This window comes from Enhydra lutris, unplaced genomic scaffold, assembly GCF_002288905.1.
Source record: "Enhydra lutris kenyoni isolate GAN:26980312 unplaced genomic scaffold, ASM228890v2 scaffoldscaffold77, whole genome shotgun sequence".
NCBI lineage: Eukaryota > Metazoa > Chordata > Mammalia > Carnivora > Mustelidae > Enhydra > Enhydra lutris.
Genome location: NW_019154161.1, coordinates 6112425 through 6256603, shown reverse-complemented (window position 1 = coordinate 6256603; position 144179 = coordinate 6112425). Strand labels below are relative to the sequence as shown.

General features: G+C 45.8%; 3 protein-coding genes across 3 annotated transcripts in view; all 3 read right to left on the bottom strand.

The window, feature by feature from the left end:
• Positions 1–23610, bottom strand: part of LOC111160631 (zinc finger protein 235) — a 130766-nt gene extending 107156 nt beyond the window's left edge. Inside the window, exons 1-3 of the mRNA XM_022523855.1 lie at positions 23577–23610; positions 17199–17325; positions 13253–14490 (exon numbers count right to left, since the gene is read on the bottom strand). Coding sequence (XP_022379563.1) covers positions 13253–14490; positions 17199–17325; positions 23577–23591 — 1380 coding nt within the window. The 5' untranslated portion in view covers positions 23592–23610. The remainder of the gene's footprint in view (positions 1–13252; positions 14491–17198; positions 17326–23576) is intronic.
• Positions 23611–38479: 14869 nt separating this feature from the next.
• On the bottom strand, positions 38480–97396 carry LOC111160595 (zinc finger protein 229-like). Its single transcript, XM_022523789.1, has 9 exons — positions 97342–97396; positions 94893–94981; positions 88822–88896; positions 86427–86553; positions 83340–85073; positions 48200–48445; positions 47973–48031; positions 41434–41584; positions 38480–41051 (listed from the first exon to the last, which is right to left on the bottom strand). Exons 2-9 carry the CDS (start codon positions 94941–94943, stop codon positions 38818–38820), a joined length of 4677 nt encoding a protein of 1558 aa, XP_022379497.1. The 5' UTR covers positions 94944–94981; positions 97342–97396; the 3' UTR covers positions 38480–38817.
• A 5166-nt stretch (positions 97397–102562) lies between these two features.
• Positions 102563–123768, bottom strand: LOC111160594 (carcinoembryonic antigen related cell adhesion molecule 20). Its single transcript, XM_022523788.1, has 12 exons — positions 123746–123768; positions 118180–118257; positions 117292–117570; positions 116555–116836; positions 114819–115097; positions 111866–112144; positions 109343–109457; positions 109058–109143; positions 108273–108334; positions 107877–107912; positions 107269–107391; positions 102563–102610 (listed from the first exon to the last, which is right to left on the bottom strand). The coding sequence occupies exons 2-12, from the start codon at positions 118241–118243 to the stop codon at positions 102563–102565; spliced, it is 1653 nt and encodes a 550-aa protein (XP_022379496.1). The 5' UTR covers positions 118244–118257; positions 123746–123768.
• Between the last annotated feature and the right edge of the window lie 20411 nt (positions 123769–144179).

The following is a 144179-nucleotide window of genomic DNA, read 5'->3' as shown; positions in this document are numbered from 1 at the left end:
GGAATTTAAATAAAAGCTTGAAAAAGTAAATATAATTGTTATTATTCATGCCCAAGTACTCCCCCATACCTTCCTGTATTTATTTATTCAACAAAAGTCAGGGCATGGCGGTAGAAGAATTTACAGATGGGTTAAGGAAATACCTTCTCCCCTGAGAGGAGATAACTTAAGAGGAAGAGAGACGCTAAGTCCCACTCCGGTGAGGCTCTGCTTCCAGGAGCCAAAGCGCCATTCCCTCCTCCCAGGGGCCTTTTTCAAGAAGTCCAGGCTGGGGAAGGAAAGGAGGCTGAGAGAAATCACAACTTCATTAGAACTCCCGCAGAAATTACAGTGGAATCCCAAACAACACCCAGGAATGACCCTTTATAACTACTTAAATTTAGATTAAAAAAAAAAAAAATTGGGAATCTGGATGCAGCCTCCCTTCCTTCAGGGATCCCAGAAGGGTCAGGGGCACTGCAGCAGGAGCTCGGACCCCATCCCAGGTTCACAGATGCTTTTATGGAACTGAGAGCTTCTCCAGAAATTTAAAAGTACTGCTTATCATGAGACCTATTTTTTTTACCCCAAGCCAGACTCTAAGCCTTCCGCTTCTGCATCCTCATTTAACTCTTAAAGTAACTCTCTTAGGTAGACACTACTATCCACTTAAAGAAAAGAGGTAGAGACACGGGTTCTCCGAATAGTATACAGCTGCGAAGCTCGGATGGGGCAGACTGGCCGGGGGTCGGGGAAAGGGTCGGGGAAGTGCTGAACCCGGGAGACCCTCGCTCCCAGCGACGTCGGCGCCTGGCCCCGGCCCTGAGCCGGGGATGCACGCACTGCCCCGCACTCCACCGAGCTCATTCAGAGGGAACACAAACCCCGTCCTTCGCCGCCGGCGGATTCTCTTCCCCGGGGTCGACGGCCTGATGACCACGGGCCCACGGCGAAGTGACGCCAGGTCACTGCGGCTGCCGGGAGGGTTCTCGAGAAGGGAAGGCTCACCTTTCGCAGAGGAATGAAGGCCGCGTCCTCTTGTATCTGGAGCGGAAGCGACTCTGTCTAAGACGTCCTGGACTACGCTTCCCAGAATTCCCGACGGGAGCAGGGTCGCAGCCTCTGCCTCCTGCAGCGGAAGTTATCCTGCTGTACTGTGTTCCCGGACTACACTTCCCAGAATCCCCAGCACCCTTCTCGTCGCCTTCCCAGGGCGGAAGTGTTGGCTGTCACACCGAGATCCTGGATTGTATTTAAAAGCCTGTGGCTCCGGATCGAATTTTGTAACCCGGGAATGCTGCCAAGTATATAGAACTCTTTCATGTACGTCTGTATTTTCTCCAGCGAACGATGCATTCAGGGCGTCTTTCCAGAGCATAATGCGTCTGACCTTGTGGACCACAAATCCTGGAATCTCCTGCGGAGTGGCCCTTTCCTCAAGGCTCCCCCTCTGTTTGGGATAGTCAGCATTTAAATAGTCGGTGTTCTCTTTTGGAGAGTCAGCCTGAATTAATTCTGTACTGTTAGTTGAGCTTGGTCGCCCTGCCCCCCATCGTTTTCTTGAAATTTTTTCTTTCAAATGTGACAAAAACTAAGACAACTCAACCAAAGCAAACTACCTATTCGAAGAAGCTACCTTATAGACGCTAGAGAACCTTGAACTGGGAGGAAGAGGAAAGGAAAGGGAGAGGAAGGAAGGAAAACATTATAGAAAGGAAGAGATGGATGCGGGGTTTGGGAGGGGCGGGATGCAGACACTATAAGGAAATTTTTGCTGACCTGTAATGAGTATCGAATTTGACAAATACAGAGTCTCAACCTTACTGTGACTGGTTTGCATTTCTTTATTCTTTATGGGCATGCATGCATCTAGAACTGACTGAGAGAGATAGAACAAGAACAGGGCAAGAATGTTCCCATTCAACACTTTTTTCAACATTACGCTAGAAGTTGTAACTAATGCATTAATATAGGAAAAGGAAATTAAAAGTATACGGATTGGGAATGAAGAAATAAAACTGTCATTTTTCACAGATGATATGATTATCTATGTAGAAAGTCCAAAAGAAGGGGTGCCTGGGTGGCTCAGTGGGTTAAGCCTCTGCCTTCAGCTCAGGTCATGATCTCAGGGTACTGGGATCGAGTCCCACATCCGGCTCTCTGCTCGGCAGGGAGCCTGCTTCCTCCTCTCTCTCTGCTTGCCTCTCTGCTTACTTGTGATCTCTCTGTCAAATAAATAAATAAAATCTTTAAAAAAAAGTCCAAAAGAATTGACAAAAAATTCCCAGAATAAGCCATCATAGCAAGGTTGCAGGATACAAAGTTAATACAAAAGTTAAATGTTTTCCTATATACCAACAATGAAGAAGTAGAATTTGAAATTAAAACATAATACCATTTGGGGTGCCTGGGTGGCTCAGTGGGGCTCTGCCTTTGGCTCAGGTCATGATCTCAGGGTCCTGGGATCAAGCCCCACATCTGGCTCTCTGCTCAGCAGGGAGCCTGCTTCTCCCCTCTCTCTGTCTGCCTCTCTGCCTACTTGTGATCTCTCTCCCTGTCAAATAAATAAATAAAATCTTAAAAAATAATAATACCATTAGCAACCCCCTAAAGGAAATACTTAATTACAAACTAACAAAATGTGTAAAAGATTGATATGAGGAAAACTACAAAACTCTCATGAAAGAAGTCAAAGAATAACTAAATAAATGGAAAGATATTCCATGTTCATGGATAGGAAGATTCAACATACTCAAGATGTCAGTTCTTCACAATTTTGTCTATAGATTCAGTGCAGTCTTGGTCAAAATCCCAGCAAGTTATTTTGTGGATATTGAAAAACTTTTCTAAAGTTTATATGGAGAGGAAAAGACCCAGAATAGCCAACAAAATATTGAAGAATAAAAAAGTTGGGAGTACAGACACTTCTTGACTCTGAAACTTACTATGCTACAGTGTAACTACAATGATGGAGACAGTGGAGATACTGATGAAAGAATAGACAAATGGGGGTTCCTGGGTGGTGCAGTCAGTTGAAAATCTTACTCTTGGTTTTGGCCCAGGTTGTGATCTTACAGTCATAAGATCAAGCCCTGTGTCAGGCTCCATGGTTCAGCACAGAGTATGCTTGAGATTCTCTCTCCCTCACCCTCTCCCTCTGCCCCTCCTGCTTATTCTCTCTATCTCTCTCAAATAAATAAATCTTTTTAAAAAAAAAAATAGACAAATAGATCAGCACAACAGATAGACTACCCAGAAATAGACTCATATAAAAATAGTCAACTGACCTTTTACAAGGGAGCAAAAGCAAAACAAAGATTCAGAAATAGTCATTTCATCAAATGGTTCTGGAACAACTGGATGTCCTAATACAAGGGGGAAAAAGGAGGATCTAGACCCAGACCTTACATACTTCACATAAATTAACTTAAAATGGATCAAAGACTTAACTATAAAAACCAAACATAAAAATCCTAGAAGATAGTACAGGGGAAAATCTAGATGATCTTGACGATGACTGTGCCTTTGTAGATACAATACTAGAGTATGATCCTTGAAAGAAATAGTTGACAAACTGGACTTCACTAAAATTAAAAACTTCTGCTCTGCAAAAGACAACCTCAAAATAATGGGAAGATAAACCACAGACTGGATGAAAATATTTGCAAAAGACACATCTGATAAAAGTTCTCTATACAAAATATACAAAGAACTCTCAACACTCAACAAGAAGACAAGCAATCCAACTTAAAAATGGGTCAAAGAGGGACGCCTGGGTGGCTCAGTTGGTTGGGCAGCTGCCTTCGGCTCGGGTCATGATCCCAGAGTCCTGGGATCGAGTCCTGCATTGGGCTCCTTGCTCGGCGGGGAGCCTGCTTCTCCCTCTGCCTCTGCCTGCCATTCTGTATGCCTGTGCTCACTCTCTCTTCCTCTCTCTCTCTGATAAATAAATAAAATCTTAAAAAAAAAAAATGGGTCAAAGACCCATATCAAAGAAGATATACACATGACAAATAAGCATATGAAAAGATACTCTGCATCCTATGTCCCCAAGGAAATGAAAAGCAAAAAATGACTTTCTCATTTTTTCCTAATCAAAATCCCATCAATAACTAAAAAAAATTTTTTTGTGTATCCATACAATGGAAGTACTAGTCAACATTAAAAAGAAACTAGAAGTAATAACTAGGTTTATGCAACAATAAGGATGAATTTCACAAGTATTACGCTAAGTCTAAGAATTGAGACAAGATGTACATTTTATTATTCTATTGCTATATCATACTGCAAAAGAAAAGAAAAACTACAGCAAAAGAAGTTAGATCCATGGTTGTTCAAGGCTGGTAGCAGGTTGAGTGGATTGAGGATGTAGAGGCACCAAGGATCTGTTTTTGTTAGGCAAATGTTGTGTTTCTAACTAAGACAATTAACTTTTTAAAAATCAGTTTCTAAATGGTAAAAATGAAACTGAGAAAGCACTTCATGGAATAATTTGCAGAAGATAAGAACTCAGCTCCTACGCTATGGATATATAGTATTCAGACCTCTATGAGAGGATAGAAAAATATGCAAGTGTGTGCACTTCCAGTATAATCTGAATCATCTGTAGGTCTTTCTGGACTTGAACTTATCTTATCAGCCCACCATGCTTACTCCAATTATAAAATATATAGACTACTGACTGCTGCCTCGCAGTCTAATGACTTATATTTAAGTTGTCCTTGCATTCTTTTATTCATATGCAAATATACTGTACTGCTTCTTATAAACTTGAGAAAAGAATATCAGTGTGTTCAGTGAACTCTAATGGGATCCACTGATTTCCCTAATCTCCCTGTCAGACACAGGAATCTCACAGACTGCTTGAAAGGCCCATTGTAGATTCTACTTTAGTATCAGCTTGGAGATCACAGGTTGTGCAGTGAGCATATTGAGCTACAAGTTGACTATTTATATCTCTTATATTCATATCCATATTTCTATTGGAGTTTCATTATCTTATGAATGTCCAAGATTAAGCCACTTTCTAGCCTATATGTTGTTCATATTTTCAGCCTGATTTATTGTATGTCCTCTACACCTGTATGTATGGTGCCTTCTTAACATAAGGAAATCTAAAACTTTCATACAGACTTGCTCGTTGTTACTTTTACTTTGGCTGGAGCCCTGTGCACCCATAACCAGAAACAATCTTTTCTGTGTGTCATCACTGTTCTCCAGCGTTTTAGAAGTATTAACTAGTATTGTAAGTACACCCCGGAAACTTATTCACAGAGAGCAACTCGACCAACATTACAGCGCTAGGAAAAGGCAACGGTGATTGGCTAGCCCAGGAGACGGCTTGGGGAGCTCAGCACCCAGGAGACCACCAAACAGTGACGCACAACCCTAGCCTGCCGCCAAGCTCCAACAAGTGATCCGCCCCAAACACTAGGAAGCTCCGCCTAGCAAGAGGGAAATGCAAATGCCTCCACCGCTTCCTCCCTCGGACATCACTTTTCTCCCTTAAAACATTGGGCTGGGACACCACTGGTCCCTCGCCTAGCCTGAAGAGGCCTAGAATCGCTGCTAGAACTCAAGTCTCCCCACCACATGGGGAATAATGGCCGCAGCCTCCCCTGGAGCGGAAGTTCCTGCGCCTTCCTTCCCAGAACTCCGAGCCCCACACGAGGGACACATCCCACAATGCTGAAGAGGAAATGTCATCCACTTCTGGACTACACTTCCCAGAATCCCAAGGAGGCTTAGGGCTACAGCCCCCCCCTACCTGGAGTGGACTATACCTCCCAGAATCCTCTGCGAGAGGGCTACCGCCCTCCCGCCTGTATTTCTTCTGCTTAATTAAATTCTTCTACCTGAGTCACTTCCCTGGCGCTATTAGCGTTTGATTTTTTTTCTTTTTGTATTCCACCCCCCCTCAGGAACTAGTAAGTGGGAAAAAGGTGAAGCTTTTCGTATGAAAACAAATTGACACTTTTTAGCAGAAAAGTGATTGTATGTGACAAAAGAGAAGATTTTAAAATGACTTGGTCTGTGCTGCATGAGGAATATTTTATCTCGGACTTGGTTTGACTTGATTGCCTCTTTACCTGTGCCTATATTCGTCTACCTCTGACTGTGCTACCTGGCATGAACTGTTTATTTCAAGATGCCAAGAATCCACAAGGAATTCCAAGCACAGATGAGGCTAGGAAACAGAAACAGCAATGTTATTTCTGACAAGTGAAAGGAACTGCCCTAGCAAGGAGTTGGAGAAAATACTGCAATGGGGAAAAGGCTCTTTCCTTTAAATATTTTTAGTTCAAACTCAGGCTTCCCTTTGACTACTCCTGTATTGCTCTTCAATATTATGTATTTGCTATGAGTATTTTCATTTTATTTGGTGGGGGGTAGGTTGAGGTTGGAGATGGAGTCCAGGTAACTATGACAGGTGAAACTATAGGAAGTACATACTTACTGCTTTCCTTTGCACAGAAAACAATTTTTAAAATAAAACAATAATACAAAAGTTTTGAGGATAGTAATATGAAACACTTAATTCTACACTTAAAATTTTTTTTCCCACACTGACTTCACTTTTTAAAAAAATTTTGTTTCTGAAGTATTTTAAAGCTATTCCTTGCAATTGTTATTTCCTTCCAAATACTACATATATCACTTAAAAATAACAATATTTTCTTATGTAGACACAAAATCATTACCTTATGAAACAAAATGAACAATTCTTAGCATTATCTAAACTGTATGTCAGTTTGAGTTCCTGTTTATTGAAAAAATGCTTTTTACAGCTAGTTTATTCCAATCAACATCCAAACAGATTATATTTGATTCTCTCACCTGAAACTTGTTTGTTCTAAAACTGTATCTACCCTCCCCAACACACACCACCATCATTTTTTTTTGTGTTCTTGGACTGTTGTAGAAATCAAGATGTCAACTTGGGTATCCAGGTCTGCATTTGCCCAATAGCATCCTCACACTCTCTCCCTCGATCTAAATTTCCTGTACAGTAGAATTTTTATTTGAAAGCTAGGTTGGATACAGGGTCATTGGAGGGGGGGCAAGAATACTTCATAGAAGGGACTGGAAATATTTGAACAAGAAACCATATTCCCTTCAACTAAACCAATGCAAATCCTGGACAAGTTTCCCTTTGGAGAGAAAAACAAAAAGAAATAACAACAAATATGTAAAAATAGACAGGGCTTCAAACAAGGAAACCATTATACAAAATCAGACTATATGATCTCTTACATAACAGATACTATCTCCATGAAAGGAAAAAGAATATTCAGTTCTCAAGTTTCACATACATTAGGCTAAGATAAAAGTAAAGATTTTTTTTCCGAGAAAAGAATTTTTAATTGCAGTGGGAGGCAGTAGAGCCTACAGTAGCCAGCCAGTCAGCCAGCCTCTTGTTCACCTAATAAGTACAGACATTCTCTGACTTACAGTGGTTCCTCTTACAATGGCTTGAAAGCAATATCCACTCAGTAAACAACAAACTTTAAATTTCGATCTTTTCCCAGGCTAGCAATATGCAGTAAGATACTCTCATGATGCTGGGATGGTGGCAGCAAGCCACAACTCCATTTTCCAGCTCTGTAATTTGGTCACTTTGAGAATGGTATTTAATTGGAATCATATAGTAGGTTGGCTTTATCACTCAGCAAAATGATCTCAAGATCCATCCAAGTAGTTGCATGTATCAATAACCCATTGCTTTTTATTACTAAGTGGTATTCCAGAATGTAGATATGCCAGACTTTGTTTAACCATTTACCTATTGAGGAACATTTTCATTGTTTCAGTTTTTTTGCTATTATAAATAAATATGAACATTCATGTACAGATTTTTATGTGTGTCTGTACATTAATTTTTTATTTCTCTCTAGTAAATGTCTAGGAGTACAGTGGCTGGAGTGTATAGTAAGTATATGTTTAGTTCTTTAAGGAACTGCCAAACTCTGGAGTGGCTGTGCCATTTTAGTATATGTGCTGCCGAAGCGAGCACGGCTGTGCCATTTTATATTCCCAACAGAAATGTGTAAGAATTCCAGTTTCTCTGCACCCTTGCCAGCTTTTGACATTGCCACTATTTTTTTTCTTTAAAGTGGGATGTTCTGTTTGGACAAAATTTCCTAAGTGAAAAAGCAGTATTTATTACTAATGTATAGGTGAAAGTGGCACAGTGGGATATAAGATGACCATGAAATTGTCAGGTCTATCATAGCTGCACTAGAGCAAAACGTCATCAATTCAGACAACTCTGATGCAAAATTGGGATACTTATATATAATTCTTATTGAGTTAAAAGTTCAAATTTAGCAAGATAATTCAGGACTTTTTGATGTAGGTTTGATGACCTATTACCTATAAATTGCATTTGCATATTGAATAAAACTGGCAAAATAAAATAACATAAAGAACAACACCTTGAAAAGTATAAAGTGTCATAAAAATAAAAATATTAATTCACCTTTCTTTCATTAACTTTTTTCAGATTTTAAAAATTGAGATGCAACTGGGGTGGCTGGGTGGCTCAGTGGGTTGAGCCTCTGCCTTCACCTCAGGTCATGATCTCCAGGTCCTGGGATCAAGCCTGCATCGGGCTCTCTGCTCAGCGGAGAGCCTGCTTCCCCCGCCTCTCTCTGCCTGCCTTTCTGCCTACTTGATCTCTGTCAAATAAATAAATAAAATCTTTAAGAAAAAAATTGAGATGCAATTGACATAACATTATATTAGTTTTACGTGTACAACATAATGTACAATATATACATATATTTGTATATACATGTATATACAATACATGTATTATATATACATATATACACATATACATATATATACATATATGTGTGTGTGTGTGTATATATATACATATATATATTCACATAGACATTGTTAAAGGATCACAACAATAAGACTAGTTAACATCCATTACCACACAGTTACAATTATTTTTCTGGTGATTAGAAAGGTCTACCTCTTTTTTAAAAATTTTTTATTTTTTTATTAACATATAATGTATTATTAGCCCCAGGGGTACAGGTCTGTGAATCGCCAGGTTTACACACTTCACAGCACCCATTAAGGTCTACCTCTTAGCAACTTTCAAATATACAATCCTGTATTATTAACTACAGTCCCACGCTGTACATTACAACTGCAGAACTTAATGTGTAACCTGAGGTTTTACTTTTTGACTACTCAGCCTTTGCAACCACTCCTCATCCCCTGCCCCTGGAAATAAATCTTTTCTGTTTCTATGAGTTTGGTTTTTTGTTTTAGATTCCACATATAAGTGAGAGCATATGATATTTCTCTCCTCTATTATTTGGATAATACCAAATAACTCATCTTCAAGTTCACAGATTCTCTGCTCTACTTGATCAAGTTCATTTGACAATCTCTCTATTGTGGATTTTTTCTGTTTCATTCATTGTATTCTTCAGCTCTAGAATGTGTTCAACTTTTTATTTTATTTTATTTTATTTTTAAAGATTTTATTTATTTATTTGACAGAGAGATCACAAGTAGGCAGAGAGGCAGGCAGAGAGAGAGGGGGAAGCAGGCTCCCTGCTGAGCAGAGAGCCCAATATGGGGCTCGATCCCAGGACCCTGAGATCATGACCTGAGTGGAAGGCAGAGGCTTCAACCCACTGAGCCACACAGGTGCCCTATGTTCAAGTTAAAAAAAAAATTCTATTTCTTTCCTGAAATCCTAGTTCATACATTGTTTTCCTGATTTAACTGAATTGTCTGTCTGTGTTCTCTGGTAGCCTGCTGAGTTTTAAAAAATTATTTTGAATTGTCAGACAATTCTGAGACCTTTCTACGGGATTGATTACTGGAAAATTGTTTCTTTGGTGGTATCCTATTTCCATGATTTTTGTGTGTGTTCTCTGGAGTCTTACATTGCTGGTTTTGCATTTAACGAAGACACCTCCTCCAGTCTATACCAACTGGCTTCAGGAGAGAAATACCTTCACCAGTCACTTTGGTTAAGGATTCTGAGGCTTTCTTAGACCTGGTCTATGGATGTGCCCATTCCATACCTTTTGCTCCCTCTTGGGGAAAGTTCTTAAGATATGTATGCCTTCTCTTGATTCCACAAAGCCAGGTGAAATGCTGAGAGCCTCCCATTTGTTTTCCCTAGGACAGTGCTCTGAAATGCTCAAATCTATGAGTCTTCTATCAATCTCACAGGGTTGAGATGGCTTTCTGCATGTGCTCACTAGCCATCTGCAAAGGCTCGCACTCACCCCAGGGGAGCACATACTGGCAGTCAGCCATGTTCGGGGCAGAGTGAGGTGTGCAGAGAGCATGGGCAGCGGGGGCGGGGGGGGGGGGTGGCGGTGGTGGTAGTGTCTACGGGCCAGTTGGAAAGGATGTCCACAGATGAGGTGTTCCCAGCAGTTTATGGGCAGGCTTTCTGACAGGGTCTGCAAAGGGTTAGTGAGATGAGCTGCAGAGTGGTTGGTAGCATCCCTTTGATGAGTTGTTAGCCCTGTTTTCTGTGCTCCCAGGCTCTCTTAATAGTACATGGGGCGCCTGGATGGCTCAGTGGGTTAAGCTTCTGCCTTCACCCCAGGTCATGATCTTGCGGTCCTGGGATCAAGCCCCGAGTCAGGCTCTCTGCTCAGTGGGGGGGCCTGCTTCCCCTCCCCCCACCGCCTACCTAAATAAATCTTAAAAGTTGGGTATCAGTCAGGGGTCATCCTGTAATGATCTTTTACAATGTGAAAGATTTTTCTTTTCTCCAAACTATATTGGAAATTCTTACATCATTTTTAATGGTGACATTTTGTTTTATTATATGGAAGTATCATAATTTATTCAATCTCTTATGTATCTTCAGGTTGTTTATAATTTTTAGTATTATAGATATTCTTGGAATATGTTCCCTTCTGAAAGCATCTTTCCCCAATTGTGCAATTATACTGTAAATATAAATTCCAAGAAGTGGAATTATTAATTTAAAGATAATGCACACCATACCCTTTGATACCTATAGACAAATTTCTCTCCAGAAATGGTGTACCTGTATTTTTTCCCACCAACCGCTAGTTTTTCCATTCCCTTACCAACACTGGGTTTAATTAATGTTTCACTGTTGCTCACCTGGATCACTAAAAAAGCAACAATTTAAGGATGGTTTTATTTTATTTTGAATGGCTGTTCCATATATAAACCATAACTCGTAGGAAATTACAATGTAAGAAAAACTAGGAGAAACACATGAGCCCAGAAGCTTGAGCCTGGTTTCCTCCATATTTCTATGTGTCTTTTCCCTTTGCTGAATTTTATCTGTATCTTCCATTGTAATAAACTCTAACCATGTATTTAAAAAAGAAGAAAAATGAAAACATGATCCAAATGAAGAAATTTATAAATCAACTAAGATACTAAAAAAGACATTATTATTGAAGACGAAAAAAGATATTGTGAATATATCTCCTCCCAAATCCATCTATATTCTCAAATTAAATCACAATTATGGAAGAAACATGACAAATGAGTACCTCCTAAAACCCCATTTTTATTAAACAAGATTGTTGAGAAGTGGTGGTGTCAGAAGCCAGCTTCTGTCAATGAACACTCTTGGTCTTCTGTAAGTTGTTAGTCACTTCAGTAAATATTAGTTTTACTTAATTCACTTTATTAAGACCATTTGCAGGATACCTAGTCTGATCAATTTCTTATTGACAAACTTTTCCCATTATTACACCTTACAGAGTTTCTCTAGTGCATGGGATTTCTTTATGTCTATAGATCGTACTTTTGCTAAAATTTTAGCACATGAACATTATCTGGAACATTTCTTTTTTATGCACAGACCAATGAATGAAGATTCTCACTGAAGAAGTCCTAGCCACACTATTTTAGATAGCTTCACTGACACATACAGCCTTAGCAACTTGAAAGTTTTGAACTCAATTATAAAGTTGCTTTCTTATGTGAACTCCAATGACCGTGAAATATGTTGCTGTTAAATCCCTCTGTCATAGTCAGTATAGCCTGGGCAATACTAGCAACAAATAAATTGCCAAAATAGCAGTAGTATAAAACAGCAAATGTTTATTTCTTACTCAAGAAAAACAAAGTCCAACACAGGTCACATAGCCACCTTCTACCAATCCAGCCTCCAAGGTCACCATGGCAAGAAAGATGGCCGGAGGACATCACAAGATGTTTCTAAGGCCATCTTAGTACATCACAAGATGTACTCTGTGGATTGGCACTCTATCACGTGGACCAGCTCTTAACTGCAAGGGTTTCTGGGAACTGTAGTCTCTGTGTGACCAAGAAATGGAACCAGCGAGATGGACACACAGTCATGCCCATAAAGTATCACTTTCACAGAGCTTCTCCCTGTTTGAAAATCTAATGGATTTGAAAACCTGAGAATGGACTTACCACACTGATAACATGGGTTTCATTTCTGAGCACTCTTTTGAGTATCTTTCTAGTGGGTACTCTCTTTAAAAAAAAAAGCCTACAGATTTTGGCTGGCTTTAAGTCCTCACAGTACCCATCTCAATTATAAATTCCTTCCTGGGCATATCCATTCATGGAAATTTGATCTCCAACTATTGTCGTTGCCACAGACTGTCCATCTGTCAATTATCACTACTCTGCCACTGCAGCATACGACGGTTGCTGGGAGTTCTGTAGAAGCTTTTGAGATCCACAGTAGTTCCCTGGAATGCTCTTAAGAACCCCTTGCTTCAGAGCTGCAGGACGACATCATGGGTGGCAGCGTCCTTGTCCTTTGTTGCCCCAGCCCTCCCAATGACTGAGTAAGCCTCTATCACCAGGAATACACAGACTTGCTTGCTTTCCTCATTGGCCCTTTTGAAAATTACATTGAGAGCGTTTCTGTCCTCTCATGCAGTCTTTGATGAGTAAGAAGGTCTGAGCCATTGCCGTGCCCACAACATGTATATTGGACCTCACTGGCATGGGCTCGCTGGTGAGCAAGAAGATAAGAGTTACGACTGAAGCCCTTACCGCATTCTTTACACTTATAGGGCCTCTCTCCTGTGTGGACTCTGAGATGCACATGAAGGTCTGAATTCCGACTGAAGCCCTTACCACACTCATCACATTTATACGGTTTCTCTCTGGTGTGGTCTCTTTGATGCAAGTGAAAATACGAGCTGTAACTGAAGCCTTTACCGCACACTTCACATCTGTAAGGCTTTTCCCCCGTGTGAACCCTCTCATGAGTGTGAAGAACTGAACTATATGCAAAAGCCTTTCCACACACGTTGCATTTATAGGGTTTCTCCCCCGTGTGGACTCTCTGGTGAATGTGAAGGTGTGTGCTTTGGCTGAAGCCCTTTCCACACTCGCCACACCTGAAAGGCTTCTCCCCTGTGTGCAGCCTCCAGTGGACTTGAAGAACAGAGCTTGAACTGAAGCATTTGCCGCACTCACTGCATTTGTAGGGCTTTTCTCCAGTGTGGACTCTCTGGTGGACAAGAAGATTGGAGCTCTGGTCAAAGCCCTTCCCACACTCTTCACATTTATAGGGCTTGTCACCTGTGTGTACTCCCTGATGGATGCAAAGAAGCGACCTAAACCCGAACCCCTTCCCACACACGTCACATCTGTAGGGCATCTCCCCCGTGTGGACCCGGTGATGGTTGTGAAGAGAGGAGTTGCGCCTGAAGACCTTGCCACATTCGAGACATTTATAGGGTTTGTCTCCCGAGGGGCCCTTTTGATATCTGGGAGGGGCTGGGTTCTGCTTGCTGCCCTCTGCCCACTCTCGACATTCATAAGCTTTGTCATCTGAACGAGTTTTAGAATGAACAGTAAGATCTGAGCTCTGACTAAAGTCCTTTCCACACTGGTCACATCTACAAGACTCTTCTCCTATGTGAGTGCTGGGATGAACAGGAGGGTCCGCACCATCTACGAAGCCCACACCATGGTTATGACATTTGATAGGTCGTGGTACCAAAGGGACCGTGTTATGTTGTTTGGCTGTTGATTTCATAGCCAACAGATTGCCACAGTCAGTGGATCTACAAGGTTCCTCCTCTTTACATTCTTGGGAATCATCATGATCACATGATGTCTGACTGACATCGTCATCACACCGAGCACATCCATATAGTCTCTCTTCCACATGAATTCCCTCATATTGTCCTTGACAATTCTGGGTCTCAGTCATCATGTTGGCTTCCCGCCAAGATTCTGGGGTAAGAGCCTGTGTCATGCCTTTCCCTGCTGTGCCATCTTGATTTTCTAAATTAATGGCACTTATTACATAGTTGTCATGTTCAGGAACCTGAAGAGACTCTCCCACCCACTCTTCACAGAGGGAAACATCTTCTAAAGATTGGGGACAATCTCCTTGAAGATTCATGACATACTCCTGACTCACAGTTAATTCATTGATCGTTTGTTTCAAACTCTGCCAGCAGTAGAGCACTCCTTGAGAGAGATAACTCAACACTTTTCCCTGAAGAGGTGAAGTGTTGTTTTTAATCCTGTATCCTATGAGGAGAAAGAGAATTTGGCTAAGAGAACAAGGAAGTCATCCCTCCAGAGGCTTTGAGAAATGAAGTAGGATGGGGGTGGCCCCTGTTGATATAGGAAACCATCAGAATCATGGTACTTCTAATTCATGAGCTGCCCATTAAAATCAGATATTGCCGAGTAATCAAAAGAAATCTTGGGAACAATTTATAAAGAAAGAAATTCACTTCCCTCCTATAAAAGCAGCTGATAAAACATCTTTAATCATTTTTCTACAAAAGGAATGAGGAAGGGGTGCCTGGATGGCTCAGCTGGTTAAGCAACTGACTCCTGACTTCGGCTCAGGTCATGATTTCAGGGTCATGAGATTGAGGCCCATATTCTCCTTCTCCTTCTCCCTCTGCCCCTCCTCCCACTTGCACACATTCTCTCTCAAAGCAAAAAAAAAAAAAAAAAGGTATGGGGAAGACTCCCATGATTCAAGGTATGTGCATGTGTATATATGAGACAACAATGAGAGTGCTGGACATGATGACAGACACAAAGGATCACAAAGACCTTCCAAGATATCATATAAAGTTGCAGAAATAAACAACAAGTCTAGTCTCACTTTACTGTCACATGAGGTGGGATTATCATGTATGTTTCTGCACAACCTGCCCAACTGTATGTGGTCAGCCTAAAACAGCAATGGGGACTGCTATAGGGATAATATTGTGAAATATGGTCCTGGGGTTGGTGGGGGAGGCATATGTACACCTCTGAGGCAGGCTTAAAGAGACATCCTTTTCTCTGAGCTTCTCTGGATTCCACGAAGAGATGAAGTCCACCAAGATCCTATAATCCACCCAGTAATTTTTTCCTTTTTTTTTTTTTATAAGTAATCCTTTTTATAAGTAATCTCTACTCCCAATGTGGGGCTTGAGCTCCCAACCTCAAGATCAAGAGTCACAGGCTCTAAGATCCTGCAAATCCATTTCCTTAACATCTCCTCTTTAGATAACTGCAGAATCTCAAACAGCCACAATTAGGAGAATGGAAAATGTGGACCTGTCAAGAAGCAAGATTGTGCCAAAGGGCCATAAAACATATGGAGATGAGTAGAGGAGGGTGGTCCCTGGCACCCTAAAATGGGCTTCAGAATGGCAGGAACACTATGGTCAGGAGCATCTGGACACGGCTTCTCGTTCAAGGAGTTTCTGAGTCATTTGATTGAAACTGACGTTAGTGTGTAAGGTGGTGTCAGAGAAAGGGGGAGTTGGAGTTCCCCACAAGAGGCCTAAAGGAGCAGTTCTCCAGTACTTTCGACAGTATCCATAGTAAGGAAAGCACCCGCACCGTGGCCCGGTATGCGCAAATAGACACTGACTTTTAACTAAAGCAGTTTTATCAGCTGGTACTTACCTTCCTAGATGCAACGTACTCTGATAAATTCTTTTGTGTTCTGGTCCATTAATCTATCTTACTTTTTAAAAACTGCTGATCATGGGGCACCTGGGTGGCTCCGTGGGTTAAGCCTCTGCCTTCGGCTCAGGTCATGATCTCAGGGTCCTGAGATGGAGCCCCACATCAGGCTCTCTGCTCAGTGGGGAGACTGCTTCCCCCACCCCCGCCTGTCTCTCTGCCTAAATACTGCCTATCTCTCTCTCTGTGTGTATGTCAAATAAATAAATAAAATCTTTTAAAAAAAAACACCCTGCTGATCATTATACAGTAACTTGATTTCAGACTCACTGACAGTGCTGAATCCTGCAGACTAGCCATATGTCCATAACCTATAGACATCGTGGTACTTAGTTTCACATGGTTATTAAAGGGTTTAGGGGCACCTGGGTGGCTCGGATGGTTAAGTGTCTAACTCTTGATTTAGGTTCGGGTCATATCTCAGGGTTGTGAGATCGATCTCTGCCTTGGGCTCCACACTGAGCCACGAAATCTGCTTAGGTTTCTCTCCCTCTCTCTCTGCTCCTTCCCCCACCTCCGCTCCCACGTGTACACATACATACTTTCTCTCTTTCTAAAAACAAAACAAAACAAAACAGAACACAGGGTCTGCAGCCAAGTTAGAAGCATTCGCAGCCTACTTCTCACAAGGGGTGTGACCATGGGCAAGTTATTTAACTTCTCTGTGCATCAGCTGTTTCCTTTGTAAAAGAAGGAATAGCAACCATGTCATAAACTAAACCAAGGTAATAGAGCAGGTACATGAACCTCTGTGACATTAAAATTAGATATTTATCAACAAGAAAGCAAAGCAGCTGACACTTGTATCCCACTCACTATACACCAGATCCTGGTTTAGTTCCTTTAACACTAGTTTGCCCAAAACACTGGTTTTTCTGCAGAAGCAACCAAGGGACCAAGGCCCTTGGTAGTGTGTAAACTTTATGAACCTCGCTTTGTGAAACACGGAGCAGATGACAGCCTAAAATGAGAGTAGGCCAGGCTGGTCTCGCCAACTGTACCACCAACCCCATGGGCCTCGGGGTGCAAGCTTGAGGGTTCCCTCACCAACCTCTCACAGGAGGCCATTTGCTCACATTCATCTGCTAAAACTCACTAACTTCGGGGGTCTCCTTGGCATGTGCGTCTCTCTGGTATTCTCACCAGTGGCCAAAGTTTCTCTTTGTGCTCCAGCTGGAACATTCTATCTGGTTTGCAGCTGATTATTTGAGGAAATAGGGCCCGTGGTTTGCAGCTTAGGTACAGAGGCTTGTTGTCCTCACCCACTGAGACAACGTTCCTGAAGTTCTCCAGCATCACGTCCTGGTACAGGTTTATCTGGGCCCGGTCCAGTAGTGCCAGCTCCTCCTCCGTGAAGACCACAGCCACGTCCCTGAAGGTCACAGTTTCCTAAAACATCAAGCACACGCCACATGGACCATCTGCAGATGAGCACTGGCGGACGGGCACAGCCGGAAGCTTTGCGGGTCCTTAGGTGGCTGTCCTTCTGCTCCAAACTCTCCAGTTCAAACCGCACTTTGCAACGCGGAAGCCAGGACTCTGCAAACACACGGAATCTGAGCACTGGCTCTGCTCGAGGCTCTGCCACTAGGGGGCGCAAGAGGGAGCCTGCAAAGTTTGGGGAGAAAGAAGGGACTTGTTCCTGGCAGGTTTGCCTCCTGTTCTGGTATCCTCTCTGTAATGCTATGCTCTGCTGGTGGCAGCAGTCCCTTTCCCTAGTGATACCAGAAGTCTGGGTCCCTGGTCCCTAGGCTTCTTTGCTGAGCTCTGAGACGCCAGCCAGCACCTCCTCTTCACATATCGGCTCCACACGGCCTGTCCTCTAAACTTCCAAGTTCCCATGATTCAATCTCTCCCTCTGGTTCCCTCAGCCAGGCTCGCAGTTACTTCCCAAAGCTGGTGCTTCCAAGATATTGTAGAGTTCTCTCTATCCCCTCAGTTACCCACTGAGTTACCCCTAGGTAGGACTAGATAGGACTAGGTAGGACTCCATACCTCGTCAACAATTCTATTAAGTTCTTCCTGTTCAAATAGCCAGTGTCCTTTTTGTGTCCTGAATGGACCCTTACTAGTGCAGAAGAAATGAGAAATACAGAAGAAATCCAAAGTTTTGGGTAGGCCAAGTTTTTCTTCTTCTTTTTTAAGATTTATTTATTTTTTATTTATTTGACAGAGAGAGAGATCACAAGTAGGCAGAGAGGCAGGCAGAGAGAGAGGAGGAAGCAGGCTCCCTGCCAAGCAGAGAGCCGGATGTGGGGCTCAATCCCAGGACCCTGAGATCATGACCTGAGCCGAAGGCAGCGGTTTAACCCACTGAGCCACCCAGGCGCCCCCAAATTTTTCTTTTCTCCTCTTTGCCTGTGCCCCCATTAAGCATCTGGAGTTGCACAAAGAATGTTCCAGTAAACATCCAGGAACATCTGTCTTTGAGTGCTTATAAAAGCATTTCTATAAAATAAACTCCTAGGGGCACCTGGGTGGCTCAGTGGGTTAAAGCCTCTGCCTTCAGCTCAGGTTATGATCTCAGGGTCCTGGAATCGAGCCCCACATCGGGCTCTCTGCTCAGTGGGGAGCCTGCTTCCCCCCCTCTCCCTCTGCCTGCCTCTCTGCCTGCTTGTGATCTCTGTCTCTGTTTGTCAAATAAATAACAAATAAATAAAATCTTTAAAATAAACTCCTAGACCAGAGACTACTGAGTTTCTTGGGTTATGGGTATTTTACACTTTGACTGATATTGTCCAAACCGTCCTCCAAAAAGTTCGTGCTGATACTACTGACCTAGTAGTGTCTGGGTGTTCATTCCCTATCATACATCAAGACTTGATATTTTATTTTCTCTGTCACAGCAGATTAATCTACTTCCATTGGACTAAGCAGACAAAGCAACTAGAAGCATGGGCTGCCAGATTTTTTTTAAGTAAAAAGGAAATTATTGGGACACTTGGGACCATTTGAGCATCAACTGAGTATTAAAAAACAGTAGAATCAATAGCGGAATTACTGGCTCATATGGTAGTTCTATTTTTAATTTTCTGAGGCACCTCCATACTGTCCTTCCATAGAGGCTACACCAATTTTCATTCCCAACAACAGTGCACAAAGCTTCTTTTTATTCCACACGGGGGCCAACACTTGTTATTTCTTGTGTTTTTATTTTAGTCATTCTGACAGGTGTAAGGTGATATTTCATTGTGTGTGGTTTTTTTAAGATTTTATTTATTTACTTGAGAGAGAGAGAGAACAAGATACAGCACAAGTAGGGGAAGAGGTAGAAGGGCAGAGGGAGAAGCAGACTCCCCACTGAGCGGAGAGCCCGATGCGGGACTCGATCCCAGGACCCTGGGATCATGACCCGAGTTGAAGGCAGAGGCTTAAACAACTGGGCCACCCAGATGCCCCCTCATTGTGGTTCTGATTTGCTTTTCCCTGATGATGAGTGATGTTGAGCATCTTTTTCATGTGTCTGTTGGCCGTCTGCATGTCTTTGTTGTAAAGATGTCTATTTGTGTACTCTGCTCCTTTTTAAATTGGATTATTTGGCATTTTTTGGTGTTGAGTTGTGTAAGTTCTTTATATATTTTGGATATTAACCCCTTATCAGAGACAGCATTTATAACTATCTTCTCCCATCCAGTAAACTGTCTTTGTTTTGTTTCTGGCTTCCTTCTCTGTGCAAAAACTTTTTATTTTGGAGTCGCCCCAAGAGTTTAATTTTGCTTTTTGTTTTCCTTCCCAGAGGAGACATATCCAGAAAAATGTTTCTACTGCTAATGTCAAAGAAATAACTGCCTACATTTTCTTCTAGGAATTTAATGGATTTCAGGTCTCACATTTAGGTCTTTAATCCATTTTGAGTTTGTTTTTATGCCTGGTATTTACCCAAAGGAAATGAAAGCACTAATTCAGAAAGATATATGCAGCCATATGATCACTGTAACATTATTTACAATACCCAAGATGTGGAAGCAACACAAGTGCCCATCGATATAGATGAATGGATAAAGAAGATGTGGTATACATATACAATGGAATATTACTCAGCCATAAAAAGGAATGAAATCTGGCCATCTGGAGGGACCTAGATGATATAATGTTAACTGAAATAAGTCACTCAGAGAAAGACAAATACCATATTGTTTTCACTCACATGTGGAATTTAAGAAAAAAAATAATTAAAGGAAAACAAAGAGACAAACAACAAACCAAACTCTTAAATACAGAGAACAAACTGATGGTGGTTGCCAGAGGGGAGGTGGGTGGGGATGTGGGGAAAACAGAGGGGATTAAGAGCACACTTATCATGAGAAGCACCGAAAAATGAAAAACGCATGGAATTGTTGAATCATTACATTGTATCCCTGAAACTCTAACACTGTATGTTAATTTTACTTGAATAAAAAAAGAAATGTTTTGAGTGTGATGTCAGTAATGTGGAAATGTAGGAAAACACCCTTATTCTTAGTAGATACATACGGAAGTATTTAGGGATGGATAATATAATTTATTCTCAACTGGGTCAACAACTGCCCAGTTACATGGTCACAGATATACCCTCTCCATAGACTCCATAGCTCGAAAATGCTTCCAACCACAGTTGTGAGAAGTTACGACGTATTTCACAAAGAATTTATTCCTAAACCTGACAATTGGGGCACCTGGGCGGCTCAGTTGTTAAGTGTCTGCTTTCAGCTCAGGTCATGGTCTCGGGGTCCTGGGATCGAGCCTCGCATTGGGCTCCCTGCTCAGCGGGAAGCCTGCTTCTCCCTCTCCCACTCCCCCTGCTTTTGTTCCCTCTCTTGCTGTGTCTCTCACTGTCAAATAAGTAGATTAAAATCTTTAAAAAAAAACACACCTGACAATTATTGAAAACAAAAACTAGGGGGGCATTATGGACTTCATGCTTGTGTCCCCCCCAAATTCATATGTCGACATCTTACCCCTCAAGGTGATAGTATTAAAAGGTGGGGCTTTTAGGAGGTAATCAGGTCATGGGAGTGGAACCTCATGAACAGGATTAGGGCCCTCAGAAAAGGCTTTCCAGAGAGCTCACACCTTCTGCCATGTGAGGACAAAGCAAGAAGATGACCACCTATGAATCCGAAGTAGGCTGTCACCAAACACCACATCTGCCACATTGTTCTTGGACTTCCTAGTCTCCGGAGCTGTGAAAGTAAGTTTCTGTTGTTCCTAACCCCCCTGGTATATCTTAGCAGCACTGCTTTCCTCAGTGGGAGGTGACAAAATGGAGTTGGAGTGAGTGGGCCAGGAAGTACAGATACCCAAACAGCCGATGTGGGACAGACACTAGGGAGAAGGGGTTAGGAATGCAGGCTCACCCAGCCTAACCCCCTACTCCCTTCTTGGCCTCAACTGTCTGAAAAAAATGAAATACCCATTTTCCACCACCGTTTGCCATTGGGTGGGTCCCTCGCTGGGGTCCCATGCAGAGACTGTCATACAATGCAGGTACAAGGACAGTCCCAAAATACTCATAAACCAAATGTATAAACCAATACAGATATAATCAAAGGTTTTAAAATAGTTTTCTCAGCACGCAGCACCATCTATGAAGTCCTCTTGTAAAATCTGGAACCTAAATTTGCTCAAGCACTTAGTGCTCCCACTACAGGAAACGTTGTAGCTAGAGGAACCCACTGAATGACACCAAAAAGAGGCATTTTTGAGATAATCAGGGAGAACTGATTATTGCGGAGGTATTAGATGATACCCAAGAATTACTGATAATCTCAGCCATTTCTTTTGTATTTTCGGTAGAAATAGACAGTGGTAAATTAGACTGCTATTCAGCAAAATCCCCTCACACTCCCCACTTCCACAAGGATCAGTGCGTACTTCCTTGCCCCCGACTTTGGATTTGGCCCTGTGACTTGTTCCCGTTCTGAGCCCAGGCCTTCAGAGGTCCGGCAGGTTCCGCTTGTTTCCTTGGCCCTCTCCCCGCACCCATCACGTCCATGCTAACCAGTACAAAGATTCTACCATAAACAGAGCACTACCAAAGAAATACCTCCAGCGGTATTTGGGGACCCAGTGGCAACACTTGGGGAAACTGTTATCAGAGCCTGGAAAATATGGTAGCCCCTGGATGATACAGTGTGAAACATTTGGTAAAACAGTCGTTGGCAGTAACGTAAGATGGAAAATGCACTTAATGGGAGTCAGTGTGGACCTGGGCAAGATGGAAGTGAGTGGGAGCTCAGAACAAAGCCGATACAAAATGAAATAACATGTTATCCAGGGTATTCTTTTAAAATGCTTTGGGACATCCAACTCTTGGTTTCAGCTCAGGTTGTGATCTCAGGGTCATGAGATCAAGCCCTGGATCGAACTCCGTGCTCAGTGTGAAGTCTGCTTAAGCCTCTCTCTCCCTATCTCTCAAATAAATAAACCCTAAAATGAAATAAAATGCTTTGGGAAAGAAAAAAGGAAAATGGAAAAGATAGATTAAGCAGATGTGGCAAGATGTTGAAACTTGCACTATGGGTACTACACACAGAGATTCACAGTACTATTTTCTCTTTTTGAGTAATTTCATAATTAAAATATTTTTCATGATTTAAAAAAAACCCTTGTTCTACTCTCTGATGGCCTTTTGAGGCATCGACTTGGCTAGACTATAGTCCTATTGTGGAAGCACACATTAATCTAGGTGTTGCTGTGAAGATATTTTATAGATGTGATTAAAGCCCATAATCAGATGACTTGGAGGGAAACTATTTTAAATAATCTGGGTGAGCCTGGTATAATCAGTTGAAGGGCTTCAAGCCCAGAACTGAGGCTTCCCTAAGAGAAGAAATTCTACCTGTAGACAGTAGCATCAGTCTATGTCTAAGAGTTCCAGTCTGCCCTGGGATTTCTGATTTGCCTAGCCCCCACAGTCACAGAAAATAAACTTCTTACAAATCTTAATATATATCTCGTACTATTTCTGTTTCACTGGTTGAACCCTGATGGATACATCCACACTCAGATCTTGCTACTGATGTGGACTGGACCAAGTGCCACTCCAAGTGTGGTCATGTACATACCAAACCCCAACCATGCACTCAGAGGCTGTGACAATACTGCATTGCTACAAGGCTTTCTGAATGCAGGGCACCTAGAGGGCTCAGTTGGTTAAGTGACCAACTCTTGGTTTTGGCTCAGGTCATGATCTCAGGGTCGTGGGATCCAGCCCTGCTGGATCCATGCTCCGTGGAGAGTCTGCTTCTCCCTCTCCCTCTCTTTTGCTCCTCCCCCTGCCCACACACACACACACACACACACACACTCTCTCTCTCTCTCTCTCAATCTCTCTAATAAATAAATAAATAAATCTTTTTGCAAAAGAGTTGCTGAACTCTTACTCTCGATTGCTTTATTGATCTCTCAGTGATAAGCAGCTCATGGACTGGCACTTGTGTGTGAACTTCACCTGGACATCTGAACATCTGAGAGCCTGTTTCATCATGTCTGCAAAGGGAGTGACATCACCAGTCTCCCACAGCGGTTACGAGCAAGGCAAAGTGCCCAAAATGGAGCCGTCCCTCAGAAATGGGCGACCTCCCTTCAGAGAATCGGGGTGTCCAACTCCTCAGAAGTGACACTGGCCTTTAAGAGAGAGAAAGGAAACCTCAACTTACCTGGAATTTAATCATACTGTCTTCCTCTTGGAAGGAGCAGGATCCTGAGAAAGCAGAGCTGCAAAGAAAGAATCCATGAGAGCACGGGTTTGACAAACTGTGAGTGAATCCTGGTTTCTCCTTGTCTGTACAATTTCCTCACACATTCTTCTCTCCCGAGATCACTTTACCTCTCTCATACCCAAGAGACTCCCTCCCATCTCCTCAAGCCTTGTTCCCCTGCCCCCACTCCACCCGGATTCTTGTAGAACTCCTATCTCTCTCCCCAAGACTTTGGGTCCAAACTGCCACACTTTTTCTTGTTCGTAGACCTGTGAATGTGCTGGCGTCACCCATATCCTAATTACTCTGGAAAAAAGGCTCCAGAATTCCTGACTTGGACAGGGATCTCAGAATGACAGCGGACCTCCCTCTGTGTCCACTTTCTCGTAGGAGACTTGCTCTGAAAAACTTTCAGTTAGCTCAGATCTTAACTCTTGTCTTCCAGAATGATCTCCCTCCAGCCCCCATTCCATCCTCTGGGGCCCCGTCACTTTCGCAAATACTTGACGATATACCTACGCCATGAAAGGCATGCTCTCTGCTCTGGGAAAGTTCACAGGCTCCTGAACTAAGAACTCAATCCTAAATGCAGGTGACTCCTCGTCCACTCAAGTCTCTTCTCCATCCTGCCTGTTAACGGGGAATCCCCTTGCCCTCCTGCTTCCAGTTGAATTCAGCCAATAGGGAAAGTTGGCCAGAGATTCGGGAATGGGACAGACCTGAAATCAGAGTATTTATTCCCCCAGGTCTTCCCCTGGGGGCTGCTTTGGACCAGCTCTGTTTCATGTCCCTTGACCAAAGGTCAAAGCGCCTGTCTGTGGCCCTTGTCTCAAATCTTTCCCCAGGTTTGGTAACTGTTTCCTCCCTTAGTCTTTCCATCCTAGGGACAGGAAGTTACCCTGCTGTGACCAGATATGGCACATTACAATATCCTTTCTTGATGACCACACCCTGTCTGCACTTTTGAAAACTGTCCCTTTATTTTAAACTCTTCTCAAGTCACCATTTTGACTGCAGTGTTTATCTCCTGTCTGATAAACTCTATAACCATGGTGGCCTCTGGCCTTTCAGGAGAAACTTAGTGTATGAAATTTCTGCTTTAGGCACTGTGGGAACCTCAAAGATTAAAAGATAAAAACCAAAAACCAGGTCTCTGTCCTCTCAAGTAATGCTTTCTTCAAACTACCTGTGGTGAAGGACCAGTTTCATATTCTTTTCACGGTTATTTTCAATCTGTCACCAACTAATATTTTGGTAAAACACCATTTAAAAGAAATTTCTAGAAAAAGGAAATACCGAGGCATACAAATTACAGGCCTGTTTAAAAATTATTAATCAATTATCACATGATTACTGAAATTGCTATACTGATTTTTAAATGTTTCCACTCAATTTCTGAGATTATCTGGTCAGAGAGCACTAACATTTAGTTCTCCAATGGGCACCCGTCTGCTGGTCACCCCCTGAGTTACAAGTTCTGGCAGCTTACAGGGTAACAGAATCAGGTTAATAGAATATGAAATGACTCTTGGCAAACCTCCACTCTCCCCCACCCCTTCCCTGCCTTTAGTAGAAAGCCTTAATCACCCTTATTCTGGGCTCCAACAAAGACTTGCTAAACCTCTTAGTACAGGGCCAATCACATAATTTTATATGAGTTAAAACCTATCAAATAACATTTCTCCCTAACTTGTCCAAAACAAAACAAAACAAACATAAATCCTGATGACATAACCAAGCCTTCATCCTTTATCTGCTGTACCTGGTAAAGGTGTTGCCATTTGTCAAGCATTCAGTGTTCCTTGAGACTAACAAACACAAAAACAGAAACAGCCCTGACATACTAGATGCACGTACAAAGACACAGCACATCGGGCTCTCTGCTTCCAGAACCGGCTCTCTCCTAAGAGCCAACGATGCGTCAGCTTGACTTACGTGCACACACGCACCCACACACATGTGGGAGGGAGTTTGGTTTCCCAGATGTCTGGTTTCAAGCCCTCCCTGCCTTTATGAAGTCGGGGCCCGGGCAGGAACCAGATGGCACATTCAAATTTGAGGCGGGCAGTTAATAAACAGACTACTTACAGGGGTGTAGGCTGGGTGTAAGGAAGGCATGGGGGAGAAGGCACCATGCTGAGGAGTGACAGGCAGGTGCCATTACTACATCTGGGCCTGAAGTGGGTAATAGGAGGGAGATTCCTGGACCTGGAAAAGAGTGTGCAAAAGGTCCCTGATGGGAACTGTAACTTTTTATTGAGAAGGGCAGGGAGCCTACAGAGAGAAATGGGGAGACCAGATATTTCAATTCACTCTCCTCCCTCTCTCTCTCTCTCTCAAACTCTCCTGTTGGGACTTCCCACTGGCCAAGGATAACCAGGCCAGAGGGCAGTGGCAGGCTCTCTGCGTGGATGGCAGGGTGGAAAGGTGAAGTCGATCTGGAGGTGGGTTACCGAGAGAAAGTGGCACATGATGCCCCAAGACCCTTGTTTCCCCCCGACCTGCCCAGGAGCACACAGCTCTCTCCCACAAATGCTCCTCTCACTCACTCAACCCAGCCATCACTGGGATGGGAGTCACTGCGGCAGGACAGAGATCAGGTGCCCACAGCGACCTCTTGAGGGGAAGGGGACCCAACAGAAAAGCAGAAGTTGAATTTGGAACTGCGACTGCCAGGAAACACAATCGGAAATACAAGCCCCAAAGTCCTGCTTCCAGATTCCTGGCTCTTTTTCTCAGAATTTCTAGAGCATTCAGGATCGAGGAGAGAGACTAACCTGAACTTTTCTGGATATACCTAGCAATCAAGTGTAATTGTCTGGGGAACAGGATAAAGGCCATTTCTTCCATGTGTGTGAGAGACTAAATGTCATGTAATGATGACAAAGTCATATATTTGATCTGTGAGTATCTGAGCCGAAGGACTCTAGGAGATCTAACTTTAGCCCTAAGGGCCAGAGGCTGGACTGCAGGCAGGGCTGTCTCTAGCCCCTGCCAATGCACCTTTAGACTGATTAGAAAAATGCATCCCTTCTTCAAGATGTTTTTCTCCCATTTGTTGGAAATTATTATAATACACTGCTTCTGTCAGAACAGAGAAAGCACTTTTGCTGCTCCTTGCTGAAAAACTGTGTGTGAGTCTTCTATGTGAATGGCACATCCTCACTGTGGTCTCCTTGTGTGGAACCCAACCTGCACAAATGGGCACGGCAGTCGTTCCCTCAGAAAGCCTGTCCAGAAACCTGAGACCAGGGGCTCCTGGGGGGCTCAGTCAGTTGAGCATCTGACTCGTGGTTTCAGCTCAGGTTGTGATCTCATGGGTCATGGGATTGAACCCCACGCCAGACCCCTCACTGAGTGCACAGTCTGCTTGAAGATTCACTCCTTCTGCTCCCCCTTTCAAATAAAGAAATCTTGGGGCACCTGGGTGACTCAGCGGGTTAAGCCTCTGCCTTCGGCTCAGGTCATGATCTCAGGGTCCTGGGATCGAGCCCCACATCAGGCTCTCTGCTCAGGCTCTCTCTCTCTGCCTGCCTCTCTGCCTACTTGTGATCTCTCTCTCTGTCAAATAAATAAATAAAATCTTAAAAAAAAACAAATATGGAAATCCTAAAATCTAAGGGGCATCTGGGTGGTGTGGTCAGTTAGGTATCCAACTCTTGGTTCAGCTCAGACCATGATCTCTCAGGGTCCTGGGATCAAGCCCCACATGGGCTCCACACTCAGTGGGGAACCTACTTTTCCTCTCCTTCTGCCCCCCCGACTCCCACATGCTCTCTCAAATAAATAAATCTTCAAAAAACAAAGAAACAAACTCAAAGACTACTGAGACATGGCTGCGTGAATGTGACAAAGCCTATCACTGGCCACTCCAAGTGACCACAAAGATTAGGACGATGAGAGGGCTTTTCTAGTGATCTTCCCGAGTCCCCCGCCCATGGGGGTCATTCTTCTTTCGTCAGACCACAGGATCCTGTACTCACATCCACTATAACTTTTCATATTGTACGGCCCTTTTTCTGGTTACTTTTTGCTTTCTCTCTTGTAATGTGTGCTCCTGATGAATGGAAATTACACTGTTCACGTACATGTGGCAAGTTTAGCATGTAACAGGTGCCAAATAAGCGAATGAATGGACAAGTCTGGGCCTTTTCCAGACTTAATTCTCAGACTGAAAAGATCAGCTCATGATATCAAAAGTGCAAGGAAAACTGCCCATACATGACCCACGCATTCAGTGCTGACTCTGGGAAAAGACAGTGGACCCTGGCTGTTAAAAAAAGCGGGGGGGGGGGGGGCCTGGGTGGCTCCATCAGTTAAGCATCTGCCTTTGGCTCAGGTCATAATCCTGAGGTCCTGTGATCGAGCTCCTTGTCAGGCTCCCTGCTCAGCGGGGGAATCTGCTTCTCCCTGTGCCCCTCTCCCCGTCCTGTGTGCTTTCTCTCTGTCTCTTACTCTCTATCTCAAGTAAATCAAATCTTAAAAAAAAAAAACAGACTCTGAAGCCACACTGCTGGGTTGGCTATATGCCCTTGGGCAAACTATCTCCTGGTACCTCAGTTCCTTCCCGTGTAAAGACAGGATGTTGAGAGAACCTATTTCTCAGTGTCATGTGGGAACTTGGTAAGTCATCACATGGGAAGTGCTCGAGGCAGTGCGTGGCATACAATGACCAGTCAATACGTGTCCGCCCTCATGTACTGGACTGCCCGCTAAGTGCTCCAGGTGTCAAAGTAAAATCCAGTCCCTCATCTCAAGGTAGGCAAACTAGGGGGGAGAGAGGTGAGCAAATAAATTCACAGGAATGCGAGAAGGTCTGCAACACACATTCCACAAGACCGAACAAAGACCCAGGGAACAGGAACCCAGCGCACCCTGGGAGGAGCCCAGGCTGTCAGGGAAGGTTTTGGAGAGACGATAATTGAGCTGTAGCTGAGGCCTGAGGAAACAGCAGGCACTTGCCAAACTGACATGGAAGGAAAAGGCTAATGAGCAATGGTGGCCTTGCGGGTGAAAAAAACACGAGTGCGGAATGCTGGGGTCCCATCAAAGGCCAGGACGCAGACTCGCAGGGCCAGGTGGCTGAGATAATGCTGGGAACATCACCAGGGGCCAAACCCTGGAGAATCGCAAAGAGCCTGAACACTGTGTAGCTATTATTATCATCCTGCAAGTCTGGATTTGGGAGTCACTTCCTCAGGAAGCCCTCCTTGATAACCCCCACTATATTAGGTACTGTCTGCATCCTTCAAAGCTGCTCTAACAGACTACCACAGACTGGGTGGTTTACAAACAACAGAAATTTCTTTCTTTTTTTTTTTTTAAGATTTTATTTATTTATTTGACACAGAGAGAGAGAGAGATCACAAGTAGGCAGAGAGGCAGGCAGAGAGAAAGAGGGAAGCAGACTCCCTGCTGAGCAGAGAGCCCGATGTGGGGCTCAATCCCAGGACCCTGGGGTCATGACCTGAGCTGAAGGCAAAGGCTTTAAGCCACTGAGCCACCCAGGCGCTCCCAGAAATTTATTTCTCACAGTCCTGGAGGCTGGGAGCTCACGATAAGGGTGCCAGCACCTTGTAGGGAGGGCTGTCTTCTGGATCACAGACTTCCTGCTTCATCCCCACAGGGCTGAACGAGTAGGGGAGCTTTCTAGAGCTTCCTTTATAAGGGCATTGGTCTTGTTCATGAGGGCTCTGCCCTCATGCCATAATCACCTTCCAAAGCCCTACCTCTTAATACCACCCCATGGGCCTTAGCATTTCAACATATGAATTTCAGGGGATACAAACACTCAGACCATGGCAGGTAGCTACCGTGGCTGGCATTTCTCCTCTCAAAGCACTACACTGTGGCTGCATAATTCTCTTCCACCTTTGCTATAAACTCAGGGAGAACAAGGATGGCATTTCCTCGTTCAACATATATTTATTAAGTGCCTACTGTCTGCCAGGCAGTGATCTGGACACTGAAGATAGAGCAGTGATAAGGGCTACGGAGACAAAAAAGGGGGGGTGGCAGGGGGATCGGGAGTGAAATGGAGTGTTCAGAAGACTCACCGGGGTGATCTGTAGGAAAAGACCTAACGAAGCAAGGGAGTGAACAAGACAAGCATCGGTACAAAGAGCATTCTAGATGGAGGGAACAGCAAGCACCAGGACCCGGAGGTGGCAGCATGCATGGCATGTGGCTGATGTGGAGTGAGCGAGGGAAGGAGCACTGGGAGATGAAATAAAAGGAAATGTGGGCCACATGGCATGTGGTCTTCTAGGCCATTTCAAGGACTTTGGCTGTTACTCTCATTAGATGGCAACAACGGGAGGAACGCGAACAGGAGAGTGACACGATCTCACTTTAGGTATCAACAGGATTCCTCTGGCTGCTGTTAAGGAGGGACTAGCAGTGGCAAGAGGGGGAGCAGGAAGACCAGGTAGGAGGTTTTCCCGATAACGCCGGCAAGGGATGATGGGCCCTTGGGTCAGGGAAGCAGAGGTGGAGGTAGTGAGAAGTTGCTGGGGTCTGAATTTCTATTGAAGATACAGTCGATGGGATCTGCTGATCACTTGCATCTGGGGCGGAAAGCGAGGAGTAGAGGTTTTGACCTCAGGGACTGGAAGGATGGGGTTGCCATTTACAGAAATGGGGATGGTGGGGGCCGGTTCTATGGAGGATCAGGACTCAGTTTTGGAAATATTAGGTTTGAGGTGCAGAGCGAGAAGATAAAATTATCTCGTTCACAGGAGACAAAAGACATAAAACACCTATGAATCAATTTCCTTAGGAAAAAAAAAAACCCTCCGAATTTTATTGAAACACCTGAAGCACAGTCACGGAGCTCACAGTGACTCCCAGGGCCCAGGGGTCTAGTCTGAGGGGGAATTCACAACATCTGGCCCCCACATACTATATGCAACTAAAAGTAAATCCAACCTTTCTATGCTTCTTCAGGACACTCCCTAGCTAGCTAACTGGAAAACTGTTTGGAAAATATTTTATCATAAAAATTTCACACCCAGGGTGCCTGGGTGGCTCAGTGGGTTAAGCCTCTGCCTTCGGCTCAGGTCATCATCTCAGGGTCCTGGGATCGAGCCCCGCATCGGGCTCTCTGCTCAGCTGGGAGCCTGCTTCCTCCTCTCTCTCTGCCTGCCTCTCTGCCTACTTGTGATCTCTGTCAAATAAATAAATAAAATCTTTAAAAAAATTTTCACACCCATGCAGAGGTAGACAGGAGAGTCTAATGAGCCCTCCAGGTATCAATCATGCAGCTTAATCAATTTTCACCACATGGTCTCTCTTGATTCAACTATACCTCTAGCCCTCCCCACATCCTCGTGTATTATTTGGAAGTATATCCCTGACACCACATTCATCACATTGTTTAAATCAGAAATACTGCATCATGTCGTTCTAAAAGGTATGAAATAGTTTTAAAGGTGCTAATATTACACCTAAAATAATTAACCTCAATTCTCCAATTTTATCAAATGTAGAGTCAGTACTCAAATTTCTAATTTGTTGACAGCAATCGAACAATCCGCCATTCGCTCTTTGTCTTCCACGCCTCACAGTTTGCATTCCCTGCCCCACAGCATGTAAGGTGAGGATGGGGTTAATAATTTGGGGCTATTCTCTTTAAACTGTATTCGGATTTCTAACTAGAGAGAGGAGAAAAGTCAAGATGTAAGGAGAAAGAGTTAGAGGTCCCCCAAGAAAGATGAGACATAGCTTCTTGACATTAAGAAAAATTATTTTAGTCATTCTGGGTCCCAGCCATCTTGAGATCAAAGCCTGACTGGCACTATGTGCCCAAAGCACCTTCCTCAAAGAACTTCCTGGGATATGTTGAAATTGCAGAAGAGAGTTATTAATTAAATAGTTAATAATTTTAAGGGAACAGAAGAATGGAAGAATAAACAGCCACTATTAGGACAGGAGATAGCCTGATCCTATCAGGGACAATCAATCAACTGTAATAATTTGCAGGGCTCATTCAAACGTGAAGAGTGACCAGAAGCACGTTCTTGAGTTCTCTTTTTAGAATCTAAACCCCTTTGAGCACCCCGATAACAGACCAACTGGAGCCAGGGAATTGATGATGCTGATCCCTGCCGGCCCTCAGGACTTCCATCAGATCTGAACTCTGCCACCTAAGATGACTTGTGCCCCCCAGTTCCAGGCTGAATTTCCCATTGCACAAGCCCCTCCAAGAATATGTATGCACCATTATCTTAAAACTTCCCGATGGATGCCTGGGTGGCTCAGTAGGTTAAAGCCTCTGCCTTTGGCTCAGGTCATGATCTCAGGGTCCTGGGACCGAGCCCCATATCAGGCTCTCTGCTCGGCAGGGAGCCTGCTTCCCTCTCTCTCTCTGCCTGCCTCTGCCTCTCTGCCTATTTGTGATATCTGTCTGTCAAATAAATAAATAAAATCTTAAAACTTCCCCAGTTTTGTTATTCCAGGAGACACTGCTTTGGAAAATATCCCATCCCCCACCCCCTGCAATGTGTTCTCCTTCATTCGTTGCAAGTAAAATCCTTCCTTTTCCTATTTTTTTTTTCTTGGTTGTGTCTTTTGGCTTAACACCCACCAAGAAGTGAACCCAGTCTGGGGGAACAAAGATGCCACCCCACCCCGGAGTCAGAACTGCCACATCCCAAAAAACAGCGTTCAGAATCCAAGACTCCAAGAACTTCGGGCTGCTGAGTCCGAATCGCCCCCCAAGCCAAGGCCAGGAATGTACAGCCCAAGTGGTTCCCCATACTCGGAGATAAACTGCTTGAGCGGATACCTCTCCGCAGTCAGGGACACTTGGCCCAAACCATTATCCTCCTGAGCCAACGCCCTCCTGTTCCCGCCCCGGGCCAGAGATGCGCATTCCAAGACTGACACCAACCCCAATGCGGGGATGCACAGCCCCTATCCCGAAACCTGCACCGGTGCTACCGCAGTCAGACCCCCAAACCGAGCTCAAGCTCATCCCACCTCTTCCCACCTCTTCCCAGGGAATGCCGGGCGAGCCCCTCAACACTCCGCCCCGCCGAGGGGGCTCTTTCATTGGCCACCAGTCCCTGCTTCCAACTCCTCCCACCCGCCGACACTGCCGGGTCACAGCTACACACCCCACCATCCCCCATCACCCCCGACGCCTCCGAAGGGGGCGCGGTCGGGACCAGACTCACCTCAGCGCCCCAAACAATGTCGCCCACAGCGAGCGCCTCTGCCCAAAGCGCATGCGCAGGAAGCCTGTGGACTACAACCCCCAGAAGTCCCTGCGCCGCAATGGCGCCGCGCCGGGAAGCTGCCTGGGGCATCCGTGGTCCTGTTGGGGGCCACCTGCACGCTTGCCATTTATTTAAAACAACAATAATAACAATCGCAATGGAGATAAAATAACAGTGAAATGTTAACGACAGTTAAGGCAAATCACCGTCCACCCGTGATACAAAGGAGGGGAAAGCTTCAAAAATCCCACCACCTGGAAATCAGCACCTGTTCCCAATTTAGTGAAAACCCTTATAGGATCTTATTCTGCAGAAGTATACCCTTTAATTTTATAAACGCGCGATTTTTCCATTAAAACTCATTTAAATACCCTTTTTCACGGTTTGTTTCTATTGAAAGGGACCCTGGAAAATCTTCCACATTTGAGAGCTGACAGTCCGCTAATATGTTTCCCTTTCTCTGGAGAAGCAGAGAGAATTAAAAACCAGTGACTTCTGCTTTGAATCAGGTAATAGCACGAGTCTGGGAGTGGAGGGAGTCTTATAAGAAGACTATATTTTCACAAATCATGAAGACGTGGAACATTTTCGGATTCCCTTTGAGAAGTCTCCCCTATTGGTACTTAACTTTTGTATTTTAAGATTACTGTTAAACAAAGTTTCTTTTTGTGCCATCATGGGGTAAGAAAACTGTATAAGGATTTCACCAGAGGCCCACAGTTCTGGCCTGGAGGAAAGCACCAAAAAGAAAAAACAAAACCAAAAACCACACACACACACACACACAAAACGGGTGAGAACATCCTCTCTTTGCCACCTTTAGTCCTATACTAGACAGATAATTGAAGACCCTCACCTCCTAGCAGTTGGCAGGAGCGGGACACATAATATCCATATATACAGCCTGGCATTGCAACTCATGACACATACAAAGGACAGCAAGATTCTTTTGGATTAACTCTGCCTTTTGATATCTTGATGTTAGTTTCATGGTGGTTTAAAAAAAAAAAACTAGTAAGATCTGCCAGAGAGACGGGAGTGACCTTTAATTTTGGCAGATCCTAAAACAGTCCTTTTACGGGATGGAGGAAGAGTTTTCCTTCGACATGCTTCAGTAGTATCTGTGATAAATATGTCAAACCTCCACATCTGAGTTAATTTATTCCTTCTAGTCCCTCCTTTTTTTACCTCATTTTCTATTACTTTCCCCCTTGCCCATTGGTCCAATAACAGGTCGAGTCGGTAGTGTCCCCAGTGCTTAGACACATCGTGCCTGACACATAGTAACTACTGATTAGCCAAAGGTCAGTCAGAAATAACAATTCGAGGGGCGCCTGGGTGGCTCAGTGGGTTAAAGCCTCTGCCTTCAGCTCAGGTCATGATCCCAAGGTCCTGAGATCGAGCCCCGCATCGGGCTCTCTGCTCAGCAGGGAGCCTGCTTCCTCCTCTCTCTCTGCCTGCCTCTCTGCCTATTTGTGATCTCTGTCAAATAAATAAATAAAATCTTTAAAAAAATAACAATTCGAGAGGTTGGATATGCAAGCCATGCATGGCCATATTACATGATACCGTGTTACACTGTGACACTGGGGTCCAAGGCAAAGCCAGGCTTAGCTTGTTTTCATCGCTCTGAGCAACACATCTGAATGCAGGAGATCTCCCAAGTGAGAATAAACCAAATTTAATTTCTGACCTACCATGATACCCCCTCATCCTGGTAGACTGAAATGCTGAGTTGGCATTCTCCGTCTCGTGCTGGAATAAAAATAGGCTGGGTTTTACACCTGAGATATTTATATTCAGGCTAAGGACTGTTCTGAGGAACAGTTACAATTTGTCTGGACCCACAAAATCTACTCGGAAATAGGTATCTTGGGACATCTGGATTGCTCAGTCTTTCAAGTGTCTGCTTTCGGATCCCAGAGTCCTGGGACTGAGCCCTCCCTGCTTCTCCCTCTCCTCCCTGCTTCTCCCTCTCCTCCCTGCTCATGCTCTCTCTCTCTAATAAATAAACTTAAAAAAAATTTTAAAAAGGGAAACATATTCTAAGTCTCTGACTCTACCTTTTAAAATGATCACTTGTCACCTGTTGGTAAAATACAATGTTACTATCACAATCAACTTTATATTCTATATCAGACTTATCCGCCCTACCAACCCACTTCAGCTAGAGAAAACTCATTCACCATCATTCTTTGTAGGCTACCAACCATTCAGTTTCTGACTCTGCCCACAGAGGGTGTTTTTACAACCCTCCAGATGCCCTGAAACTTGTACTAACCTTCCCACCATGCAACACTCAGAGAATGACAACAGAGTGACATCTTTACTTTTCCTGCTGATTTTGCAGAGAACGCACCACAGTTCAGTGTTGGACACCAACCAATCCATAGTGGTGATGGCACTCCCCTTGACACTCGTGTACCCCCTGCCCCCACTGAAATAGCAGCAGCCAACCGGCACCTGGGTAAACTTTAGGCAACCCAGTGGGAACTTGAGGACAGCCTCTAGCTGGTAGGATGGTCAGAACACATCGACGAAGGTCGCCTGTTGGCATGATCGTTCCAACCGAATCATTTGCCCATGCTGTTAGTAGGTACGGTGGTTTGAAGACCCATCCACAGGTTCTCTGGTACTCCTTGCGAGGGATGGAGCCTAATCCCCCCCACACCCGGAAAATTAGTGACCCCTAAAAGAAGAAAGCGGAACTGATCGTCATGTCAGAGCCTGGGTCACGGAAGGCCCTGTGGCTTCCTGCTTGTGCTCTCTTCTCTGGTCACTTGCCCTGAGGGAAGTCAGTTGCCATGTCCCAAGGCCCTCGGGTCATCCTATAGAGAAGCCCACGAGGTGAGGAACTCAGGCCTTTTCCAACAACCACTGAGGAACTGAGGCCTCCTGTTCAAAGCTCTGTGATGCCCAGAGCCATCTGGGAAGTAGATCCTTTCAGAGCTGGTCAGGCATCCAGATGCCTAGCGGCAGCCAGCATCTGTATCCCCAGAACACTGGGGAGAGACTGCCCAGACCAATTTAAGAACCCGTGGTCCTCCCTGTTTTTGTGTTATTTTTTTCCTTGCCTTCCTCTGTGTTCATCTGTTTTGATTCTTAAATTCCATATCTGAGTGAAATCGTACAGTATTTGTCTTTCTCTGACTTATTTTGCTTGGCATAATACCCTCTAGTTCCATCCGTGCTGTTGCAAATGGCAAGATTTCATAAAAACAGAGAGGGAGACAAATCCAAAGAGACTCTTAACTCTAGGAAACAAACTGAGGGCTGCTGGAGGCGAAGTGGTGGGGGGAATGGGGTTACTGGGTGATGGGCATTAAGGAGGGAACTCGATGCAACGAGCACTGGGTGTTATACACAACCGATGAATTATTAAATTCTACTCCTGAGACTAAAAACAAAATTAAAATTAAAATTTTGGAGCTTTTAAAAAATGCATAAAATAGGGCGCCTGGGTGGCTCAGTGGGTTAAGCCGCTGCCTTCGGCTCAGGTCATGATCTCAGGGTCCTGGGATTGAGTCCCGCATCGGGCTCCCTGCTCAGCTGGGAGCCTGCTTCCTCCTCTCTCTCTCTCTCTGCCTGCCTCTCTGACAACTTGTGATCTCTGTCAAATCGATAAAATCTTTTAAAAAATGCATAAAATTAAAGAAAAAAAGAATCTGCAATCCTCCTTAGGAAATCCATTTAGAGAGCTGAACTTTTCAACCACAGACCTTAAGGGTCTGAGGGGCAGGGTCTGTGTTCTTTGGCTGTAAAACCCACACCACGACTGGAACGATTCCGCTGCTATTCCCCAAAACACTTGAGATTTTTCTTTCAAAGCCCCTTTGGAAAGCTAACCATTTCAGCTATGGACACTTTGCTAAACTTAAAATCATTAAAGACATATTCTTTAACTGTTCATTTAGATAGAAAGGGCCCTCTCCCACCTCCCTGTAACACCTACAACTGACATGCAGCGGCCCAGGCAGCAGAAAGGAGCTTGACCCACACAGTGCCCCTGGTGAGGGGGTCAGACTGGAGGGGCCCCATCCTGGTGCGCTGCCTTCTAGAAAGCCAGGCTTGGGGGCTCATGGTCCCAGAGGGCCAGAATGCAGAGCAGAGCACCAAAGTTCCTCCCAATTACCCAGGTCAACCTTTCCGACCAAGCCAACAAAAATGATGCCTCCAGTTAAGAGAGCATCTAAGTCACAAATTTCTCCGTTCATCTGTATACCTTATATTTGGTACTAGGTGCCAAGTATACACAGCAGAAAAAACAACAGCAACAAAATTACAGAAGTTGTGACATGGATCTTTGACATACGGCACTGTTCCGCCAGACTAATTTTTTTAAAAAATAGCTTTACTATTGTTATAAAATTGATATATGCTCTTTGTTAAAAAGTAAAAAACATATAAGTACACGAATGTATTACACACCCCACATCCCACTTACTAGAGATAAGCAGTTATCATACTAACCTTTCACACATTTTCATCTCTCTCTCTCTCTCTAAACATACGCACACAAAGCGTATTAACAAAACGGGGCCATATTAAAATGGTTCTCCAACTTTCCTGGTTCACAATATAATTTTTGGGCAACCTTCAATGTCAATGTAAGTGTATCTGAATATTTTTAGTGATTTTCATTCATTTACATGTGCCTTAATTTATTACACTTGGAGTATTAACTTTTTTTTTTTGCTATGCTAAGAAAAACGCTAATAAACTCAGCCATACGCATACATCTTTTTCCCATGTGCAACTATTTCCGGAGTATCACTTACTCCACACTTAGTGCCACTTCAAAGGTTAATACAAACTGAACTTGACACACTGACAAATTTTTTCCCAAAAAGACTACTTTTTTCACCCCACCAATAAATTCACATGTGTACGTTTCCATGGATTCCCCACCGATGGTGGCTCTGGTGACTATTTTACCACAGATGTTCCGACAAGTTAAAAGGGTGTTTCTGATTCTTTAAGATGCTCTAATGGTTGCCTTGTCTGGTTTAAGAACACTATGAATGAAACGGGGCAGAAGAATTATATTCATAACAATAAAATAAATTAAACTATAAATTCAGTGCAATGCCAACGGGCTTTTGCTTTTAAAACCCAATAAAATGACGGGCACCTGGGCGGCTCAGTAGCTCGAGCATCCGACTCTTGATCTCAGCTCAGGTCTTGATCTCGGGGCTGTGAGTGAGTTCAAGCCCTATGTTGGGCTCCACGCTGGGCATGTAGCCTACTTAAAAAAAAAACAAACAAAAACAAACACAAAACAAAACAACCTGATGAAATGAAACGGCCCCACAGTTCAGTATTTCTCTAGGAGAGCAGTTTATCTCTAGGAGATAAAACACGTTCACCGCAACGGGACATAAAAAGCGTGATGGAGACACATCATCCAGACCTGCAGGGAAGGGGGCCCTCCCACACCCTCCCTCCAACTGTTCAGGCTCTTCTAAAAGCCACTGGCCTCAACCAATGGTAATGTCACTTTTTTTTTTTTTTTTTTTTTTTTTTTGTAAAAACCATCTTCTAAGACGTACACACAATATCGGTTTTGGTAAGGTAAGCACTCTTTCCTACATCTGTCCCATCCCATCTGTAGGTATTTCCACCCCCTGACCCCACAAGGAATCCATGCTCACAACCTACTCATTATCATTCATAAAAGCTTCTTCCTGGGCTAACTCTGATGAGAGTGACGATATTTACTGAGGCCCCGTCCTACTTCCTTGAGGACAATCCACTGTGCGACAGACTCTTGGGGACACTTGGGGACAGAAGCCTGGGACTTAAGTGCTCTTTCGTTTCTCAGCCTTCCGGGTCTTCGCTTCCCCTTCAGAAAGGGCCACCATGACCTGGCCAGCCCCCTTCCCACCAACCGTGGCCGACCCTACACACCATGTTCCCAAAGGCTTCCTCCCGTGCTGGCACTCGGGCGACTACAAAGCTCGGGGTGCCAGCCCCACACACGCCTACTTGTCGGGTTTCTCGCTGCCGTGCACCCGCTGATGGTTCCGCAGGCCTGAGCTGTAACTGAAGCCCTTCCCGCACTCCCCACACTTGTAGGGTTTCTCGCCGGTGTGGACTCTCTGGTGCACGTGGAGACAGGAGCTTCGGCCAAAGCCCTTCCCGCACTCCCCACACCTGTAGGGCTTCTCACCCGTGTGGACCCTCTGGTGACCCTGCAGGTGGGAGCTCTGACTGTAGCCCTTCCCGCACACGTCACACCTATAGGGCTTCTCCCCGGTGTGCACCCTCTTGTGACTCAGGAGCCCCGAGCCATATCGGAAGCCCTTGCCGCATTCGTAACACGTGTAGGGCTTCTCGCCCGTGTGCAGCCGCTGGTGGGTGCGCAGGTTGGAGCCGTAACTGAAGCCTTTGCCGCACTGGTCGCACGTGTAGGGCTTCTTGCCCGTGTGGATCCGCTGATGCTTGTAGAGGCTCGAGGTGCAGCGGAAGCCCTTGCAGCATTCAGCGCATCTGTAGGGCTTCTCGCCAGTGTGGACCCTCTGGTGGATGAGGAGCCCCGAGCTGTAGCTGAAGCCCTTGCCGCACTCGGCGCACTTGTAGGGCTTCTCGCCCGTGTGCGTCCTCTGATGGATGAGCAGGTCGGAGCTGTAGATGAAGCCCTTCCCACACGCGCCGCACACGAAGGGCCGCTCGCCCGTGTGGACCCGCTGGTGACTGTGCAGGTCCGAATTCCGCCGGAAGCCCTTCCCGCACTCGCCGCACTTGTAGGGCTTCTCGCCGGTGTGGACCCGCTGGTGCACGTGCAGGTCCGAGCTGCGGCCAAAGCCCTTCCCGCACTCGCACTTGTAGGGCTTCTCGCCCGTGTGCAGCCGCTGGTGCCTGAGCAGCCCCGAGCTGTAGCTGAAACTCTTGCCACACACGTCACACTCGAAGAGCCGCTGCCCGGTGTGGACACGCTGGTGCGCCTGCAGGTACGAGTTGTAGCTGAAGCCCTTGTCACACTTGTCGCACTGGTAGGGCTTCTGGGCCGCGTGCGCCTTCTGGTGGCTGCTGAGGTGGGAGCTGCAGGCGAAGCCCTTGCCGCACTGGCCGCAGCTGTAGGGCCTCTCCCCGGGGTGCGCGTGCTGGTGCTTGTGCAAGGCCGACCTGGCATAGAAGCCCTTGCCGCACTCGCTGCACGCGTAGGGCTTCTCGCCCGTGTGCAGCCGCTGGTGCACCTGCAGCACCGAGCTGTAGCTGAAGCCCTTGCCGCACTCGGCGCACTTATATGGCTTCTCGCCCGTGTGCACCCTCTGATGCACCAGCAGGTTGGAGCTGCGGCCGAAGGCCTTCCCGCACTCCTCGCACGCGTAGGGCTTCCTGCCCGTGTGCACGCCCTGGTGGATGAGGAGGATGGACTGGTACCGGAAGCCCTTGCCGCACACGTCGCACCGGTAGGGCATCTCGCCGGCGGGGGCCCGGGGCCGGTGGGGCCCGCGCGTGTTCTGCCTCGGGCCCCCACCCTGCTCTGAACTTTTAGAGGCTTTCTCCACCGAGGGAGGCCTCTGGAGTCTCTCAAGGTGGCCAGTCGGCCTCAAACCCGGACCCAACTCGTTTTTGTGGTTTCTCTCTCTCCAGGGCCCTCTGGGATCAGTGGGAACACGTGACTCTTCCCTGAAGTCACTTCCACATTCATTTCTTGTCTGGTCATGCTCTTGGGGGTCAGGGCAATGGTGAAGTACCAGCTTTTTAACGCGGTCCTTTCCACACTGACCACAATCACAGGGTCTCTCTGTTTTAGGTAACCTGTGGTCATTGTGACGTGATATCCAGCCGAAGCCATAACCGTCCCCCTCATGTTTATATATTATATCTTGCCTGTCAAATTTTTTACACCTTTCTCGACTGTTCCATGGCTCATTCACAAAGGCTTTCATCCAAGAATCTTGAGCGGGTACCGCTCTTACAGCTTTCCATGGTGGAAACACTCGATTTTCTGAACCGATGGGTCCCTGAAGACTGCCCACCAAATTGTCAATATGTGAACCCCGGGCAGGGGCTCCTTCCCACCCTTGGCAGTGAGAAGCGTCTTCTGAGAACTGGAAACTTCTCCCTTGAAGATTTCCTCTATGATTCCGACTCCCAGTTAATTCACCAGCCACCTGTTCCCAGATTTTCCAGCAGGAGACCTCTCTGTAGGAAAGGCCCTTTAATTCTCTTTCTGGAATATACTCCATTTCCTTTGCATTCTTGTCTCCTGTGGGGTGAAAGACAATTCAGAGATGAGGATAAACACAAGATGGCCAGGGATCTCAAGCCAAGTCAGGCTTTCAGACTCGGACCAGTAATAAGCCGAGAGCAAAATTCACCTATGTGTATCCTAACTACCAGGGCAATTCTTTTATGTCTGAAAAAAAAGAAGAGGGTCCTGGTAACACCCTTTGAAGCTAAATGTGAACACGATCCTATTAGTAACAAACTATATCTCATCATCTACTTGCCAAGCGAGAAATTCCCAACAGATTTCTGCAGAGAAAATTCACCTCTCCACGTACGGCTGTCGTTGCTAACAATAACGATAACATCCAACATTACTGCAACACTCCTCCATGTGCCAATGATCCCCCCCAGAATAACACCGATTCCCCAGACATTCCCCTTACCCACAGACAGCAGGTTCCTGAAGTTCTCCAGCATCACGTCTTGGTACAACTTCCTCTGGGAGGGGTCCAGCAGCCTCAGCTCCTCCTCGGTGAAGACCACCACCACGTCCCTGAAGGTCAATGGCTCCTAAAACGTGAAACACCGTTAACACCAACACCTGCCTGGTGAACAGTCAACTTGGAGTCACTGCGAAGAGTAGGCAAGCCAGCAGGAAGCTGCTCCACCTGGCAGGTCAAACCAAGTTTTGTTAATGTCTGATGCTAATAGTGTCCATCGTAAGCAACGGATCTTCCATGTTATCCCAAGAGCAAAGCACAGAACCCTAACTACTCTTCGCTCGGGGTAAGCACTTCTGAGGGCAATTCCATGGAACTACCATGCTTCATATGGTTGGTTCATTTAACTTAGGAGAATACCAACTTCTCCTCCACGACGACTGTGCCAACAGTGCGTAATGTTCGCGTGCATGTATCTGCACACATCCCCAAATCCCCTTCTCTGCCCGAACGATTGGTCTTCACCAACCAGTCCCTCGTCCCTCCCTCCCCCAGTGGCTGGGCAAATCCTGCTCTTTGCTCCCCTAGCCCCCCACCCCCTCCACACACACGTCTTACACGGGCCTCTGCGTCCGTGTTGAACAGAAGCAACCGAGGCATGTTTATGCAACTGTGTCCCCAACCTGCTGAGGCCCTACGAATCACGCTGTGTCATCCCCAGGTATGAACTGAGCCCCAAGGGTTTTTGTGAAGGAGAACTGGAGTGTGAACGCTTTACTAATGTGATACTCTGAGCACTGCAGAAATCACAGTGATTAAAAACCCTGTCCTCAGGGAGCCTGGCTGACTCAGTAGAAGAGCATGCTACTCTTGATCTCGGGGTTGTGAGTTCGAGCCCCATGCTGGGTGTAGAGATTACCAAATAATAGTAATAGTAATAATAATAATAATAATAATAATAAAAACTTGAAAAAACCCTGTCCTCAAGGAGTCTATAAATCAAGACACAGGTCAGCAATGGTCTTCGAAATCAGAGTCTGTGACCCCTTCTGTTCCGTGGACTGATTTGGCAGTCTGGTGATAACTATGGACGCTAACGCAGAACAATGTTGTAAATGCGGAAAATAAAACACAAAGGATTGTTTTAAAGGCTAATTATATGGGAATACAATGTTCAAAAATAATAAAACACAAAGGGTGTGCTTCTTTGTACACATTAAATATCAAGAATGAATCAACTACTGTATTTTCGAAACAGTCACGAGTGTAATACTTTGAAACATCTACATCAACTAAGACTTGGTGTGGCTAAAAACAAAAACAAAAACAAAGCAAAATCAGCAAAGGGAAAAGCCCTGTGGGGTGAAGTCTGGAGGAAGCCAGGTGACAAGGTGTGCTGCTGTAACCTATCGTAGCCATGACTACAACTACAAACTGAGCTCCTTGGGTCCGGCAAATCTCTGAACATGGGGGTGGTCTCAGGGACCCCTGAACCAGCAGGTGAAGTAACAGACAGAGGTCTAGTTCTAGCTGTATACCCAGTCTAGTTCCAGAGCCACTAAGCCTTCACAATGTCCTGTGAGGGCCAAAATGTGTATCACCAGGAGATCTGTAACGAGTCTATAAAGCAGATGATATTATAGCTTATATTTACAGAAAAATTACTGTAAGGCAGGCTCTAGCTTAACAATGTTCCTTAAAGATTTATTTATTTATCTTTCAGAGAGAGAGAGAGAGTGCACAAGCAGAGGGAGCGGCAGGCAGAGGGAAAAGCAGGATCCCCGCTGAGCAGGACACCGGATGCCAGACTCCACCCTCCACCCCATGATCATGACCTGACCCTAAGGCAGATGCTTATTGGACTGAACCATCTAGGCGTCCCTCTAGCCCAAGTATTTGTGTATGACTGACCTCACTTAATCCTGAGAACTCATGGAGACTGAGAGCTTTCTGGAGTGTTGGGAATGTTCTCTCGTCTGCTCTATTACCAGTAACTACCCACAAGGTAGTGACTAGTGCCACTGGTGAGAAACCTGGGGTCTCAGAAAGGCAACATTATTCATCAAAGACCATATATCTAAGAAGCAGTGAGTGAGGACTAGACCCAGGCAACCTCGCTTCTTCATGTGGAAACGACTCTGCTATCCTATCGTCCCAATGAGGTCAGAGGGGCCAGACCAGAGGAACCCACCTCCTGATTTTGGAAAAGGAGTGCCACTTGAGAGAGCACATTTCTGAGCAGAATCCTTGATTAATCCCAAGACTAGAGGAAGTGTAACGGTGGGGAGAAAGCTTGAGCCAGAGGCAATCCGTCTGACAATTAATTAAATTGACGTGGACTGCCATTAACTCCCAAATTTTTATACCCAGTCCTGCTGTCTACACTAAGCCCTGCCAACTCCAACTATCACCTGGGTGTCTAAAAGGTATCATGAAGCAGAAACAGCCCAATCAGAAGTGAGTCTCCCCTCCCAAATAGTCCTCTTCTAACCTCCTTGATGTAGGTAAACACAAGCACCGTCGACCTTCAAGGCATCCTTGATTCTTTCCTTTTCCTTATTTCTTACTCTAATTCATTAAAAAAAAATCTGCCAATTATTATTTCAAAGTAGACTTCAAATCTGCTTCTCCCTATCATTACTTCCGCCTCTCTAATCTGACTCGTCACTGTCGTTTGCTTAGATGACTGCAGAAACCTTCTCTCAATTCACCCGCCTATGCCCCTTAAGACACTTGAGAGCAATGATCTTGTTTTTAACCTGTCTGCTACCTGTCTCCCCCTTCTAGAACGCCAGCCCCACAAAAGCAGGAGCGTTCTATCTGTTTTGCTCTCGGATACATCACGAGGGCTTAGAATAATGTTTGGCCCACAGTAGGTGTCCAACAAATGTATGCTGAATGAGTAGGGAAAGGAAGAAAAAATAACTTCTCAACTTTGAAAGTTCAATGTTCAATATAAGTGGCAAAACAATTCATAGACGTCCAAGTAACTCAGGAGACCGGAGCACAGAATGCAGGAACAGTCCCGTAAAAGGAAAGCGAAGTCAACAATGCTTTCCTTCTTCCAAATGTATAATATATACACCTATTAAATATATAAACGTGTACATGTAGAAATATATACAAAATATATAAATGATAAAAGCAGTACTTTAGTCGACTTGCATATGAATGAGAAAGATAATAAACGGCATCGTCATGATTGGCTATCCATATTGAAGAGAATGAAACTGCAAACCTTATACCACTTACAAAACCAAGTTACAGCCATATTAGAGATTAAAACGTTTTTAATCTAAATAAAAACCCATTTACGTGTCTTTTGGGTTAAGCTTAGAACACATATGGCCTTTGGGAGCTAGGTACCGAACGAACCAGATGTTCAAAAGGGAACTAACCAATCATTTAACGAGGTGAAAATGTTACACTTCTTTATGGTCAACTCACCATTCCCAAAGTCAGGACTGAAAGAAAGTAACCATTTACACTTCGGATGGGTGAGTTAACAGCCCTACTCTTGAAAGAGCTCCTTTCATTAATTAATGCAAATGGGTGAAAGCCTTTCCTAAGCAATTCGCAAACGAAAAATACAACAGCAGCAAACATAAGGAAGAGCTCATCACACACCGACCATGGGACGAACTGCAAAATACACGGGAGGTCTCAGCGACACAGCCTCCTCCATCAGATTAGCAAAAATGTCTAGTACTGGGAAAGCCTTGGCGGGGGAAATCTTGCCAAAAAAATTTGATCAGAATTCTCAGAGGTGTAAAAATAAATAAATAAGGGGTGCCTGGGTGGCTCAGTGGGTTGGGCCTCTGCCTTCAGTTCAGGTCATGATCTCAGGGTCCTGGGATCGAGCCCCGCATCTGGCTCTCTGCTCGGCGGGGAACCTGCTTCCTCCTCTCTCTCTGCCTGCCTCTCTGCCTACTTGTGATCTCTGTCTGTCAAATAAATGAATAAAATCTTTAATAAATAAATAAATAATAAAAATAACATAAAATAAAATAAAAATAAATCACTGCTACGATTATAGGGAAAAAAAAAAAACCTTAAGAGATGAGCAAACCGGCAGAATGAACATCACTGAAGCCCAAGGCAGTGAATGGAGGCCAGAGCAGCCTCCTGGAATATGATGGAAAATTCGAAAGGCGAGAATAAAAGTGAAAGGATAGGGAAGATCGATCCAGAAGTTACACCTTTAATAACAGGAGCTCCAGTAGGTCCAAATGAATAAAATAATAATAACAGTAGACATCCAGGCAGAAAAAGAATTAATGCGAGAAGATGACAGGGCAAGGGCAGTAAGGGGTGACTCTTGGAAGTGACACTCAGCCACGATGCTGTCAAGTATAAACACAACAGATCTTAGGGGAAAAACTGCTGAAGTGACTAGTAAGCCTGAACAAACTCCGCTCGCCGGAACATGAACGTAGAAGCCGTGAGAAAAACACCAGCCCAAGCATGAATGCCAGCTCTCAAGCTATGAATGATGAATGTCCGGCGGAGGCACTCTGCTGTTTGCGCATACAGGCAACAGACGTTTTCTGGCATGGGGATGCTCGGTGCGTGCAGCCTCCACAGGTGTTCTCTGGGAAAAGCAAACTGTGGAGTGACATTAAGGCAACCAACAGAGAAATCAACATGAAGCCAGTAAGGAAGAAACTGGTAAAAAGGACAAGTGACAATGACCTCTAGACACAGAAGTGAGACAAGCTCACTGTGGGAATCAGTGGGGACAGATCAGAAGGTAATGAGAGTAACAACAGCATCACATCGGGAGATGGTGGGAAGTAAAGAAGTGTTTTGTTTTGTTTGTTTGTTTTTTAAGAATTTATTTATTTGACAGAGAGAGATCATAAGTAGGCAGAGAGGCAGGCAGAGAGAGAGAGGGAAGCAGGCTCCCTGCTGAGCAGAGAGCCTGATGCAGGGCTTGTTCCCAGAACCCTGAGATCATGACTTGAGCCGAAGGCAGAGGCTTAAACCACTGAGCCACCCAGGTGCCCCTTTTGTTTTGTTTTTTAAGATTTTATTTATTTATTATAGAGAGAGAGTGCACAAAAGAGAGAGAGCGAGTGAGCAGGGGCAGAGGGAGATGGAGCAGCAGACTCCTGCTGAGCAAGGAGCCCCATGCGGGACTTGATCCCAGGACCCTGGGATCATGACCTGAGCCGAAGCCAGACACTTAACTGACTGAGCCACCCAGGCGTCCCCATGAAGTGTTCATTTCCTCAGCCCTCAGAGCAAGAATTTCATCAATAATATGAAATTAAAGCATATTCTAAAAGAGTGACTCAAAGTTTCCAAATTTTCCATGTCTTTTCATAAAAAAAGAAAGCTTTATAAAATAATCTCGCATGTGCTGAAAAAAATATGTACTTAAATTTACAACTGCTTTGATTTCTTTTTCTTTCGACTTAAAGGAAAAGTTAACGCATATGCATGTATCTACCGTGTGCGTGTGCGTGCGTGAAAAAGACAGAAAGTGCGAGCGTGTGCGCATCTTTCTATGTCCTAATAGTTTCATCCACTTTATCTCCCTGGACAGCAGCAGAAAATCCACATGAAAACAAACGAAACCGTAATATTCCAGCAATCCAGTATCAATCCAACAAATGACATGGAGTTCACTCCACGACATTTTTTGTCTTTCTTTGCTGTTATGAACAACACTGAAATGATCATTGTGCGGACACGTGCTCTGATTTAGAATGAACTTGGAGAGTGGGGAATATTGGAGCAGGCGTACGCAGAACTTCCAGAAAGGCTACAAACGTGCCTTGCGATTGTGTGCATGTACCCGTTTGTCCATCGGGCTCACAGTGAATGCTGATCTTTCCAATCTTTGGTCATTTGTTTAAAAAAAAAAAAAAAAAAATCCTACCTTGTTTTAATCTGTACTGCTTTGACTACTAGAGGTTGATCGTCTTTTCATATAATTATTGGCCGTTTGTGTTTCTTCTTTTCTTCCTTCCTGAATAAGAATGCTTGGGCATTTGAACCCCTCTTCCAAAAATAAAGATACTGTAATTTATAATTTTGTCATAGACGAAATGTCTTTTCCTCTAATATGCTCTCTTTTAACCTGGTCCATGGGGTACTTTTTGGTAGGGTGTATCATCTGGAGAATATAACATCTGTAAATGAATCAGAGAAAGGTCCCACGGAGGAGAGAAACTCAGGCAGAGAAGGATTCATTATCTGGAGTCAACTCTCTGCTTCGTTTAGGCTCGGGCCCTTAGAGGAAATGCTTATCGACGGGCAGGAACATGTAGAGCAGAACGGCAAACGACAGCCACGCTGACCTGGGTTCAAATCCAGGATTCCTCGCTCATTTCTTTCTTTCTAACCCTCGATCCCATCACCTCTCTCACGTGGCTACTTCGTGGATACACGCAATGAGCAATGTCATTACTCGCCCAATACATTGTTTTCTCTGTTCCCTTTTACCAACGGAGGGGATGTTTTTATGCTCTGATGCCTGGCGTGTCATTTCTGGAGAAGAGATCTCAACCCACCTGAAATTCGGTCTTGTCCTCTCCATCCTGAGAAAGGGCTGAGGCTTGAGAGTAGAGAGCTGTAGGAGGAGAAAGAAGCCATGAGAAGAGGGGGCTCCCGCCTGGGCTCGCGGACCCCAGCAGTGTCTGCCGCTGCACACACTGGATTGTTCTCCTGCACCTCACTCTTCCTCTCTCCACGCCCGGCTCCGATCCTCCCCCACTGCTCACCCTTCCTGAACTCGCACCTCTCTCCCCAGGCCTGGAGGTCCAAGTCTCCATGGTCACCTCTCCTAGGTTTTCCCAGGGTGGCAGTGATTTCATTTCTCCTTTGATCTTCTCAAGCCGGAGAAGCAGAAGATCCAGGCCTCCTTCACTCTTGAGGTTCTCCAAGCTCTGACGAGGAGTGTCGGGATGGCTCCCTGGGCTCAGAGGGAAGGACCTGCCTCCACCTTCACGCTCCACAGCCTGGTTGGTTCCCATGCTCCAGGGACCTGTGGGCTCAAGAAGGGAACTTGACTTTATGCAGGCCTTTCCTCTGGGCCCCAGAGTTCTGGGTCTCCAGTATGGTGCACACCCTCTGGACACCGACTCGGAGGACGCTTACTGAGTCGCTGTATGCATAGTCCTTGCTCCGGAGAGACTCACGGTCCACAGAGTCAAGAACACTGCAGACGGCTGCAGACAGTCTGAGAGTTTCTGCGGGGAGGGCCTAGCAGCAGAAGTGTCGCAGGGAGACATAGGGCCCTGCGGCAGGGTGCAAATGCCACAGACACGAGACCTGTGTTTTGTGAAGGGGACTCTGGACTGTGAACGCTTTACTAACGTGATAATCCGAGCACCGCAGAAATAAGAACAATCAAACATCCTGTCCTCGGGGCGCCTGGCTGGCTCAGTTAGGAGTGTGCTACCTCGCTGGGTGCAGAGATTACTAAAATAATAATAATAATAATAATAATAATAATAATAATAAACACCTTTAAAAATCTCAGTCCTCAAGGATTCTATAAATCAAGATACAGATTAGCAAAGGTCTTCTAAATCAGTTTGTGATCTTTTCTGTTCTGTCCTGACTTACAGACTCTTACTCAGAAGAACGCTATAAATGTAGAAAACAGAACACACAGGATTATTTTAAAGCCTAATTATACTAGAATACAACGTTCAAAAATAATAAGACACCAGGGATGTGCTTCTTTTTACACATGGAAATATCAAGAATTAATTAACTACTATATTTTCAAGATAGTGATGAGCGTAAGTAACATTTTAAAACATCTGCACCAACTATAATATAAAAATATCTATGGTTTACATGGATAACAGAGTCACGGATTCTGATGATAACTACTGTGGTTTGTTGCCTGCATTCATAATGAAAGGAAATGCAATTTTTTAGTTCAACGAGTGTTTACTTTTTCCCCACTCAAGTTCATGAACCCTCTACATTACACCCATGGACTGGAGTTCAAAAGCTCTTCTAAGGGAGACCTTCTCCTGCCGCCACCAGATTAAATTAGTCACTCTGGGACCCAGAACCACTTTGTTTAAGTTGCTGGCTTGCCACCTCTAACACAGCTGCCCTGTTAAGATCTCTAAATCATCGGGACACCTGGGGTGGGGGGTGCTGTTGGTTAAGCAGCGGGTTCTTGATTTTGGCTCAGGTCACAATCTCAGGGTCCCGGAATCAAGCTCCATGATGGGCTCCGAACTCAGCGGGGGAGTCTGCTTCAAGATTCTGTCTCCCTCTGCCCTGCCCCTCGCTCACACGTGTGCTATCTCTCTCTCTCTGAAATAAATCTTCAAAAGGGGGAGGGGGGGAGAGAGATCGCTAAATCATCAAGGGAATGGGGCCTTCTTCCTTTATTCATGTTCTCCATTTTGCAAGGGCCGGGCACATCGGGCACGTTTAACAAATTCCATCACCGGGCTTGAGGCAGAGAGAAGACCCAAACTCTTGGAACCAGCCCGGAACCAGTCAGTAGGCAGCACAAACACATGGACCGCGAGTTCCCTCCTTTCCCCTCTTTGCCTGACCCACTTCCTCCTGAGACCCAAGCCACAGGGAAGGTTCAGATAAACAGGAAAAAAGCACCCAAAGGGGCCCATTCCAAGACACTCCCTACATTGGATGGCTTCGGGAGCTCACGTCTCCACTTTGCCCTTAACCATCCAGTCCCAGAACTCTGCACAGCCTGCCCCGGCCAGCGCCTCCCAGTCTCCCACAGTTTGCACACTGCCCTCCTGCACGAGGGACTGCCCTCTGAAACAAGTGTGCAAGACTGGGCCGCCTATGGACGGCCTACGGGGAGGACTGAGGTGTGTAACAGTGTCCTCCAGACCACTGCCATTGAAACCCAGCCCCTCAGGACCCTCTAGGACGGTGCTCCAGAAACTTAACCTACTCAAAAATCACCATGACAGATGGCTGAAACAGACCGCAGAGCCCAGCCCCAAAGATGCTAATTCAGCAGCTCTGCAGTGGAGCCCAAGACTCTGTGTTTCGAGCAAGTTCCTAAGTGAGGCTGATACGGCTCCTCTGGACCCACACTTTACAGAAGCAGTGCTAACACACTCGTGTGTCCTCTGCCTGGCTTGCCTGCATGGCTTTCCAGTTTACACAGAATTTCCTTGTGGTTCCTTCTCATATCCCCGACCTCCAAAAGCCAGGGCTGCCTCAAGTTTCAGTGCATGAAGTCTCTCTCTCTCTCTCTCTCTACTCATTCCCTTCCTTGCTGAACCCATCCAGCCTCGGGACGTCAAACTGGATCCATACGCCGATGACTCGAGGCCAACTCGACACACCCACTTGGCTGTCTAGAAGATGTCTCAAAATTAACATGCCCCAAACCAAGCACCCGATTTGTCTTTTCAAACAAGCAAGCCACATGTTTGTTTTTTTTAAAGATTTTATTTGTTTATTTGACAGAGAGAGATCACAAGTAGGCAGGGAGGCAGGCAGGGGGAGAGGGGGAGCAAGCTCCCCGTCGAGCAGAGAGCCCAATGCGGGGCTCGATCCCAGGACCCTGAGATCATGACCCAAGCCCAAGGCAGAGGCTCAACCCTCTGAGCCATCCAGGCGCCCCAAGCCACATGTTTTGATGTGCTCTTTGATTTTTTTCCCTCTTCTTCATACACCACATCCAACCATCAGCAAAAACCTTCAAATGCTAGCCAGAATCCGACCAATTCTCTCACTACTGTAATGGTCCAAACCACCATCATCTCTTGCCTAAACCACTGAAGTTAACTCCTAACTGGTTTCTCTGCTTCTGTTCCTGTTCCCCTACAATCTACTTCCTACACAGCAGTTGGGATGCACTTTTTTTTTTTTTAGGTTTATTTATTTATGTGAGAGAGCGCACGAGAGTGCATGTGCACAGGGGAAGGGGCAGAGGCAGAGAGAATCTCAAGCAGACTCTTCACTGAGTGCAGAACCCCGTGCAGGGCCCAACCTCACAACCTTGAGATCATGACCTGAGCTGAAATCAAGAGTCAGACACTCAACCAACTGAGCCACCCAGGCACCCCAGCTAGAATGATCTTTCATTTTTTATTTTTTTTTAAGATATTTAAAATTTATTTGACAGACAGAGATCACAAGTAGGCAGAGAGGCAGGCAGAGAGAGAGGAGGAAGCAGGCTCCCCGCTGAGCAGAGAGCCCGATGCAGGGCTCGATCCCAGGACCCTGGGATCATGACCTGAGCTGAAGGCAGAGGCTTTAACCCACTGAGCCACCAGACGCCCCTAGAATGATCTTTTAAAAAGACAAGAAAGGTATGTCACTCCTCTGGCCAAGAACTTCACCTCGCTCAAAACCTTCACCAAAGTCCTATCAATAGCCAAAAGATGCCACACTATCTGACCTCCTAATACCCAATTTCCCATTTATCTTTCCTCTTTCTCATTGGGCTCCACCACTCTGGCCTCCTTACTGTTGTTCACATAGACCAGTCAGTCCTGCCCCCTGCCTTGGGGCCTTCTCTGTTGCTCCCTTTCCCCAGTGAAATGGGCTTCTCACTTCCTTTGGGTCTCTACTTAGCACCTTTTGAGTGAAATCACCACCTGTTCACTGAAGTCATCCCTGATAATCCTACTTACAATTGCAAGTCCCTCTGACAGCCCTCCCAAAGCATCGTCCCTCCTTCATCTTTCCCCATGAACTTATCACCAAAGCTACAATCTGTTTGTCTCATTTACTATCTCTCTGTGCCCATGATAATTGGAGCTCTATGAGGCCTGGGATTTTAGTCTGCTCAGGGCACAACATGGGAACCCAATACATACATCAATGGGAAACTGGGACCGAAGTAAATTCAGCCTGCTGATATCTAGATCCTGGGATCTTCGATACCAGCTACAGAGCACAATGGTTTTTGTCCGCCATGTGTTCGCTTAGTCAGTTACATGCTAAGGACCACACTGGGCCGGTTGGGACACAGTGGTGATCGGGGCAGACAAGGACGGCGCTCGAGCAGCTGACATTCTAGCTGGGAAGACTGCACACATTCACTGGAATTCTACCATGTATCAGGTGCTTGGGTTTAAAGATACTCCTTTACCATATGGGGCTCATCCTGGGCAGAGGAAGATGACCAGTATCACTGGTGATGCGGGCAGTGGGATACAGGGGTAATGGGAATGAGACACTGGCAAGGCAGAAACAACAGGACTAGATGAACGATGACATGCGCGGATGAAAAGGAGAACTGAAACAGGAGTCTGGAGCTGAAGTTTAAGGAAAATGGGTAAATGATGGTGTTCTAATCCAGACAGCAAGACAGGAGAGGCAGGGCTGGGAAGCTGCAGGTCTTGACTCTGGATACTGGAGTTGTGGCCTGGGGTAAGTTCCGGCTCAGCCACTCTGTAGCCGTGTGAACACTCGGAGAGACAAATCACTAAAGGAGTCTGTTCCTCTGCCGTGAAGATGGTACTTCTTACTTGCAGAGTTGGAAGAATTCAGTCTTTCTCACATACACGTGGATATGCATTTGAATAAAACTCATAGGCTAGTATGTGGCACCTAGAAAATCATCAGCCTACTGCTATCATCGCCGTTAACTCATGCATCCTAGCACTACCCTAGGAATACAGGCACCCATCTGTTTAACGAAGACACATGTGGTGTCTCACTATATCTCGGTGCTGTAACAAACATTCCAGACACTGAGGCAAATAAGATGGACAAGGCACTTGTTCCTATGGTGCTTGCATTCTGGTGGGTAAACCAATCTACAAATAAGGTGATTTCTGAGTATAAAAAGGGGAATGAAGAAAATAAGACCGACTGTTTACGAACCAGAACACGGGGGCTCTGGGCAGAACACAGGAGGCAGGTGTGCGAGGGACAGCATTAATCAGGTTGTCGAGGACGGTCTCTAAGGCCGGTGTGAAAATAAATCAGCCGTGGGAAGATTTGGGATGGAAAGAGTACAGAGGGAGGGGCAGGTGCAAAGGCCCTGACTTCCGCTTACAACACCTCAGCATAACCGGTATATAATAAACACTTAATTAATGCCTAACATTACAGTTACTATAATTATTTTTTCCCTGTACCTAGCACAGCCCTGAAGTAGTGTAAGCCTGAATGATTTACTAACCAAATGGACAAGTATTAGAAGCCAGGGAGAGCGTACACTAAATCAAGACACCGGGAAATTGCCCCAGCTGTAGAAAAAACCCACTTCTGGGGGGAAGGCAGCCATGCTGAGGGGCCTGAATGGGCATTGGTCAAGATCACAATATGAAGAGTGAGGTCAGGAGAGCAGGCCCTTGTTTGGGAAGAGAAGTGGCATTGCCATAAAACAACAAGAAACCGAAATTCTACTCCCTTGAAGCACTAATGTCAAGAGACCAGAGGTTATTCATTTCTCTTACACACAGTTCTCTCTGAGAAAGGAACAATCCCAAAAAGGCAAAGCCATAAATAAAAATGAGCCAGGAGAGGCACCTGGGTGGCTCAGTGGTTAAGCCTCTGCCTTCAGCTCAGGTCATGATCTCGGGGTCCTGGGATTGAGCCCCGCATCGGGCCTCTGCTCAGCGGGGAGCCTCCTAACACCCCTCTCTCTGCCCACCTCTCTGCCGACTTGTGATCTTTCTCTCTCTGTCAAATAAATAAACAAAATCTTAAAAAAAAAAAAAAAAGATCCAGGAGAGAACAATGATTTTATCACTCTTCCCACCACACAACATGGACAAATCTCTGAGCCCAAGTTGAATGGAATCTAGCCTTCCTGTAATCTACTCCTACTTCCAGGAAGGGGACCTCTCTCCCTACAGGGCTCAGACAGAGGGTCCACACCATTCCTGCCATGGGCCTTGTCTACAAGCCTGCATTCACTGTAGCTCCCAGGAGACAATCAGATGGCCAACAGACACGTGAAAAGATGCCCAACATCACTCATCATCAGGAAAATGCAAATCAAAACCACAGTGAGATATCTCCTTAAACCTGTGGGAATGGCTAGACTCAAAAAGACAAGAAGTAACAAGTGTCTGTGAAGATGTAGAGGAAAAGGAATCGCAGTAATACAGACTGGCGCAGCCATTGTGGAAAGAGAGCAGTAGGGAGGGTCCTCAAAGAATTAAAAACAGAACTACCATATGATCCAGCAATTGCACTACTGGTGCCCCGAGAGCCTAAATATACACCTAAAAATATACCATGTTCATTCAATTAAAGACTCAAGGTTGTGGGGCGCCTGGGTGGCTCAGTGAGTTGAGCCTCTGCCTTCAGCTCGGGTTGTGATCTCGGAGTCCTGGGTCGTGATCTCGGGGTCCTGGGATCAAGCCCCGCATTGAGCTCTCTGCTCGGCAGGGAGCCTGTGTACCCCCCGCCTCTGCCTGACTCTATGCCTACTTATGATCTCTCTCTCTGTCAAATAAATCTTAAAAAAAAAAAAGACTCAAGGTTGTTATCTGATCTCTCCAATGCAACCTCCATCAAAATCTCAATAAAATATCAATCTTTTTGCAGAATCTGACACACTAATACTAAAATATATGTTGAAATAAAATTTTTTTAAAAACTAGAATAGTCAAAACAATCCTATTCAAAGAAAATTTTGGGCAAAATTTGGACTCATTCCTTCTGACTTTAGATTTATTCTAAAGCTACAGTAATCAAGAAATAGTGATATTGCAATAATGGAGAAAAAGATCAATGAAAAGAGTCTTTACGACCTATGGAGTTGGAACAACTGTTAAATTCTTATGTACCCCACCTTAAATCATACACAAAAACTCATGCAATACGATTAAAGATCTACTATTAAAAAATATTTGAGTTGAATTCACACAACATCGTAATGTTGTGTGACAGAGTGGAATTCAACCCGTGTGCCTCAGACGCTGCAATAAAACAGACCTAGCACCACCACATCAGCAAAATATTCGCTTAAAACTTGTACGGCGCTTAATAATTCTCAAGGGAACACATACAGAACATGAGAAATCAACTTCTGCCGCTCCTAATGACTTCACAGAAAAGTCCGAAAATTCGTACAGAAGTGGGTGTACTGCTACCGTGAAAGAATTCCAGGTTATCATCAATCTGAGACTGCCTGCATCGGAGTCTCCCAAACCAAGCGATGCCCGTCTCAAAGCCACAACTGCTGACTTGGAACTGCTGCTTCCAAAGCTGGGGGTGCCCAGCGCAGCTGCCCGAGCCCCGCCCCACTCCATCCCAACCCGGGATGCCCAGGGCATCCGCCTCCTCAAACCTCTTCTTCGCCAGGCAGAGCTGTCGAAATCCCCTGGCTCTGACCTCGGCCACACCCCCCCCTCCCCCTAGTTCCTAAACACCCGGCCCCTGTCCCTGCGGCCGGAACCAAGACCTCCAAGAAGCCCCACGTCCCATAACCTACTCACCATCGCAGAAGAAATTATGGCACTGCTGCGGTGGCCGGAAGCGGAAGCGGGTTACTCGGGAGGGCCGGGACTACACTTCCCAGAGCCCTCTGCGGCTCACGGTATTATTTAGAGTCCAGACCTTGACGTAAAAAGCGTACACCTGAAGCCCCGCCCAAGGCCAGGTGAGAGGCGGAGTACCCAGCAGGTGTGTCCCGGTCTGTGGGAGGACCCACGATGTTCTGGCTCTCAGCTTGGGAGCACCACTATACCTTTTTCTCTCTTTCCTTAAAAAAAAGCATTACTCGCAGCTAACATGTTCACGTTGTGTCAACGTGAAAATCTGACACTACTCTCCAGCAGATGAATCCATAATGCCATCACCAGGGGACATAAAACAATGATGTTTTGGTATACATTTTATATGTATGTAATATACATTTTTTATTAATTTTTTTAAAAGATTTTATTTACTTATTTGACAGAGATCACAAGTAGGCAGAGAGGCAGGCAGAGAGAGAGAGGAGGAAGCAGGCTCCCCGCAGAGCAGAGAGCCCGATGTGGGGCTCGATCCCAGGACCCTGGGATCATGACCTGGGCTGAAGGCAGACGCTCAACCATCTGAGCCATCCAAGCACCTGTAATATACATTTTAACTATATATATTTCAATTCCAAAAACACTGCATGATCAACGTTAAGAATGTAAAATGAAAAAAGGAGGAAAAGTAAGAAAAAGAACTAAAAGTCCTCTGTAATCCTCGCACCCATAAACAAGCATCATTAATATCTTGGTCTATGAATTTCCAGATTTACTCTTTGAGTAAATATATATAAAGAGTTTTGTCCCCACAAAATTGGCATCATCAATTTTAGAGCCGTTTCTGCCTCCCACTTCATGTATCATGGGTAGCTTTCTATGTCACTAAATAATAAATTCATTTTAAGTGCTTGCTTAGGACTCTTTAGTTTTAGATCTGTTACCCCCTAGTCCACTAACGAAGTTAGACTTCCAGTCTCAGCGTGTTAAAACTAAGGAATAACTATTTTCTTTAATTTCTTCCAATCTGATAGCCCAGACTTATTGATTGCATTTCTTTGCTCATGGCGATGTTGAATAAGTGTCAATATGTCAGTGGTGGGTAAACTGCCTTCTTATATCCTTTACCCATTTTTATCTTTTGTTTGTTTGTAAGTTCTCCTTGCATACAGATGGTATTGGCTCTGTCCTGTATGATTATTTTTTCTTACAGTTTGGACTTTTTTTTTAAAAGGATTTTATTTACTTGACAGAGAGAGAAACAGTGAGAGTGGGAATACAAGCAAGAGGAGTGGGAGAGGGAGAAGCAGGCTTCCCGCTGAGCAGGGAGCCAGATTTGGGGCTAGATCCTAGGACCCTGGAACCATGACCTGAGCCCAAGGCAGACACTTAACGACTGAGCCACCCAGGTGCCCCTACAGTTTGGACTTTTATAAAGACGTTTTTAAAAACTACCAAATCTTTATTTGATCAAATTGATCAGTCCTCGGGGCACCTGGGTGGCTCAGAGGGTTAAAGACTCTGCTGAAGACTCTGCCTTCGGCTCGTGTCGTGATCCCAGGGTCATGGGATCGAGCCCCGAACCAGGCTCTCTGCTTGGCGGGGAGCCTGCTTCCCCCTCTCTCTCTGCCTGCCTCTCTGCCTGCTTGTGATCTCTGTCAAATAAATAAATAAAATCTTTAAAAAATAAAAAAAAAGTTGATCAGTCCTTTCATTTTGGATTCTGTATTTTTCCATATGATTATAAAGACTTCCTTCTCTGATATCCAGTAAGTACACATCTATATTCATTTCTGTTCTAAAAATGTACCTGAGATTCATTTTAATCAGGCATGGTAAGACACACCAATACTGAAATGATAGTCATGAAGAAAGAATTTTATACTCACAGATCCCTAGAAACAGAAGGTATTGCACACCATGCAGGGCCTCAAGGAAAAGGACAATGGTTGATCAGGAGACAGAAGAAGAGGAGAGAACATGGTCCAGAGCCTTTACTGGGTTTTCAAGGGAAGGAATGGGTCAATCAGGGAAAATATGATGAGTAAGTTTAGGACTGGATAATTTATTTTTATTTATTTACTTTTATTTATTTGACAGAGAGACACAGTGAGAGAGGGAACACAAGCAGGGGGAGTGGGAGAGGGAGAAGCAGACTTCCCGAGGAGCAGAGAGCCCGATACGGGGCTTGATCCCAGGACCCCGGGATCATGACCTGAGCTGAAGGCAGATGCTCAAGGACTGAGCCACCCAGGCGCTCCAGGATTGGATAATTTAAATAATTCTGGTGCGCTCTGGGCTATAGGCATAGTCCGTGGGTGTCCAGTACCTGCTCCTGGGTTGATTTAGGGCAGTGGAATACTGCCTTGGTATATGAGTTTGATAAAGGATATGGTTGGGGTGTGGGCTCTAGATTGTTGTTGTTGTTTTTTTTTTTTTTTTGTAAATCAAAGACACTCTCATAAAGTAGACTGTAATTTATGAATTAGCTAGCCCTGGGAGGGAGCAGTCTCTCTGGGATCAAGGCCTCAAATGCCAGAACACTGAAATACAGAAAGTATGAAGATATAGTCAACTCAACTTTCAGGGATTTTATTGTTCTATTTTATTCCTCTATGATTTATTTCAGTATAAGGTGTGAAGGAGAGACCTACTTTTCTTTTTCACCAAATAGCTGTCAAGTTTTCTCAGCAAAATTGACTGAAAAATTCATGGTTTCTCTACCGATCTAAAATGTCATCTTACTCATTTACTGCATTATACTTACATATTTTCTGGGATACAATTGTTCTAATGATAGAGATGTCTTTCTGTGCCAGGATAAAATCTTTCAATTAGAGTTATTACTATCTTGTAACATATTTCTTTATCTCTCCCTCTGTATTCTATTTTTTAAAAAATTAAATCCTAGAGGGGTGCCCAGGTGGCTCAGTGGGTTAAGCCTCTGCCTTTGGCTCAGGTCATGATCTCAGGGTCCTGAGATTGAGCCCTGCATTGGGCTCTCTGTTTGGCAGAGCACCTGCTTCCCCGCCACCCCTTCTACCTACTTGTGATCTCTCTCTGTGTGTCAAATAAATAAATAAAAATCTTCTAAAAAATAAATCCTAGAAATTCTAGCACTCTTTTCCAGATGAACTACTCAATTGTCTTGACAAATTCTCAAGACTTGTCAAGGATTCCTGTTGCTTAGAAAAATAACCTAATCCCAGCATTACACACCTCCAGGCATGTGGTCACAAACCCACCCTCTTTGCTTGAGTGTGAACAGTTTCAGTTCCCAGCCCAAGTCCTGCCATTTTTACAATTCTCTTTCTTTGTTGATGTTAATCACTCTGAAATGTCCATCCCCTCTTTCACTTTTGAAACCTTACCCAATTTTTAAGACTCAATTGAATATCCACTTCCTTCATGGAAACTGTAAGAGTTCTATGACAAATGAGCAGATCAGCCTCTGGCTCAGGAGAGTTTCAGGTGAGTACAGTTAAGGAGATCTCAGTTTTGGAACTTTCTCACTTCCCTGGGAAAGCAATACACTGGAGTGTTTTTACCTGTGGTACTAAGGAAGAGTCTCTATAAGAGGAGGGCCGATGAATTTGTCCCAAGGCTCTAGATAAAGTCCCAACCTGCACCTCAAGTTTACCTGTTGTGACGATCTCGTGCTAAATATGAAGCGGGGTAGTATCACTTGAGGGTGATAAGCAGAAATCAATAAGTAGAAAACAGAAAACCAATGAAACCAAAAGACAGTTTTCTGAAAGCATCAATAAAATTGATAAACCAAGAATAAAGAGAAGACATGATCAAAATCAGAAATGAGAGGATATCACAACTGTCAATCAGAAAAAACTTAAAAGAGTTACAAAAGGACATTATGAATAATTTTGTGTCATCAAATTAGACTATGGAGTAAAATCCTAGTAGGGCATCAATGATCAAAAATGACTCAAGAAGAAATGGAAAAATCTGACTAGACTTATAACAAGTTAATACGTTGAATTAGTAATTAAAAATCTGTCTACAAAGAAAAGCCCAAGCCCAAGCTGTTTTGTTGGTAAATTCTATGAAGTATTTAAGGAAGTAAAAATAATAAACATACACAAAACTCCCCAGTTCAATCTATGAGGCCAGTATTACCCTGATTTCAAAGTCAAACAAAGATATCATGATGAACAAAATTAAAGACCATTATTCCTCATGAACAAAGACATAAAAATCCTTGACAAAATATTAGCAAACTGAACTCCCCCATGACCAACTGGGATTTATACCAGGAAGGCAAAGTTGGTTTTAACATCCGAAAACCAAATCATATAACACATCAGATCAATAAAAGACCCCAAAAAATGATCATCTCAATAAGGTGTAGGAAAAACACTTGAGAAATGAATGTTCATGACAAAGACAAAAGCTTTTAACAAAATAGGGATACAAAGGAACTTCCTTGACTTGATAACAAAATCTACATCTAACAAATCAACTGAGACTAGAACTAAACCCTTTTGCTTATTACTAATTTTCAACAAAGATACTAAGGTTTGCTTAGAGTAGCCATAAATCCAAACACTGCAAATACTCAGTGTCTCTAGATAGTGTTAGGTTTTGGGCAAGGAGTTCAGAACCACTTTTCTAATATAATAGAACTAAAAACAGACTTTTAAAGCTTTTCTGTATCTTAGACACAACTTACATTGTCTTTGATTGTCCACCGCCAGGCCTCTCTTGCTCCGCCACACTAGAGAAGATAGGGGAATTGTTGTCTGTGTTTGTTCACCTAAATGCCCAATTTTCACTCTCCCTGAATTGTGTGGTTTTAGGTCCCAGTGCATTAGTGACCATTCTCATGATCACCTGAGATTATCCTGAATGCAGGAGGGTCTGAATCTAATATTTTCCAGATATTGTATCTGTCCCTCTGTGTAAAGGTGTTTTTCTATAAATCTCCAAACTCCCTGACAAGGCAGGTTCTATCTATGTCCTATATCTTAAGACCCGAAGACTGTACACTTTAGGGAGTATCGTTGTCATAAACTCTGGTAGTTTGGTGAGGTCATGAGCAAGGTTAACATCCCATTTCATCATTTCCTAAAGAACTCAATAATAAGTAATTCCTTTTCCAGGTGTGATGAGGACTGGTATTCTCAGCAGCATAACCCTGAGCTGATCTGCCATGAGAACGGGAGCCAAGTCTGTTTCCTGTGAGTTCCACACCTCTATGATACTGGGTGCCTCAGCTGGGGTCCCCAGTCTGGCATGATAGGACAACAGGCCCTACTGGTGACCATTCAAATGTCTCCTTGCCTGAGACAGTACTTTGGTCCATCTGGCCAAGGTCATTTTACCTGTTAATGATTTAATCTGTTGCTTTAAAGTTCTATTTTTGCTATCAACCCTGTTACTTGTGTGTTATAGGACAGATGAAACTTCCACTTAATGGTATGTTTTTTGCCTAGTCTGGGATATTATGACCTTTGAAATGTAACACCCAATTATTATCTATTCAATGAGGGTATCCATATGCAATACTCAAGTTTCTCTAACCCACTAATGGTGGCAGCCTGGTTTATACGGGTGCAGGAACAGACTTGGGTAAGGCCAGATAAAGTGTCCATATAAACCAGTCATATTGAGAACACTCACTCATGGGGGAAGGGGGAGAAAATCAATTTGCCAGTCCCGCACCAGTTGGGAACTCCAGGGAATGGTCCCAGATACTTTGGGCGGTGGCCTCAGGTGTTGTTTGGAACAGACAGGACAGACAGACTCTTGCTGCATTAAGCAAAGGCAATCCAGCATCCCTGGCAATATGCCATCCCACTTGGGCATTGCAATGATCCCTCTTCCTGTGCACTCATTATGCTCCATCTGTTGAAGGATCAATAGCTAAAGCTTCTACGTGAGCCAGGCCATCAGCTTCCTGACTGTAAGGGCCTACCCGTGCCTTGTGAGCCAGAACATGGAAGACAGTAAGGGTTGTCTAAGGCTCTTGTAGATGGACCCAAAGTCTTGCCATGTATCTTAACCCTACAAGAGATTATTCGTAATCATCCAAACCTCAAGCTTCCCATTGTCCAAGTCATAGGGTTAATCCCTTTAGAATAGCCCAGCTCTTAGAGTAGCAGGGGTCACAGAGTCATCAATCACCAGCCACACTGCTCTGAGCTCAGGCCACTGGCTGCTCATTTGTTTCTGTTTCCATCCAGATGGTGTCGGTGTTGGACTGAAGAGGACTGCCGTCTGTGTGGATGGATTCCCTTGACTAGACCCATCGATATACCAGGCATCAGCAGGACTCTCCCCTGCCCCTTCCTTACAGGCTGTGAGGCTGCCCTAGGAATAGGGGAAGGGAATCTGGAGGATAATATACCCCATAGGGCTTAGCAGCACCCCATTTCTAGAGACAGAGGGCTTGTGGACAGGGCACTCCTTTGCTGCAAATCAACATGCCACTTAGTCAAGGGGGGGTCTGAGCCATGGCGAAGGTGGGTATCGTCTCCATGTCTTATTTCTGCCACAGTGCCCACGCCGTATCTTCTGGAATCACCGACACATTTAACTCAGATGGGAGCCCTATTTGACAGCTGCCCAGAGCTTCAGTCTGCTTCACTAGTATTTCTGCCTTCTCAAAGACAGCCTGCTGCTCTGATCCCCAGACCCCCACGTGCCCTTGCCTTATCAGGTGTCGTAAGAGGTGGAGGCCCTGTGTCAGGTGGGGAATAGAAGTCCTCCGTAAGCCCCAACATCCTTACAAAAGGGTGAACCTCTTCCATATTCTCAGGGGCTGGGTCGACTTGCATCTTACCAATCACAGCTTCAGGGTCAACACTGGTCTGAGCCCACAAGACAACTCCCAGAAGCTTTTCAGTGGTGCCTGGATCTTGAATTTTCTGTGGGTTCACTGCCTTACCTCTCCCTCGCAGATGCCCCAGCAGAGCCTGTGAGGTGTTCTGAAACAGAGGCAAATCTTCATATGTTAACATTACAACATCAGTGGTAAACGTTGTGCTATGTGTATTTTACCACAATGTTTTAAAAATGGAAACATAAAATCCCCTGTAATAACATGACGTAAAGACTATTGATGTGTGTAAATACACACACACACACACACACATACACACACACACACACACACACATATTGTAGGTTCTTGCAATCTCACTGATGTGGGGAAAGAGAACAGGGACAGGTCTTGGCTACCATCCCATGACATACAGTGGGGCTATGCAGGTAACGTTGGGGAAGCACTTGAAAGCTCCATTGTTTCCATGCCTTCACATGGATTTTGTGACTCAGTGGCCAGAGGTATACTGAAAAAGGCATTTTCTAAGTCCAGCAGAGCATGGTACATTCCTAGGTCTGTGGCTAAAACATCTAAGATGGTGGCAATGTTGGGCACAGCCACATGGATGGGGAACACTACATTATTTAGGACACTAAAATAAGCTACCTTATTTGGTGCCATCTGGGGCCTTTCTACTGGTCATACTGGGCTACTGAAACTCCCATGGGAAAGGTGTAAAATACTTAGCCAGTGTAGTTCTCAGATGGTTTCCCAATGCACCCAACAATTTATACTGTTTGATATATACCATTCTAGGCGGGGATGGCAGGCTTACTGGTTGCCAGTTGGCACTTCCCCTCAGCATGGGTTTGATTACTCTAACCTGAAGGTATCAGAGATTTGCAGTTTCATCTTGTAGGATATCAGTGCCCAATATGTTCTCTGGTATTGGAAAGATAAAAAGCTCATAATCTCATCCATGTCAAACAAAGATATGATGGCAGGGCGGGGCAGGGGGGATGTCTAAGAGAGCCTTTCTGACTCTGTCCTGAAGAACTATCCATGGCACTGAAGGGGGGGCAGGAAACCTCTGTGGGTTACTAAATATTAAAGTACACTTGACCTCAGAATCCACCAGAGCTGTCAGCATTTTATGTATTTCTGGAGGACCAGTGGATAGTGAGCTCAACAAGGAACCTCTGGTCACCTCCAACGGCCCTTCCTGGAGGCAGTCTTGACCTGCATCTTATGTCCAGGATGAGGGGGGCAGCCATCCTACCAGGGATGATAGGAGCCGATGAGACAGGTCTAAAGTGTTGCTCCGGTTTTAAGGCTTTCTATAGGCCAACCCAATCTATCTGTTTAGGCAGGGTCCCTGCAGCAATGAGATCATACCGTATTTGCCTCCAGGTTATTCTGACCTCCAGGTTATTCGGACCCTGTATAGGGAGTTGGGATAGCCTTTTGGACTTCTGGGCTTCCTCTCTATCTCTAGCCTTCCCAGTCGCCCATGTCCGTTCCTGGGACCTGTCAGTTTTCCCCAGTCCAGCAATGGATTGCCCAACATGGTAAATATCTCATAACAGGGCTCAGCATGGACACCAGTGTTGGGGGGGCAAACTGGAGAATCTTGGCTTTTATCCCTGGAGTGAATGTGTTCTATGAGGACCTTCAAAATCAGGAGCTCAGATCACCTGTCTCATTCCCAAGATCCCTGAGACTTTGTTATACCTCTTCCATAGATTTCCAAGGTCCCACATACCCAGGGGGACAATTCTTCATGGGATCAAGCCTCCCTGCAGGATAAAATAATCCAACCTATCAGGAAGTGAGTGTCCTGATCCCTGGGCATCACACAGGTGCTGCCAGAGAATAGGGGGCCTGCTGATGTTCATTTTCTCTGCCCCCTACTAGGTCCCTGGCCATGCCAGGATATTTTCCCTGACCTTTGCTGAAACGTGGCAGCTCTATATCAATAAGCTCAGTGGGCGTGGATTCTCTTAATAAATTACACTAAACTGTAACCTGCTTTGTCTCCTAACACAGGCCAGACTCGCCCCTGCCCATCAGCAAACCCGCGTTCCCAGTGTCATTTCCGTGCATCCCTCCTCCTTCCTGCTACAGCTGCATCTCTCAGGGATGTTTGCAATTATCCGTGTCCACAAAGCCGCCATGGAAACACCTTCCCGCGCTCCTGAGTTCATCCCAATGATAATACACATGAAAGGCATCGCGGGCGGAATTTCTCTCTAAGAGATCCGGGTGCGGGAAAGAAACTAGGAGCAGCCATGAAACATGTCACGCGGGTCCCACGAGGCACCAGGCTGGGGGGAGAGGGGAAACCCTGACTGGAAGGGTCGAACCACGGCACCACAGCGGGAGGTCCCGGGTGATGACTCTTTGGTTAGGGAGGCCCATTCCTCTGCCCCACTTCGAAAGATACGTATATCGGCTGCAAGCCTCCCACCCATTGCCGCGCATGCGTGATGGTAAAAACGAGGTCACACCCCCACAGCCAGGTGGCGCTGTTTTCTGCTTCTGCAGGAACTGTGCTATTGGGGGTTCCCACCGGGATTCCGCCCAACACATGTGCATGCACCCAACGAGGTATGCCACAACCCTGTCCCTCTCCCATGCTCTGATCTGCAGCTTTAACTGGTCCTTTACACGGCCTTGGGCCTCTAAGCACCTGTCCCTACCAATCCTGCCCCCCACGGAAACATCCAGGCCTGAACTACCGTTGAGTACTAGAATCTGCAGCAACAAAGAACTACGTTCACCAACCCAGGGTCTTCCGCTCAAGCACCACGCAGCCTCACAGTGGATCCGGGGACTCCTTGTCTAAACACCCACGTAGCACCCCTCCACCCCAACCAGGTTCCTTAATCCAGCAAGCCCAAATCATCGTGCCTAATAAACACATAAGTATACCACGATTAGACTCAGGAGGACAACCTTGACTATCTTCAAGCTTGTTCTAACCTAGAGCCACACCTCGTAGGTCCCCCTGCCGCCCCCAACCGGCGTGGTCACCACGATTCCTCCTGTTTACAGGATTCCAACTCAAACATACAAAAGCTTCACCCAATTGCTGGTGTCTCCACCAATCTGGGACTGCAGGCCACTTACTAGAAAAAGCCTTCACAGATTCCTACCAGGAATGTTATTTTTGTGCCCACAAACGACCACTCCCTCCACCCCTTACTTCCACCCATCTGAACATCCTGGGGACGCTCCCACTACACAAAGGACATAGCACTGAGGCCGTTTCCCCTGGACAACATCAATTAGCTCCTGGACCCACCCGCCTGTCAAGAACCGGTGCTTCCCTGAACCGTTGCCTCCCAAATTCCCTCACATGTGGGCACGTGCCCAGCTCCATCCCTCCAAGAACTTAGATCTTTAACCTGGGTTTCCACCAAGGCAAGTTTCACAACCTCACCCACCACCATTTGTTCCCATATCCGGGTCCTGGCCCACAGAGTCTGAGGTCATGTCCCTGACTGCATCTCTGAAGAGGAAAGGGGGCCTGTCTAGCTGTTTTTCTCTCCGAACTTCTCAGTTTGCAGTCCTTCTGAATTCTGGACTCTCAAACCCAACACCCCAAAAGCAAATAATCCAGTTAAAAAATGGGCAGAAGACATGAATAGACATTTTTTTCCAAAGAAGACTATGGCTGACAGACACAAAAAGATGCTCAACATCACTCACCATCAGGGAAATACAAATCAAAACTACAATGGGATGTCACCTCAGACCTGTCAGAATGGCTAAAATGAACAACACAGGAAACAACAGATGTTGGCGAAGATGCGGAGAAAGGGGAACCCTCCTACACTGCTGGTGGGAATGCAAACTGGTGCAGCCACTGTGGAAAACAGTATGGAGGTTCCCCAAAAAGTTAAAAACAGAACTACCATATACTATTGGATATTTACCCAAAGGATACAAAAATGCTGATTCCAAGGGACACATGCACCCCAATATTTATACCAACATTATCAACAATAACCAAATTATGGAAGAAGTCCAAGTGTCCATTGACTAATGGATAAAGAAGATGTGGTGTGTATACACAATGGAATTTACTCAGCCATCAGAAAGAATGAAATCTTGCTATCTGCAATGATGTGGATAGAGCTAGAGTGTATTATGCTATGAAAAATAAGTCAGAGAAAGACAAATACCATATTATTTCACTCACAGGTGGAATTTAAGAAATGAAACAGACAACCATAGGGGGGAAAAGAGAGAGGCAACCCGTAAAACAGATTCTTAACTATAGAGAACACAACACTGGAGGGAAGGTGAGTGGGGGATGGGCTAAAGGGGTGAAGGGTACTAAGGAGGGCACTTGTGATGAGCACTGGGTGTTACATGTAGGTGATCAATCACTGAATTCTACTCCTGAAACTAATATTATACTAAATGTTAACTAACTGGAATTTAAATAAAAACTTGAAACAACAAAAAAGAAAAGAAAACTGAAAACACAACCTACCAAACTTATGGGATGTAGCTGAAGCAGTTCTTTTAGGGAAATTGATAGCTGCAAATGCCTATATTAAAACAACAAGAATCTCAAATTAATAACCTAACTTTTTCCTTTCAGACACTGAAATAAAAACAAATTAAAGCAATCATGAAGAAAAAGGATTTGAGCAAATAATGAAGTACAGAATAACATTAGAGAAAAATCAGTGAAACCAAAAGTAGGTTCTTTGCAGAGATCAACAAAATGTACAAATCTTTAGCTAGACTAAGTTAGAAAAAAAAAAAGAAAAAACTCAAATTACTAAAATCAAAAATTTAAGAGGGGATATTACTACTGACCTTTCTGATACAAAGAGGATTATATGGGAATACTAAGAACAACTACATGCCAACAAATAAGATAATTAGTAAGTTTCTAGAAAGACACAAATAATCAAAATTGACTCAAGAATAAAGAGAAAATCAGACTAGACCTATGATAAGAGAATTAATGATTTTTAAAAGCACAAAGAAAACTCCAGAATTAGTGGCAATTCTTTTTTTTAAGATTTTATTTATTTGACAGAGAGAGAGATCGAGAGATCACAAGTAGGCAGAGAGGCAGGCAGAGAGGAAAGGGGAAGCAGGTTCCTCACCGAGCAGAGAGCCTGATGCGGGGCTTGATCCCAGAACCCTGAGATCATTACCCAAGCTGGGGCAAAGGCTTAACCCACTGAGCCACCCAGGTGCCCCATTAGTGGCAATTCTTCACAAACTCTTCCAAAAAATGGAAGCATATCCCAATTCATTTATAAGGCGGATACTGCCAAAATCAGGGAATGATACATCTCAAGAAAACTATATGTCAATGTCTTTCATGAATATAGATGCAAACATTCTCAAGAAAATACTAGCAAATAAAAATGTCTTGTGTAAATCATGCATCTGATAAGAAGCTTATATTTTGAATACAAAAATTGTGCTTACAACTCCATAATAAAGACAACCCAACAAGCAAATGATTTGAATACACATTTCTTCAAAGAAGAAATACAAATGGACAAGAAGCCCATTAAAGGATGGTCAGTATCATTAGCCCTTGGGGAAATATGAAAATCAAAGCCACCATGAGATACCACCTCACACTCACTAGAATGGCTAGAACAAAAAATATAGATAATAACAATTGTCAAGGACATAGAGAACTTGTAACCCTTGCACGCTGCTGCTGGAGGTGTAAAATGCTTCAGTCACTTTGGAAAACAGTCTGGCTCTTCCTCAAACATTTAAACAGAAAGTTTCCATACATTTGGAAATCCCACTCTCAGGTAGGTACCAGAGAGAAAACATGTGTTCACACAAAATCTTGTACATGAAAATAATGTACAGAAACATTATTTATAATAGCCAGAAAGTACAAATAAGCCCATATCCATTAACTGATGAATGGAAAAAGAAAATGTGATATAGTCATTCAGTGGATTATTATTTAATAATAAAAAGGAATGGTGTTCAGTCAGAATGGCAAAGATTGACAAGGCAGGAAACAAGTGTTGGAGAGGCTGTGGAGAAAGGGGAACCCCCTTACACTGTTGGTGGGAATGCAAATTGGTGCAGCAACTTTGGAAAACAGTGTAAAGATTCCTCAAAAAATTAAAAATATAGGGTGTCTGGGTGGCTCAGTGGGTTAACCCTCTGCCTTCAGCTCAGGTCATGATCTCAGAATCCTGGGATCGAGTCCTGCATTGGGCTCTCTGCTTGGCAAGGAGCCTGCTTCTTCCTCTCTCTCTCTGCCTGCCTCTCTGCCTACTTGTGATTTCTCTCTGTCAAATAAATAAATAAAATATTTAAAAAAAAATTAAAAATAGAGCTACCCTATGACCCAGCAATTGCACTACTGGGTTTTTACCCCAAAGACACAGATGTAGTGAAAAGAAGGGCCATATGCACCCCAATGTTCATAGCAGTAATGTCCACAATAGGCAAACTGTGGAAAGAGCCAAGATGTGCTTCAACAGACGAATGGATAAAGAAGATATGGCCATATATACAATGGAATATTACGCAGCCATAAGAAAGGATGACTACTCACCATTTGCATCAACATGGACGGGACTGGAGGGGATTGTGCTGAGTGAAATAAGTCAAGCAGAGAAATTCAATTATCATATGGTTTCACTTACTTGTGGAGCATAAGAATAGCATGGAGGACATTAGGAGAAGGAAAGGAAAAGTGAATTGGGGGATATCAGAGGGGGAGATGAACCATGAGAGACTGTGGACTCCGAGAAACCAACTGAGGGTTTTGGGGGGTGGATGGGAGAGCCCAGTGGTGGGTATTAAGGAGGGCACGGATTGCATGGAGTACTCGGTGTGGTGCATAAACAACGAATGTTGGAACACTGCCTCAAAAACTAAGGATGTATTTTATGGTGACAACATAACACAATAAAAAACAAAACAAAATAAAATAAAATAAAAAGGAATGGTGTTGTGGTACACTCCACAAAATGAATAAGCCTTGAAAACATTATATTAAGTGAAAAAAATCAGTAACAAAAGTTCACATATTATATGATCCTATTTATATGTAATGTCCAGAATAGGCAGAGCCTTAGAGACAGAGAGATTACTGGTTCCCTAGGGCTGAGGGTTGGGGAATGTTGGACATAAGGTGAGAAGTGACTGCTAATATTTATAGGGTTTCTTTTTTTAAAGATTTATTTATTTGATAGAGACACAGCAAGAGAGGGAACACAAACAGGGAAGTCAAGAGGGAGAAGCAGGCTTCCTGTTGAGCAGGGAGCCCGATGTGGGGCTTGATCCCAGGACCTTGGGATCGTGGCCTGAGCCGAAGGCAGATGCCCAACGACTGAGCCACCCAGGCGCCCCGTTTACAGGTTTTCTATTGTGGGTGATAAAAATGTTCTAAACTTGATTGTTGTGATGGTTGCACAACTATGTGCATACACACACAAAAAAAACACCAAACTGTTCACTTTTAAATCTTATCTTATTAAAGTCAATTAATTAACATATAATGTATTATTCATTTCAGAGGTAGAGGTCAATGATTCATCAGCTGCATATAACACCCAGTGCTCTTTACATCACATGCCTTCCTTAATGCCCACCATCCAGTTACCCCAACCCCCCATCCTCTCCTCTCCAGCAACCGTGTTTGTTTCCTAGATTTAAGAGTCTGTCATGGTTTGTCTCCCTCACTGGTTTCATCGTTTTATTTTTTTCCTCTCTTCTCCTATGACTTGGGAGATATGGCCAGTAAGTACATCATGCTGGTCAGTGGTTTGGCCACATCTTGGAATAAAAAGACAATAATGCCGAGTGGCTGGAAGGTCATGCCTATGTCCAAGTGAGACTTGATTTGAGTGTGGGGACCCAGGAGGATATCTGAGAGTCACTCCCATGAAGAAAGGAGAGATTGGGGGATGCCTGGGTGGCTCAGTTGGTTGAGCGACTGCCTTAGAGTCCCACATCGGGCTCCCTGCTCAGCGGGGAGTCTGCTTTGCCCACTGACCTCTCTCCTTTCATGCTCACTCTCTCTCTCAAGTAAATGAATAAAATTTTAAAAAGAAAGAAAGAAAGAAAAAAGGAGACTTTGGGAGGGAACCTAGTGAGGTCTGTGAGTTAATAAGTGTTTTCTGTGGATGATGGGCTGACTGTCACAGAGACCTGGGGAGGGTGCGAGAAGAGCTAGACAACACAGGAGACACTCTGAGTGCTGGGGGTGAAGAGATAAGGGACATGGGGGAGGAACCCCGTGAAGTCCGTGAGTTAGTGTTTCCTGTGGTTAATATGCTGAGTCTCACAGAAATCTGGAGATTGCTGCAGAGTAGCTAGGTGACTTGGGAAATTCTCTGAGCGATGTGGGTGAAGTGCTTGGTGATGAAAGTAAGAAGACGGAGTATACTGTCCCTAGGTATGGTGACCCTGAGGAAACCCCAGAAGACACAGTAGACCCCAGTGGCTTTGGTGATTGTCCGGCATGGTTTGGTGAGGGCAGTGTGAAGTTGTGGGATGTGGGTAATGATGGAGGAGAATCTGGTGACCTTCTGGGAGTACACAGACCAGCCACCCCGATAAGGAGTTTTCCATTATGGACGTGTTGCTGAGAGAGGGGAATGAGAAGCTGCCTGAGGTTGGCTGTAGTTTGCAGTGTCTGGGCTGCGGGACCCTTCAGAGGGGCCAGATCCACTCTTCTCTGATGCAATCATGACTCCAGCTCCCATCCTGCTCCTTCTCTGACCCTAGAAATGGAGAGTAGTGGGGTGTGTGTGTGTGTGTGTTGTGGAGGGTGGGATGCCCTCTTAACAAATGCAAGAGTAAACGAACGAAACACAGAGTTAACTTACCAAGTGTTCCATCCTGTCCTCTGAGTTCGACTCCACGCACGTAGAATCCTGGAAGAAACAACCGCAGAGCGCTCCGGAAGACCGCTCTCAGCGCTGCTCTCCTGAGAGGATCTGAGCGGAAGGCCGCGAGTTTTAATACCAGAGGGCGGGGCCTGGGCGGGGCTTTACACCTGCTTCCCGTACGTCACTTCCGGCAGCCAGACTCCGTCTAGCAGAAACTTGATGCCAAGTTTCAAGTTTGGGACAAACTTCGATTGGCTTTGATTTCATGTTTACAGTATGGAAAAATTTAAGGTAAGAAGTTAGAACTTTTGTGAGCTAAATATAAATTAACTCCGTTTAAACATTTCTACTGCGGTGATTCTGAGATTGTGGGACTGGACCACAACGGCATTGGGTGCAAATCCTCAAACCCCAGCCAAGACCTCCTGAGTCAGAAACCCTGGGGTCGGGGGGCGCCTGGGTGGCTCAGGGGGTTAAGCCTCTGCCTTCAGCTCGGGTCATGGTTTCAGGGTCCTGGGATCGAGCCCCAAAAGGGGGGGGGGGTCTCTGCTCAGCAGGGAGCCTGCCTCTCCTCTCTCTCTGCCTGCTTCTCTGCTTACTTGTGATCTCTCTGTCAAATAAATAAATAAAATATTAAAAAAAAAAAAAAAAGAAACCCTGGGGTCGGGTTTCTGGGGACTCAGAAATCTGTGTTATAAGAAACTCTCCCTCCTGGTTCTGATGCACGGCAAAGTTTGAGAACCACCTGTGTAACGGAAAAGAGATTTTTTTTTTTAAGTTAAGATACGCATTGTATAAATAAAATTTTTTTCTTATCTGGGGACATAGGAGCTAGGTGGGTGGAGATCGATTGCATTTTGGTGATTAGGTTAGGAATTTGAACCAATGTTTCCAAATAATCAGATCATCTAATTCATTGTTTAAATTACATGGAATTGTTTAAATTGTTTGATATGCTAATTACTGAGAATTGCAATGCTCAAGTGTGACACATAAGTGATTTTTTAAAAAAGATTTATGGGGGCGTCTGGGTGGCTCAGTGGGTTAAAGCCTCTGCTTTCGGCTCAGGTCACGGTCTCGGGGTCCTGGGATCGAGCCCCTCATCGGGCTCTCTGCTCGGCAGGGAGCCTGCTTCCCTTCTTCTCTCTCTGCCTGCCTCTCTGCCTACTTGTGATCTCTGTCAAGTGAATAAATAAAATCTTTAAAAAAAAAAAACAAAAAAGATTTATGATCTCTCTCTCAAACAAATAAATAAAATCTTAAAAAAAATAAAAAAAGATTTATTTGAGAGAGCGGGAGAGAGCAGGGGGGCTGATCCCAGGACCCTGAAATTGTGACCTGAGCCAAAATCAAGTGTCGGTGGCTTCACCAGCTAAACCACCCAGGCACCCTGTGACAGCTAAGTGATTTTATGTAAATGTTAACATCAGAACGTAAATCTTATTTTCCACCCTCATGTGCTTGTGGGCTTATTCAGGGTCAACCCCTTCCTGTCTCTTGGGTTGGTGTCTCAATTGCAGAGACTTTCAGAGACATTAAGGGGGAGAAGGAGGTTATGTCTGACACTCTTTCACCATCCAGCACCTTGTTAAAGAAATAGCAACATTTGCTTTATTCTTTCATTATAATTCTTTTCCAAGCTTCCTGAAATGAATGATAAGACTTTAATTTCTGCTTCTCTTTTTCATTAACATATAGGAAAAAAACTAACATATAGGAAAATTGTTGGTGACAGTCCATGATCTGCTACCATTGTTTTAAATTTGATGAATTTTCCCATTTCTTTTAACCCTAGATCACAGTAGCTATTTTTAATCTTTATTTATTATGTTAAATCAACTTATGAACCATGAAATTTTGTTAATATATTGGAAACATTCTTTTAGCTTAGTAAATGATTCATCTTGCATTACATCAATAGGCATTTATAAAGATGTCCATCACTTTTATATAACATTAAACACATTACACCAGGAAATCTAATATCCAGCCACATAATACCTTCTTTCACATGATGCATACAATAAGTATGAGATCAGTTAAAATTTCTCCCCTGGGCATCTGTATCTCTTGATCCCCTTTGTCTTCCTGAAGATAGGGCAAATTGAAATGGACAGACTTGAAACTTTGTTTAACCCAGCTCCATCTCTACAACCATGGCTGAAATTGATTCAAGTTCCTTTCAAGACATGACCCTCTCTTATGTTTTCCAGAAATAATGACAATATCATCATCTTTTCCTAACTTTGAATATTTTTCTGTGAATGGGGGGGGTGCAGGAGGATTATTTAAATACTTGGACTTAAGGGTAATATCATGGATTATACTGCAAGTTTATGAAAGAAAGCCCTAGGCTGTGTGATGGGGGAAAGCTGGCCCTGCCCCTGCCCCTGGCCAGACCATTATTTTCCTAATTTAACAACGCTCTATCTACTCACTCTACTCAGACTTCTACTTTATAGTGGTTGTGATCTCTGCCTGATCACGTCAGGTCTTATGTGGGCTCCAAATCTTGAGTTGTGCATTTCGAAGATTCCTCCAGGCATCCCAATGCATCTTCCTAGGAGAACATTCTCTTCTGATTAAAACTATAGACCATAGAAAATGGGGCAGAACAGATATAGAGATAACACCTGGGAATTATAATTGAATGTGGTGAGGGGCGCCTGGGTGGCTCAGTGGGTTAAGCCTCTGCCTTTGGCTCGGGTCATGATCTTGAGGTCCTGGGATCGAGTCCCGCATCAGGCTCTCTGCTCAGCAGGAAGCCTGCTTCCCTCTCTTTCTCTCTCTTTCTGCCTACTTGTGATCTCCCTCTGCCAAATAAATAAAAATTTAAAAAATGATTTCTAAAAAAAAATAATAATTGAATGTGGCAGGAATTATAATTGAATGTGGTAGACACGAGGCCTTTAGGGTCCTGTTCTACCAGGAGCAGAAGGTAATTGTTGGCCAAGGAAGAAATAACAGCTCCACACAGGGAATATTTTTGTTAGTTTGTTTCTCTGTTGAGTAACATAGATTTTTATCCTACAGACATGTAGGATCTCATGTCAGTTGTTGGTCAGACAATGCCATTACAAACTCTTTGTAAAACATTTTATTTTATTTTATTTTAAAGGTTTTGTTTATTTGTGAGAGAGAGCACATGCACAAGCAGGGGGAGCAGCAGGCAGAGGGGGAGGGAGAAGCAGGCTCCTGGCTGAGCAGGGAGCCTGATGCAGGACTCGATCCCAGGACCCTGGGATCATGACCTGACCCAAAGGCAGATGCTTAACTGACTGAGCTACCCAGACATTCCTTTGTAAAACACTTTAAATGTCTGCATGATATTTCTATCATGGATAAGCCAAATTTTTCTGTCCGTTTTGCTAATGTTGACATTTCTTTTTTTCTTTACCAATTTTTCATTATTATATTGGAGTGATGCTCCTTGGGCATTTATCCTTGTCAAGAGAAATGACTGGAGCAAAGGGCCTAAGTATTTGAGTGGCTCTTGATACATATTGTTACTTTCTAGGAAGGCTGTCTCAATGTACGTTCTCTTAGCAACATGAATGGAAGTGTGGGTCTTACCAAACTGTGCCTTCTGTACCTTCATCTCTGGAATTGGACTGTAGAATTTAAAAAAAAACTCTTCTTTTTAATCTGATATAACAAATGAGATTAAACCTTATTTTCATACATCTTAATTACTGAGTCAGTTTTCTGTGTGTGTATGTGCATGAGGAAGGTGGATCGGTGATATTTTCATTGTATGGTGTCGAGAAAAGCCTTTTGGGTTCATCTCTGAAGCAAAACTTTGGTGGACAGTCTTTGGTGATCGTACAAGGCAGGTTCTGGCCCCTCCTGTTGAAGGTCCTCAGAGGAGCTGATTATGGAGCGCCCGGGTGGCTCCGGGGTTGACTCTTGGTTTCAGCTCAGCTCCTGATTGCAGGATTGTGAGCCTCACATCAGGCTCTGCGTTCAGTGCAGTCTGCTTAGGTTTCTCTCTTTCTCTCTGTCTCTCTTTCCCACTGTGCCTCTTCCCACCCTGCTTGCCTGCATTTATGCTCTAATGCTCTAAGGTAAATAAGATGAAAACAGAGACAGAGGCAAACCATGAGAGACTCTTAACTCTAGGTAATAAACTGAGGGCTGCTGGAGGGGAGGTGGGTGGGACAGAATGGGTCACTGGGGAATGAGCATTGAGGAGGGCATGTGATATAATGAGCACTAGATTTTATATGCCATGGATGAATCACTAAATTCTGCCCCTGAAATGAATATTACACTATATGTTAACTAAAGTGAATTTAAATTTTTTTAAAAATTAAATAAATAAATAAGTAAAATCTTTTAAAAAACAGGAGGGAGGGTAATTTTTCTCTCCTGGGGTGTTGGCTAGGGGATGTCCTCATTTACTCTACCCAGTAGATTTTAAGGACAAAGATTATGGAGCAAGGAGACCTTGAGATGGGAGATTCATTATTAAGTGGCTTTCATTAGTAAGTTTCCGTGTCATGATTACAGTGGCTCTAGGAGGCATTGCAAATAGCACTGTTGATTTATTTAGGGGAACATATACAATTCTTTATAAAAATGCCCAGTCTTTCCCCCTCCGTAGTAATGATAACCTAGGCCTTTTAGGGTAAATTAAATGGTTTTTTGAATGCTGTGGTGACCTGGATCCAAAGGCTGTAGATTTAGTCAGTAAATTACATCCACTGAGGGTCAGCTGACTGTACGGGGAAGAGATGCTAACACATGTGCTCCAGCCCAGGACGGGGTAGTAGAAAACCAATTATCGTCTAATTTTTTCCAGATGGGTGGTAAAAGGGGTACTTCTTCCACAAGGGGAAGTAAACCCATATTTCAGTCAGGTTCTTATATATCTGGCTGGGTGATAGGAGGTCCTCCAACCTTGAACAATGCGAGCAACTGTTAGAAGCAGGGGGATTAAGGAAACCATTCTGGAAAGAGAAATATCAACTGGAATCCCATTTAGATATTTAGTTCCTAAGTCCATATATTTAATGTTGCTTTAGAGGAGGCATTCGTATTTCTCCCCTTTAGAGCTCGTCTCCTGGATAATTAATCTACACTTTGCCTTCCCCACTCCCCAACCCCAAGTGATGGGATGGGCCATATTAACTAAAATCTTTTTTTTCCCTTCTTTTCCTAAGCTTTACCAAAGAGCAAATACGGGCTCTCACTGAGGGTGAATTGCCAATAATCCCAATCACTTTTTGAAAACCTTGTCCCTTGAATGATAAATATGACCAAATACACCTGAAGTTGGGCCCATTTATTAATGGTATCTGTATGTTCTTACACAGCCCGTGGGCCTATCCGCCAGAAGTAAGTAATAAAAAGGCCAACGTCTGAGTGTGAGAGAGAGGCCTGAACTGGAATTTTAGGTGTGAGATGCAACAGTTGCCAGGTCATCGGTCTAGTGAAGCTTCTGTTTCCTAAACAGACCCACATTAAGCCTTATCATTCATCCAAAACTTTGATGTTGACCAACATTTGGCTGCAGGAAATTCAGACTGATCAATATAAAACATCTCTTGTGAAGTCAAGTTTTTGCCTGTCATGGACTGAATGTTTATGTCCTCACCCGCCCCCCACCACCGAAATTCATATGTTGAAATCCTAATGCCCCATGTGATGGTATTAGGAGATGGGGACCTTTGGGCTCTGATTAGTTCATGAGGGTGAAATTCACCATGAATGGGATTAGTGCCCGGATACAAGATTCGAGACGGCTCTTGTCCTTCGGCTGTGTGAGGACACAGCAAGGCAGTGGCTGCCTATGAACCAGGAAGCGAGTCCTCACCAGTCACTGAATCTGCTGGTGCTTTGCTTTTATTTATTACTTAAAGCATCCGGTCTACAGTATTTTTGTTATACCAGCTTGAACAGACTCAGATAGTGCCTTTCTTGGACACTGTTGACACATCCATCCTCTCATGATGGCTCCATACAGACGTAGACCTTGGTCTAGCGTTCATGTCTGATGGTTTCTCAAGGATCACGGTGTTCCTGCCTGGCTGGTAGGAATTCCACTTGGGTTAGTGGTCCCTATGGCCTCTGTCTATCACCACTGCGTGATTGCTGGTTCCCCAGGATGAACATGTAGCCTTTCATGGTGCTATTGCTGCTGATTCCAATTTAACACCTAATTTAACACTAGTCTTAACCTAGTCTCCCTCTCCTACGTAAACATTTTTATTCTAACTCAGTGTTTTCTGACGAATTTGCACGTCTCATGAACACAAATCCACAATTTTCGTTTCCTTTAAAGCTAAAAACTTCAGTTTTCCTTTTATTAATAAAAAAAAGTCCAACTAGACTCGATACAGGAATAACAGCAAACAGTAACCCCCACACAGCAGTCATCCCCCTCTTCCCATTTAGGCAGAGAAGCCGTAATTGAGCACTGAGACACAGGTAGAAGCCATGCCACACGGGGAAGCTGTGGTGACTGGGTGTCCCATTTCTTGGGAACACATCTTAGAATTGGCTGTATTGTATACAGGTCTAGGTGATAAATGCTATCAGCAACACATAAAAATCTATCCACCAGATTACAAAAAGAGATTTCAACTCCCTCTTCCCCAGTGCAACATAAATACTAAAGCAGGGAGTACACACCTAGTATCAGTGATGGAATCCTGATACAATTAGTAGAGAAGAGTAACATCAGAGAATACTAATAAACGGCTTTGGTATTTCATCAAAAAATATCCTTTGGCTTTTCTATAGGTTTGGTTCTTTTTTAACCTAATCCCCGCTACCAAAATTTCAGCACATTCTACTTATGATCCTATCTACATTTTACTATTTTACATTGTATAGTGGGACAGGTGGGGATTATACTTAAGATGAGCACTGAAATGAATAATGTATAGAATTGTCTGATCAATACACTGCACACCTGAAACTAATGTAACATTGAATGTCAACTATACTTCAGTTTTATAATAACCAAATCAGGCTACTGGCATGTCCTGAAAGTTTTTCCAAGGTATAGAAAAATCAGGTACTTACACCCATAGAGAGTTCCAGCTTGCCACAAAATGTCCTGTAGGAGTAGCATGGTCCTTGTGGGTTCAGAAAGCAAGTCATGGTGGAGGAAAATGTGGACAAGCCAAAGAGAAAACAAGGTCAGAAGATTCAGGGAGCTGTCTAATCTGTAATGAACTGAAGGCAGAGGTATCAACCATCCAGAACTGAACAAACACTGTCAGAAAAAGAACTCGTAGAACCTGGGCAAGGAAAAGGAACAGTAGCCAAGCAAATACCCAAATTTCAAGATCTTGATCCAACACCTAAATTCAAGGAATGCTCCCTGAAGAACTGGGGAAGTGATCATGAAGACTGTCATAACCACAGAACGAAGATTCATTCAATAGAACATAAAAGCTGTTGATGTTTAATAAGAGTTTAAAAGTTTAAACTTTTTGATGTTTAGAAGTTAAAGAGCCCAGACAGGCAATATTAGTTCAGAAAGGTTTATCGATCACTAACCTAATTCCACGTAAATACCATCCTCAGTGGACCACAAGTCAATGCTCCATTGGGTATAAGACAGAAAACCCAACTTTACTGTTTTTGACATGAACATCCACTTGGCAGATCCCAAAATTGACATTTTAAATGGAATACTATTTTTTACAGCAAAATCTATAAAATTCATTAATTGAGTTATACCTCAAGTTAATCCAAATAAGGATTAAATTATCCTAAGCAGTAAAAACTGTCACCCACTTGTTCCTAGTTTTACAAAAACAGTTCTAGAGAGCTTTTGAATATCTACTTGCAACAACCAAAGTTACTTATTAGCTTGCTAACTTGACCTGGTTTTATGCTCTCTCCCCCTTTTTCATGCCCAACATCTGAACCCTCTTTTTTTTTTTTAACCCTCTTTTTACATGACAGATTTTTCACTAGAAAACAAATGGACATCACCCAGAGATCCCAGACTTGGAAGTGAATATAATGATCGGAAGCTCTGGGTTATCCTTACATGGGGAAGTCAGCGAGCACGTTTTTTTATTTTAAAGGCGATAGCTGTATTATGTTACATAGGAGGTTCTATATACATATTTAAATCAAAGTATAGAAGGTGAATAAAATGGTGACTTATGGGTTAGGCAGAAGAGAGGGCTATACTGGAAACCTTCTTTGCTGCTGCTTTGCAAATGAATAAAATTTACGAATGACGAATTCTCTACCTAATTAGCATGAGTGGAAGGTCAAGCCTACCTATCACTACAGACTCCAGGAAACACAAAGGTTAGTACCTCTGATGTCTCAAATGTCCGCATAGCCTGGGTGTCACCAGACCTAGGCACTTGCCTCAGACTTGGAATCAAAAGAAATCAATGTAGAGATAGATTAAGGAAATTAAGAAACTTTGGGAATGTTAAGGAATTCTCATAGGCACTGCAGCATAATTCTGGCAATCATTTCTGTCTATAAATCCCTGAACATGATCTTACTGCTTCTTGCCAATCCTTGGACCCACCTAATGTCCTTTCAATAAACTCCTTTTTCCAACTCAGTTGGCTAGCATTGGCTCACAGGCTTCCCAACCAAGAACCCAGGTTGCTACAATTTGTAAAGAGTAATGTGCTCTTTATGGATGTGATCCGTTCTGCAGTGAAACTGTCTGGGTGCAGGTTTTGTCCACCAACTGGAAAAATACTGATTTTCCAAGCTAACGTTCTAAAGGCATTGGTAATTTAACCGGTCTTGTCAAGTATGATAAGACACACAGAACGGATGCACAAATCCAAATGAAATTTCGATTCCTTGAGCACAAAATCCAAATGAAATTTAAGAATACAAAGGTGTATCTGAAAATAGTATTTCAAAATCTGGATCTCCCCTCTCCTAGCTGAAATCTCTCTATATAAAACACATTTATCTTTCCAAGCCTAGAAGTAAGCTGAAACATCAAACCACAGAATGAGGTGGGAGGGGTGCAAAAGCAGCAAAGGCTGATCAGGAGTGTGAGAGGACACGAAACAACTAGAGTTAACATTGCTATTTGTTATGTCTGAAGGTTGCTCAAGAGAAAATCTTAAGGGTTCTCATCAGCAGGGAAAACAAAAAACCCTATGATTGGGGCGCCTGGGTGGCTCAGTGGGTTAAAGCCTCTGCCTTCAGCTCAGGTCATGATTCCAGGGTCCTGGGATCGAGCCCCAGCATGGGGCTCTCTGCCTGCCTCTCTGCCTTGTAATGTGTCTGTCAAATAAATAATCTTTTAAAAAAAACCACCCATGATTCTGTATTTCTCTGAGTTGATGAATGTTAACTGTGATAATCATTTCACAATATATGTAAATCAAATCATGCTGTATACCCAAAACTTACACAGTGCTGTACGTCAATTATAACCCAGGAACACTGGGGTAAATGAAACATTGGTTCTAGGAGAGTATTTCCTAACATCTGTAATTAAAAACATTTTGGTCACTTTTCATTTATTTCTAATTTTACTGGGGTATGGTAAAAGAAATTTGGCTTGTAAAACCTCTATAAATTCTTCTATGGCCAAGTACAGCTTTAGTTTTGTGAATTTTACACAGACAAAAAGTTTTATGTAAGGGACACGGATATATGTGTATATATACACATACATATGCCATATATAGGTCATTAAAATCAAACTACTGATTCTCCTTTTTAACCTTAAATTTTAGGTTCAGAAGTTTAATTACGTATTTCTGGCATGTGACCTAAACTTATTATTGATACAGGAATTTTTGGTGGATTATCTTTAAATTAAAAGAATATTTTTTCTCCAAGGGAAATTACTGAGCAAATAATATAAATTCACATTTTTGTTTATCAGTTGACTCTATCTTTTATCAATATACTTGGCAATCCTTAATCACCACTCGAAAACTGATATAATACTCACGACTTAGTGCACACAAATGACTCACATATTCAAGCTGGCCAGAAACACACACACATGCACACTTACACACATATTTCAAAAATCTTGCAGTTTAAAAAATTTCACTTTCAATAAAATATTTTCAATGTTTACCGAAGAGATTACTTTGCAATGAATCACTTCCCAAACTTGAAATATTCAGAGCCCTCATCCTTCACCCAGTTGGCTTTATACTCATTTGTACAATCATGGTTTCTTGCTCAAAGTAAGATTCAACATGCCTGATGAGAATCATCCTAGCTTGTACTGGTTTTATCTCTAATTTGGGGGGAAAGGAACCTCTTCAGGTCCGGTTGCTAAATTTGGACTTTTTACCATTTTATGTCTTCCCCAGAAGGGAATACATGCAGAACCCCTGCTGTTCCTCCACCCGCGCATTCATCAACTGACTAAAGAGCTCTCAGGCTGTGTGTGGAGCCAGCTGTCAGCACTCAACAACTGTTCCTGAGAAATTTAATCACTGCCGTGTGTGTTGTACTCTGGTTTAAACCTCAAAGAGGTGGCTCTGCTTAGGGTCATCTCATGGGGACAGAATTTTACGGAGGGCGACCACTATTGGAGGTCACTTTCGATTTCTCATTCTTCCTCCAGAGAATTCATCTCAGTTCTCTGGTCTCCGATTTCAACTCTCAGCTTACTTTTTACTAACCCTCTAGGATCAGAGGTTTCAGGCCTAAGATAATCCACAGGATTAAAATATATGATTTAGGCAATGCGAACCACATCTTAGAAACCAACAAAGAGCTACAAAATCTTACCTAAAATCATTCTTGCAAGCTCAATTTAGGCGATGAGCACTTAGCATGACAGTGCTCTCTCACTCAGAAGACTCAGACATCAGGAAATATATCCCAGAGGAAAAAAACCCCACAAGACTACATGGGGGAAACCCTTAAAAAGAGAGCTCCTTTATACCGCTTTGGAAATATAAAAATATGCCCTTTACACAACCTGCAAATTCTCAATCCCTCATATAGAACCCCTTCTGATCTAAATTTCCAGTTCCCCCTTGCCAGGGGAATATTTTCAATGAGGAAAATCCCTGGGCATCCAAGTCCTGAGTGACCTGCTCAAGCTAATCCAAATGGAAATTTCAGAACAACGAGAAATCTCTATCTAGCTACCTAGTCTTTCCTAAATGGTCAAAGATGGAAATCTTTGGTTTACTTTTTGTTTCTGACTCCTCTTATTACTTACTACAGTAAAACAGCACACACACCAAAAGAGAAGAAAAACCAGGCATAAAGCTAAAACTCAAAAAGATACACCTGGAAACCCTTTCGATTCTGATCCATACACAAGTACCACAATGGTTCTGGAAGTTACTGTTCTATACTCTTGGCCTGCATTTTTTCCCACTTCATTATCATAGCCATTTTCCTAATATTTATGAAATCTTCACATATAATAGAAAGTGCTGAATAAAACAGATTACAAAGTAGCTACTGGGGAAATCATGTCATAAAATGGTACTGAAATACTATTTTCCAGCCTAGGTTCCAATACCTATACCAATTTCCCAATCTTCTCAACAACAAGCTCACCAGTGTTTGCATTCTCATTTACTCTTTATTGTTAAAGAGTTCTACCTCACTCACAATCACTCCATAGTATGTTGCCCATTTAATGATAATTTCCTCAGGTCAGAGTGCTTTCTTCCAGGAAAAGTGCCAATATTTATTACTTATGTGGTGATGTGTCTTAAAGGCCAGGTTTGATCTTTTTAATATAAAATGTTAAGTAAAATATGTGATTGTTTTTCTTTCTTCACCAAACTTCCAGATCTACAATAACAGAAGGCTGATATTTGAAAGGAAGAAAAGAGAAAAAAAAAAAAAAGAAAGAAGGAAGGAAGGAGAAAGAAGAAAAAGGAAAAAAAAAAAAAAAGAATACGCTGGCTGAAAGGCTTCCAAACTAGTTACATTCATAGGGTTTCTCCTCAGTATGAGTTGCCTGATGCCTAATAAGTTTAGAACTATTAATGAAAGCTTTCCCACACTGATTACATGTAAAGGGCTTTTCTCCAGTATGAGTTCTTTGATGTACAATAAGTCGAGCACTCAAGCTGAATGTTTTCCCACACTGATTACATTCATAGGGTTTCTCTCCAGTATGAGTTCTTTGATGTTGAGTAAGGCATGAACTCTGCCTGAAGGACTTCCCACACTGATTGCACTCGTAGGGCTTTTCTCCAGTGTGAGTTCTCTGATGTACAACAAGAACATAACTCTGGCTAAAGGACTTCCCACACTGGTTACATTCATAGGGCTTTTCTCCAGTATGAGTTCTCTGATGCATAACCAGGTGAGAACTGCGGTTGAAAGATTTCCCACACTCATTACATTCATAGGGTTTCTCGCCAGTATGAGTTCTTTGATGGGCAACAAGCTGAGAGCTCCAGCTGAAGGATTTTCCACACTGATTACATTCAAAGGGTTTTTCTCCTGTGTGAGTTCTCTGATGGGCAACGAGTTTATAACTTTGACTAAAGGACTTCCCACACTGATTGCACTCATAGGGTTTCTCTCCAGTATGAATTCTTTGATGTGCAATAAGCTTATAGCTCTGGATAAATGATTTCCCACACTGGCTGCATTCATAGGGCTTCTCTCCCGTGTGAGTTCTTTGATGGGCAATAAGTTTGTAGCTCTGCCTGAATGACTTCCCACACTGATTGCATTCATAAGGCTTCTCTCCAGTATGAGTTCTCTGGTGCACCACAAGAACATAGCTCTGGCTAAAAGCTTTCCCACACTGATTACATCTGTAAGGTTTCTCTCCAGTATGAGTTCTCTGGTGAGAAACAAGGTGAGAGCTCCGGCTGAAGGACTTCCCACACTCGTTACATTCATAAGGTTTCTCCCCTGTATGAGTTCTCTGATGTGCAACAAGATGAGAGCTCCAGCTGAAGGATTTCCCACAGTGATTACATTCAAAGGGTTTCTCTTCAGAATGGTTTCTCAGGTTTTGAGCAAGGGATGAACTCTGGGAGGTTTTACCACAGTTATACTGACTCTCTTCAACAGGTATTCTCTGTTGTTCATTATGGGTTATACTGTGGTTCAAAACTTGCCCACATTCCTTAAAATCTAAGGACCTTCCTCTTGCGTGTATTTTCTGATGTATATTTAGAGGTACATCATGGCTAAAAGATTGAATACTATCCCTAAATCCATAGGATTTATCTCCTGTTTGAGTTCTTGTAAACTGAATAAGGTGAATGTTCTGGTCAGGGTTTCCACATTCATTACTGTCACAGTGTTTCTCACTGTCATTAATCTTCTCATGAGTGTTTACAATAGAATTATAATTCAATTTTTTAACATGTGAGGCATGTTTATGAAAATGGCTTCTTATGGGTATCATCTGAGGTGAAAGAAAACTGGAATTCAGACCACTCTTCTCTTCAAGTTCGCTTTTATAGACCTTCTCATAAGTAATCGCTTTCCTGGGAGTAAATGCTATTTCCTTCAAAGGTCTCTCTTGTCTTTCCTGTTGCTTTTCCAAATGGTCCTTACAATCCTGAACTTCTTCGCATGAAGACAACCAAGGATCATCTCTTGTCAACCTTTCCAACTTCACTCCATGGGATGGTTCTTCATCAAAAATGTTCTGCTTTGAGGTTGATTCCCTTCTTCCAAGTACCATTGCCAAGTCTAGAAGAAAGCAAAATAAAACATCCTAGCCAAGAATGTTAGAGTTGGAATACTGGGGAAAAAGCTGACAAACAAATATATGAAATATATATGGATTTGTTTTCAGCTATGGACCTATAACCTGGATTAAGAAAATAGAAGGCTGGGATGAAGCAAGAGGCAGAGAAGTACCAGAGCATAATAATAATAATATTAATTATAATAATATAATATTATAATATTAAAGTATAATATTAATAATATTATTAATATAATAATATTAATAATATTATTAATATAATAATATTAAAATGCAGTTTTTCTGAATAAAAAGACTTTAGATGCCAAATATCTCTATATTCCAAAATAAGATCACCTGTGCAGAATCTACAGAATAACAAAACAATTTTGCAAGTCTTAGCAAAGAAACCAGCCTCCTTTCTACCCTCTTTAGTGCTACATGCGTGCTCAGTGAAATAGAAAACAGTATCTACGTTTCTAGGAATTTCTGGAGGCACAGGTCAGTAAGACAATGGCAAACTACTTTGTGAACCAAGAGAAAGAATGAGGGCACTGGTATCCCAGGTTCCCTAAATGCCTTAGCGGCGATTAAGGCCCAATGGATTCCTATGGTTCCAAGTGAGAGAGAATGGAGATTAGCTCAGAAGCAGAAGCCTGTGTGGCTACTAGGTCAAGCACAGAGAGTACACCTGGAAAAAGTGGCAATGTATGCAGTCCATAGGAGTGGGAAATGGAGAAATATGTAGCATGCCCTATGGGGATTCTTGAAATTAACCTTCAATACCTGTAATGATTCCTAAGTGTCTGTTTCTCACCTGGATATGTATGTTGGGAAATGTTTATACTCATCCCCTTGCTCCCACAAGGAGATGGCATCTAGTTTGAAAAGCTGATAGGGACCAATATAGAACTTAGGGTGTCTGGGCTGAGGACAAAAGAAAATCACGGCAGAATTTGGTCCCAGTCTTTGGTTTTTAGGAACTATGAGGACTGAACAAGCTCAAACCAAAGAAGCTGTACCTTTGCTACCCTACAAATTAAAATTAAATCTTCGGGGCACCTGGGTGGCTCACTGGGTTAAGCCTCTGCCTTCAGCTCAGGTCATGATCTCAGGGTCCTGGGATCGAACCTCACATTGGGCTCTCTGCTCAGCAGGGAGCCTGCTTCTCCCTCTCTGCCTCTCTTTCAAATATATAAATAAAATCTTTTTAAAAAATTAAATTAAATTAAATCTTCATTGGGGAATAAAAGCACACACGTAATCTACGTGTGGTCAAAATCGTTCTGACCTCTGAACTGCATAACTCATAATCCACTGGAATCATTTCAATATAAAAACTCATTAATTCTTACCCCAAGAGACCAGGTCCCTGTGGTTCTCTAGGATCATATCTCTGTCCAGGATCCTCTGAGCAGGGTTCAAAGTGCTTTCTTCCTTCTGAGTGAAATCCACAGTCACAATTTTGAAGTTCACTCCTTCCTAAAACAGGACACACATTTCTGCTCAGCTGGGCATCATTTTCTTCCAATGTTCACAAAGAAGGAAAAGTTTGACAAACGAAGAAGGAAAAGTTGACAGCCTGGAAATTGTCCTGACTGTCCAAAGGATTCCAGTCAAGGTGTACAGGTAGCTTTTATGTAAGCCTCTGTGGGTTTTGGATGCTGGACCTGTTTATACCTAGTGATCCTGAACTGTGGTTCATGAATAGGACCAAGTCCCCGAATCCCACGGAACTCCACACAAAATGCGGCTGTGCATTTCTATCATTAAGACTCACCACACATTCTGTTCATTTGTATAATGGTCATCTTTGTCACTAGGCTACAATCCATGAGGGCAGGGACAAGGTAGTGACCGTTTGTAACTGTAACTCAGGTGCCTAGCACAGTGTTGGTGTATAGTAGTTATGGAATATATACACTTGGCAAATGATTTCAAGGAGTAAATCCGGACTATCAACAGACTTCATAATACATCCAAATAATCTGATTTTTGGTCCAAATTCTGATGTAAGTCCTCTCTCTTACCTGAATCTCACTGGCTTATCACATACCCATCTGAAAAGTCCTGAAGTGGATACTGTTTTTTTCTCGACCTTTATCTCCACTTACTCTTATCCTTCATCTCATCTGCTCCAAACTACCCACCCCTCAAAATTCCTTCCCCCTTCAACTGGGTCCTTGGGCCTTCTGCTTCTAAATAACAAAATCCTACAGCTTCAACACCATCACCAAATAGTCCCTGTATATTCCCGTGTTAATGGAAACCTACATTTCCCCCAATGGCCCCCTCCTTTGCAGGCACCATGGGCTCACAGTCACTAAGCATCGGAGTGGGAGGGTGTGTGTCCTTCCAGTGACACTGAAACTCATGCTACTTACCTTACTTCTTGACCTTTGTCCTACCAACCCTTAAACACTAAAACCCCCCTCCACTGGAAACACAGAATACCTCGGATTTGTTTTCTGCTTCAAGAACTTGTATTGTCTCGTCTTGCACAGTCTCTAGCATCCATTTGTAGAGTTCTCTGATGGTAACATAAAACTAACTGACTATTTAATTTCTTTAAAGATTTATTTATTTATCTGAGAGCGGAGGGGCAGAGGGAGAAGGAGACAAAATTTTAAGCAGACTCTGCTGAGCGCAAAATCCAACACAGTGGCTGATCTCACGACCCTGAGATCGGGACCTAAGCCTAAGCCAAGAGCCAGATTCTTAGCTGACTGCCCCAACCAAGTGCCCCAAAACTAACTGACTTTAATGAGGCACTTTCTGTGTGCTTTCAGGCTGTGAGCTAAGCATGTTGCATGAACTATCATTCATTGAATTCTCACAAGGTCCCTGAGAGAAAATCCTCATAGCAGCACCATTTTTTTCAGATGAAAAGCTGGAAGAACAGAGAAATTAACACGTATGTCCGAAGTCAGGGGCTGCGAGGCAATGTCAACTTTGCCTAACGTGTGTTCTCAGTCACCGATGCCTAGCGCTGCCCAACTTCCAGCCCCTAGAATTGCTCCTCAGCACCCCGCTCTCAGGGTGAGACCCCAGACCTTGAAATCTCCATGAAGTACTCCACCTCCCAAGTCACGCAGACAGAACTCTCTCATTACAACACCCAATCGCTGTCCCTCACTCTTCTCATTCTTTGACAGTGTGGGGCCACCACTCAACTCAAGTATCTACAGTTAACCATCCACTAGTCTACATGCTTTTCCTTCCCATTTAATGCTCCTTTTATCTTTTCCATCTTGACTATTCCGACTAGAGTAACTGGGTCATTCGTTTTCATCTTTCTATTTGATCTATTCAAAAATCCTCTTTCAAACCGTACCTTGCCCTACGGGGCTTTCATGGAATGTTCCTGGCTACAAGAATGAATCTGAATGTCTGTCTATAGTCTACAAAATGTAGGTTCCAGAATGCTGCTGGGAAAGAAGACTCTTGAGAGCAGCACCACAGAGTACTATGGGTGGTAACTACCTCGGGATAGTCCATTCAGACTGACCGGCAATGCTGTTAACCTCCTGGAGCTGCCTCGCTCTCATAATCCAATGGTACTGCTTTCAGCCTTCTCCACTTCCTTGCAGCTCTCACTCTTTTCAATCTTTAGCATGAGAATGGACCAATTTTTTGTAAAAGTTGTCCACTTGTACCCGTTTCCTCCCTTTCTGCTCACCCCCCAGCTCACTTCAACCAGGTCCCTGCCGCCAACTGGCCATGCACATTTCTCAGTGGAGGCTCACTCACCTGGGATGGAAGAGCCAGTGATCCGGCATCTTCTCTCTCGACCTTAACAATAATCTCTTGAGCAAGAGGAGAGTCCTGAGAAAGCAAAACAGATGAGAAAGAGGAAAATAACCAGGAAGCTAAGTCGTGGCTCAAAACTCCCACAGTGAGTAGGCCAGGATGTGAAAAACTACCTGTTTCAACATATCCCACCTACAAGACTTCTGCTCCCTCCCAATAGTACACTCATGCTAGTTCCCACTGGGCAGGAAGCCTGATGTGGGGCTCGATCTGAGGACCCTGCTGGTCACACAGACCCACCCTGGTACCACTTGGATGTGGAGCCCGATGTGGGGCTCGACCCTAGCACCCTGAGATCATGACCTGAGCTAAAGTCAACAGTCAGACCCTTAACAGACTGAGCCACCGTAGGTCCCAAGTATCTAAACATTTTTGTTTAGAGGAATAATAGGTCTCTTTCATCAACGCAGAGATTAATGGTAACAATGTTTAGTTAAACCTGTTTAAGTCCACGAAGTTCACCAGAGATGGTCCAAGTGCTAAATGCCTGATCCAAACTCTGTCCCTTCCTGCTCCGCCGCTCAAAGTCTCATCATTTAGGCCACCTCTCCCTGGAAGCGTTCCCGGATAGCACAGAGTCTCATCTCGTCTTCCCTTAGGATTTCGTAGCTGTTTTTATCGGAGCTTTACTGGAACAGTAAAATCACTCTCCTTCTTTTATTGCTTCCATTTCTACACCACTCCTCTGGGTCATGAGATTGGTGCCATAAAGAACTGTATATTTTTCACCTTTGTATTCTCAGTACTGAGTAGGAGCGTAATGTGCGTCATCTAAAATTGACGGGGTTAGACATACGTGCAGGGCTTGGGGTACAGGAGAGGAATTTAAAGGTTTCATTTTTTCACTACTATTTATTTACTTTACAACTTTACTGGGGTACGCTTGACAAAAATTATCTGGGTGAGTGATGTGATGTTTTTTAACTATGTGGACACTATGAAATGGGTACCAGTCAGGGTTTTGATCTCAGCCCCCCAAGGCAGGCAGGGCCTTCCCCGGCCCAGCTACTTCCCGTGTGTAAGTCACTGACACCTCTCAGCTGATGTCCATCAGGCTGCTCACTGGGCTCATGGCCCGCATTTAGCACCAAGACTTGGGCTCCCCTGATTTCTCTTCCTGCTGGGGCTTTAACTGATATCCATCACACCCAAACAAAGTACTTGTGCACCTTCTGACAATGATTAAAATTTACTAGAGGACATTCAGAGTGGAGAAGTGCACTAGGCAGCCTCCAAGACGGCCCCCAATGGCCCCCACCCTCCAGGAATTCACACCCTATGTAGTCCTTGCCCACGCAGTACCAGTGGGTCTGTGTGACCAACAGATTACAGAAAGAGTGATGCTGGGACACCTGGGGGGCTCAGTCTGTTAAGTGTCTGCCTTCGGCTCAGGTCATGATCTCAGGGTCCTTAGCTCAAGCCCCGCATTAGGCTCAGCAGGGAGCTTGCTTCTCCCTCTGCTCCTCCCCATCCCCACCCCTGCTCATGTTCTCTCTCCCTCATATAAATTAAATCTTAAAAAAAAAAGAAAAAGAAAAAGAAAAAGTGTTGCTGTGCCACTTCTGAGATCAGATGATAAAAGGCACTGTGGCCTCCATCTTGGCTGTGTGCCATGAAGCGCTCTCTCTTCTCCCTCCTCTCTCTCAGGTCCTTCGCACCAGGAGAAAGCAGCTGCCATGCTGTGCACAGCCCTGGGGAGAGGTCTGTGTGGTGTGGAACTGAGGCCTCTCGTGAACAGCCATGGGAATGAGCGGGCAAGGGGTCCTCCCACCCATGAGCCTTCTGAAGAGAGCGGCTCAGGCCGACAATTTACCACAACCTCGTCAGAGATGCTGATCACCAGGAACATCCAGAGAAGCCACTCCCAAGCTCCCAACCCCGAGAAACCACATGCGATCATAAATGCTGGTTGTTCTAAGCTGCTGAGTTTCGGGGTATGGAGCCAAAGATGATGAACACAAGAAGGAAGATGTTTCTGCTTTTCCTGCGTAGCCTTGGAATATACAAGAAGTGAATGGATAAAGAACGTGGTCCAGATACACAATGGAATATTCCACAGCCATCAGAAAGGATGGATACCCACCATTTGCATCGACATGGATGGGACTGGAGGGGATTGTGCTGAGTGAAGTAAGTCAAGCAGAGAAAGTCACTTATCATATAGTTTCACTTACTTGTGGAGCATAAGGGATAGCATGGAGGACATTAGGAGAAGGAAAGGAAAAGTGAAGGGGGGGAGGTCAGAGGGGGAGATGAACCATGAGAGACTGTGGACTCCGGGAATCAAACTGATGGTTTTGGGGGGGCGGGGTGGGGGGATGGGTGAGGCTGGTGGGGGGTATTAAGGAGGGCACAGATTGCAGGGAGCACTAGGTGTGGTGCATAAACAATGAATCACGGAACACTACATCAAAAACTAATGATGGGGCGCCTGGGTGGCTCAGCTGTTAAGCATCTGCCTTTGGCTCAGGTCATGATCCTGAGGTCCTGGGATCAAGTCCCGCATCGGGCTCCCTGCTCAGCCTGCTTCTCCCTCTCCCACTTCCCCTTCTTATGTTCCCTCTCTTGCTGTGTCTCTCTCTGCCAAGTAAATAAATAAAATCTTAAAAAAACAAACTAATGATGAACTATACGGTGACTAACATCACATAATTAAAAAAAAAAAAAGCTGCACATTTCTGTCTGGGAGCACTGGGTCATCTTTCTCCCCAGCACCTCACATGGGGCCTTACACTGGCTAGGCCATCAATGAATACCTGACAAAAGTCAAAATTATAATGAACAGATCGCTAGTTCAGTTGTGTAACAGAGAAAAAATGGCAAATGGACCATGAAGGTTCCCAGAAAATACCTAAAGTCACTAGCTTAAAGCAGAATGCCAATGGTCACAATCAAAGCATGCTTTACTTACAGTTTTGACAAAGTGTGAACGTACTTATGTAAATTTAAATGCATAACTCCCTCTCAAACTCTTGCACACGTGTCCAGCCGACCCTTGAACACCACCAATTTGAATTGCACGGGTCCACTAATATATGGATATTTTTCCCCAATAAATACAGTACAGTAGTGTAAATGTATTTTTTTTCTTTATGATTTTCCTAGTAACATTTGCTTTCTAGCTTACTTTATCATAAGAAAACAGCAGAAAACACGTGTAAGATACAAAATGTGTGGGGCGCCTGGGTGGCTCAGTCCGTTGGGCATCTGCCTTCGGCTCAGGTCGTGATCCTGGGGTCCTGGGACTGAGTCCCGTGGCGGGCTCTCTGCTCAGCGGGGGAGTCTGCTTCCCCCTCTCCCATTCACCCGCTCATGCTCTCTCCCTCTCTCTCAAATAAATAAAAAATTTTAAAAACATACAAAATAGGCATTGTTGATGGCTTATGTTATCAGTAAGACTTCTGGTCAACAGAATGCTCTTAGCAGTTAAGTTTTGGGGGAGTCAAAAGTTACACGTGTGGGGGGAGGGGGGTTGGGAGAAGGGGGCTGGGGTTATGGACATTGGGGAGGGTATGTGCTATGGTGAGTGCTGTGAAGTGTGTAAACCTGGCGATTCACAGACCTGTACCCCTGGGGATAAAAATATATTATGTGTTTATAAAAAATTAAATAAATAAATAAATAAATAAATAAAATTTTAAAAAAAAGTTACACGTGGATTTTCAACCATACAGGGGGTCGGTTTCCCTAACCTCTGCCTTGTCCAAGAGTCAACTATACAGGGAATCATACACAAAAACACTTACAGTAGTGCTGTTTGTGACAGCAAAACATGGAACCCTAAATATCTACTGAGTGTAAGCCCACAGATTCCATGGCCAGAGGTGGAAATATGGGCACCAGGCACGCATACTGGTATGAGAATGTCACTGCTCCCAGGCCCTGACAGTGGACAGAAATAGGATCATACGTGTGTATGTCTACACACACACACACAGCTCTACATATTTCTACACCTACATCTACTGAAAACCACGAGCCATATCGATACCTACAATCCCCACTGACCACTAAAGTTCATTCCATTGTTCCTATTGCCCCATCTGATTGCGAGAACCCTGGCTCCCAGGAGTCTCATGACGTTTACTCAGCTGACCATCGCCCCTGTGGGTCACTCCTCTCTCATCCCCACTGCCACTCCCTCTCCCACACAGATGCTCCTCGGCCCCCCTGGGCTTGGCCAAGAGGCCCTCCTCACCCTCCTCGGGCTCTGACTCTCCAGGCAGGTGGTCTCTTCTCATAGACTCACTCTCATGCCGTCGGGACTTGGACTCCAGGTGGACGCCCTTGACCTCCGGCCTGGGCTGGGGCTGTCATAGCCCATCCTGGGCTACCCTCCTGCGTTGATAACCTCAACGTGCTTTGGTTGTGATACACACCAGGAGGGGCCCCCGACCCCGACACAGTGCACATCTCACACCCCATGGGCCGCCCTTTGCATAGACTCACCGCACTTAGGCTGTCCCCTGTGGACGCCCTTCTCACCTGCTCTGGCCCTGTCACCCCAGAGCTGATCCCCCTCCCCCAGACGTCTCTCACCTCACCCCACCTGTGCTCTGACGCCCGGTGCCACCTGCCTCACCGTGTTTGGTCACTGATGCCCCCACACAGGGACACCCTCCTCAGCCTACAGGAGGGAGCGCTCCCTCGCCTGCAGACCCCCACGCAGCCGAACCCCACCTAACGGCTTCAGGGTTGAACTGTTTAGGAAGGAAGAGGTGAAATGCTAACTGAACATTTTTAAGAAGTTAAACGTCTTCAAAGAATATTTGTTGCAGAAAAGTGCTTTAAATGTTGATTTCTTAACCTTAAAATGTGCTGTACAGAAACAGAAAACGATAGATAAGTAAATGAAAACATAAAGTCACTAGGGATGGCACTTGCACACAAGCTTTGTTAACCTCCTTATTTCTATTCTTCTAACACATTTTCTTTCATTTTTTAAAAAGATTTTATCTATTTATTTGACATAGAGAGAGAGATCACAAGTAGACAGGGAAACAGGCAGAGAGAGAGGAGGAAGCAGGCTCCCTGCCAAGCAGAGAGCCCGATGCGGGTCTCAATCCCAGGACCCCAAGATCACGACCTGAGCTGAAGGCAGAGGCTTAACCCACTGAGCCACCCAGGTGCCCCCTAACACATTTTCTATACACACACAAACTACATCCCTTTTAGAAAGAAAAAAAAAGATGACTGATCCCAGGGTCTAGGATCGAGTCCCGCATCGGGCTCCTTGCTCAGCAGGGAGCCTGCTTCTCCCTCTCCCTCCACCGCTCCCCCTGCTTGTGCTCTCTCTCTCATTCTGACAAATAAATAAATAAAATCTTAAAAAAAATTTTTTTTTAAAGATGATCATTCCTGTCGGCACCTGGGTGGTGTAGTCAGTTAAGCATCTGACTCTTGGTTTCAGCCTGAGTCACACTTTCATGGTCATAAGATCAAGCCCCACATCAGGCTCCACACTTAGCACAGAGTCTGCTTGGGATTCTCTCTCTCCCTCTGCCTCTCCCCCTGCTCACATGTGCTCTCTCTCTCTCCCTCTCTCTAAATAATCTCTCAAAAAAAAAAAAAAGATGATTATTCTTAAACATTATTTACTGAACACAGATCCTACCTATCTTCGTACATCAGGAAATAAGCATTATCGCACCCATCAATGGTCACAGCATCGCCCATTTCATGGTCTTCCCATGACTCTTTGACCCTTCTCCTGCAAGGCCCATTCTTGAACATTTTTTCCTGTTGCTCATTCCCAAGCGAAACTGGGAGCAGCTGGCCACAGAGCAATCAGAACTCAAAGGGCCTTTGATACAGGGTGCCAAATTCCTCCCCGGAAGAATTATCTGGGTTAAAATGGTGAGGAAATGCCGGAGCCTCCGAAAATGTAGTGTATCAAGTCAGGGGAGACCAAGAGCCCCCAAAACACTGCAAAGAGAGCCAGGTCCGCTCCCAAGCCGAGAGTCGCCAGCTCTAAGCTCTGGGTGTCCTCAAGGAAGGGAAGTTCCACTCACCTGCGCACATGTCTTCAGGGGCTCTGGGGGCTTCTCATCCCGCTCTTCCATGCTCTTCCAGGCACAGGCAGAGGCCTGAGGGTCCTGAGCTGTAAGGGCAGAAGCCCTGAGAAGAGCATCCTGGCGCCGGTCCACCGTGGTGCCCCCCCAGCACCACCCCCCACCCAGGATTAGTCTCTGCTTCCAGGATGCATTCCCCATGGCAAGCGTGCATCTAGAGCTTTCTGCCTGAAAAGCCCTGCATGCACCTAGAGTCCCTCAGTCCCCGTCCCAGGCCAAGACTCTGCACCTGCAACCTAGTACCCCCACTACCATCACAGGGCTCTGGACCCCCTAACTGTAAGTCATGCCCAAACACAGCCTCTGCCCACCACCGAGTTCTGCAGCACACGTCAGTCCCTCCCTGCACCACCGGGTTCTGAGATCCTCACAAAGGCCCAGCACACCGAGGACCACCTAGCATGCGCTCCTCCCCCGCCATGACCTGAATCTGCAACCCTAAACCAGCTCCCCTTCCTTGGGCAAGGAGCAGGGCTTCTGGGACGGATCACACAGAATCACCCTCCCTGACTGAATACATGAAGCTGGTGACACAGCCCCACCTATCCCAGGATCTGACCCTTCCATTCACCTCGCCTGACCCTCTCGCAACCTGTCATGAATGGCCTCCCACTTCCAGCTCAAACAACCAAGCACATGCATGGAGCTGGGTCACACATAGGGAGGGCCTGGTGCCTCCATCGTTCTGGGCTCCACTGGCCCATACCAGAACAGCACCAGCAGGATCTCCAGTCCCAAACCCGCCTGAGCCTCCAACATGTAGCTCAGATCTAGTCCCTAGACCAACCTGGGTACCCTCAGGCATGAATCAGCAACAGAGCCGACATGGGCCTGGAAGCTTCCTGACACATCCCAGCACGTGCCACCCCTTCCTCGGCCCAGAAAGTGGACCTCATCTGTCTTTGTGCCAGCTCGAGATTTCTGGGTCTGAGACTAGAACAGCCCCTGGCAAATCCCAGCCCACACACCACATTACCAACCCCACTCCATCTCTCCCTCTTATCCACATCCCCTTATTCCCACCAGATTCTCACTCCAACAGTATAGCGAGGGTTCACAACGCGGCTGCGTCCTGAACTTGCACACACACCATTTCCTCCACCAACACCCAAAGACCCCTACTTGAGCCATACCTGCCCAGATTCCTGCCCAAATGTCCTTCTGGGCACCTGCGGCTTAGGGAGATCCTGTCTTCCCACCACCTTGGGTACCACCAGCATGTGATTAGAGCACCCTCTGCACAAAGACCCCAGCACCCTCTAATTCCCACCTACAGCCTCCTGTTCCCCGTCCAAATACCCGTGTGTGTGTGGACAGGAAGCAGCCCTAATCCTCTGCAGCCCCAAATCTCTGGGAGTGGAGGTGCTCTCTCTACTCGCCTGAGTATCTCAGGCAGTACTAGGGTCCTAGGACCGCTCATGTCTCCCCATTCTGCCCCCTCCAGGTCCAAATCTGTGGCCCAGACTCTACCAACCCGGGCTTTCTCATGCCTGCAAGCAGAGTAGCCCCTGAGCAAAGGCCCTGGGAATGCCTACTTCATGATCATGCTCCCAGCACCCTGCTTCCTTACCAAACAGCTGTCTATGTGAGGCAGCTGCTGCAGCTCCGTCCTTCCCGGACGCCAATTCTGCACCTCCAACCCAAAGTCTCCACCAAACTTGAATGCCCTACGGCTCTGCGTTACCATACCTGGGTCCCAGGATTACCAGTCCACATCTCTGCTTCCCATTCGAATACCACCCAGCACGTGCAGGGAGCGCTCTGACTAGAACGCGCCCCCTCGGCCCTGGTCCCTCCTTCAAATTAGGAGTCTGAAGCCCCTCAGCGATTCTCAGAAGGTTCGCTCAAGTAGCTCTGCCTCTTCTGGAACAAGAATCTGCAACTCAAACCTGGTCTCTTCACTACCCAGGGGGCCCGCTGGGTCCCCAAACCAATCACCCAGAATCTCAACTCCCACCTCATGCTTCCTACTCAAGCGTGTGCTCAAAATACAGGAAGAGCGGCAGAGCCCCTCTCCTCCAAATCTGCTATTGAGTACTCCATCCTCCCGGGCTTCAGTCCTCAGATCCTGCACTAAACCGGCCTGGCACTGGAGGAAGGGAAGGCGGGGTTCTCAGGATCTCCCCACATCCCAGCACATGGCCTGTCTTCACCAACCTAGGCATTCTCAGGCCTTGGACAAGGGAACTACCCGATCAAGAACTCGCGCATGCCCTGTGTCCCGAATCTGTAGCTGCACCCAAGTATCTCCACCTACTTCGGGGACCCGAGGCTAAAGCGCCGCCCGTGACGGTCCCATGTCGCCCACCCACACTCCCAACCCATGTTCCCGCCCACACCCCGCGCATGCGTGCACGGGACACCCAGCGCCACCCCGCCCCTCACCGACCTGGGCGTCCACCGGCTCGCGGCCCTAGCCGGGCCTGCCCCAGCTTCGGTGCCCCGCACGGCTCTGCGGCAGAACGAGGTCGGGTTAAGCAACCCCCTGCGCCGATTCTGCACACGACAGACTCGGCTTAAGTTAGTTCGGCCCCCTCCCCTAGTCGGCATCCGCAGAGCGGCTCGGCTGACGTCCGAGCCCAGGTGCGCGGCGACTGCAGCCGCCCGCAGTCGGGACAATGGCTGCGTTTCTGGCCGAACCCGGAAGTGCGTTTGGGCTTGGCGAGCCAGGACTACAATTCCCAGAAGCCTCAGCGGCGCCCGCGGCGATTACGCGGGCGTCCAGCTCCTCCCGGAGGTGAGCGTGGGAATTACGGCCCGACGCGCTGGGTTGGGGTAGCTGTCTGGGCCGAGACTAAGTTTTTGCCCGGCTCCCAGAGGAGGAGCTGGACCGGAAGGCTCAGACCAAGGCTCCGATGTGGGGGCGGTGGCTGACTTGGAAAGAGCTAGTCTGGCACCGGCTGGACGCCCAGGCAGGAGCAGCCGTGAAAACGGGATCCGATGAAACTGCGGGGTCCCCTCCCGGGCTCCCGCTGCTTTGTCAGACGCTTGCGCGCAGTCTCTTTTTTGGTCCTCAAGTCCAAAGACAGTGGCTACGAGCCCGTTACACAGTCCAGGATGCTCCTGCCAAGTCCTTCAAGAATCTGACATGCTGGTATGTTTTTGTAATTCATAACAGTGAAATAGCAAGAATCCTTTTGTTTTTTAAACTGAGTTCTTTCTCTGCCTCTAAGACTTTAGGGATATGTTCACCATCACTCTCCTTCGCTTTTTGCCTTATCTCCTGACCATTTTTTCCTCTCTCGGTTCCAGCCACGTTGGCCTTTCCACCTTCCCCAGGAACTCCATGAAGCTCCCACCTCAGGACCTTTGCATGTGCTATTCATGCTGGCTGGCAGGCTCTTTCTTTTAGGATTCCCCTGGATTCTGCCATCTGGTCTTTAGGCAGATGTCACTTTCTTATGAGGCATTCCCCCATCAACTGCTGTAAACTCACTAACAAACCTTTCACTCCCCACTACTCCCTGCCTCCCTCCTCATCTTTAGAGAACTTTTCACTAACATATGTTGTAGGTATTTATTTGGTTTGTTGTTTATCTGCTTTCACCCCCAGATGCCACCGTAAGGGAAAGGATTTGTATCTACTTTGATCAGTGCTGTATCCCCAGCATCCTAAGGTAGGGGGCACATAATAGATGCTCAATAAATGTTTGTTTTGTTTTAAATAAATAAAGGTCCCTGGCCCTTTGTTAAACACATTAACATCTCATTAACTGGCACAATCACCCTATGAGAAAACAGTGGTGTTTATTTCCAACCCACCAGGGAGGAGCTGGCCATTGGTGCCACTGTATGAAAATATGGCATTTAAATTTTTTTAATTGCTATCAAAGTACTCCTCTAGTTTTCTTCACATAACTTCTTTTAACAAATTATTGCTATTTGAAATGTAATCTCCACCCCCCAAATTCCTTATGACTGGTTATTGTGGATAATTTTTTTTTAAAGATTTCATTTATTTGAGAGACAGGGAGACAGACAGAGAGAACATGAGCAGGGTTGAGGGGCAGAGGGAGAAACAGATTCCCTGCTGAGCAGGGAGCCTGAAGCAGGGCTCGATCCTTGGACTTAAGGATCATGATCTGAACCAAAGGCAGAAGCTTAACTGACTGAGCCACCGAGGCACCCCTGTGGTTGATTTAAAAAAAAAAATTATTTGGGGGGGTGCCTTGCTGGCTCAGTTGGTACAGCATGCGACTCTTGATCTCGGGTTTGTGGGTTCGACCCCAAGATCATGACCTGAGCTGAACGCAGATGCTTAACAGACTGAGCCACCCAGGCGTCCCTGAAATATTAAGAATTCTTATAGTATTTCCTTGGATACTCTTGACTTTTCTAGTGAGACGTCATCTACAGATAATTATTTGATCTCTTCCTTGCCAGTATTTTTAACCAGCTATTTCTTTGCATTTGGATTATGTTGGCTATCGTTTTCACAACAATATCAATACAAGTAACATTCTTGATTGTGTTCTCTTTTTAATGGGCATGCCTCTAACGTTTGAGGGTTAAATAGGTTGTTTTTTAAATGAAAGTAGGTAACTTATTGTTTTTTAAAAAAACTTTTTGTTACATAAATTTCCAGCACAAAAGTAGGGAGACTAGTTAAAGGCCACCCCCTTTGGCCTGTCATGCAAATTAATTTTCCACTGGATCTTTTCTCATCTCTAGTCCCACCTGTGCTTTCCACTGTCCTCCTCCCCCAGTGATTTTGAAGCAAATCCTACACATTGTTTCATTTCATCTGTAAGGGTTTCAGTATATGTTTGAAAGACAGGGACTGGTTTTGAAAACAAAACTTCAGTACAAAATAGATACCCATCATGGGGCACCCGGGTGGCTCATTCGGTTGAGCATATGACTCCTGATTTTGGCTCAGGTCTTGATCTCAGGGACATGGGATCCAGCCTCACGTCAGGCTCCACGCCCAGTGGAGATTCTCTCTCTCCCTCTGCCCCTCCCCACCCACTAGCACGCTCTCTGTCTCTCAAAAACAAAACAAAACAAAACAGATGCCATAACCACTGGGCACAGAGAATGCAAAATTAATGTGATTGGCATATATGATTATAAACCTCAAGACCCAAGAGAATGAACTAAAAGAAATGAACATCAAGGAGAGGCTAGAAAGGCATCAAATATGAAACAGATAATGGTAAACATTTATGTACCACTCTGGGCCAGGTACCACTGTAAGGTCCTTATAAATATTTCTCACTTAGTCCTCCCAGGAATTCATACAAGGTTGGACTGTTACTTCCATTTTACAAGAGATGACACTGAGGCCCGAAGTGTTAAGTAACTTAGCCGGGATTGTATTGTGAGGACAGAGCGGGGACTGAGTCCGAGAAGTCTGACGCTAGAGTTCATGCTCTCAGTTCCTACATTATATTGCCCCTTGCCCACCTATCAATATCCTTCTTCTACATAAGCAATACTAAGTTTGCAAACAAGACAGAAAAGTTTGTATTTATTCATAATAGAAGCAAAAAAAAAAAAGGAAACATAAGAAACCTTCAAAACTCCAATGACAGACGTAAAAGACAATCACCATATTACAAGCTGTGTTGTAAAGATGTCAAATCTTGCAGAATGATCTACAGATTCAGTATGTAAATATGACAAAATCATGATGGGATGCTTTGACCATGAACTCATCTTCTTTTTTCTCTATATTTTTTCCCACTTTTTAAAATTTAAGATCTTCAGACATTAAAGCATTAGTAATATATAATTTAAAACTAACTTTGTCATTTGTTTGCTCTTTTTTTCTTCTTGTTTCAAAATGAACAAGATGGTTTAAGTTTTACTTCCAGGAGCACTCGAATCCTGAATGTTATGGGGACTTCAGAACAGCTACTACTAGGGAACAGGAACTCATTCTAGGGAGATGCCCATCGAACCCAGAGGTCTCTGTATCAGCTGTTTGGGGATTGGGTAAGACCTGAGTTTCATATTGCAGTTCTGCTGGCCAGGATTTGGGTGAGGGCTCAACACTTCTTGAGAAACAGGGAGATCATGAATCCATCTGCTCTAAATGCTGGAAGATAAAAGCAAGAGTCACTAGAGGGAGAGTATAACCTGTTCCTGGAATACAGGGGGTGGCAGGTTCTTGGCAGTAGGAGGGAAAAAAAAGACAGTCCTTTTCCTTTGCTCAATCCTCTTCTCAAACTATAAACATTGGAGGGACCCAGGGCTTAGTTATCTGCCCCTACTGTTCTCTGTCTTTATCCACTTTTTTGCAACCTGTAGGGGAAAGGGTTAACTCAACAGGCCTGGGGTATCAAACCCAAGAAGGGCCTATTTCCATGACTAACTCTTGGTCGGCTTCTAGGAACTGAACCCTTACAATGTTCTGTCTGATAAAGGGTTTGCAGGCCTGAGGCCTTGAGCCACACTGTACCAGATTGTCCATAGTTTATACAAACAACGTCATCTCTGGTGAACACCAACGTCCCTTCTGTAGGGCCTGGAGTTTCAGTGACAGGTCAGTCCTATGGTACATGCCCATGTGACTGACCTCCTATAAAAACCCCGAACACTTAGGTTCAGCGTGAGCTGCCCGGGTTGGCAACCCCTCCCAGGTGTTGTCACACATCATGGCTGGGGGCCTTCCCTGGGGATTCCACTGAGAAAGGAAGCTTGGGTGTGGTGTCCTCCAGACTCCACCCCATGTACCTTTCCCTTTGCTGATTCTACTCTCTCTCTCTTTTTGCTGTAATAAACCATAACCATGAGTATAACAACTTCTGGGTACTGTGAATCCTTCTAGCAAATCCTCGAGTCTGAGGCTGGTCTTGGAGAGCCCAGACACGAGATCTCCTACAGCCCCATCACTTTAAACCCCACTAACAAGTCCCAGATGTATATCTCTCCCACCGTGCTCTCTCTAGACTTCTTAGGAACAACTGCCTGTTTTATCCTCCAGCTAATCTATTTTTGACATGCCTAAAGCAAATTCTTGACTTTCCTTGTCTATCCCAAATGTGCCCCTCCCTCAGTGTTGCCTCAGAAAGTGGCCTGCCAGTCATCCAAGTGCTCCTGGGGAGTCGTCCTTGACTCCTCATTGTTTTCACCAAATCGGACTCTCAACACCTCCACCCCCAGGTCCCTTGGGATTCTAAGCATCTTGCATCTGCTCCTCCCTTGGGTGCATCAGTCTTTCGTGTCATTCTGGTTTTTTCTTGTCATCATCTCTTAGTCTCTCCTTGTTTCTCATCTGCTGCCATGATTTTAAAAGGCTGCTCCCTGTGTACATCCCGGCTCTCCTCTGGCCGGCTCACACCCACCCCCCGCACCTGGCTGCCATGTCCACCACCAGTGTTTGCCCATCCTCGAGGCTTCCCCAGCTGCTGGGTCTCGAACCTTGGCCCGCTAATTCAGGATCACTCTCTCCCTGTTTTTATTGCTTTTAAAGAAACACGAACCAAAAGCCCAAGATTGGGTGGGAGCTGGGTCCAGCGCTTGAAAAACACATTAAAACAGAACGTCACGAGGTCTGCAAAGAGAATGGCTGGGATAGAAGAGACACCCGGTAAATTTCATTGAACATGTGATTGAGTGTGATTCCTTGAGGATTTCTGGAGAAAGGATATCTGCTTCTGTGAGACTCAGGGGATGATCTGGCAGTAAATGCTGTGTTCTGGACTCACAAGCACCTGTTACACAAAGAGAAAAGGTGAGTTCCGTTTTCTGGGTAGGTCCTCCTGGTCTCCTTGCTCTATTTAGTCCAAGACCCAGGTGCTCTGGCACCGTCCTCCATCCTTGGACATTCCGAAGATCGTCCCTATCTCACTGCACTTCAGTCATATGTGCACCTCTCTGTTCCTACAATGGCCCTCATGCGTCCTTACCACTGAGGACACACTCTGAGGTGTCCCCCATAATCCTCACCTCCTGGTATTCATGCCCTAAGGTCATCGCCTTCCCTTGAGGGCAAGACCCGTGACTCGCGCCTAACCGGTAGAATATGGCAAGATGGCAGGACGTGCCTGATGGCAGGTACTGATTCTGTTACGTAAGATTGCAGCTTCTGTCTTGGCTTTGAAAAAGCAAGATGCGATGGTGTGAGCTGCCTATGGAGAGGGCCACATGGCAAAGGACTGAGGGCAGCCTCCAGCTGACAGCCGGTAAGAAACTGACGCCCTTGCTACGGAGCCTGCAAGGAACTGAAGGCTGCCAAGAACCACGTGAACTGGGAAGTGGATGCTTCCCCAGTCAAGCCTCAGATAAGACCGGAGCCTGGGCCAGCATCTCCATTACAGCCTTGCAGAAGGCCCATTTAAGCAGTGCTTGGACTCCGGACGGACACTCTGAGACAATAACATATGCAGCATTAGCTGCTCCATTTGTGATCATTTGTCTTGCAGCCACGGATTGTAATAGACCCACCTCAGAGCCTTTTCGCTTAATGCTCCTCGACTTGGAATATTCCACTCCAGACCCTTTGCATGGTTTGCTCCCTCTCGTCCCTGAAGAATGTTACAGACATCGAGTTTGCTGACCCAGCACTCCTCCCCGTATCTTATCCCTTGTCTACTCCTATTGACAAGACTAGGAAGCCTAACGCCTCACCCTCTCAGCCTTCTTGGCCACAAGGAATACGATGTGATAGAATTCTAGCCAAGGAGACAGAAGAGGAATTTCCCCGAGTGAGACTTCTAGGAAGAGCTTTGGCTTCACTGAGGGAAGGGAACAAATGTAGCTCTCCTCCCCAGACCCCGACGAAGAGAGGGACCTAAAAGGCTAATGGTACCAGTTCCTAGCAGGCCGAGGAGCTGACAAGCCTAAACACAATCCCAACAGTGACCCGAGCCAGTCTGAGTCTCCTCTGGAGAACCTGGGAATTTTAAATAGTAATAGAGGATGTTCTTATATGAAATCTGAAGTCATAGAGGAAGAGTGACCAGGAAGCGTGCATAGGGATTCACTCGGGACTGAGAACAACCGAGCAAACTCATTGCTCAGCAAATAGCAATCACATATGAACGCAAAGCTTCCTGATAACATTCCTGTCCTTGGATGCCACACATAACTTCTGATACTGAGTTGTCTGAGATTCCCCAATGTTCTCTCAATTACTTTCAGAGGGTTTGTCTTTTTACTAAAGTCCCTAACTATGGGAACGCCTGGCGGGCTTAGCTGGTAGAGCATGCAAGTCTGGATCTTGGGGTCGAGTTCAAGCCTCACACTGGGTGTGCAGCCTACTTAAAAAAAAAAGAAAAGAATGTTTAACCCCCCTGACTATAAGACATTCACATCTTCTGAGGATGGTGGACCTGTCAGTTAGACTAAAGCCAGGCCCCCTCCAGTATACCCTCCACAGTAACTGGTCTGCCCTCTGGACGGAGAAGGAACACATTAATCACTCTACTGCAAGGCAGGACTTCAGACACTAAATTGTTGGAGTTCTGTATCCCTTAAGTTTCCCTTTTCCAAATCTGTCCTCGCCTCCCTCTTTTGCCTCCTAAAAGTCTGATTGGTCACTGACTCCTTCAGAGGATACTGTCTAAAGCCCATCCCTGGGCGTGGAGTAATCTGGCTAGTCCTGCACATGGGTGTTTCACTTGAGTCCCTCTGAAATAACCACGAATCCTGAGAGCCAGGAAGCCATCTCCTGACTTATGGTAGCTTCCAGGGGGAAGCTCTTCTTCCCATTTGCCTGAATGAGCGAATAGCTTTCTTCCCTTTGGGTGATAAAACTGATGATGCTTTTTTTTTTTTTTAAATTTGGCTACCAGGAAAGTCAAAGACAAATGAGAAATACAGGGACCAGATACTATGTAAGCCCAGCATATTTATTTTCTTATCCATGCCTTGACTTCCTGCTATTATTAAAAATATTTTCCTAATTGTGGTTCCTATTTGTAATTTAGCACCATTATATAGTGTAGTGTAGAAGCTTGCTGTTAATTGCCTCAAATCCCCCATGGGAGAAATGTAGGGACATAAATATGAAAAAATAAAACATTATAAAAGGAAATAAATCAAAAGGGATAGATGGTTGTCAAGGCACTGAAAGGGATGGGAATGGAGAGAAATGAAACGGATGGAAACTTAAAAGTCAGGGAGTGGAATGGAATTAATAGCATGGGTCCAAAAATGTAAATGAAGTAAGTGGAATAAATAGAAAAATCGGGGGCTCCAGGGTGGCTCGGTCAGTGAAGTGTCTGCATTCAGCTCAGGTCATGATCCCGGGGTCCTGGGATCAAGCCCCATATCAGGCTCCCTGCTCGGCGGGGAGTCTGCTTCTCCCTCTCCCTTTGCCTGATGCTCCCCCTCTTCCTCTCATGCTCTCTCTCTCTTTTTTTTCTCTCTCTCTCTCAAATAAATATTTTAAAACATAATAAATGGAAAAATCATAGTGGAAAGGAGTGAAAAGGAAAAGAATGGAGTGAAATAAGTGGCTGTGGAAAGGAGAGGGATGACATGGAACATGGGATTAGAGCCGAATGGACAAGAATGGCAAGAGAAGGCGTCTGAGGAGAGGGAAAGGGTGGAAAGGCAAGTGACAAAAAAGTAATACGACAAAGGGCAACTGGGAGTTCAGAATGGCCGTCCAGGAACGAAGCTGGGGTGCTGCGGGATCGGGCATGAGGAGACGGAGTCGAATGCAGCTCCTGCAAGGAGGTGGAAGGGAAGGAGACGGCCTGAAAACTGGAAGCTAAAGGGGATGGAAAGTAGCATGGGCTGCTGGAAGGGAGCGGGACGGGCTAGAAGGACAGGAGCGTGGAATGATGGCCAATGGAGGGGAGCGGAGAAGGGACAGAAGAGGAAAGAGTGGATGGGAACGGGAAATGGTGGATAGGACGAGCAGAAGACGGAGGCCCAGGGGAAAGGGCATGGAGGGAGAAGAAGGAAAGAAGTGGAGGGGAAAGGAGGAGAGTGGGGAGGTACTGTGTGCAGGGAGAAGAAAGGGAAAGATCTGGAATGAAATGAAAGCCGGCTACGTGGGGCTGTGTAAATAGGGGTACTGAGCAGAAAGGGGTAGGATGGTGGGAGCCAGAATGCACAGGACGGACTAAATATATGAGTGGGGAAGAACGGGGGGGGGAAGGAAAAGAGTAGACATGAGACAGAGGGCTGCAATGGAAGCAGAATGGACAGGAATGGGAGAGAAGGTCACGGACTTTGGAAGGGATGAACCAAGTAGAGTTTGAGGGAAAAAATAAAAATGAAGAAAATGCAACAGAAATCCATGGGAAAGAATGGAAGGGACACAAGGAAGAGATGGAAAGGAATGGAATGGGATGACATAAGAGGAAAAGAAGGAATTTTATGGAAAGGAACAAAAGAAATAGAGTGCAGAGGGATGGAGGGGAACGGACGTAAACAGCATGACAAGCAAATGGTTGGAATAATGGGGGAAGGAAATGGAGTTAAGTTGGCCGCCTGAGTGGCTCAGTCAGTTGAGCACCCAACTCTTGGTTTCGGCTCAGGTCATGATCTCAGGGTTATGAGATGGAACCCCCATCATGCCCTGTGCTAGGCAGTGGGGAGGGGGCAGGGGTGTCTGCTGGAGAGTCTCTCCCCCAGCATCTCCCCCTCCTCCTTGCGCTCTCATGCTCGCTCTCTCCCCCATCCCCAAAAAAAGAAAAGAAAAAAAGGGAGTAAAGGTAAAATGGATAGAAAGGAAATGAGTGGTGTAGGAGTGCCCACAGTACTGACCCCATCTTGTTCACATCTGTGAGATGACCTTGCTTGGGGCAACCTGCCACCTGCTGGTTAAGGTGCACCCCCATCGAATATGGGAGGGTGTGTTCTGGTCTTCCCCAAAGCTGTTTAGGTAACTGGTAGAATGACCTAGTTTCTTCCCCGCCCGCACCCCTTCTGGCACACAGGTGGCGGCAGGAGGTCTGTTAGGCGTTAGACCCTGTGACTTCACTCTATGAAATCTGCAGACTAAGATCCGGACTCCGTGGAGAATTACTGCTCTGCTGCCGGACCATCCCTCTGATCCCGTCAGGAAGTTACTCTGAAGGAAACTTCCACGTAAACAGCATGGAGGCAGCTGCTTTGTCTTCCGGTCTGAGTGCCTTTTCAATTTGGGGGACACACTCCTGCCCCTCCTCCACCTTCCAGGTGGGGTGGAAATAAATGTGATAGAAACGCGGAACGGAGTAAATCAAGTGGACTGGAAAGGAACGGAATGAAATGAAGCAGAACATGGTAGGATAGAATGAATGGGATGGAACCGAAAAATAACGAAGGGGAAATTCTCTTGAGAGTTTATCCTACAGACTTTTCAGCAAGGAGGAAGAGGCAGGATGGTGACCGCTGTCCACCTGTCCGAAGATTCAGGGTGGCATAAAATTACCTCATAGTTTGACTCAATGTTTCCTTTTGGTAGAGTGGGGACCGATGGATCCACAGAAACTTTGGGCAGGGGTTTTCTGGGGCTGTGAGAATAGTTCCTGGGGGGTGCTGATGGTAGATCCTTCTGCAGGGGAATGGAGAGATCAGTTAGGGACCACGGGCACAGACTGCCTTAAAATCACAGTGGCTAGAAAGTGCCAGCCTGCATTCTTCAGTGACCCCAGAGAGGAATAGTTTTCACCAAGTCCTTACAAAGAATCAGAAGTGGATCTAAGTTTAGGACCCAGGGCCCTGCCCCTGATCTAGATCTAGAACTCTGTCTTTTCACCTGGCTCCCTTTGCAACCTCTACTCCCAAACTTCTTCGCCTGCTAGCTAGTGCCACCTTGTCTGCAATCCAATTCAGAGCCCTGGAGGGAAAAGGAACCCAGTAGGAGCCAGAGACCTAGAATCTGCGTCCGAGGCCTCGGGCCACTTTCTCTCCATCCCTGGCCTTGCGATGCACAATGAAGATTCTACAGGGTGGTTTCTCAGACTTGTCAAACACAAATTCTCAGATCGTATTTCCACGGCAGCTTTTTAAAATCAAACTCAGCAGAGCCCACATTACCTCATAAAACTGCTCTGGGGGTTCTGGGGGTAGTACCTGGGGGAAAAGAAAGTAGTGAAGAGGTCAAGGGCTTGGGATGGGGACCAGTCCCAGAAATTCTCAGAAACAGCTTTGGCCTCAGAGGCGGGTACATCCCTCCTGATTCTCAGAGGAGCTCAGGCTAGGCATTGTCATAAGGAAGGGCAAGAAGACAAGAAGATATGGGAAGCCAGGGAAGACCTTGGGATCCCCAGAGAAGGCAGGGGAGGAGATGCAGAAAGACTTAAGCCAGCCCTAGGTATCAGGAGAACACACCTCACTCCCCAACCCAAGAGGTGGGACTGGAACAGCCCTGCTGGCCTGGGGAAGGACCAGATGGTCAGGGGAGCAGGGAGGGTCCCTCTGGAGCACTCTCACCTTTTTGACTCCAACCTGTCCTTCAGGTTCAGGTAAATTGGCATACATGGGCCTCGGCCAGTCTAGAGAAAGGGAATGCCAGCCTGGGGCTGGAGATGGGAAGAGATGTGAGGGAAGGGGTTGTTTCTCCAGGTCACTCCTATCCCCAGAAAGGTAGTGGCAGAAACCTTCCTTCCGTCCTCCCCAGGACTCCCCAGCACAGCTCCAGTGAACTTGACCAGGAAATCTAATTCTGGGTTAGATAAGGCTCTTTGATGAGGTGGCCGAGGATGGAAATCTAAGATCTAGTCCTAGTGGGCCTCTGGAGCATGGGTTTATCCTTTCTCCTTCCTGGGCGTGGATCTCCTCTCTGTGAAACTGAGCTGGATTGGACAGTCTCTTCCATTTCAGGGGGGAGGGCATCCTTCCGGAATCCCAGCCCAGAGATGTCAAAGATGTTTCATTTTGCTTTTAGTCAGCCCCCATGCATCAGTAGAGGGCGCGTGAAGCACCGTGCTGAGGTGGGTTATAAGGCTGACTCTGGGTTCAGCAGGGATGAATGTTGTGACTGATTCTCTCTGCCTACAGCAATCAACTGGGAAAGTTTTCTGAAAGTGAAGAAGGAGAGACTATCCTATTTTTTTTGCTGTGGCTGTTGGAACAGGGGAGAACTCCTCAGGGTTCTTGGCTCCAATCTCATCCGTGATCACTAGTGGCAAAGCTGGGAGCAGAGGCCCAGACTCCTGGTACCAGCCCCTTCCCCAGACCCCGCTGCTGCCCTGGGCATCAACGATGAAGTCACTTACTGGAACAGGACACTGCACAGGGCCCCTCTGCAGAGGTGGGTGTTGCTCCCTCCTGGATGGGGTCCTCCGCTTTTTTGCTTGAGAACCTAAAACCCCAAATCCCTCATTCTTTTGCCTCCAGTCCTTGCCATCTTCATAGGCCCTACCCATATCCCACATCCATCCTTGGGCAATGTCCCAACCCCCCTGAGTTCCCCAGTTGCTACAGACACAGCTCAGCACCATGGTCAGCAACACTGCGGGCGGGCAGGCCGAGTTCCCTAACCCATTCATTCCCAGCATTACCGTCTGGCGTTTCTGTTGCAGAGGAAATAGCCCAGCCCTGTGGATAGGGTAATGAGAGTCAGGATCCCAAGGGTAATGCCAGCAATGACTCTTGCAGACAGGGAAGACCTGGGACCTGGGCAAGGAGCAAGAATCAGGACCCTGGTCTGACACACCCTCTTGCCTGCCCTTGTCCTCATTCCCAAGCTGTGGCTTTGTCTCTACTGTCACTTGATAAACAGGTGTTTTCCAGTCACTGGGAGGCAGCATTTTGTGGTATTAACAGCATCATTTCTGGAGACAAATGGCCTATTCACATCTCAGCTGTGTGACCTTGACCATGCTACTTAACCTCTCTGTGCTTCAGCTGTCTCCTCTGCAGAACAGGGATAATAGTGTCAGTGTTTGGTAAAAAGACTCAACAGAAGAGTATTCATGTTCAAAATATGGAATGTTCAACATGCCCCAGATAGGACAATATTTAGACCCATGAAAAGTGATCAGTAAATGTTGGTGGGATGACAATATTGCTTGGGAAATGGGTCAAATACAGCTTTCAGAGGAAAGGGTTTTGAAAACCAGAAAGCTGGCTTTCCCCCCTTTTCCCCCCTCCTTTTTCATACCTGAGTCACCTTTGACTCTCTGGGGCCCTGGGACCACGGGCAAGTGACATCCCCTTCTGAGTCCCGTTTCCTCATCTGCAGAGTGATGAGGCACAGTAATGATGCGAAGATGAAATGAGGTCGTGACTGTGGATGCCGGGCACCCACAGGTGATTGATTAATAAATGGCAGCTGTAATCATTAACGTGGGCCTGTGTTTGCCCATCCAGCTTCTGCCCAAAAGCCTTCCCCAAGGGGTGACTTCCAGCCACAGGGATTAGGAAGGCAGCCGTGAGGATCGGGGGGAGAGGAAGGGGCTCTCTGCTTTGGCGGGGCAGGAGGGGGCCTCCAGGGGGCATCGGGGGTCTTAGTTTCACTCTCTAAGCCTTTCTTTCTGTGTCAAACAAGCATAGCCATTCATAACCCTCTAGGCTTCGAGGGGATTAAGGGAGCTCCCACGTAGGAGTAAGAGCGCCGCGCCTGACACAGTCAGTACTCGGTAAGAGGCTGTGACATGATCTGATGATGGTGAGAGACGCTGTCATCCACCAGGCTCTAGGCTCCAAGAGCCCTTCCTACGTGACCTCGTTCAAATCCTGCAACAGCCCCGTGACCATCAACCATACTCACTGCTTCCTCCTCAGAGCCTCAGTTTCTCCGTTCATCAAAGGGTCTTCACAAGACCAGAGGGTTGTTTTGAAGATTCAGTAAGGTAGTTTGGGGAAGGTGCATAGGGTCCTCCTCTCGGTGACAACTGAGAACCTGACTCCTGAGGCGGCCAGCCTGGCTTCAAAGCTCTCCTACACAATGGAGGTGCCAGCAGGCCTACCTCAGAGCTGGCTGGCAGGGGGCACCCACGAAGGGCTTGCTGATACTGTATATGGAAAGCCTTGTTTCAAGCATGTGGCCTAGGCTCAATAAAGAATAATTTTACTTGTTTAACAAACACAATATGCCAGGCACTGCCATAAAAACCTTACCAATGTTGGTTAATTTTGAACGACCCTCTGATATAAGCATAGTTGTTATGTTTATTTTACCCACAAGGAATCAGAGGTTCAGAGAGGCTAAGCAGCATGCCCAAGGTCACACAGCCAATAAGCATTAGAGCTGGGATACAAAACTCTGACACTGTGTTGCCCTCTCAAGAACTCAAGATAAAAATACAGGTACTCGCTTCTAGTCACACCCAGCTGTGACTAATACAATTAATTAATACAATTCCTATAATTAGGGGCATGGGGGGGGCTCAGTTGGTTAAGTATCTGCCTTCGGCTGGGATTGAGCCCCACGTCAGGCTCCCTGCTCAGCGGGAAGTCAGCTTCTCCCTCTCCTTTTGCCCCACCCCCTGCTTGCTCATTTTCTCTCTCTCTCTCTCTCTCTCTCTCTCTCTCTCTCTCCAACAAATAGAATCTTTAAAATATATATAATTTTTGGGGTGCCTGAGTGGCTCAGTGGGTTGAGCCTCTGCCTTCGGCTCAGGTCATGGTCTCAGGGTCCTGGGATCGAGCCCCACATTGGGCTCTCTGCTCAGTGGGGAGCCTGCTTCTCCTCTCTCTCTGCCTGCTCTATGCCTACTTGTGATCTCTCTCTCTGTCAAATAAATAAAGTCTTTTTAAAAAATAAAATATATATAATTCCTATAATTAATGTAATTCCTACCAGTTCACTCTTTCATTCATTGGCTATCTCCCTGACTCACTGTCCTTCTAAACAACTCTGGAAGATAACGCATCACAACCCCCATTTCCAGATAAGAAAACCGAGGCTCAGCGCAGCCTGGAGGGTTTTTCAGGGCCCACAGCTGGGAAGGAGAGTTTCTGGCTCCTGAGCATTAAAGGCTGGGATTTGGCAGCTCCAGATTGGAAACCTGGCCCATGCAGTACACCTGTTGTTACACTAGAAGATGGCATGGGGGGGAGGGGAGCATGGACGCACTCACCTGCCACTCTGACCAGGACGGAGGCAGAGCGGGCCAGGTGGGTCACCGGGTTGGAGGCCGTGCAGTTGTAGATGCCCTCGTATTCCCAGGTCAGGGCCTCGATGATTAGCTGCTCCCCCACATACACAGCGGTGGAGTGCTCAAGGGTCCAGTGAAACTTAGCGCCCGGCTGGGACTCTGCCTGACACTGCAGGGTCAGGCTGGAGTTGAGCTCTGCCTGGATAGTGCCGACCGCCCCAGACGCCGCCCTGCTGGTGATGTCCACTCGATCTGGGCCATCTGTGTGCAGAGCCAAACATCACCGCCTGGAAATTTTCCCGTTCTGCCCACTCTGCTTCCGCGTTGGAAGCTAGACCCCTCCCCTCGCCCCCGCTTCTCGATTCTAACAATTCTAGGCTGTAGCCTGGAGAATGAAGTCTCTTCTAACTGCCATTGAAAGGAGTCTCAGCAAGATGTTCCCTTTCCCTCCTTAGCCGCCAAGCAGGCAGCCTGTGGTCTACAACATGGAAGGGAGAAACCCAATGCAAAACATCGAAATAAAAAACAAACCCCCTGCTCTTGCAAAAGCAAGCTCTCACCAAGGAGCCTCGCAACGCATCCAGGATTCCCGGATTGTTGCTGTGCCCCGTGAGCATAGCCCCACACTTGCAAAAACTTTATCATTCTGGTGGACTTTCTTACTGATGAGCAAATGGCCCTGTTGCAATATTTAAATTTCCATCCTTCTATTCTCCAAAGTAGAGTTTCCTGTGGAGTTCCTTCCTGAAGCCGGAAGGAGATCATTGGCACTTGGCTCTCCTCCCATGCACGTGAAGGAAACAAATGAAATGGCCGTTGAGTTTCTCATGCAAACTAAGAGTTGAGTCTTTGTCTTACTTAAGTTAACCTGAACTACTGGAAAGAAGGATGTGAAGAGTTTCTAGCTGGGACACTCCGGAAAAGGAGGATAATCCTGTCCTCATCCCCTCCTAGGTATACTTGGATATTCTCCCCATCCGAACCCCATGGCCACCAGGATCCCTCAGGGTCTTCCCATCCTGGTGACAAATCCTCCACACAGCAGCCAGAGGGCTCCCTAAGTACAAACTTGACACTATCCCTTCCCTGCTTAGAACCCTCCATGGCTCCCCAGTGCCCTCAGGACAAAGGCCATGGCTGACCGGCTCATTCACAATCCAGACCCTTCTGGCCCTACCTCTCCCCTCTCCACACCTCTCCCCTCTCAATTCAGAAATAAGACCCTTCTTGGATGTTCCATCTTTATCATATTTCCTCTTAACTTCAGAGCCTTCACAGATTCTCTTCCTTCTCTGGAATGCTCTTCCAGGAGTCTGCTCCACATAGCGACTTACTCGTCCTCTGGATCTCATGGTGGACAGCACCTCTCACCATGAGCCTTCCCACATGCCCCAGACTGGTGGGGCCTCCTTGGGTTCCCCAAATCCTGTCGTCCCATGGCAGTCCTCTTGACACTATTTTTCTTGGCCTGATTATCAACCTCCCCACCCAAGGTAGGCTGGGAGCTCCAACAGTCACGGCTGTTACTCAGCAAGCACCCCACATTTGCTCAGCAGAGAGGGAGAATAGAAGAGCAGTTTGGGGCTTCATGACTGAAGTGGGAAGGGGGAAGGGAGCAGCAGTGTATGTAAGCCCCACCTCCACGTGCCCCGGTACCTAACACGTATACATGCGGAGTGTATACATGTAACACGTATACATGCAGACCCTACTTTCTCTCCCTGCAGGTGCCTCTTCGCTTCAGCTCGTGGCCACTATACCGTTTGAGTAGCTCAGGCAAAAAACCTTGCAGTCAGTGCCTTTCTCTTTCACTTGTGTCAACAGCAGCAAATCCTGAGCTCTAGATTCAAAATGCATCCATGGTCCCATGGTCCGACCCCTTCTCATTCCCCTGATGGACGACTGTGGCCACCCTGAGAAGGCGCCTTGCAGACTTCTGACAGCCCGAGTTTCAATAGCCAAGTGCCCAGCCCCTGAAATCCACTGCCGGCCCTCCCACGGGCTGCATCTGACCTGTATGAGCGTGTTGGGGAAACCGAGGCAGGCCCCTTCCTGGGAGATACGGGGCTCCCCGACAGCCTTGATGATGTCAAGACTTAATGACCTCAGACTGCATGGTGTTCTCCATGCTTCCATCCAACCTTCTCTCCCTCCCCCTCCCCTGCTTGCTCAGGGTGGACCAAGACGCCCTCCCTACGTTTCTGTATGGGAGCATTCCTCCTACTAAAATCCTTGCATGGGTCACCCCTTTAATCCTACCTTGGGGTCTGTCTCTCCAAGAACCCAAACAAGCACAACATCTTCTCAACCTCCTCCCTCTCCACTGCTTCCACCCCATAGACAAGGGCCCAGGATACCCTGTGAAAACCTAAGTCTGAACCTCTCCTCCCTCCGCTCACAGCCTCTTGTTGCTTCCAGGCCCTCGCCATGGCTTACGGGGCCCTGCAGGGTCTGCCCCCTCTCCTGTTCTGTCCTCCCCCTAATTCTCCTGTCCGGTTGCCTTGGCCTCCTTGGGTTCCTTCCTCCACTGCGCACTGCCCATCTCGCATGCTGCTCCCTCCCGGGCGCTGTGTTCCCTTAGCTGCCGGCAGGGTTCTGCGTGAGCACCGCCTCCTCGGGGATGCCCCACCCCCCTGACTGCCCCACCCTCCCCGACTGCCCCACCTGACTACGACTGCAACACCCTCCCCTCGCAGCTTCCCCTGGCTCTCTTGCTGCCTCGTGGTTCTACTCACCTGCCTCTCCCTCGCTTAGCTGTTGAGGGCGTGTCTTCCCACTAGAATGTAAGCCCACAAGGACAGGTACCCCGCCTGTGCCCAGACATAGCTGGCACAGAGCAGGGATTCAATAATTATGGAAGGAATGGCTAGAAGGAACAACCGAAAGGGAGGGAGGGAGGGAGCGAGGAGGACGAGGTCCAGCCTGGGTTACTCACAGCCGATGGTGAGCGTGAGGGGCTCGCTTCGCGCCTGGCTGCCCCCGCTCCACACCTCGCACTCATAGGGGCCCATGTCGTCTCGCTGGAGGCCGTGGATGACCAGGCTCCGGTTGCCGGCCGACAGCATCAGGTGCTCGCTGGGCCGGAGGGCCTGGCCCCTCAGGAACCACAGGACTGCAGTCACCTTGCGGGAGGTCTGGCAGGTCAGTGTCACGGAGCTGGCATTTTCCACGGGAGTCAGGCTTGAGGACACAATGTGAGGCTTGGGCAGCATTTCTGGAAACACAGAGAGACACAGGGTGGGGGTCAGGGACCCTTCCAGGCACACGCCATAGGGCTTTCCAGGGATGTGTGTGTATGTGTTGTGGGTGGGGTGTGTGTGTATGTGTGTGTTCTTTGCCTATGACTGCATTACATGGGAGGTTCGAGTGTGTGCTGTGTGACAACAATGTAAGTGTGTTATGGGTTTTGTGTGTATGGTGTGTGGTATATGGACATGTTGTGTGTAAGTTTGTGTCTGTTGTATGTGTGTGTTGTGTATGTATGTTTTGTGACTATGAGGTATTGTATATTCACTCTGTGAGTGTGTTGTGTGTGTATATATTTTCTGCATGGGAGTGTATGTTGTGTGTGGTATTGTGTGTGTTAACGCATGTGAATTGTATGGTGTTCTATATGCTTTGTGTATGACTATGTTGTGTGTGTCGTATGTATAGACGGAGTGTGTGTAATGTGTGTCAGTTGTGTACACGTGCTGAGGGCACTGAATGTCCAGTATGTGGTGTATTTCCTGCGTTGTATGTGAAGACACTGAGTGACTGTAATGTGTGTGTGTATGTTCTATATTGTGTGTATACATGATTCGCATGAGAGCGTGTTGTGTTTGCGGTATTGTTGGTTGTATACGTGTTCCGTGTGAGGTATGGACGTCTGTGTTTTATGTGAGTATATCCTGTGCGTAGCAGATGGGTTGTGTGTATGTGCGAGTTTATTGCTTGTATGTGTTGGGGGTTGGTATGTACAGTGTGAGCATGTGACGCAGGTCTATGCTGTGATATGTACTGTGTGTTACATGTATCTGTTGCATGCATGTTGGGTTTTTTTGTTTGTGTGTTTTTAAAGATTTTATTTATTTATTTGACAGACAGAGATCACAAATAGGCAGAGAGGCAGGCAGAAGCGGGGGGGCGGGGGTGGAGAAGCAGGCTCCCTGCTGAGCAGAAAGCCCGATGTGGAACTCGATCCCAGGATCCTGGGATCATGACCTGAGCCGAAGGCAGTGGCTTAACCCACTGAGCCACCCGGGCGCCCCTGTTGCGTGCATGTTGTGTGTGCTTTGCATGTATGTTGTATGTTGGTAGTGTTGTGTGTACTCACTGTGTGTGAATTACATGTGTCTTGTGTGTGTTGTGCATGTATGTGAGTGTGCTATGCATATGTGGTCATTATTTGTGTGCTGAGATGTATGAATACTGCGTGTTTGTTATGTATAATCAGCGCCCGCAGTGACTTTCAGAGAATTGAAGAATGGACACAACCCACAGACAGCCAACAGGGTCTGGTGGAAGATGGGCCAAGCCCAGAGCCAGGTCCTTCCCCATGGTTAGAGCCCCATTCTGCCACCAGCCACGCAGGAAATCCCCACTCTTCTGGGTCCTCCCCAACCTCTGGGATATTGGTGTAGTTCTGCTTCTCAGAGGAGCAAAGGAGAGGAACAGGAAAAAGAGACTCACCAAGGACTCGGACTTGAAGAGCACCCAGGCGGAGCAGGTGGGTGGCACTGTTGGACACCAGGCACCTGTACATGCCTTCATGTTCCATGGACACAGCCTGGATGGTGACCGTTCTCTTGGTGGAAGATGGGGTGGAATTATTGTGGAAAAACCAGGAATAGTCAGGAGGTGGGTGAGACTGTGTTTCCACAGAGAAGGTCACAGTGGAGCCCTCTGTCACCTCAACCACTCCCCCGCTGGATACACCAGAATCCACCTTGATCTCGAATGGGTCAGGACCATCTGGAAGGACAAGAACGATCATAGCAGGAGTGATCTCATCAGCAATGGGTCTCTTAGACCTCAGGAATCAATAAATATTACTATTTCTCTTCTCTCCACCCAAGCTCTGGGTCAGTTACAAAGGAGGTGCCAGAGTCTAATGGAAATGAAATGTCAGCCTGATCCCTGGGTGAAGCAGGATTGTAGGACACATCTAAAGCGTGCCAGCGAATGCTCTTTCTTTGTCCCTACCCAGGCAAGACTTTGTAGCAAACATCTGAAGGGTAAGGAACTTAGTTTTAGATCTCTTAACCTGGATTCACAGTAGAGTCCAAGCAGAGACATCAGTTAGTTACACGTCTGGAGTTCAAGGTTAGACAAGTCCACATTTGATAGTATCTGGAGCTGTGAGACTGAATGAAATTACCAAGATAGGGGGTGTCCGTGAGGGCTGGGGAGAATGGAAAGGGACTCACAGTTCACAGTCAGGAGGACAGGATCACTGCTCTGGGCCTGGTGGAAACCCCGAGTTTGGCATTTGTAAGGCGCGGAGTCCTCCCGCTGCACGGGCTGGATGGTGAGGGTCTTGCCATCTGTGGACAGCAGCATGCGCTCATGGAACACGACGGGGAGATCTTTGGAGAACCAGCGGATGGTAACGTTGGCGTCCTTGGTGTCGCAGTAGAGGGTCACCTCTTCTCTCTGTTCTATGGCAACAGCCTGGCTGATCAAAATGGTGGGCCTGGACAGCAGTTCTGCACAGGGAGAAAGAGAGAGGAGGCAGAGGCAGAGACACAGACAGAGGGGGACCAGACAAAACGTAGCCACAGAGGGACCCAGAGAGACTGGACTGGAATTGCCAAAAGACGAATGAGGTCAAGGCCTAGACTCAGATGCTAGATCTACTGCTCATTTTAAGTGTGATCACGGGCGACTTACTTCCCCTCTCTGAACCTCATTAAAGGGGATTGTATGAATAAAGCAGAAGGATCTGGGATATGACAATGGGTCCATTAATAGCAGCTGTAAGGAGAACCACGCTTGTAACTGGGATGCCAGCCAGATCCCACTGCCCACTTCTTAGCCAACCTTTCCCACCCACAACCATGCCAGGCACAGTCCACCCCTCCACCCCTGCCCCGAGTACAACGGATCTGACCAGGTATTGCCAGACCATCTGGTTGGCTGGGCCAATCAGATTTGTCCTGTTGGGATTTGGGGCACGGAATACTGATGGGTGCTTTAGGTATGAAGACAGGGATCAGAATGATAGCCTTGTTTCCTCTGCCCACATCTCTGAATCTGCCATTGAGTCTGGGGTGCCCAGGGTGTCCAGGACATAGATGGAACAAGGTCCTTCTCACCTTGGGTGATGGTCAGTGGGTTGGCATTGGTGGTGAACTGGGCTGCAGCTGGCAGACTCCACATGGTCAAAAGCGAGGCTGGTGGGGAAGAGAGAAGAGACAGAGAAGGTGTATTGAGAGTGTCCAGTTATGGTCTTTGTAGAGGAAGGTCTAGGTCATGGACATGGCATTTCACCCCTAGAGGCCTGACTCCTAGCCACTACTGACTGACCATGTGACTTGTGGCGTGTTTTTAATCTTCTTGAGTCTCAATTTGTGCAGCTGCAGAATGGACATAACGTCACCTGCAGCCCGGGGTTGTGTGTTGTGGTAATGAACACTGGCATGCTGTAATGGGGCCCCCCGAGGGTCACTGTGCTCCAATGATGCTCACTGCGCAGGAAATCCATGATCCGTCTCTTCATTCCGCAAGAGCGAAAGAGATGCTCAGAGAGGTGGAGTCACTTTCCGAGACCATTACAGTTAAGTGGCAAACTTGAACCTGGTCTGCCAGCACCTAAAGGCTGTTCTACCACTGCATCATTCTTCCCGTCAGGCCAGGGATGGGCACAGAGCTTATCCAGAATAAACAGGAACTTCTATTTTCAGGTGGGGGCGGGGGCGGGGGGGGGGAGGGCAGGGATTAACCTTCTGTACCTCCGCAGACTTGCCCTCAGGGAGAGATTTCCCTCCCTCCAGGAGGAAAAGGGAACCAGATAGCAAGAGTTGGTTTTCCAGTTGGCCAATCTACATTCACGCTTGAAGAGACCATGACCTGAGTGGGGACCCCCCCACACCACCCCCTCCCGACTGCCGTGCTCCTGTGCAGCTGACCTTGACCTTGATCCCCACCCCTCCCCTCAGCCCAATTCACGGAGGCCAGCAGCCAGGTTTCTCTCTCCAGCCCTCCCTGGACCCCAGGCTGGCCTGAGGCCTGCCCCATTCCCTGCTCAGTCAGTGGTTAAGGGCATGGGCCCTTAAGATATATGGAAAAAACTACTGGGTCTACGATCATGGGCAAGAGGCTCTCTCTTTGTGAATCCCAATTTCTTCAACAGCAAAATGGGGAGAATAGAACTTAGTGCATCAGGTTGTTGGGAGGTTTGATGAGCTATCAGATGGACACGCTTGAAACAGTTCAGAGTAAGTGCTCAGTCACTATTATTACAATCATTTCCATGTTTGTATTTTCTGCCTGTAATATTGCTAGAGGTTAAGTCTACAGGCTCAAAGCCTGCCTGCCTGCCTGTGAATCCCAGCTTTGTCTTTTTTTTTTTTTTTGGCAAGTCATGTCCCCTCTGTGAGTCTATTTCCCCATCTGTAAAATGGAGTAATAACTCCGCTTCGTATAACTATTGTAAGGATAAAAGAAATATTATGAGTGAAAGCATGAACAGTGGGTCTTCTCACCCATCTGAGACACACCTCCCTCTGCAGACAGCCAGCCCCTTCCCCCCCAGCTTCCTCCCCACAGGGTCCTGCCTTCTGCCTTCTGTGCACAGGAGGAACCGAACTCCCAGCCCCTCAGGGGACTCCGGAGCCCCCGCAGCCCGCCAGGTCAGCCAGGGGGAAGGGCCCATCTCAGGGCCACACAGCAAAGCAGGGCTGAGTTCTGCACACCACATACTGCAAAATCATTTCTTTGCCTCCAACATGCTTTACTTATCCCTTATCAAAATAGTCTAGTTTCTTCCTTTTGCCTCCAAGAGTCTAAGCATTAGTGTCACGTCCACTCCCGTCCTGACTGAGGTGTGACCTGGCCACTCGGGGCTGGCGTATCCTCCCTCTGCCCGTCTTCTCCTGTCTAAGGGTCATGTTCCAGCTCTTTCCCTACCTCTCTCTCTGGGTCTGTCTCTACAACTCCCCTGAATCTATTTCTCTGTGTATTTGTACACTGGTCTTGCTGTCTCTGTCTGTCCTCTGTCTCCTTCTCTCCTATATGTCCCTCCCTGTTCTTCCTTCTGCTACAGTTTCTCCTGTCATATTCACATTCTGCCTCTCTGTCCCCCTAGTTCTCTCTAGGTCTCTGGTTCTGTGGTTCTGACTCCATCTCTCCCTGTCTGTATGTCATTATCTCTGGTCTCTTTCTACCTTTGCCGATCTCTTTTGTAATTATCTATATTTCTGTGTGTGTGTGTGTGCGAGCGCGCGTGCACACGTGTGTATTTCTAGTTCTGTGTCTCTTTTGTGCAGGTGCAAGCGTGCGCGCGCGTGCACACACACACACACACACACAAACACACACACACACACACACACCGTCCCCAGGCCCCTCTGAAGGGAGCAGTACACTCACCTGCAAGCAGGATTCCCACCCAGTGGTGGCCCCGTAAGTCAGCGAGCCCCATGGGTCCCGGCACCTGGCCCGTGTGCCCCGGCTTGCACACGCAGGCGCTGTCTTCACTCCACCTGCACGCCTCCAGCATCCTCTGCTTCCCCTCTGCCCTGCGGCAACCTCACTGTGATGACAGTGGCTCCCGGGACAGACGGGTGGTGGCCGCGGGGAGGAACTTTGGACCCACCCCCCCCCACCCCAGGGCTCTCTTTCCTTCCTCTGTCCACACAGAGAACACGAACCCCAGAAATCCTGGGTTTCCACCAAGGTGGAAAAGGAGAAAGAAATCCCTGACTTTTGGCCCTCAGTCCCCTTGAGAACAATGTCACCCTCCTCCTAAGCCCCCGTCCCCATCTCTTTGCCAGGATGCAGGAGCAATCCGGGGGGGGGGGTGCCAGGGAGGGACAATTGGAGAACATTAGAGTTAAGGAGACCAGGAACCGAGATAATGATCATCAATAGTAATAATAACAAACTAATAATGGTGGCTCCTGTTGACAGCTTAATAAAATCAGGCTTGGTGCCAAGGTCACCATGAGCAGCCTGGAAATATTAAGCAAGCTGAAATGATACTGGTCATAAAGAAAAAGCAAGAAGTGCAGAGCGAGCTGGGTTGGGAGAACCCCGGGGGGTGCCTGACCCCCACCTGGGGAGAAGGGGCACGGAGGGCTTCCTGGAGGAGCAGACATCTGAGCTGAGACCTGCAGACGCAGTAAAGATTCAATATAGGAGAGTTGCTTTTTTTTTTTTTTTTAATTCTCTATGGGCAAGACAAGCTGTTGGTCTTTGGTCTTGGTCTTGGTCTTGGTCTAGGAACACCTAGACCAAGAAGATCGAATGGAATCAACCAGTTAGAGAACAATTATTAACAACCATCAACCCCTGTATCCATTCACTCTGTCACTCATTAACAAATAGTCCCTGGGCTCCTCTTCTGTGCTGATCCCTGTGCTGAGTAGTTGGGGACACAGTAGTGATGAAGACATCCCTAGCCCTGCCAGCACGAGCTCACAGAACTGTCCCCAGTCAGTGCCAAGCCAGCAGGCACAGGGCTGGGCTGGAGGAGCCCAGAGGAAGCACCTGGCCCAGCTGGAGGTCAGGGAGGACTTCCTGGAGGAGAGGACATCGAGCCGGAGGCCTGGAAGATGCAGGAGTGGGTCAGGGGAGAGCCCAGTGGGCAGAGGGGGCAGCATGCAGGAGACTGCAGAGTCTGAGGCCCAGAAGGAAGTTCAGGCGCCAGAATAGAGGAAGTGAGAGGTGGGTGGTTCCAGGTAAAGCTGAGAAGACTCTAAAATGATTACCGAGGGCAAGAGAGGCACCTTGGCATCAGGAGGAGGAGAGCTCGGTCCCCCAGCTGCCCCAGCTTGCTGCCCGCCTGGGTCTCCTTCATGCCACAGGCAGTCACCAAGTGTCCGCTCCAGGGACGCATGCAGCCGAGCAAACTGGCTCTGGAGCCAAACCGCAGGGATGCGGATCCTGGTCCCTCCACCCGCCAGCCACGTGGCCCTGGGCATGTCACTCCGCCCCCTTGTGACTGCTCTCCTCGGCTCTAACACGGGGTGAGGATGGCTTTGGCTCTTCTGAGGGTCTGTGGCTGTGACTGGGAGGCGGTGGCGGAGTTCACGCCCCAGCTGAGACTGGGCGGGAACGTAAAAGCCCGTGAGCTTCCTGGTCCCATCTGCAGAACCGGACAAACAAGATGTCGGTGAGAATGAGCTGATTTGATGCTGGGAAAGTGCCCAGCACAGAGTAAGCATTCAGCACGTTCAGTACAGTACGTGTGACTCTCCACTAGGTGTTGTGACTGTGGTGATATCAGCTCCGGGGAGGAAGTGTGCGCTCACTCAGTCACTCAACACACATGTCCTGAGTACCTCCTGTGTCTGCTCTAGGTGCTCCGGATGAAATGGACAGAAAACCCAGTTCCAGGGCAGAGAGAGACAATAAACAATGAGCATGATAAACAGGTAAGTTATGTGGAATACCAAGAAGTGATACAGGCTACAGAAAAATGAAGTCAGGTGCCTGGGTGACTCAGGAGGTGGAGCATCTGCCTTCCGCCCAGGTCACAATCCCAGGGTCCAGGGATCCAGCCCTGGGTGGGGCTCCCTGCTCAGCAGGGAGCCTGCTTCTCCCTCTGCCTCTGCCCCTCCTCCCCCTACTCATATGCGCTCTCTCTCTCTCTCTCATAAACAAAATCTTTATTTAAAAAAAAGACAAATGAAAAGTCATGTAGGTTAGAGGGTATCAACTCCATCTTGTAGTTAAGAACACCAAAGCTCAGGGAAGGGAGATGACTCTTCTGCGGTCACAGGGCCTGTTGGGCCATAGATTCTGGTCTCCCTGGCTCTTAACCTCCATCTGTCCTGCCTTCCAAGGTCCTAATGTGGCTTCTGGCTAACCCCAGCCTCATTTCCTCTGTACACCCAGATGGATCAACGCCTGTGGCCACATCAGCCCACCACACTCCCACAGTCCGTGGCTCCCTGTGCCAGGCGCACCTTGCATCCAAGGCCTCCGTCTATCCATCCTGCCCTTCCTGGCGGGATTTCTGGTCTTCTGACTGTCCACCCACTCCTCAGCTGGGGCTTCCCTCCTGATTCCTCTGCTCAGTCCCGCTCCCATCCCAAGGTTCTCACCTCTCCCTCACCTCCGCTCCACCCAAGAGGAGAGAGCCACCACTGGAGTGGACTTCCCAAATCTGCCCCTTCACACAGGAGGGGGGTTTTCTCTTCCAAATTCCCCTCCCCACCCTCCCCCAGGCAGGGTCTGTGTACTCCTGCCCCAACAAGAAAGAGGAACTTCCTGGGCTCCTCCCTGTCGTACAACACTCACTTTGTTTCTGACAGGTGAAAATAAACCCAGGGCCTTCCTGCCCCCACACCGTCACCTGCCAGCCTCCTGCTCAAGGCTCAAGGCTGTGTTTTCTAGGCGTGGCCTCGACCACCCTCCCAACCCATACTGCCTCCCTGTCATTGCCCCCCCTCCCCCGCCCAGTTCACGCCACAAAGATTTATCTGGCCCGACTATGTGCCAGGTACTGTTTTAAGTGCTTAGAGCACACCAGTAAAGGAAACAAATCACCTTTTATGCAAGGATGGGCAGAGGCAGAGGGAACAGACAATGGGCAGGACATGTGATTAAATAACCGAATCACGTACGTTAGAAAGTGCTGCTGATATGAGGGCTCAGGGCAAGGGGTCAGCGTGCTGGACAGACATGCCGGGCAGAGGACAGCCCTGGGAGACTCACCGGGCCTCAAGCAACAGCTCGAAGGAAGTAACAAGATGAATCAAGCCTGTGTCTGGAGGCTCCTGGGAATTTATTCACTTAGGAAAAAACGGAGGCAGGGTCCCAAAGAGCCATTTCCTGCTTCCTGTATCTAAATACTGTGTGGGCCACTGGTCGGGGGGGGGGCAGGGGGCCTCAGTCAGTGAAGTGTCTGCCTCAGCTCAGGTCATGATCTCAGGGTCCTGAGATAGAGACCCATGTGCGCCTTGCTCAGCGGGGAGTCTGCTTCTTTCTCTGCCCTTCCCCCTGCTTGTGCTCACTATCAGATAAATAAATAACTGCATGAGTTCCCTATTTCTGCCGTAACAGATCATAACAACTCACCACAAACTCGGCTGTTTAAAACAACATAAATTCATTATGTCACAGTTCTGCAGGTCAGAAGTCCAGGCTGGTTCTGCAAGTTTTACCGCTGACATCAAGGTGTCCCCCTGGCTGGGCCCCTTGTGAGTGGGAAGAATCCATTCGCGAGGTCACTCAGGGTATTGGCAGAACCCAGTTTCTTGGAGCTAAGACTGAGGTCCCCGTTCCCTTGCTGGTGACCCAGCTACGGGCCACCCTTGGCTCCTGAGGTCTCCCACCAGTCCTAGCACGAAGGCTCTGCATTGGAGGGCCGCACAGGACAAATCTCTCTCATGCCTGGAATCTCTCTGGCTTCTCTTCCTGCCATGTCTCTCTACTGCTCCCAGCTGGAACAAGTTCTCTGCTTTGAAGGACTGTGTTGTTTGACTGGGCCCGGCTGGATAAGCCAGGCTTCCTGGCTATCTTGTATGTAACCCTAATTACATCTGCAAAGTTCCTCTTGCTATGTAAAGCAACATATCCACAGATTTGTAACATATTCACAGATCGGGGTGTGTGCTTCTAGTCTGCTTATCACTGTGATATGGTGCGAGGGCCGGATATCTAGAGCTGAGGCAGCCATCTTGAGGCTATGAGATAGAATTCTGGGGAGGATATTCAATAAACTCAGGGTGGAGGAATGGACAGAAGGATTTCATTGAACCATGAAATAAGCCTGGGGCACCTTGCAAAGTAACAATTATGGGTTTTGCAGCTGAATGCCTCCCACATGGTACCCTGTTCCATCACCACTGGAAACGTTTATTTGAATTGCTTACCTTGGGATTAGAAACCTGATCTTTTAGAAACTTAAGAGTTTATGGGGCTTGTGCCCTTTGTCTTAAAGGACAGTAAAACTTGTAAAACTCACTTTGAGAAGGAATCTACTTAACATTATTACTCCACTTAAAAAGAGATTTCTGACTAGTTCCCTTCTGAATAGATAAACTGAATCTCAGAGGGGAAAGTGAAGTTTTTCTCAAGGGTCATAGAGCTGAGTCCTCTTGGAGCTACTGGGAAACTCAATTTTGTATCATTGACTTATTGGACCCATGGTGCAGGAAACGCAGAAGTATAAATGAGAAGGGAAAGGATCTCTTATACAAGGGCCCAGGTGATACAATCCAACATCTCAAAGACAAGATGGAGAAAATCCATAACTGAGAACCTCTACACACATACACACACTCACACACACACACTCACACACACATCAACCTGCACCAGTAGGACCACTATACCATACTTGTTGCCATGACTGTAAATTTCTAGGACAACAGAGAAAACAGACAAAAGATTAGCCCATAGACACTTAGATATTTTATTGAGCTCACGATGCCCACAGGCATCATAGGAATGGACATATCACTTCTCAGCCACAGTTCAAAGGAGGAAACTTTCCCAGAAGCATCTCTAGCTGAGATATATTCTCCCCTGGCCACCAGAATAACTCACCAGCACCCTCCCAGTCTTACCCCCTTCTTCACCATAACAATCTGTACCCCACCACACCAAGTCTGAGTCATGACCTCTAGAACCTGGGGCACCACCAATTAGATAGCAAAATGCTTCAGATCTTCCTTATAGCCTGTTGCCTACAGGATGCTTTAAGTTCACCTTACGATCATGCATCAATAATTTTGTAAGTTACCTGGCTCCTATCCAGCAACAGGGAAGAAAAGAGTTCCCAGTCTTCCATAATTAAGCCAGCCATGAAAACTCCATCTGGGGGAGGCGGTGGGCACAGAGAAGCATGGGTGAGGGGGAGGGAGAGCTCTGTCGCGGGAAATCAAGAGTCTCCCAGGAATGGTGGGATGTTAGAGACAAACGCATGACGTGAGGACATTGGCCAAAGGTGCCAAGGACCATGTTCATACTGTATGTCCTTTGAGAAAGGGGACCGCAGCATGGAATTTCTATTTGGACCGTGAATTTTTAAATGCAATTCCACTCCAGAACTGTGCCACACAAGCCATGGTTTCTATGGGGCAACCCACAGTATGGAAGGGGGTTATCTTCATCCTAACAAGTCTTAATTGGTGGAATAAAGGTTATGAAGGTAGTCTATTAACCCACATGGTAAGTCCTACACATCATGAAAACCTCTAATGCTTTTTTTAAAAACCAAAGTGATGGGGGAATGATTGCAATCCTCTATTTAACTATGCAAATAACCCCAAATCTGCTGAAATAGCTGACCTCTGCAATTCAGTTTCTCCTCTGGGCTCGGGAAGGATTTGACATCTCCGGGCAGGGTCTTGAAGCCTGTTACAATGTGGATGACATCTCCACCTCCCTGAAAAATAAGAAGCCTTAAAGCAAATTATTGGCCAGAAGTAAGAAACATTACACAACACTTTGATGAAGTCCCAAAAGTTTATTTTTGCTTTTGTTTTCCTTGCTTCAGGAGACATGTCTAGAAAGAAGTCACTACCTGTGTCATCTTTCACATTTAGACGTATATCTGGAATTGAAAATTTTGTGTGCAGTGAGGTAGAGATGCAAATCGTTTTTTTCATATAGAGACTAATTAATCAGTATCATTTATTAATAAAATCCTTGCCCTCGCTGCAGAAAGAGAGGGAAAGAAGGAAAGGAAAAGGAAAAGGAGAAAGAAAAAGGGAAACAAAATGAAACCTTGGTCAGCCCTACACACAGAAGGAGCTTTCTGACTCCCACAATTCAGAAATGCTTCAGCCTCCTTCAGGTGTGGGACAGACACCCGATTCCTCAGTCAGGGTCAGCAGCCCCCTCTCCCTCCAATTTCTTTCCTTCTCTCCAAAATTCAAACATCTGGACAACCTCCTGGATGCCCTCCCTACCGTAACTCACCTCCAACACCCCATCAGTCACCAAATCCTGTGGGTTCCACATTTTAATTAACTCTGTTCTCTGGCCCTTTCTCTCTATCCCACTGCCTCACCTTGACGACATAGCCCGTGAAACTCACCTGAGGAACTGTGCCAGCCTCCAGTCTCTGGACTCCGCATCTCCAATCTGCTCATCACAATCCTGGCTACCTTCCCCAATCCTAGCTAGGAATTAGGGCCCCTCCCTTCTAAAGAGAGAGACTCCAAAACCAGCTGACCCTAAAAGAAGTCTGAGATGCCCCAACTCTTTCCCAATAAACCCACAGGGTGAACAGGAAACTCCTGATCTAGAAACAAGAGAAACCTCTTTCTAGTAAGTTCTTTTTATTTTTTATTTTTTTAAAAGATTTTATTTATTTATTTGACAGACAGAGATCACAAGCAGACAGAGAGACAGGCAGAGGGAGAGGGAGAAGCAGGCTCCCCACCGAGTGGAGAGCCCCATGTCGGGCTCGATCCTAGGACTCTGGGATCATGACCTGAGCCGAAGGCAGAGGCTTTAACCCACTGAGCCACCCAGGTGCCCCTCTTTCTGGTAAGTTCTAATCCTCCCCGGTATATGTCTGTCAACCGCACGCCACAAAGAAGACAGAGGCCTAGAACCTGACATGATTTCTTCTAGATTTTATGTAATTATGGACTTTTTTTTTACAATTTTTACTGAAGTATAGTTGATACACAATGTTATAGTTGATACACAATGTAAACGTATCTTTAAGAGATCAAAGTGGTATGACACTTAGAGTCGAGTATTTCTGGAAATTTGAAAACACTGAATAAACATAAAATTGGAAGTAAAGCAGAATAGCCTTGAGTCTTAGGACCGGAATGGCCCTTTCAAAACTTGGTATTTAGTACATTTTGTCACATGAATAGAGAAAGAAAGACCAGACAAAGCCCATAGGAGGGGCCTATATGCTCTGTCACAGGACACCGGCCAAGTTGGCTACCCCATATCCCTAAAGCAAATACATGTGGTCATTAAAAGTTACACTGTAGATCGTTGTGTGTTGTTCTAAATCAGTATTCACGAAATTCAGTTAAACTAAAAAAGCTGGTTGCAAAACAGTATGCATAGTACATTCCCCTTGTGTAAGAGAAAATGCACACATGGTCTTTATTAATTTATAATAAAAAGGCACATTATAGAATGCATCTGTAAGAGGATATACCAAAATATTAGCAGTGGTCATCTCTGGAATTATAGGGGCTTTCTTTTCTTTTCCTTTTAAAAAATATCTTCATGGTCTAGTTTTTTGACACTAAACATACAGTGTGTGTTCAATAAAGAGTCTAACTGTAGGATTTAATGTGGCTCTATATTAACATAGAAGGATATAAAAGATTAGAAGATTAAAGTTTAAAAACAAGTAAAAGAATGGTACTATTTGTGTTTAAGATATATATATTTAAAGTAGTTACTAAATGAGGGAATTAGAGAAGCCACATCATTGTCTCTGAGAAGCTTAACTGCAGACAAGTTTTTTTTTCTCCTTCCTGTTTATCTGTATACTTTACTTTTTCTATAATTATTGTGAAAGTTATTTAAAATATGAAGAGGTAGCATACAATATTTTTAAAGATTTTTTTTTTTTTAATTTGAGAGAGAGACAGTGAGAGAGAGCATGAGTGAGTAGAAGGTCAGAGAGAGAAGCAGACTCCCTGCGGAGCCGGGAGCCCGATGCGGGACTTGATCCCGGGACTCCAGGATCATGACCTGAGCCGAAGGCAGTCGTCCAACCAACTGAGCCACACAGGCGTCCCTACAATATTTTTAAAAGGCAACCCCTACAAGTAAGAGTCTGTTTGCCGGTTTAACAATATAAAAACTTATTTTGCATAACATGGGTTAGAAAAATCTTGTTGAATGTATAGAGAAGTGGTACAGCCAAGAAAAGAATCCTAAAAAGAGGGGCGCCCGGGTGGCTTAGTGGGTTGGGCCTCTGCCTTCGGCTCAAGTCATGATCTCAGGGTCCTGGGATCGAGCCCCTCATCAGGCTCTCTGCTCAGCAGGGAGCCTGCTTCCCCCTCTCCCTCTGCCTGCCTCTCTGCCTACTTGTGATCTCTCTCTCTCTGCCAAGTAAATAAAATCTTAAAAAAAAAAAAAAAAGAATCCTAAAAAAAAATGCAATAAATTCTCCACCAATAAAGTCCTGGGACAGGGAATGATTTTTCTCTTGATTTCTTTCTCTATTTTTAATTTTGGGGATTTCACTTTTAACCAGTAACCGTCAAACCTAGCATCATACTTGTCTTAGTCCATATGAGCTGCTATAAGAAAACACAGACTAGGTAGCTTCCAAGCAACAGAAATTGGTATCTCATGGTACCGGAGGGTGCCAGCATGGCCAGGTTCTAGAGAGGGCCCTCTTCCTGGTTCTCGCTGTGTCCTCACATGGTGGAAGGGGTTAGGGATCTCTCTGGAGCCTCTTTCATAAAAAGCACTTATCCCATTCATGAGGCTCCATCCTGATGACCTCATCACCTCCCAAAGGCCCCCCCCCCAACACCATCACTATGGGGGTTAGGATTTCAACATCGGAATTTGCAGGGGACACAAACACTCAGACCATAGCAATACCTGAGACAGTGATGTTGGCATCCGCACTGCTGTGTAAGCTGGAAATGGAGTTTGAGGCCTTGTGGGTATAGACCTATGAGTGTGCCCTGGAGAGACTGGGGATAAAGAGGGTCTAGCCATCAGGCCTGGAGATCCCACTGATGTTCCACATGTACTGACTAAGGGGGCTGGGAGTCAGCCAAGCAGACTAGGGTGAAGTTGGAACCAATCACAAAATCTGGGTCTGGTGAGGCCATGGTGGGAGTGTCAGGGCCATCTGGACCACGAGAAAAACATCCTGATTGGGAAGACTATGGAGAGTAAGGACCACTATCCCCCACCAAGAGATTGTGCATTTGGTTCAGGGCTGGAAGCTCCACATGTTGAGGGGGACACACAGTGCACAACCTGAGGGTTTCTCCAATGAATAAATGAATGCATGAATGCATGAATGAATGAATGAACCAGCTCTTGCAGCAGCCCCACCACCACTGTTGTGTGTGTCCCTCACTGCCCCTGTGGAACTTCAGCTCCAAGAGGACAGGGATGCTTGTCTGCTACGTCCGCTGTACTGTCTATAGAGTAACCTTCAGCATCCAGTGGAGTTCATGTTTTTCAGGAGGAGGGACAGAGAGGGGGAAAAAGCTGGGTTCAAGTTCCCGTCTTTACTCCCAACACTATGAGCTCTTGGTTGAGCCCTTCCTCTTTCTTAACCTCGGTTTTATTTTTTGTAGAATGACTATCTTAAAGTCCTCTCAGTTCTTCAAATATTAGTGTTCTAAGGTCTGGAATTGCTGGGAGATTGAAGTCCTGTGGTCTCCATCTGACCTTGGACCTCAGGCAGGATGAGTCTGCAAGTCCTTAACTGGGTACATAACACAGGCTCAGTAAGTGCCTATTAAATAAATACATGGTGGGAGCGCCTGGGTAGCTCAGTTGGTTGAGTGTTGGACTCTTGACTTTGGCTCAGGTCATGATCTCTGGGTCATGAGATTGAGCTCCACGTCAGGCTCTGAGCTGAGCGCAGAGCCGACTTGAGGTTCTCTCTCTCCCTCTCCCTCTGCCTCCCCAAACCTTCAAAAATAAAAATAAAAAACCATGGTGAATGAACTTGCGAGAGCACAGTACATACATGTTAGGCAGTGCTCTGAGTTCTTAAGTGAACTAACTCTAATCCTCACAAGGACCCACGGAGGTAATACTATTGTGATTCCCACTTTTCAGATGAGGAAACTGAGGCACAGTAACGTGGAGTAATTTGCCCAAGGTCACCAAAAAAGAGCAGAACCCGGATTTGAATCTAGTCAGTCTGGAGAGGCCCTGCTCTACACAGCCCCTGTTCTTGGCTATAGATAGCAGCTGAGCCAGTGGATGGTTGGGAGGGAGATACCGGTGATCTCAGAGGTGGGTCTGTAATGGGGCGGGGGAAGCCATACTCGCAGGCCACACCCACCACAAAGGCTCCACTGAGCCTGGACCCCAGGAGGGTCCTGGTCTCCCAGTGGTAGGTGCTAGAGGTTCTTGGACGTGACTGTGGGAATGGTGAGGGCCCTGCCATCCACAGAGATCGCTCGTCCATCCCCTTCCAGAATCAGCTCGACATTCAAAACCACCGGATCATCATACCCTTGGGGAGATACATTTCAAAGTCAAGGAGTCCGTGTGCTCCACTGGGGCCAGGTTCTGGGCTGCCACCTGGGGCTGGTGTTGCTTCTCTGGGGAGGAGAAAAGAGAAACGGAGGGTGACAGGGCAAGAGGGGACCTGGACCCCCAGGAAATATCAGTGGCAGGAAATGCTGCTCTGCAACCTGGGAAACACCCACTGATGGCTTTGTGGGTTCCAAAGTGAACACACCTGGCACCAGCCCCAAGTCTGATGGGAACACACACACACACACACACACACACACAACACGCACACAGAATCACACACTCACATACACTACAAGGACTCACCCACTGCACTGAAGACTGGATCCCAGATCCTCTCCCCAGAAAACACACACATCCACACATTTGCATCTAATTTCACGTGCTCATGGGCTATTCTGAGGACCAACTGCACAGCCCAAGTGAAGACCCTTTCCCCTAGGTTATGAATTAGTAAAAATCTTCTTTAAAGATAGTTTGGCAGTACAGATCAAAAGCTTTAAAATATGTATACCTTTGACCTTGTGGTTCCACTTTTTATTATTATTCCTAATGAAATTATCATAACCATGGGCAAATAATTAGCTATACAGATATCTGGGTCAACACTGTTTCTAAAAGGGCAAACTGGGGAGAGTCTTAATTTACAATGAAGACTATGTATTTTTAAAAGATTTTATTTTGGGGGAGGGGCAAAAGGAGAGGGAGAAGCAGACTCCCCGCTGAGCAGGGACACAAAGCTTGATCTCATGACCTGCGTCACAATCAAGAGTCAAAAGCTCTACCCACTGAGCCATCCAGGTGCCCCAAGAATATATTTTTTATTTTTTATTAACATGTAATGTATTATTTGTTTCAAGGGTATAGGTCTGTGATTCATCAGTCTTACACAATTCATAGCACATACCCTCCCCCATGTCCATCCCCCAGCCATCCCATCCCTCTCACCCCCTCCCCTCCAGCAACCCTCAGTTTGTTTCCTGAGATCAAGAGTCTCTTATGGTATGTCTCCCTCTCTGGTTTCAAGACTGTATTTTTCAAACGAGCCAACTATATCATACCAACAAGAAACTCATTTCAAATACAATAAAATGTCCTCTTGAAAATAAAAGAATGGGAAAAGATCCACCACGCACATGTTATTCAAAAGAAAGCCACAATGGCTTTATGACCATCAGATAAAATGGACTTTAGATAAATTTACCAGGGACAGAGAGGGACCTTTCATACTGATAAAAGAGCGAGAAGACACAGCAAACTTAAATGTGTACACACCAAACAACAAAGCTGAAAACTAGTGGAGAAAAACCGAGAGAACGGAATCGAGCAATTGATATACCCACAGTTGCGGTTTGAGGGTTTGCCACTACCCTCGACAGCTGGAAGAACAGACAGGAAATCAGCAAGGACAGAGCAGGACGCACCACCTCCGCAGACCAGCAACACCTAACTGATGCTTCGGAACACTCCACCCGACAACAGCAACATGCACTCTCTTTTCAAACATTCCTGGAACACATATCAAGATGAACCGTATCCTGGGCCATAAAACAAACAAATTTCGCAAAGTGGAAATCATACAGTATAGTATGTTCTCTGACCACAGTGCACTCAAACTGGAAACAACTAACAAAGGTAGCCCCAAACTCTCTAGGCAGTTGGAAACTGAACAGCACGCTTATAAGGTCATCAGGCCCCACTGACAACAGAGGGATAATAAGGGACTATGACAGACAGCTCCACAAACATAAATTTAGCCATTTAGAGGAAATGAAACAGTTCCTCAAAGATCACAACCTACCATCGCTAACCCAATATGAAACAGATTATTCAAAGAGCCCTATAACAATTAAGGAAAATGATTGTGTAATTTTAAACTCCAGGGGTACCTGGGTGGCTCAGTGGGTTAAGCCTCTGCCTTCCGCTCAGGTATGATCCCAGGGTCCTGAGATGGAGCCCTGCATCCGGCTCTCTGCTCAGCAGGGAGCCTGCTCCCCCCGCCCCCGCCTGCCTCTCTGCCTACTTGTGATCCCTGTCTGTCAAATAAATAAATGAATAAATCTTAAAAAACAAAACAAAACAAAAACAAAGTACTCCTCCAACCAACAAGTGAGTTCAGTAAGGTCTCAAGATACAAGATCGACACACAAATTCAACTGCATTCCTATATGCTAACAATAAAAAAACATGGAAACAAATTTTAAATGCAAATTAATTTACACATTTTCTTTACTCATTCATCCATCAGTGGACACTTGGGTTGTTTCCATATCTTTGGTAGTATACTTAATGCAGCAATGAACATGGCGAGGGGTGCAGATATCTTTTCAAGTTAGTGTTTTTGTTTTCTTGCATAAAGACCCAGAAGTGGAGCAGAATGTATACAACATGAGTCTGAAATACCCTATGCCAGCAAGGAAGGACGTGCTTTTAAAAAGTGGGTGTGTCCCAGGAAAATTAAAGAAGTCTCACTAGGCAAATTTGGAATAATTTAAGCACCAAAATATTAGGTACAGTGATGAGTTATAAACCATTAAAAAAGAAATTCATGAGTGCATACTGATATATATAGACAGACAATAGATGATAGATAGACAGGGAGGGAGGAAGGGAGGGAGGGAGAAAATAAATGAGATGAGAGGAAAGAGAGCTGGGGGAGAAATCTTAGTTACGGAAGAAGCACAAGGGCTGACTGGTCAAAGCTGAGAGTGTTGGACTCAGAAAATCATCACGGGCAACCTCTCTTTTGCAAAGACCTCCAGGGCAAGAACCATCAATGGATGCTAAACCTCAGAGGGGATTTTGGTGAGGAGTAGGTCATGGCCTTAAAGTGTCTTCCCAAAGAATGCTTATTTATGGGGCGCCTGGGTGGCTCAGTGGGTTAAGCCTCTGCCTTCGGCTCAGGTCATGATCTCAGGGTCCTGGGATTGAGGCCCACATCGGGCTCTCTGCTCAGTGGGGAGCCTGCTTCCCCCCCCTTCTCTCTGCCTGTTTCTCTGCCTACTTGTGATCTCTGTCAAATAACTAAATAAAATCTTTTTTTTTAAATGCTCATTTATTACAAGGGAGGAAGGACAAAAACAGTAATTATACAGAGTAATCGGGTAAAATTGTATCACCAGTGGTGGATAGATGGACATGGAACCCTCGCCCCCACCAAAAGCAACGCCCCAAGAAGGACACAACATCACACACGCAGATTCTGGCTGAGAATGCCTAATCTCATCCTAATCACAAGGAAATGTCAGACAAATATAGAATGAGAAATGTTGTATTTCGTAAAGGGGGAGGTATATTCTTAAAAAATAAATAAATAAATAAATAAAAAGTCAATGCTATTAAAGATAGAGAGAGGCTGTGGGGAAATTCCAGATTCAGGGAGGCTGAAAAGAGGTAAGGGAGGCAAACCACACAGGTGCTATTGGCAACTATGGTAAGAATGAGAATAATAATTTTTAAGTATTTAAGTAATATTAATATTAATAATATATTAATATGATATATTATAATAATATATTAATGTTGTTTTTATTAACAGTTATTCATCATGTGGGACTCTGCTATGCATTCCAAGTAGTTTAGCACGACCGCGCCTGCATCCAAAGGAGCATCCCCACACGTTGCCAAATATCCGCTAGGGGGCAGTATTAGCTCTGCTTGGGAACAATTCCCGTTTCATCTAGAAAACCATTGTAAAGACTATGAGTGTGTTTTTTTTGTTTTGTTTTGTTTTAAAGAGAGACAGCAAGAGAGGGAACACAAGCAGGGGGAGTGAGAGAGGGAGAAGCAGTCTTCCCACCAGCAGGGAGCCCGATGTGGAGCTTGATTCTTGAACCCCAGGGTCATGACCTGAGCCGAAGGCAGATTTTTAACTGACTGAGCCACCCAGGTGCCCCTGTGGTTGAGAATTTTTAAATGATGGCAGCTAGCACTGGCGAGAATGAGCATATATGGGAGTAGGCTTTCTGGGCAGGATGTGTCAAATGACAGGAAAATGTGCCTTCTCTTTGCCCTCACAATTCCTCTTGGATTTATCCTAAGATTATCATTGTAGATATATGAAAACATTTGCCTCTGGGCGAATCACGGGCATATTGTGGAAAGTTTTGAAAAGGGGTGGGGGCAGCCTAAATAGAATTTTCTTGAAATACACTGTGGTAAATCCACTCAATGGGACATTTTACAAGTCTGAGAAGTAAAATTAGAGCAGAATATTTATCCACACTAAAATATGTTCACAAGCATGGTAAAATAAAACAGACATGGTACATTCCTCCATGTCATGAAGCATTCTTCATTAACCTTGTCTTATGGCTGCAGAGTATTCTATTATATAGATGCATTGTACTGGGGCGCCTGGGTAGCTCGGTCATTAAGTGTCTGCCTTCAGCTCCGGTCATGATCCCCGGCTCCTGGGATCGAGTCCCTCATCAGGCTCCCTGCTCAGCGGAGAGCCTGCTTCTCCCTCTCCCCCATGCTCATGCTCTCTCCCTCTCTCTCAAATAAATCAAATCTTTAAAAAAATAAAATAAACCAGCACCCTATGTTAGACTTCTAAATGTTCCTGTTACCTCCGGTTATTTTTATATTAAGAAAGAAAACTATACCACGGTTAATAATACTACATTGTATATTTGAAAGTTCTTACGTTGAGTAGACCTTAAAAATTTGTAACATGAAAGAATGAATTTGTAACTATGTCAGGAATGAAAGCTGACTAACCTTACTGAGGTAATCATTTTGCAGTATATACATAGATCAAATCATTGTATTATACACCTAACACTAATACAATGCTATATGTCAGTTATATCTCCATTTAAAAAAAAAAGAAAGCTACAATGTCCACCTTTGTAACTCTATCTTTGCACACATCTTTGATCAGAAGACATCAGTGGGCTGAATTTCAAAGCTTTTGATATACAAGCCAAATTGTCCACTAACAAGGTTACAACTCAGTGTCTGAGACGACCTCACACTCAACCACCGTGGGTATTATCTGTGAAAACACCACCACCAAGAGACAGTGACAAGCCAACAATACAAGAAAAGCAAAAAAGAGAAGACAAAATAAATAAATAAATAAAAACTCTACCAACAACAACTTTCACAGTTTCTAAGGGGGGCCCATTTCTCTACAATTTTTTTGAGTCAGGTTGATGCACAATGTGACAGTAGTTTCAGGCATATAGCCTAGTGATCCAACTTCTAGGTTATCCTACCCCTCCCTGCATCTTAGCCTTCACGGACTGAACCCGGAAGCCCAAGGACAAGAGGACAGGACAGCCACAAAGAGCTCTGGGAGGACCCTGCCCTCTAACAGCCCTCAGTATTAGATGGCGACACATCTACCCGATCCAATCCTTTTGCTTTGCAAGTCCGTGCACTGCTCCTCACTGCAGCCCAGAAAATATCTATGCACTCATTCAACTGGTGAAAGGACACGTATCAGGAATCTACCATAGGTCAGGCATCGTTCCGGGTACTGTGGACACAGCAGCAGACAAAACAAACAAGGCTCTGCTCCCATGGCTGACCTTCCAATGGAGTCACATTCACACTGTCCAGGATGTGCATTCTAAGTGAAGAATGGCCAGGGCTAGGGCAGGCTGAAAAGCAGCTGCCTCAATTTCCCCTGATGTCCTGTAGTGACCTTCCCCAACCCCTTCAAGCTCTCACTTTGAATATACCTTCTGAGGGTGATAAAGGGAAGGAGGGGTGGGGTCAGCAGGGGTCTTTGGACCAGCCAATGGGCTCTCTCCTCATGTCCCCCACATCTGGAGCCCCTGGGTCCTCCAGCCCAGCACTGAGCCTCTCCTGCAGGACAGAGCACAGGAAGGTGCAGGGGTTTATCTAGAAGCATTTCAACAACTTCCAAGCTTCTCCTTCCCTTTCATCCCACACCCTATCCCAAGCCCAGCTCCAGTGCACTCCCTGTCAGCAAAAATGACTTCCCTTCTCAGGTGAGAAAACACAGCCACCCCAACCTGGAGGGGAAGACAGAGGGAGAGGATTTTCATCTGCCCTGCAGAAGGGGGTGCAGAATAAGGGGCACAGTTGTTCACTGCCTCCCCATGACAAAGGAACAAAATCCCAAGTCTTTGATCCAGTGCTGGGGACTCCACAATATGATGCACACCAGCCTTTCCACCATTAATGTCTATTCCCCCTCCCTCCCTGCCATACACACACACACACACACACACACACACGAATAGGGAAGTCCATTCCTTTGTTCCACATTCAACCTTACCATCTCCATGCCCCAGACCTAGGGCAAGGGAGGGGCACTGGAGGTGGTACTCACTGACTCCCCGTGGAGTTGGTTATGTTTTCAGCCTGGTATTCAAAGTCTCTGCAAACAAGCATCTGCTTCCCTTCTTACCACTAGCTCACACGTCTAGAAAGGAATTTTTTTTTTTAAAGATTTTATTTATTATTTATTTGACAGAGAGAGATCACAAGTAGACAGAGAGGCAGGCAGAGAGAGAGAGAGAGAGAGAGGGAAGCAGGCTCCCTGTCGAGCAGAGAGCCCGATGCGGGACTCGATCCCAGGACCCTGAGATCATGACCTGAGCCGAAGGCAGTGGCTTAACCCACTGAGCCACCCAGGCGCCCAGAAAGGAATTTAATTCAATTTAGTTAACATATAGTGTATTATCAACATCAGGGATAGAATTAAGTGACTCGTCAATTGCATATAACACACAGTGCTCATTACATCACATGCCCTCCTTAATGCCAGCCACCCAGTAACCCCATCCCCCCACCCACCTTCCCTCCAGCAACCCTCAGTTTGTTCTCTAGAGCTAAGAGTCTTTTATGGTTTGCCTCTCTGTTTTTATCTTATTTTTCCTTCCTTTCCTCATGGTCATCTGTTTTGTTTCTTAAATTTCACATATGAGTGAAATCATATGGTATTTGTCTTTCTCTGACTGACTTATTTTGCTTAGCATAATACCCTCTAGTTCCACTCACATCACCGCAAATGGCAAGATTTCATTCTTTTTGATGGCTGAGTAATATTCCATTGTAGGTACATAGCTACATCTTCTTTATTCATCCATCTGTCAATGGACGTCTGGGCTCTTTCCAAGATATTTTCCATATATTTCCATATTTTCCATATTTGTGGACATGGCTGCTATAAACATTGGGGTACATGTCCCCCTTCAAATCACTGTTTTTGCATCTTTCGTTTAGTACTCTGAATATATCATGCCAGCTCTTTCTGGCCTGCCAGGTCTCTGTGGATAAGTCTGCTGCCAATCTAATATTTTTACCATTGTATCTTACAGACTTCTTTTCCCGGGCTGCTTTCAGGATCTTCTCTTTGTCACTAAGACTTGTAAATTTTACTATTAGGTGACGGGGTGTGGACCTATTCTTATTGATTTTGAGGGGGGTTCTCTGAACCTCCTGGATTTTGATGCTTGTTCCCTTTGCCATATTGGGGAAATTCTCTCCAATAATTCTCTCCAATATACCTTCTGCTCCCCTCTCTGTTTCCTCTTCTTCTGGAATCCCAATTATTCTAATGTTGTTTCGTCTTATGGTGTCACTTATCTCTCGAATTCTCCCCTCATGGTCCAGTAGCTGTTTGTCCCTCTTTTGCTCAGCTTCTTTATTCTCTGTCATTTGGTCTTCTATATCGCTAATTCTTTCTTCTGCCTCATTTATCCTAGCAGTGAGAGCCTCCATTTTTGATTGCACCTCATTAATAGCTTTTTTGATTTCAACTTGGTTAGATTTTAGTTCTTTTATTTCTCCAGAAAGGGCTTTTATATCTCCCGAGAGGGTTTCTCTAATATCTTCCATGCCTTTTTCGAGCCCGGCTAGAACCTTGAGAATCGTCATTCTGAACTCTATATCTGACATATTACCAATGTCTGTATTGATTAGGTCCCTAGCCTTTGGTACTGCCTCTTGTTTTTTTTTGTTTTTTTTTTTTTTTTGTGGTGAATTTTTCCGCCTTGTCATTTTGTCCAGATAAGAGTAGATGAAGGAGTAGACAACTATCATATGATCTCCCTGATATGAGGGAGAGGAGATGCAACATGGTGGGTTAAGGGGGTAGGAGAAGAGTAAATGAAACAAGATGGGATTGGGAGGGAGACAAACCATAAGTGACTCTTAATCTCACAAAACTGAGGGTTAATGGGGAGAGGGGAGTTGGGGGGTGGGATTATGGACATTGGGGAGGGTATGTTCTATGATGAGTGCTGTGAAGTGTGTAAACCTGGCGATTCACAGACCTGTACCCCTGGGGATAAAAATATATTATATGTTTATAAAAAATAAAATTAAAAAAAAAAAGAGTAGATGAAGGAGCAAGTAAAATACTAAAAGGGTGGCAACAACCCCAGGAAAATATGCTTTAGCCAAATCAGAAGAGATCCCAAATCGTGAGGGGGGAGAAAGGGGATAAAAAGAGGTTCAGAAAGAAGAAAAAAATAAAGAAAGAAAGAAACAATTAAAAAAAGAAAACCAATAAAGAAAAAATATAAAAAGGAAAAAAATATATATATATATTAAACTAGTTAAAAAACGTTAAAAAAGAAAAGGGTAAAAGTTAAAAAAATTTAGCAGAAGAAAAATAAATTGAAAAAGAAAAAAAATTAAATTAACTGCAAGGCTAAAGAATCATGGGGAGAAAGCCGAGTTCCGTGCTTTGCTTTCTCCTCCTTTGGAATTCCGCTGCTCTCCTTGGTATTGAAACTGCACTCCTTGGTAGGTGAACTTGGTCCTGGCTGGGCTTCTTGTTGATCTTCTGGGGGAGGGGCTGTTGTAGTGCTTCTCAAGTGTCTTTGCCCCCAGCGGAGCTGCACCGCCCTTACCCGGGGCCGGGCTGAGTAATCCGCTCGGGTTTGCTTTCGGCAGCTTTTGTTCCCTGGGCGCTTTCCGTAGAGTTCCGGAGGGCGGGAATGAAGATGGCGGCCTCCCAGTCTCCGGCCCGGAGGAGCCGAGAGCCCGGGGCCCCACTCCTCAGTGCGCCCTCAGAGAACAGCGCCGATTTACTCCCGTCACCCTGCCTCCGGCCGCGCTCCGAGCTGACCGAGGCTGCGACCGGTTCAAGGTAACCCCGAGCTGAGAGTCACTCCTCGGCTCTGTCTCTGTAGCCGGCTTCCCCGTTCTAATACCTACAGCTCTGCGACACTCAGACACCCCCGATCCTTCTGTGACCCTGCGGGACCTGAGGCCACGCTGACCCTGCGTGGGCTTCACCCCGGTTAAGCCTCTGGAGCGATGTCCCTCAGCGGAACCGACTTTTAAAAGTCCCGATTTTGTGCTCCGTTGCTCCGCCGCTTGCCGGGAGCTGGCCCCTCCCCCCGCGGTCTATCTTCCCGTCGCTTTGGATTCACTTCTCCGCCAGTCCTACCTTTCAGAAAGTGGTTGATTTTCTGTTTCTAGAGTTGCTGTTCTTCTTCTCTTCGATCTCCCGTTGGATTTGTAGGTGTTTGCAATCTTTAGACAAGCTATCTAGCTGATCTCCCACTACCTGAAGCAGTCTCAGCTGCTACTTCTCCGCCATCTTGACTCCTCCTCCTGTTTTTGCATCTTTCGGATCAATCCCTAGTAGTGCAATTGCTGGGTCATAGGGTAGATCTACTTTTAACTTTTTGAAGAACCACCCTACTGTTCTCCAGAGTGCCTGCACCAGCTTGCATTCCCACCAACAGTGTAGGAGGGTTCCCCTTTCTCTGCATCCTCGCCAACATTTGTTGTTTCCTGACTTGTCAATTTTAGCCTTCTGACTGGTGTGAGGTGGTACTCACTGTGGTTTTGATTTGTATATCCCTGATGCCAAGTCATGCTGAGCACTTTTTTCATGTGTCTGTTAGCCATTTGTATGTCTTCTTTGAAAAAATGTCTGCTCATGTCTTCTGCCCATTCCTTGACTGCGTTTTTTTGTTTTGGGGGGTGGTGTTGAGTTTCATTAAGTCCTTTAAAGATTTTGGATACTAGCCCTTTAGCTGATATGTTATTTGCTGATCTGACGGGTTATTTGAATATCTTCTCCCATTCTGAAGGCTGTCTTTAAGTTTTGTTGTTTTTTTTTTTCTTTGCTGTGCAGAAGCTTTTTATCCTGATCAAGTCCCAATAGTTCATTTTTGCTTTTGTTTCCCTTGCCTCTGGAGACGGGTCTAGCAAGAAGTTGCTGTGGCCAAGGTCAAAGAGGGTGCTGCCTGTGTTCTCTAGGATTTTGATGGATTCCTGCCTCACTTTTAGATCTTTCATCCATTTTGAATTTATTTTTGTGTGTGGGTCCAGTTTCATTCTCCTGCATGTGGCTGTCCAATTTTCCCAGCACCATTTTTGAAGAGAATGTCTTATTTCCATTGTATCTTCTTTCCTGCTTGTCAAAGACTAGTTAACCATAGAGGTGAGGATCCCTTTCTGGGCTCTCTACTCTGCTCCACTGATCTCTGCGTCTGTTTTTGTGCTAGTACCAAGCTGTCTTGGTGATTACAGCTTTGCAATAGAGCTTGAAGTCCAGAATTGTGATGCCTCCAGTTTCCTTTTTCAACATTACTTTGGCTATTCAGGTCTTTTCTGGTTCCATACAAATGTTAGAATTGTTTGTTCCAGCTCTGTGAAAAATGCTGATGGTATTATGAGAGGGGTTGCTCTGAATGTGTAGATTGCTTTGGGTAGCATAGACATTTTAACAGTATTTGCTTTTCCAATCCATGAGCATGGAATGTTTTCCCATTTCTTTGAGTCTTCCTCAATTTCTTTCATAAGTGTCCTATAGTTTTCAGAGTAAAGATCTTTTACCTCTTTGGCCAGATTTATCCCCAGGTATCTTGTGATTTTTGGTCCAATAAATTAGGACCTACTTTTAAAGTAGGCACTAATATCCCCATTGTACAGATGAAGAAAACTAATAGAAAAAGAGGTTAAGTCACTTTTCAAGATCACAAAACTGCTGAGGAGAAGAACCAGAATTTGTTCTAAAGGAGTTGGGATCCAGAGCCTACAGTCTTAATCCCCATTTGAAAGTCGAATTCATTTTCTCTTCTTCCCACCTCCTGATACTTCCCCACGTACAGACTTCACTTCCGCCTGCAGGCACTACTTCTCCTCCTCTGCTGGGTCCTGCCTTTGTGTCTGGCATATATGACCTCTCCACTATGTCCTTGCTCCCCTCCCTTCAACCTGCTCAGTTCCCTTCCATTGGCTGCTGAGCTGCTTCCTTCTCCAGAAAGCTTTCCCAGAGTGCCCCCAGACAGGTGACCTTCTTCTGGGCTTCTGTGTTTCCATGACCAAACTATATGCCTGAACAGCAGGGACAGCCCTTGGGCCAGTCCTGGATGCCTAGTCCTCAACACACAGCTCAGCGCAGGGCAAGTCTCAGGAAGTACAGCCACGTGGGAATCCCAAATGTCACTCAGACAGCCCTTTGCAAGTCTGAGGAAGCATGAGCTGGTGTCACATGACTGAGGCATGCACATAGGAAAGAGGAGAGGCCTGCACAGGGATGCAGTGGGAAGGGGTGGGAGGAGGACAAGAGAAAGATGTGGTGGCACCTGGGCCCTGACTCTCAGCTGCTTCTTGAGCATCGTGGTGATGGGGCCGCAGGTGGGACCTCATGACCTCTTTTCACACAGTGTTCTTTGAAGCCACCTGCACAACTGTGGTGCCCAGACAACCACACAGAACAAGAGCAGGCCCTGACTCCACTTCTGTGGTGAATCTGGCTTGCTCCAAGCAGCAGGGCCTCAAGAGGTGGCATCTGGGCCCCTCGAGGGCTTTGGCCAAGTTGCTGTGAGTGCAGAGGCAGCTCCCAGTGGGGCACGGTGGTCCCAAGGCACAGCAGGTCTGGAGATGAAAAGAAGCAGGAGAAGGTGACAGCCCAGTGGACATAGGGAGGAGCTGGAGTCAGAAGTGGGTGACCCCATAGACACTGCTGCGACTTCCAAACACAACAAGAGTAACTGCGAAAAATTATGGAATTATGCATGTGGGCCACAGAACTAGGGGGCTGTGGGAGTGGATGCAAAGGTGATCTTGTATCTGTCCACAGAGAGAAGTGGTTGGTGACACTTGAAAGGTGGAAGGAAGGAGGGAAGGAAGTGAAAAAGGAAGGGAGAGAGGGAAGGAGAAGGAAGTAAGTTTGCAGGACCTCTGGGCCTTCTAAGTCATGTTCCTTATACAGGCACAACTGGACACACTTTAGCATGAGGGTTAAAAAGCCCGATTTAGGCGTCAGATGGGTTGGGCCCCAAATCCCAGCAATTTCAGGAATTAGCTTTCAGCCTGTCCCCTCATCTGTGAAAATCAGGGGAGGGAGTAGAAAGGGAAGGGAGTCCTTACTGGACTGTGTGGACTCACGGGGCTGGGTGTGTCTGGTATGCGGTCAGTACTAGATATGTACTCCTGACTTAATCTAATTAATTGTTGTTAATATACAGTCTTCCTTAAGGTGGGAGAAGCAGCTTGGATAACAGAGAGCATGAAAGCTGAACAATGAACTAACCCCGCCCCCATCCCCATGCCAGTGGCAAGAGGCAAGGTAGGTAGTGGCCTGGGGTTGAGCATGGCGCCGAGTCACCAAGCTCTGAGACTGACCCTGAGCTGGTGGCGCTGTTCCAGCCCATGACCCTTCTCTATGAAGAAAGACGGAACCCCACTCCTGCCCCAGGTTGGGCCCAGCTAAGAGGCCATCTGCAGATTTTGCCGGGCCAGCATTCAGTCTCCCAGACAGGGTTCCTCTGGGATGCACCCTTCCTCCACTCTCAATCTGCAGGTTCCGGTTCCTGGTGCAGGGAGCCTCCAGCCGGCTCCCATCGGCAGCGGGCAGACACAGGACTTGTGACTGTCCAATGAGAGCACAGTATCTCACAGTGATTGGCTCAGGGGTGAGCACATGACGCAAAGTGGGCCAATGAGAGTGAGCCTTGGGACTTCCGACAGGACCTTTCGGGGATGCGTGCCCTTTCTCCCAGGGTTGCTGGCTGGGTGGAATGTG

Bases quoted from the DNA above. Each gene is read 5' to 3' on its own strand.
- LOC111160594 (XM_022523788.1), bottom strand. From the start codon at position 118,243: ATGTGGAGTCTGCCAGCTGCAGCCCAGTTCACCACCAATGCCAACCCA. The intron at 117,571-118,179 runs GTGAGAAGGACC...CTCCCTGTGCAG, and splicing joins CCCACTGACCATCACCCAAG to AACTGCTGTCCAGGCCCACC. The intron at 109,458-111,865 runs GTGAGTGCGTCC...CTCCTTGCCCAG, and splicing joins CGTCCTGGTCAGAGTGGCAG to GTCCCAGGTCTTCCCTGTCT.
- LOC111160595 (XM_022523789.1), bottom strand. From the start codon at position 94,943: ATGGAAGAGCGGGATGAGAAGCCCCCAGAGCCCCTGAAGACATGTGCG. The intron at 86,554-88,821 runs GTGAGTGAGCCT...GTCCTGTTTTAG, and splicing joins CACTGGCTCTTCCATCCCAG to GAAGGAGTGAACTTCAAAAT. The intron at 85,074-86,426 runs GTAAGAATTAAT...GCTTTCTTCTAG, and splicing joins CAGGGACCTGGTCTCTTGGG to ACTTGGCAATGGTACTTGGA.